The following is a 139351-nucleotide window of genomic DNA, read 5'->3' on the forward strand; positions in this document are numbered from 1 at the left end:
CCCAAGAGAAACTCATGTCAAGGGCTGGTTTTTTCTCCCTCTAACTAGATTATACCAAATTCTCTACTCAGCTATTTCTCTCTCTAAAAACACCTTTGAGACCGAAATCAAGAACAAAAAGGATCAAAGTCACTTCATACATTCCTTTTCACACAAAATAGAGGAACAATCTACTTCCATTCTCTCTAGAGTGGGAGAAGAGAAGCTTACTCTCTCTCTAAACCCAAGGCTCCAAGCTAAATTATATTCCCTCTACAAGAGTGTCCAAGATCTTGAGAAATCAATTCTCAAGTTCTTCACTTGATAAGAGGAATATCCCATAACTAACCTCACAGGTTCAAAGACACGTGGCCAAGTCCGCTCACGTCACGTGTCCGTAAGTGTTAATCCAAAAAAACGGCTTAACATTTTGGCGCTAGAAGGAGGGGATCCCGAGAACAACCACGTACGGGCTCTCCACCAGCAAAGACACTCATTTCTTAGGTACCAAGGAACTCCCACTACGTCAGGAAGTCACCATGTCCAACCGCGCGGCCGTCTCCGAGAGTGGCGCTCCCCGGCGAACGGAGAGTGTGGCGCTCCACACGCGAGCGCGGACACAGGCAAGGCAGGGACACGCCCAGGAAGCCCCCCCGGCGGGCGCCGGTCCATCGACGGGCGCAGTGCCGACGGCCGACCCGAATACCACCAACGCGGCGAACCCCGCCAGATCGGTGTTCATCGAGCGAGATGACCGGATGGAACGTCTCGAGAACAGTCTATTCTTGCTGGCAGGTGAATTCGCAAGAGACAGGGAGGAGCGGGCCATGAGGCGTCACGCCCGGGAGAGAATCGGACAGGTGCGAGACGTCTACTCAGGGAGTCACGGCGAAGGCGGCCAGGACGACGTGCCCGACCCGAGCATACGAGACATCGGGCACAACCACCAAGAGGAGCGACTGACGGCCCATGAACAGGTACCGCAGCGCTCGGGTACTCGTCGTGACGAGGGACAGAGAGACCCACGAGCGCAGCCTCGTGCCCCCTTACCCCAGGCGTCCCACTCCACAGCCGGAGCAGGAACCGAGTCGCGAAGGTCCGCCTTCGAACGTCTAGGACTGGGGGACGAAGTCGCCGACAGCGGGGACGCGAGGAGGTTCTCACCACCGCGACGTGCCGGGGCGCCTAGAGCCAAACGTGGACTTGAGGCGCCACCTCAACGCCAGATGGGAGATCCCACGGCACCAGCCCGTCGCGGAGACCCATGAGCCGCAGGAAGTTGCCCCCCCGGCGACGGCAACCCCAACACCTCCCGTGCCGCACGCCACCCAGGCATCGAACGATAGGGGGCGCACCACGAGATTTGTGCCGGCCGCCACACAGGCCGGGAATGATGAGTTGACCAACATGGTTAACGTACTGAGGGAAGAAGTCTGCGAGCTGCGAGCGGCGCAAACAAGAACCCCTTTGGTAAGAAGCATGATCGAGGGCGTGGGTTCGCCATTCGCGGCACACGTGCTCGCTGACGACAACGGGGGGAACTTCCGCCCGCCCGTCATGCCACTCTACGACGGAAGTACGGACCCCCTATACCACATCCACCAGTACCAAACCAATATGAGGATGGCGGGACAATCCCCGTCGACAATGTGCCAGACATTTTGCCTGACCCTCACCGGGACCGCGTTCGAGTGGTTCCAGAGGCTTGGACGAGGGACCGTCCAGTCATTCGAAGACCTCCAAGAGAGGTTCCTCACTCGCTTCTCCGCCTCACGGGTCCGGAGAAAGGAGAAATCCTACCTCTTAACGATCAAACAGGGCGGATCCGAGACGCTCCAGCACTACCTCAACCGGTTCATCGAGGAGTCCAACAAGGTGGACGATTACGAGGACGGCGATGCTGTCTACGCCTTCATTGACGGCCTACGGGCTGGCGACCTTTTGACGTCGCTGGTGAAGCAGCGACCCGCTACGATGACGGAGCTCATCTCCCAAGCTACCCAGCACATTTCCGTCGAGGAGTACTACGAGAGTCGGAGGATCCGCGAGAGGGGAAACCGGCGCAGGGACGAGGACGAGGTCGACGACGACCAGCGAAGAAAGAAGAGCCGGGGCGCCAATGCCGCGGTCTCAAACGTCCGACCCCCGCCAAGACATAGACCCCTACTAGTCGAAAAGTTCCAAAGGAACGCCGACTTCACACCACTCAAGACTACGCCAGATCGAATTCTGGCCCTGCACGGGGACATGTTCGCAGAACCTCGAACCTTGGCGAAGGACCCATCAAAACGCAACAAAAACAAGTACTGCCATTTCCACAAAGACCACAGTCACCTCACCGCCGAATGCATCGAGCTCAAGAGGCAGATCGAAAGTCACATCCAGAACGGCGAGCTGAAGGAATTCGTGATGGCGATGGTCGCCAACCCGAACCCCTCGCCAAGAAGGCAAACTCCCCAAGACCGCAAGTGGCAAGACCGCGGGAAGGAGGTCATGGCGAGTGGAAGCAACAGCGACGACGTCCGAGGCGACACAATCAACGCTCCGCTCAACCTCGTGAACACAATCTTTTGAAGGTTCGAGGCGAGAGATACCCCGACCAGCGAAGAACTACGCACGCGCGGCGGCCAGAGAGGACCATTGCCACATTTTTAATTTTTCAAAAGCGGCCACCGGCCCAAGTGTAATTTACTCTTCCAAAAGCGGCCACTGGCCCAAATGTAATTTGAATTTATCAAAAGCAGGCAACGCGCCAAAGTAATGAATGAAGTCGAAGCTCGCGTTCAGTCTGCAATACTCAGCTCCTAATTTTTCATGCAATTTGACCCAAATTGCATAAAAAAAACTGGGGGGTTAATGGAGTAAAACAAACACCATGCATAAAGCGCAACGACCAATAAAAAAAATACCAATAACATGCATACATGCGAAAATGCAGGAATGCAGGCATAGCAAACGTGACGACTGGGGGCCTCGCGGCGTCGAGCCCCAAACGCACCTCAAAAGCGTCCACAGAGTCCGAGAAATGGGGTTTCGCAACGTGAAAACCCCGAACGTATCGCAAAGAACTCCGTGCGACCCGAGATGAGGGGACTTGCGCCACCAAGTCCCCGACCGACCTCAAAGCGTCCACGGAGTCCGAGAAATGGGGTTTCGCAACGATGAAACCCCGAACGTATCGCAAAGAACTCCGTGTGACCCGAGATGAGGGGACTTGCGCCACCAAGTCCCCGACCGACCTCAAAGCGTCCACGGAGTCCGAGAAATGGGGTTTCGCAATGTTGAAACCCTGAACGTATCGCAAAGAACTCCGTGCGACACGAGATGAGGGGACTTGCGCCATCAAGTCCCCGACCGACCTCAAAGCGTCCACGGAGTCCGAGAAATGGGGTTTCGCAACGTTGAAACCCCGAACGTATCGCAAAGAACTCTGTGCGACCCGAGATGAGGGGACTTGCGCCATCAAGTCCCCGACCGACCTCAAAGCGTCCGCGGAGTTCGAGAAATGGGGTTTCGCAACGTTGAAACCCCGAACGTACCTCAAAGAACTCCGTGCGACCCGAGATGAGGGGGCTTGCGCCACCAAGTCCCCGACCAACCTCAAAGCGTCCACGAAACCTCGAGCGTATCTCAAAGAGTTCTGTGCGATCCGAGATGAAGGGGCTCACGCCATCGAGTCCCCGACCAACCTAAAAGCCTTTACAGGATCCGAGAAGAGAATGAACTCGCCACTCCGAGACCAGAAACACAACTCAAAGAATCCTGTGAAGCCCGAGATAAGGGGACTCAAACCATCGAGAGCCCGACCCACCTTAAAGCCCCCTCAAGGCACAAAAACAGGAAAAATCACACAGGTAACCATAGGCCTGATGCATACACGCAATCGCAAACGAAAAAAAAAATCTAAAGACAACTCTCATTCCATCACCTGAACACCATCCCGCGCCCCCAACGACACCGAAGTGGCCGACGAGTTGGAGAGAGCTGTCATGGGGGCGGGGTTGCGCGGAGACGACGAAGGAGTGGTCTCCGACAAGTTTAAAGGAGATGCCTCCCCGATGACACTCGGATCGGAGAAGCCCGGACCGACGACACCACGGAGGGCATAGAGGAACCACCGAGAGACGATGACGAGTCGTCGGCCACTAACACATCGATGGGGATAGACTCACGAAACGGGAACCATCCCGAACTAGCCCACCGCTCAAGGCCCAGATACGCGGCACCCTCGTAACCCCCATCGTACAACCCCTCGAAGTGTTTGACGAACTCCACGATGCCACTCGCGCTCTTGCCCGGAGGGAAATCGTTCATCACGCCGAACCGCTTAGGAGAGGCTCCAACAACTGGTCAGGCGCACAAGCCCAGTTGGATTTCCACGCCTTAGAAATCTTCAGAGGAAGATCCTTAGAAATCTTCAGAGGAAGATCCTTTAGAAATGGACCGGCGGAGCGGTCACGAGGAGAGTACAAGCCAGGTGCTCCCCGGGTTATGATTGAATGTGAACAGGGCACGAAACTCGTCGAACATCATGGCCGACCGCACTTTCTAAACCACGCCACATGGCGCGCCGTTACGTAACGGTAACAAGACGGGCTTAATTGCAGGGCATGCCGTAGCCGCCAAAACGTGACAACCCTCTCTCGAAGGGAAGACAGGTCATCCATGCGCTATGTCCACGCCCCCGCGAGAACTACGGTCCGACCCCGCAAGTCGGTCGTCGGGGGCCCGTTGGAGGGTCGGGTCCAAGGTGGTCCTCGCCGAACCAGCCTCGCTGCTCGCCGAGGCCATGACAAATGATCTGTCCTTATCAACGAGAGGAGACGGGAGCTCCGCCATCTCCGAACCTGGAAGCAAGGGACCTTCATCACCATGCGTCACTCGAAGGGCGCCGTCTGCTCGCCAAGAAAACCGGATGACGATCTCGCCGGACTGACGCCGCGTCTCTCCACGTGAGCCGACCAGGAAGGAACGGGTGCCGCCAAGCTCGCCCAAGCGTCACCGATGGGCTGATCCTCGTCGCGCGCCGAGCCGAAGAGACGCGGTGTCGGGGCTGGGTGTGGAGCGTGGTCGTCGCACAAGCTGGTAAGACGAGGCCGATCACTAAAGAGCTCCATTGGTGCAGATCTCGCTTGGGTCGCACCGGAAAAGAACGTCGCCGGGTCCGAGCCATTTTCCTTCACAAAAGTCTCGCGAGCCATTTTCCTTCACAAGAAGTCTCGCGAGCCATTTTCCTTCACAAAAAAGGATCGCGAGACATTTCCTTCACAAAAAAGTCTCGCGAGCCATTTTCCTTCACAAAAAAGTCTCGCGAGCCATTTTCCTTCACAAAAAAGTCTCGCGAGCCATTTTCCTTCACAAAAAGTCTCGCGAGCTATTTTCCTTCACAAAAAAGTCTCGCGAGCCATTTTCCTTCACAAAAAGGATCGCGAGCCATTTTCCTTCACAAAAAGTCCCGCGAGACATTTTCCTTCACAAAAAAGTCTCGCGAGCCATTTTCCTTCACAAAAAAGGATCGCGAGACATTTTCCTTCACAAAAAAAGATCGCGAGACACTTCCTTCACAAAAAAGTCTCGCGAGCCATTTTCCTTCACAAAAAAGTCTCGCGAGCCATTTTCCTTCACAAAAAGGATCGCGAGCCATTTTCCTTCACAACAAAGTCTCGCGAGCCATTTTCCTTCACAAAAAAGGATCGCGAGACATTTTCCTTCACAAAAAGTCTCGCGAGCCATTTTCCTTCACAAAAAAGGATCGGATACATTTTCCTTCACAAAAAAAGATCGCGAGACACTTCCTTCACAAAAAAGTCTCGCGAGCCATTTTCCTTCACAAAAAAGTCTCGCGAGCCATTTTCCTTCACAAAAAAAGATCGCGAGACATTTTCCTTCACCAAAAAGGATCGCGAGCTATTTTCCTTCACAAAAAAGTCTCGCGAGCCATTTTCCTTCACAAAAAGGATCGCGAGACATTTTCCTTCACAAAAAAGGATCGCGAGCCATTTTCCTTCAACAAAAAGGGCCGTGACCCAACAGCAGCTAAAGGACAGTTTTATCCCAACATTCATCCCTTCACTATAAATACCCAAGACAAACTCATGTCAAGGGCTGGCTTTTTCTCCCTCTAACTAGATTATACCAAATTCTCTACTCAGCTATTTCTCTCTCTAAAAACACCTTTGAGACCGAAATCAAGAACAAAGAGGATCAAAGCCACTTCATACATTCCTTTTCACACAAAATAGAAGAACAATCTACTTCCATTCTCTCTAGAGTGAAAGAAGAGAAGCTTACTCTCTCTCTAAACCCAAGGCTCCAAGCCAAATTATATTCCCTCTACAAGAGTGTCCAAGATCTTGAGAAATCAATTCTCAAGTTCTTCACTTGATAAGAGGAATATCTCATAACTAACCTCACAGGTTCAAAGACACGTGGCCAAGTCCGCTCACGTCACGTGTCCGTAAGTGTTAATCCAAAAAACGGCTTAACACTTACCATTTAAAAACAAAACATAGTTATAACAATAATTTCACTTTGCTAATAAATCTGCCAAGTAGCCTAAATGACCATTTTTCATAAGAAAATAAAATGTTGGTTATTTACAACGTTTGATGTGGCTTAGTTATATAGATATCTCTTATTTTATTATTTGTTTCAGTAACAAAGAAAAACTCACGTAAAAAAACCCATGCAGACTATATACTGTTAACCACCCAACAATGCCAATACAAGAGAAATCAAAATCTAAACTCACGTAAAAAAATTAATATATATATTTTTTGTTATCGTAAGCACATAACATTTAAAAACTTGATATACTGACGCTATGAATATTTTACTGAAAACTAATCCGTTATTTCTTTCTTTCTTTCTTTTTAAAAAGAGGTTCAAGTCATCAAACATGAACAAGAACAAGGGCACAAAGATCATCTTCATAATGGGAGCCACAAGGACCGGAAAATCCAAACTCTCCGTCGACATCGCAACCCGTATTCCGGCGGAGATAATCAACTCCGACAAGATCCAATTCTACGCCGGCCTTGACATCGCCACGAACAAACTCCCCGTCCCGAGCCGCCGCGAAATCCCCCACCACCTCCTCGCCACCGTCGCCGACCCCGCCGCCGAATTCACCGCCAAGAAATTCACCGTCGAAACCCTAGAAATCATCGCCGCCATCGCCGAGCGGGGAAATATCCCGGTCATCGTCGGCGGGTCCAACTACTACGTGGAAGCCCTAGTGGAGAGCCCCGAGTTCCGCTCGGCCGGACTAGACCTTCTCTTCCTCCACCTAGAAGTCTCCGGAGAGGCCTTGGACCGCCGCATCGACGCCCGAGTCAACGAGATGGTCTCCGAGGGCTTGGTTGACGAAATCGCCGATTTTTTTGACCCCGCTGCGGACCTCTCCCGTGGGATCTGGCGCTCCATCGGGGTCCAGGAGATGAAACCCTACCTCCTCGGTGGAATTTTTAACCGGTTGAAATTAATCGGTCGATTAAATTACATTTTAATTATTTTTTTAACTAATTAAATTATTTAATTAGATATATAACCATATTTATATTTACAGTTTCACATTATTATATAGCTAGCGTTTTGTAAATCTTAGGTAAATTACGTAAATATCTCACCATTTTATTTTAATGAAATGATATAACAAGAATATCACGTCATGTTTGTAGCTATTTACCTAAAATTTGAAAAGCGTTGTCTATATAACAATCTCAAACATTTTAGTTACCTAACTATCTAATTATTTTTTGTTATATTTTTAACCGGATATCATTAATGAAGCTAATAGTCGTTAATTAGTTAACCGTTTTAAAAACACGATTAACCTATTAAATTATTATCCGTTTTGAACAAATGGTTAAAGATTTAATCGGCTACCTATTTTGTCCAGCTTTAGGCGGCGGAGACGAGCGGATTCTGGCGAACGGGATCGAGGAGATGAAGGAGAACACGCGGGTTTTGGCGAGGAAGCAAGCGGAGAAGATCCGACGGCTGAGGGAGGAGAAGGGGTGGGACATTGTCCGGATCGACGCCACCGAGGTTTAATTTCGAGTGCCTCGCTGGCGGGGGTGACGTGGCGGCGGATCATCATGAGGGCGTTTGGGAGAAGGTGGTTCTTTTGCCAAGCTTGGAGATTGTTGCTGGGTTTCTCAATGATGATAACGTTGGTACTGTTGGTGTGGTTGAGACTTCTTTCAAGAGCATTCATGGTGGCACTACTAGGCGAGAGATAGGGTTGTTTCAATATGGCTCCGTTTAGGGGCTGATGAAGGATGATTTACTGTTGTGGTACGGTCAGTGTGTGTGTGTGTGTTTTTTTTTTTTTTTTTTATTTATTTTTTTTATGGCTTTATGTCAATGAAGCTTCAGCTTCATATCACGGTCGTTTGCAGTGGTTTTCTGTCGTTTATTTCAATGTTGTATGTGTGTCGTTTATGTTTTGTTGTCGTATTGAGCTCGTTGCGACACGACTCTGCCAAGCTGGCTAATTACTGTGCCACGCTGGAAGAGTTCCATGCAATGTTATGATGCTCAAACAGTACAATGGTATAATTTTTTTTTTTTTAATATTTGGTTGGAGACATTTAAAAATAAATAAATAAAACTTTAAGAAGAATAATGACTATGTTTGGTTCAGCTTATTAAGCTTGATTTTAGCTTTTTCTAAAAGTTAAATCATATTCAAATGTTTGGTAAAATTGCTTTTTCTAAAAGCTAAAAAGTGTTTTTGAATATTTTAACTAAAAAACTAAAAGATACAGGCACCGTTTGGTACAGCTTTGTTTTTTAAAAAAGTGCTTTTAGTTTCTGTTTTAAAAAAAAACTGTTTTTTTTAAAAACTGACAGGTGTTTGGTAAACTGTTTATAAAACAGTTGTTGCTGGTAACAAAAGCTGATTTAGCGTTTGGTAAAATAAATATATTATGGGCAAAAGACTAAAATAGACATGGTCTTATAAATTAAATAATAATTATTTATATACTTATTTATATGCATATATATGAATTATAATTACAAACTAGAAAAATATGGACGAAACAAATTTATTTTATTTTTAATATAAAGTTTTTTAATTATTGACAAAAATGTAAACTACAAATTTATCGTTTCTACTAAACTTGCAGCAATCTCATCTCTTAACTTGTCCATACTACTCGAAGAAGTCTGACAATCTTCATCTTGATCTTCAGTTGTGTCGTTTTCATCCCCCTCGCCATCACCCTCTGTCTCGTCGAATATTTCAAAATCCATCTCTTGTCTTGCATGCATTCGAATATAGTTATGCAGTGCCATAGTTGCGATAACTATTTTTACTTGATTTTTGAATGGATAACTCGGCATGACATTCAGGATTCTCCATCTTTTTTTCCACACTCCAAAGCTCCGCTCGATGACGCTTCTCAGAGAAGAATGTGCACGATTGAAGATTTCTTTGCTTGTAGTAGGTTGAGTTCTTCTTGCACGAAAATGCTCCAGATGGTATGTTTGACCTTTATACGGACCAAGATATCCAGGCAAATTAGGATAACCAGCGTCAACCAGATAATACTTTCCTGTGACATATCAAGTTGAATATAATGATTTAGTTTAAACTGTATACAAGACAAAGCTATAAAAAATAATTAAAAAATAAATAAAAAAAAGTCATACCTTCTGAAGGTTTTGGAAAGTTAATCTCAGTATCACGAAGAGCGGCAGAGAATACCCTTGAATCATGAGCGCTACCTTCCCAACCAGCATACACAAAAGTGAATTTCATATTGAAATCACATACAGCCATAACATTTTGAGTAGGAATCTTCTTTCTACCGATAAACGGTATTTGATCTGCTTGAGGTAAAGAAGCTGGAACATGAACACCATCTATAGCACCAATGCAATCCTAAAAAAAAAACAAATATCTCAATTAATTTATACAGAGTATCGATTAAAATAAATAACAAAAATATGAGTATAATACCTTAAAATGTGGCATATATCTTGGATCGTTTGCTATTTCTTTGGGAGTACTCTTAAATTCTGGATCAGCAGGTTTTATGACATCGGCTCCCATGAGACATAATATATCCAACGTCTCCGAAAAATATCGACTTATCGTCTCACCAGAATGTTGAAACATCTCTTGCACTAACCGGTTTCCTAGACCATGTCCTAGAATCATTAGAGTCATTCCTAAAATCTCCAATGCAGTCATATGTCTTGAACCTTTGAAACCGTAACTTGTTTCCAAGTTATTGCACAAACTTGTGAAAACCTCTTTTTCCATACAAGGAACTTTATGTACGTATGTATCATAATAAATTTGCATCAAATGAGCAATTTTCCATATAAGAACATTGTGTTCGTTATGTTCCTTTTTGGCAACAATGTCGAACTCATCATCTGATGTGGTATCCATTTGTTCCTGAAAACGAATATGTGATATCATAAGATTAAATAACATTCAATGTAAACATTATTTATGCTAAAAAAAATAAGTAACCAAGGAATATAAACGAGACTAACATTCTCGTATTGTTTGATTATTATAGTAAAACAAAATAAACAACAAATGCAAAACAATGAATGTTGTTCTCGTATAAGAACATTTAGCCGCTCCACTAACTTTGCTCCGTCCACCAGCCTTTTTAAACTTTGGAAAATTATTGATGTCTAGGGGATTTTTGTTGTTATTATTCAAACTCTTTTGAGGATTCGGCTGACATACAGGATCCTCCGATTCATCACTTCTTTCTTCTAAGTTGTCAGCACTAGGAAATGCCTCACTACCACCGTAATGACGAGGGTTAGTTGTAGAAGAAAATGCATACGCTCCAGTTGCAACTATATCTTTGAACATCGTATCCAGTTTATCTTCGAACTCCGGAGAAATGCCTTCTTTGCGAAATTTTCCGAATTTTTTATTCTCCTACAAAAAAGTTTTTTCTTTGTTATAATTTAAATTTAAAGTTTGTAAATTTATTTGATTATCGATACAAACCTTTATTTTACTACGCCACCACTCTTCACTTGCGTCAACGGTATTATTGTTACCATTCCATCCAAGGCCAGTTTCTTTTCCGATCAATTGTTTCCAGAGTTTCCATTCACCTTTCAATAACTCCAGCTTATTTTTCAATTGAGCTTTATCGTAACCTCTTTGTGTTTTCTCGGAAATATTTTTCACCATATTCTCCCATCCTATTTTGGTGAAGCTTGTTCCCGGTCGATTTCCAGCTTCAATCTCCGCAATACATACGTCGCATAAAATTTCAACCGCATCATTATCCCAGACTGCTTTTGTTCGAGGACGTGATTCTTGATTTTCAGGCATCTACAAGTATACATTGAATTTATATAATTTTTTACAAAAATAATAAAATAATCTTTAAAACAGGAATTATTTGTACTATATAAAATAAGTATTGAAATTTTTTTCAAAAGCTAAAAATCATACCTATATTGAAAATAAGTATTGAAAAAATCAACTCCGCTATAAAATATTATAAAATAAGTATTGAAAAAATTATCAAAAGCTCAATAAAAATCAATATCTATTTGAAAATAAGTTTCACTTAAATGTGGTTTAAATGTGGTGTGTACATACCTATATTGATTTTTATAAGTTTCTTAAGAATGATTTTTATAAGTTTTATTTTTTCTTAATAGTTTCTTTTCAATTTAGAAAATTGAATATATTAATTCTAAAGAGTAATAAAAATTGTAAGAGAAAGGAAACATATTTTATTCTAAAAAGCAGACTCGGTGGACTGGAGACATCACTTATCTTCATCGACATTTTTTTTAGAGAGAGAGAGAGCGACCGAGCGATTCTAACCCTAGCGATCGAGCGATTCTTAGCGAGCGATCCTTAGGTATTTTTTCTTCAATCGGTCTCACTCTGTTTTTCTTCAAGTTCGCTAACTCTGTTGAGCTGATATTTTAGTTGTTACATTTCTAGGTTTTCCGGTTTGGGTCAGCTGGGGGTTCGGGGCTTTAGAGAGCGTGAGACACAGAGCTCCGGCGAAACGACGGCAGAGGTAAGCGATCGAGGTAAGCTATCAACTTATTCTTCAATACAAATTTATAGTTTCTGGATTTGGGGGTTTCGGTTCTTGATTTGAAAATAGGGTTTCCGGTTGTACGAGGTTCGATTTGATAATAGATTTCATTGCTTGTAGTTTTGGGGGTTTTGATTCTTGAGCTTTCTTTTTTATAATAGCCATAGCATATCTCGACGCCTCGGATTAGTGTTGAGCTTATGATTGGATTTTCTAGCGGGTAGGACTTTTTTTTCTTCTTCTGTGGAAGCTAGGTAGTGTGAGGTGAATTGGGAGAAGGAATTAATAGGGGAGTTTTGACATGATTTATTGTTGGCCGGCTTGAAATCATTCATCTCTTTGTCTGCCATTTCTGATCAATTCTCAAGCTAGGCCAGGCCATTATATTTATAAACGTATTAAGTTTCATATATATATTTGCTGCCTATCTTCATGTTTGAACGAATTGCATAACAGAAAATGTAATTTACTAGACTCTGTTTTCGGGCTAACATCTAAATTGATACCTTTTTTATGTCATTGCACCTATTTTTACTAGAACTAAACGTTGATGTTCCTGTCTATTATCTAAAAATGAATTGAAAAAAAGGAGTTCTTCTGATAACATAAGGGATTGAATTGGAAAATAGTTTACCTTGTTTGTGGAATCACTCATCGTAAGTTCGTCTTCAATTTCTTTTTCTTTTCAGTTTCTTCCCCAAACATGTATGCAGAGATGAAAATGAGACCGCCTTGCTTCACTGCGTTGTTCCTCACAGGTTTGTGTAATTAATTGCAACTGTTTCCAAATACTTAAATTGGACGTGATCAAATCTGAAGTCAAATATGTGTATCACATTTTTAGGAACAAATTAGCTTAGTCAATTGTAAATACGCATGTATAGGGTATTTATTGCTGTGTAATCTGAATGAGTAAATCTCGTATATAAGAGATCAATTCAAATATTTGCTATTTTATAGAAGGTAGTTTTTTTTTATTCTCGGTTGTGTAATCTGAATGAGTAAGCAGATTTAACGTGTATTTATTTCTTCTGTGACTGGGTTTCTTTAGTTAGAAAGTTTAGGAGATAATTTAGGGATTTCAAAAATTGACTAAGGATATTAAAGTAATTATCTTGCTGTTTTAAAAACGCTTTAAAAAAAAGCTACGATTCGTAGCTTTTCCGAATCTGGTATAAAATCCAAAAGCGATTTTGAAGTTTTTTCAAACCGCAGGTTTACCAAACACCCAAAATCGGTTTTGCTTATACTAAAAACAAAAACTAGAGAATTTAATCTGTACCAAACACGCCCACAATTTTTAGCTTTTATGCGTAGTTTTAGTTTTTGATTTGTAGTTTTTCTCTCTTAACTTTTATTTTCTCTTACACTAACTTTAAATTCTAATTATCTTTATATGCTTTTATCAAATAATTTTTTTGACGTCACCAAAATTTATAATTTATTTTTTACATTCTATAGACACCCACTTTGATATATTTTTTATATACCAAAATATATCTTATTATTATAATTAATTACATTTTATATAAATAATTATTACAAATAAATATTAATATATATTTTACCAAACACTAAATCAGCTTTTATTAACAACTACAACTATTTTACAATAGTTTACCAAACACTCATCTGTTTTTTAAAACAACAGTTTTTTCGTACAGCTATTTTAAAATCACTTTTTTAAAAAGTAAAGCTAGGCCAAACACAACCAATAACGTTTTAGTTTCAGCATAGAAGACTCATTTATAATTCGCGGAGATTAAACCATGGCTCTCTTGCCACCAGGATTAACCAGTTGGGGTGAATTTGCTAGATTGAATGTGTGATGGATTTTTTTTTAAGATGATAATTGTTGAGTCTTCTTATGTGTTTTTTTTTTATCTGTGATATTTTTTTTTTGCACACTGGATTTAGTTCTAGGCACTTAATAGTTTAAATTCTAATTGGTTTTCAAACATGTAGGAAGTCTTAAGTTTGCTTATGTGTTTTTAACTATGAACTAATTTTTTCACAGTTTGAAATGACAATGTGTACAACTAATGAATATGACAATCTGTACAAATGAATTCATCGGTAGCTTGGAATGAACAAACAATAAGATATATATACTCATATACATACTACATAGTGAATTACACAAAGAGACAATTGATGAAAATTTGAAATCGCATGCATTACTGCTAACCTATTTCACAAATGGTTGAAGTAAAAAAAATAAACAAATCAATGTCGTCACATCCTTTCTGAGCTTAAATTGAGAGACTAAAACAAATAAAGAGGTATTTTAGAATGCCTCGTAATCTCCTCTGTCTCTTAACCTTTTTAAGGGATAATTACTACTAAATACAAACGATTGTAGTACAAATGAATTTGAGTCCAGTATCATTGATTGTAAATCAGAAACATGAACAACTATAGATATATCGTTGGTAATTTAAGATCTCATAAATTATTATTATTTTGCTGAAGTAAAAGTAGAAAAAAAAAACAAAAAAAAAACAAAAAAAAAATCGATGTTGTCACATTTTTTTTTCTGAACGTTGAGAGATTAAAACAAAAAAGAAGGTATTTTGGAATACCTTACAATCTCTGTCTCTCTCTCTCTCTTGTCTATCCAGATACAACTCTTGAACCCCTGAGCTGGTGGAAGGTTATAACTTAACCAACCGCCTGAGCTGCAGAGGGAGTCGTGTTATAAATCAGCCCATTTTATTATATAAACATTGTTTGTAATGGGCCTGACTAAACCAACTCTCTACTTGGGCTGTAGTTGGTATATGAATAGCTATATTCTAGAAAAACAAAGAAAAAGTTCATGGTTTTATTATTGACTGCTAATTTTTTTTGTTTTTCATAGAAGAAAAAGCTAAATTCAATTCGTTCACTTTTTTTTTTTTTTTTGCAGAAGGTAAGAAAAAATTAAGCTGGCTTAACTACGGTTAAAATTTTTAATAGACACAAAATTGTACGAAGAAAAGTCTTTATTGAAAAATGTAAGACAGATTTAGAGATATCTCTCTTTTTTAGAATTAGAAGAAGAAAAAAAGTGGTTTGTAGATTAATGACTATTTAGTATTTATGTGCAAGAAATAGAGGTTGTCTTTTATATTAATCTCAAGAATAATAAAATCACTACATTATGAAGAATGAATAAGAAAAGGGGCGGCTAGGTATTTAGCCCAAATTGACCCCCACTATTAAATTATAGCCCAATTATCACAAAATTTAAGTAAGTAGCCCAATCCACTACCAAACAATTTAATATTCCTATATTACCCTTAGTTCAAATAATAGAGCGCAAAACACAATTCCCTTATTCGAAACAAACCTCTCCGTCAAACGAATTTCTTTTACCCTCATTCGCGAACACGAAACCGACGATCTCTCCACTTCCGAAGCCGACGAAGAAAAAATGGTGAGTATCTCAACCTTCAATCTCTGGTAATTTCAAATCCTTCAATCTCTCCACTTCCGGCGCCGACGAAGTAAATTGGTTAGTTAATATTATTAACAATTCTTTGCGATCTCATAAAACACCCAAACTGAAACCCTAGACCTCATCCCCGCTCAATTTTGTGTTAGATTAACCATTAAATTGTAAGTAAATATTATTAACTGAACCCTAGACGTCATCTCCGAACGATTTTGGGTTAGATTATTCATAAAAATGATAAGTAAATATTATTTACAAATCGCCGTTCGATAGTAAATAATATTTACAAATCGCCGTTCGATAGTAAATAATATTTACCATTTGAAAAAACCAACATCTTGAAGCGAGAAAGTCAATGTCGTTTATAGTGTGATCTCTTCTCTTCATCTTTCATAGTAAAACGTGCAAAATGAAAAATAACTGCAGTAATGTTACACATACTCGTCGGCTCGTTCCAATTTGTCCAAATCATAACCTTGATAGTAAATAATATTTACAAATCGCCGTTCGATAGTAAATAATATTTACCATTTGAAAAACAACATACCTGTCTCAGATTTGGCCAAGATCGAGGTCGCCTCGCCGATCTTGACGCAATCGCCGTCGCGGAGCTCGACTCCGGCACCGGGAACGACGGCAAACGCTTGGAGCTAGGGTTGACTTCGGAGAGCATGGAGTGGACCCAGGCGGAGAAATCGGCGGGGTTGTAGTGAACGGTGTCGTCGCAGAGCTGAGGAGCCGAAGCCAAGTCGCCCAAAGCCATCTCGAGCTGCTCGAGCCTCTGCGCCACGTCAGCCATGCTGGAAGATCGGACCTTGTAGCCGAGCACGACGAGAAGCTCGTCCATTCCTCCGCCGCCGGATTCTTGCTCCTCCTCGCCGGTCCAGCAACCCATGGCCTTGGCCTTCGAGGAAGAGCATTCGCTGGTGTTGGTTTTGGTCATCAAGTCTTGGTGTTCCCTCTTCATTTTTCTTCGATTCATTATTTGATCTCTCGAACCCAATACCAAATGGGTTTCTCAGTGCGTGAGAAATATTTTAGGGGAAATGAATGGGAAAAGGTGGTGTGGATGTGATAATTGAAGATGGGTGAGAGAGAGAGAGTGATATGCGTAGAAGAAGAAGAAGAAGAAGAGGAATTGTAAATAAAATTGGGGGTAAAGGATAATTTTGGAAACTCAAAATAATTTGGGCTATTTTCCTAATAAACTAATAGTCAGGCTATTATTTTAAATCTCCTCTCCTCAACTGGCTAGTTGTTTACAAATCTCATAAGAAAATGAGTCTAAATGAATAATGTATTAGTGACCATGCTCTATCTATAATATTTATTCGATAAGATATGATTATTTAGAAGCCATTCATTTGTGCCATCATTTTTTTTAGTAGGGGCACTATCGACCAAGATTACATGATATATTAGCAGTGCAAAGCGCAGGTGGCACTATCGACCAAGATTACATAGTAGGTGGCACTATTGGCCAAGATTATATACTTATTAGAATAAATTCTAGGGGGTATGCATTTCTGCATCCCATGGGAGCTTGAACTCATGACCTCTCCGTCGAGGTGAGTGTGGGATTACCGCTAGACCAAGCTAGCTACCACAAAATCAACCATCATTTTGTTTCTTGTTGTTTTTTTTTTTTTTTTTGAAGAATTTCTTGTTGTTTGTGGATAGTAATTTCTTGCTTTGGTCTTCTAGAATCTAGATTGTATGCTATATACAGCTACTATTGGAGATTGCAAGGATGTGTATCTTTAGACTGCAATGCTACAATCATGATTAACCAAAGTAACGAAGTATATATATAAACCCTTTTATCTATAAATAAAATAATATAAAGTAAAAAAAAAAAGTAAACAATCTATCATTTGATTTATAAAAACTAAATCAAACACAAAACACACCATGAAATAATTTAAAAATAAACAAAACTCACAATAATAAACTCACAAAAAAATCACTCAAAACATATCATTGATAAACTAATTTATGACGATCATTATTATTAATATTAGTGATATATAGCCGAAAGCGGGTCCGAGGCCGCATGTGCGAGGGAGGTCCACGGAAAGGTCGGTGTTGATTTCGTAGGATGACAAGAAATTGGAGCCCTTGAAACGGCAGAGGCACGGAATGTCCGCGCCTCTTATGTCCGCACAACACTCGGATCCCAGAGTCAGAGTGGGCTTTGGCCCGCTCACACATGGCAGACATGACACGAGGCACGACCTACTCATTCCGCATAATTTCTTGCTCGGCTTGCTGGTGCCACGTGTCATCGGTGACGATGCCAAAAACAATACAAAGACCAATGTCATTGCCATCATAAATGCAAAATCTCGACGATCCAATGTTTATTTTCCTCTCCTTTCTCGGTTGTGCATTTCGATTCCATTCCCATGTCATCATAATTTCTTGATTATCGTCTCTTCAATGACGAATTAAGAAACCTCGACGCTGCAAAATCTCAAACCGATTCAAGGTTTATTTTCCTCTCCTTACTCGGTTGCGCATTTCGTTTCTTTTCCCGTGCATCCATGGCGGAATTAGGAGTTCCATCAATGGAGAGCTCATTCTCTCGATTCGCTTAAGATACGAGATGGGTTAGCCATTTTTCACCTTCCTGCTCGAGATACTCAGCTAGGCTTTTTTCTATACATCCTGAAGACATGTCATTTTGATCAATGGACCACGTCATAGTCTGCCCTATTATTAGTTCTCCTCTTTAGAGAGCGAGTGAGCAATCCCAGATGCATCTCGTCATTTCTGGTTTTGTTTATCTCTCAAAAGTTTTTAGTTATCTTTATTATAGATTATTTCATGCTATTTTCCTGAACAGTTTCAACTATATTGTAAGAGTTTATCTTCGCTGCGAATTTTCTATATTTTGCTCTTTATCAATATCATCAATAATATATATTTCGTTTAAAAAAATCATTAAAATAAAACATAATTAATGTTTAACTCTTCTATATTCTAAAATTGTTTAATAGTTATGCGAAATTTGTTAGCACATCGGATTAAAAAATAGTCATATCTACTTCACCAGTAATCATATATGAATAACTAGATATGTCAACCAAATGAAAAAAAAAATTATTTATTTTTCATTTATATTATCATGTGATCGGTGAGGCATGAGTTTGAGTCAATAATATGAACAAAATATATATGTATATATATGCATATTACTAATTATATTTTGAGACACTCAAAAGTATAGTATTATCAATTTCTTTCTATTTTTCCTCACCAAAGAAGTATCATCAACTTGAAAAGAAGCAACAAACACAGAGGATCAGGAGGCCGGAGCTCGAGAGGGGAAAGGATCTCGTGTTTCTCTGACGTATCGTGGAAATTAAGTAAAATCTGTTTGAAGTCTCAACCAATTCCGTAGCGACGCGTGTAGTTAATTGCACGTGCTGATTTGTTAGCGTGCCAGCTAGGAGGACGGCAGCAGCAAAAATACAGCGCGTTCACACCGGAGTAAGAGGATAAAAGGGAAAGCCATCGAATGGCGGTGCTGTCTGCCATAAGGCAGCAATTTAGCCAAACGCAGATTTATTTGTTTCATAAATATTTATATTTCTTCATTAAATGCGAATATCTAACGCTATACCTATATACGTGTATATTGTTTCAGAAAAATAAGGAACGCTTATACGTGTATGTATCCATGGATTTTCGTTTACTTGCATGATCAGTCTTTCTAGAGAATGGGAGTGTGAGACCTTGGTTGGTTCCTATTTCTTATGGCATTTTTTTTTTGTACTATACATATATTTTTTTAAATGGATAAGATAATTATATGTTATAAAAAAGTTCCTATTTTATAATTTTAGTTGATTTATTTAAAAATTAAGAAAATAGTTCAAATTAAAATATGGCTCATATATATGAAGATGTAGACGGAATTTGGACTATTTTCATTATTATTTAAATATACTATTTAACTCTATCTTATTGTTTCTTAAAAAAAAACCATAATAATTAGAATGAAAAGAAACTCAAGATTAGTGGGACATGAATTCCAACCGATTGCGACCAAGTATGTACAAGAGTTAAAAATTTAAATTTCAAACACAGACCTACAAACCAACAATAAAAACTATGAAACATAAATGACTTTTCAAGAGTAGAGCAAACAAGTTATTCGGATAAAGGCCCTCAATGGATAAAATGCCAAGTAAAATAAATGGCTGATTTGCGTTGATATGTGATCATGTCGACCCTCGTGTCATTCTATTAGTTTGATCATGTATGTAATATCGTCACATATGAGCAAACGTAATCCAACAAAGAAAAATGAATTTTTCTGAAAGATCTTAAAATAGGTTGGTCGATGTATCTTTTTATATGGGTCTTTCTCTTGTGCAGGGCTATGGGCTATGAATTCAAATCTCACAAAGTAAAATTATTTCACAATGTGGAGTTTAAAAATTATCTTTGTTATTTATATTTTAATGTCCAATGTACTAAATTGTGTATTTACGTTCTCCACTATGTAAATAAATAAATATATAAAATAAAATTGTGGACTCCATTTCCTTCTCAATAGACGGCAAATTGCAAATTGCATCTGATACTTTATTTATAATTATATTTTATTTCACTTTGTTGAGTCGTATACGAGGAAGAATTTATAGGAAAAAGAAAAAGTGACTTCATAATTCCCAAATTTCTCTTCTAAAGACCACAAAGATACACTATCATTTTCTTGGTGAAAAAGACAACCAAACCAAACATACAGAAGGTCACAACTCACAACTCACAAAGGGGTTCTTTGGTCATTATCTATAATTGTATCTCCTCCTTTAATTTAAAACTTCGCAAAGAGACTTTTGTCTTTAACGAAATTAAAGACTTTTCAGGTTCGTGTCATCATTACTATTGTTATTTTAGTTACCGCCACTAACCATAAAAACATAAAACCAAGTCTTTAAGCCCAAGCTCTCTCCGCTGATTTAATGTCTTCTCACTAAAATCTCTCCGCTTACGGTTGTGTTGCGCGTCAAATGATTATTAAATTATTTTTTAGAGAGACAAAGTCACAAAGCATTAATCGAGAGAGAGAGAGAGAGAGAGAGAGAGGGATAGATTGCTTCCTGGATTTTCCATGTCCATATCCATCTCACTCCATTGCCTCATGCGTGCAAGCTAATAGTCTAATTCCCCCCAAAAAAATATAATCTCAAAATATAATCTCTAGCTCTCCAACACACATAAAAAATAGAAAAAGAAAAAAAAAGGAAAAACGAAAAAGCACACACATTTTCTTGGAATTTAGGAGTTTCTTTTCTTCAAGCTTATTTACAAAATCTCTCTCCCTATATAAACAAATACCTACAAAAAAAAAAAATTAAACCAATTTTCCCTCATCGCTTTCACTTCTCCAAACACAGAAACACAACACAAAAAGGGGGAAAAAAAAAAATTCATCTGATTCAGCGGTGATTCTCAAATAAGCAACTAGAAACCAAAAACAAAAACAGAGAGCAGATAAAGTTCGAGTCGTTTTCATTTTTCTTGATTACTGTGATGATCTTATAGTCTGAAGACATTTCGACAAAAAAAACAAAAAACTTTGAAACGGTTCTGGGTTTAGATCTGGAGTATTTCGAAGGCTAAACCATGGGAAGCCATATGAGCAAGAAATCGCATCACAATGCCGGTACTTCTTCTTCGGCGACCACAACGACGACAACGACGACGACGACAATCAACGCACAGCAATACTCAGCGGAGCTGAGCTCATACGAGGCGGCTCTGAAGCTGGACTCGGACCTCCAATCGTTCGACACAGCGCTCCAAGCTCGGACTCACCAGGTGATCAACACCCTGGCCGTGGGCGTGGAGGTTCGAGCTCTCTCGTTCGAGTCTCTCAAGGAGGTCACCGAGTGCCTCCTCGACATGAACCAGGAGGTCGTGAAAGTTATCTTGCAGTGCAAGAAAGACATCTGGAAAAGCCAAGAGCTCTTCGAGCTCGTCGAGGACTACTTCGAGAACAGCCTCCGAACCCTAGATTTCTGCGCCGCCCTGGACCGCTGCCTCAAGCGCGCCAGAGACTCCCAGCTCCTCGTCCTCGTCGCGCTCCGCGAGTTCGACGGCGGAGGATCGTCGTCGTCGTCGTCTCCGGCCAGCCGATCCGCCAGGACTCTGGAGGAGCTCCGGCGATTCCGCGACGCCGGAGATCCGTTCACCGCCGAGTTCTTCGATCTCTTCCGCGATGTGTACGGCCACCAGGTCGCGATGCTGGAGCGGCTCAGCGGCCGGAAGAGCCGCCTCGACCGGAAGCTTCGCCGGATCCGAGCTTGGAGAAAGGTTTCGAGCATGATCTTCGTCGCCACTTTCGCCGCGGTTCTGATCTGCTCCGTGGTCGCCGCCGCCGTGGCGGCTCCTCCGGTCGCGGCGGCGTTGGCGGCGGCGGCGGCGGTTCCGGTAGGCTCCGTCGGGAAGTGGGTGGACTCGTTGTGGAGGAAGTACGACGACGCGCTGAAAGGTCAGAGAGAGGTGATCGGATCGATGCAGGTCGGGACTTACGTGGCGATCAAGGATCTGGACGGGATTCGAGTCCTGATTGATCGCCTCGAGACGGAGATCGAACGGCTGGTGAAGAGCGCCGAGTTCGCAATCGACGGCTCCGATGAGGCGGGAGAGGAGGCCGTGAGGGTTGGGATCGAAGAGGTAAGGAAGCATCTCGGAGTGTTCATGAAGGTCGTGGACGAGCTCGGAGCTCAGGCCGATGTCTGTAGCAGGGACATCCGGCGAGCCAGGACCGTCGTTCTGCAGAGGATCATCAAAAACCCTAACGGCCATTGATGATCCATTCAATTTCTTTGGTAAATTATGATAATTATTTACAAGTATAGTAATTCGTGTTGTTGTAAACTGTGATAGACTTTGTAGTTTAATACTTTTTTTTTAATTCAATGTACAATTTTAAAATTTAGGATTTTTTTTTTGTATATATTATTTTTACATGCAAATTGCAGTGGTTTGTTGGTGAATTACTGAGTAATCAATTGGGAAAATCTGAAAGGCGTTGCAATGACGAGCTGATTTTGACGTTTCCTCTAAAATTATTTCTATTAAGGTTTGGTTTCACTGTCAATCAGTTCTTAGGTAAAATAATCACTTAATATTGCACGTGTTAGTTCAACACAAGCCCAATTTTTAGGTGGAAATTGGAAGGAAACAAAATTCAGGTCTACATGGAGAGAGAGAGAGAGGAACAATCTGGCCAATAATTCGGCCAAGAGCATGGAATAATTGAATAAAGATAAATTAGACTCCTCATGATGGGCTTGGGTAAGAAGAGTTTATCATGAGTTATGACCAAAGCAAGAACAATAAGAGAACAAATTAAAGTGTAGAACTAGACTGAGTCTTTTACGTCAAGTGATTTCTTGAAATGGTCAAGCTTTCTGTGTGGTAGTCGGAGAGGATTTGCTGAGCGAAATACGAGAGAAGAAAGCAACAGCCAAAAAAAAAAAAAAAAGAGAGAGAGAGAAAAAAGAAAGTGATTAGCCTATTTCGTGGTACCAATTCATTTTGCTGTGACTTCTTCACAACTTATTGACCACTTAAGGGGAATTACGCAAACTGCTTGATGTCATCACAGTTTGCTTTCGCAATCATTTGGATTCTTTGTTTAATTTTTAATCATCAAACTCTTTCAAACACAATTTGTTGAAGCAAAACGAAAAAAAATAAAATAAAGATACAGATAACAAGAAGTAGTTGGAACACATTAGGAATTTGGTTATTGGATTCCATACACCAAAAAATTTGGTTAAGCAATTCCATTCTAGCGATCACAACACTTTTCCTTCAAGTCCTAAAATAAATCTTAAAACAAAAAATATAAATACATAGGTTGCAAAAGTGAGTCGGTTTATATGAGTTCTCTGGCAAGAGAAACGACACGTCGTTCCACAAATATATCATTGCCTTGGCATTCAAGTAACATAATTCATCAATAGTCACCTAGCTAGCAGTAAGCATGAACTTTTTAATCGATTCAATAACCATTTTATTGCGGACATGAATATCCAGAGTCGAGTACATGATCAGTGTCACTAGCATATAAAAATTGAATAAATTAGTTAAATAATGACCTTAGGAAGATTTTCGTTTGAGCCGAGCTTTGACTAGATCGACGATTGGAACGGGTCTTATGTTGAAACGCGCGGCTACCGAGAAATACACGCAAACCAAAGGCACGTAAATCTTAAACCATACCGAGGAGAAAAAAGTAAAGTATGTGAAAATACCGGTCATGAGAATCACCGCCGCGAAATTCACCAGGCACTTGGCAGTGGAGAGATGATCCTCGGTTCCTTGGTCGGGGAACCGACCCCGGGAGCGGAAATCGGAGAGCATTTGGTCCTTGAGACGGAAAGCGTTGACCAGCCAGGCGTTGACTTCTTCCTCGGAGACCGGGATCGAGTCGAGCGAAACGCGCCGGACGTGAATGTGGACTTCTGAAGGAGCTACGCCGTAGACATTGTCCATGAAAGTCGGCAAGCAATGCTTGTATGCGATAGTTATGTTGTAAACTACACACACACACACAAACCAAGTTCACATATCAAAGAAGAGATTTGATTCGATTAAATATTATCCCGAGTTATTGACAATAAGAACCCTCGAAATTCTTTGATACATCGATGGAAGATGCAAGATTAATGAGACGTAGGGATTGAAAAAACAGTATAAAAAAAAAAAAAATAAAAAAAAATAAATAATAAATAAAAAATAAAGATGCACCTTAAAAGGTTAAAGTGAAATTGTCCCATTTGTCACCAATTTTATAACATTTTCCCACTTTTCACCAAAAGACTAATTTGGCCCAAAATGCCACCGATATGTCAACAATGTTGACATCTAATAGTGAAGGACAAAAATAGATGTCAACATTGTTGACATAGATGGTGGCATTTTGGGACAAATTAGTCTTTTTGTAGAAAGTGGGAAAATGTTATGAAATTGGTGGCAAATGGGTCAATTTCTCAATGTTAAAAGGTGCACCTTTATGCATTCAAGAGACCCGGTAATAATTCATTTCCCCTAAATAATCATTCTCAAACTCTATTTGTAAACTTACTACTCTCACTGATAAGATTAAAGATGCATTTCAGACTATAAACAAGCAACAAACTATTTACTTATCATGAGTAGCATACTCTGATTGATATGTAATTACAATATAAATAAAAGATAGGCATAAGAAACCTGAATCGAGAGTTGCTCTGAGGCTATCCAAACAGAGAAAGAAGCCCTTTGTTTTCGGGAGCAAGACATGGTTTAAGACAGGAAGGCCGTTTTGCTCCGCATATTTCTGGCTACGAATGCACTTCTGCTCTCTGCATAAAGTATACACAAATTCAACTTTTTATTCACAATCATAGAGGTTAAGAGTGTAAAAAACTACTATTTGAGTGAGAGAGTGATGTAAAAAAAGATTTCATATTTACGTGAAGTCGGTGCCTTCGGGGAAAAGGGAGAGCCAGAGCGGGTCCCTCGGGTCCCGAAAAGACGAAACCATCGCTTTCATCACAGGCTCGTCGATCTCCCACTTCCTCGCGACGGGAACGAACTCCATGACCTGAAACGACCAACCGAACAACGGAAGCTTCATGAGGCTGCTCTTCAAGACGTACTTGATATAACCCACCATCCCTTTTCGCAGCGCCAAGTCCCACAGGTACATCCAATCCACCTCAGTCCCGTGATTCGCTATCAGCAAAACCCGCCCATCTTCGTCCCCGTTCCCGAGGGCTTCGCCGGAGAACACGACTCGGGTTCCGTTGATCTTCTCGAAGAGGAACGGCCACAGAGCGATCCACGACCCGAAGAAGAACGAGGTCGCTCTCCGGCTCTGTCGGGTGCTGAGGAATCGGGTTACGACCGCGGTTGCGAACCCGATGTAGACTAACATCATGAACGCCGTGGAGACGAGGACGACCAAGCACAGGACGCCCCGGATTATCCTGAGCGGAGTCAGAGCGGCGCGGTTGGTTTCGTCGGTCGTCTGAGAAGGGTTTTTTGCTTCCATTGTTCGAATGATCAAGAACCTCGCAGCATTTCTATTGACACGGGTTCTCTATCTCTTTCTTTCTCTACATATATATGTATACACCTGGAAAAGAGCATTAGAGAGAGACTCAATGCTGTTTGTATTTGATTTATTAATATAAAACTGGAGAACTACTTGGATTCTCTATCTTCTATCTCCAATTTTACAGTGAAAAGACCAATATTGCAAAATGTGGACAAGTATGAATACCAATTCCAACAATAAGGGATAAAAATGAAAAGAAATCTCACAATTTATCTTGATCATCATCTACCAAATTCTTTTCAATCAATCTACTGCAAAACCCATCAGCTCATTCGTAAAAATCGTAAAAGAAATGAGCTTTGGCTTCATAGTCAATTACTTGATTCTGATTGATTAGCAAGAAGGGTATCATTTTTACAATATATAGATCCGACTCATTTTTTTTCATTACTTTTTTTTTCTCCACAAAGCACATCTGAAATATCAATGCCAAACAATACCGGGAAGAAATAAAAGGGTATTTTTCCCAAACAAACAAAAAAAAGAGAGTAATTAACTCGAGTGTTGTATAGTTGCTGAGAATGTAGTGAGTGAATAAAGATCAAATAGCTTGAGGCCATGTTTTTAAGGGCACGGAAAAGTATCGACAAAAGAAAAAGGGAAGAAAAAAAAAGGAATTACCTTGAAAATCGGAAACAATGTCGAAAAATTTGATGTTTGTTTGAAGTTTGAACGCTTGAGCAGTCGGTTACCACTGTTGGACGGTAGTACCTGCTGCTGAACAAGGCTATAAAAAACTAAGGATCATATCCGCCTAAAATTACGAAATATGCCACGAATCTAATGAACGAATTTTAGGAAGAATATTTGAGAATATTTAAGGAGACTCATAAGATCTTAAAATATAAAACAAATAATATTGTTTTTTTAGAAACATAAAGGGTATTATAAAATAATGACTGTTTAGTTGAAAATATAGATTCTATCTTGAGATGAATTCTTCAACTAAACAACTTTAGAGAAAGAACACACATTATTAATTCATAAGAAGCCATATTAGAGTCCCCTAAAATTTAGTTAACAAGTTTATTACTAGACAATAGACATAAACTTAGAGTTAGATGCACAGACAAGACTTAAAACTCATTTGAAATAAAAAGTATTTCTCTAAATTTTGGATGTAGTCTTAGTCTTTATATTTGACTTCAATTGAATGGACAATTTCATATTCATAATGTAAACTAACAGCCTCAATTCAGGTTACGGACGCATCAATGAAGTGAGAATGATGTCATGTCATTTACGTCTAACAATGACATTGATGAGTTGTTCAACAACTTTAGATCGGCATGCCTTACTCCTCAAGACCTGGAGTACTCTTCATTTACATATTACGAAGGATCTTCCTCTTACAACGACGAGTACTGTTCACCACAACCTCTCAGCACCGTCGCCAGAGTCCAGTCGCATCCAGATTATCCCCCGTACTCTTGGTGGCAGAGGGTCAGGAATTCTTAAAGCAGTGGTGATGTCTCTCTCGACGACGGCGCTACGTGACAGCATGACTCACTGGGAGTGGGCTTCTGATCGTATCCGCCCGAAGGCAAAACTACCACCTGAAACTCCGGCCGCTGTGATACGTACCACCTCTTACCCACTTGCCGAAACCATCGCCGAGCTCTGAACCTGCCGTCCCCATCATCCACGTACCAAGTTATGCTCGTAAGTCATCATTTTCATTTCCCTCAAATAGTTCACAAGCCCTTGTTCCGCATTCTTTCTATCCATATGATGGTTCTCGTTTGGCGAACACTACTACAAATTAGCATATTGGGTGCGGAAGGGTATTAGGTGCGACATGTCGCACCTAAAAGTCGCACCTAAGCCAATATTAGGTGCGACATGTCGCACCGGATACTCATCCGGATGACTAAAAATTTCGCTAATGTTTAGTGCTATTCGGTGCGACATTGTCGCACCTAATACCTTTAGGTGTGACAAATGTCGCACCCAATGGGTTTCAAATTTAAACTTTTCAGCCGAATCCCGCCGATTTTTTTTACAATGTCGCACCCAATATGATTATTAGTGCGACAGTATCGCACCCAATATGAATTAGAGTTTTTAAACCCAAACTTCCTTCATTTTCACTCATTCTCGCTCACTTTCTCTCTCACTCGATCTGTCTCTCTCTCTGCTCCTCGCCGCCGTCCCTCCCCGGTACGTCTCTCTCTGTCACCGTCTCTCTCTCTCACACACACACTCTCTCTCTCTTTCACCGTCTCACACTTTCTCTGCAAGTCAGCCGCCGCCGTCCATCCCTACCGCCGTCGCCGTCCCTCCCCGCCGCCGTGCCTCCCGCTGCTCCGCCCCACCGTCGCCGTCCTGCCCCGCTGCACGTCCCGCATCCAGCCCCCGTCCCGCCCCGCTGCACGTCGTCGTCCAGCCGCTGCCCCGCCGTCCAGTTTTGTAATTTTTTTTTTAATTAAAAAAACGTATTAGGTGCGACATTGTCGCACTCGAAAATGTCGCACCTAAGGGTGTGACTATTAGGTGTGACATGTCGCACCTAATGCCTTTAGCGACGGGATATTAGGTGCGACTTTGTCGCACCTAATGTCGCACCTAATAAACTATTAGGTGCGACTATTGGGGTCCGAGTGGAAGAGCACATATGCGAGGTCCGATTCTTGCCGGAGTTTTTAGACTCAAGGTCTCCGTGGAAAGGCCCTATGATTTACATGTACTACATAAACTGCATCGTCGAACGATACAAATCCGATTTCTCGAGGAGAGTCGCATTCACGGAGGTCCATATGAACTTCATCGGCGACGTAGGTTCGATTAGGAGGGCTTTCGATTTTCTCGAGGGTTGGGGTTTGTCACGACCCGCAAGCGATAGCTCGCCCACGAACCGCGACCGATCAACTCAAATCTGTACATAACTCATAATATAAACACATATATTAAACATAATAAAATAGTTTGCGAAAATTCAGGGAAATTTTTCGCTTTTATAACTTAGAGTCTTATAGCGACTCCTATACAAATATGTTCCGGAACGTTTTAACAGAAGACACTAACCCCCGATTAAGAAACCCCATAGCCCATAGGTCAAGGCAATACGCGCTCGATCTCGGTCTTCAATCTCGTTTCCCGCTTACCAGCTTTTCCCTTATCTACATTACCAAGGGTCATAAAACTATGAGTCGATTGACTCAGTAAGTGGGAGTCTATCTATAAAGTAAAACGACTAATGCCATGTGACGTGCAAACAAAAACACAAGAATGCAGAATGATTGCTAGATATCGCTAGAACATAACAATAGAGCATGACTGACGCGTGATATCACACTCTATCTATTCACTTGTCGTTCTGCAAGATCGTACATCCTCTTCTGCTACGATCTCCACAACGACAATAAGCCAGCCTCAGACCTCGAGCAGCAGTCTTACGGCGGCTTGGGTGTTTTAAGATTGTCTGGGATCCACTAGTGGTACCATCTTCATCTGACGTCGGCGCATGTGTGCCCCCTTGGCACGACAATGAGTTCACTCGAGGCGACTGCTCATTGCTGAATGGGTTCACTCTAGGCGACTGCCCATTACCATCGGGTTCGCTCGTGGCGACTGCCCGTTATCGTTGGGTTCGCTCGAGGCGACTGCCCTTTACCATCGGGTTCGCTCGTGGCGACTGCCCGTTACTGTTGGGTTCTCCCCAGTTTTGAGTACTCAACGCCATACAGACCACCTAGGTCTGCCACAAACACAAGTCGTTGACTTGTGGGTACCACCGACACGAGTTAATTAAAATTTGGGTACCCTGCAGCTAGCAGCGTACACGCTAAACTTATATACGGAAGAGCGTAACGGGATAAACCCCGAAAGAAATTATTGTTTCCCTTTGAAGCTCGTTAAGTGTTTTAAGTTGAAAGCTCGAAATGTGACTTCCGAACTCTCTACTCTCGATCGAATTTGAGAGTCTATCGCTCTTCCGTCCTCTCGATTCTAACCTACTTCCTAGAGTTAGAAGAGAGTCTAACTATACACAGAGCAAACGTGGCTGGTTCAAGTTAGCGTTTGAACCTAACGGGCGTACCCGAACTAAGTTTTCAAGCAAGAGTGGCCGAAGCCTTAACTTTCGAGTTTATTCATTTTAGGCTTTTACCTACTCTTGTTTACTAGCAAGCAAATGCACAAACAAACAGGGTTATACCCTTGGTAAGTAGTTGACTTATGTCTCCTCACTTACCTGGAATTGTTCGACAGACGGCTCGACGATTCCCGTAGATGTCTTGCTTCGCACGTTCTTCGAGGCACTTGGCTCTTGTCGAAACGTCGAAAGAATTAGCATCCGGAGTTGAATATCCGTTAGTTATTGGATTCAAGTTTACTTAAAGAGGATAGGGTTCGTTGTCGGGATTAGAGTTGGTTCGGAATTCGAGAATTTAATTTATTATTCCCCGGTTCTTCGGAAGTTTATTCAAGACTCACGTATTCTCGTATCGAGAATGATACGAAATAAAGTTCAACGAGTAATCATGAGTCTTAAATAAATCAAATAATCCGAAATCAAAATAACCGAGAATTCCAAACGAATAATTAAATTAAATTCAAAAACATCATTAAATAAATAATTATAAATTATTTATTTAAATACTGAAAGTACATATCTAAGAGTATTTAAACGCTATAAGCGATTTAAAACTCACGAGTTAATCGAGCTTTATTTCGATAACTCTTTCACTTGATATCTTCAGAAACTGATCTCGTCGCTCTTGACTCGTCTGGTTCCCGTTCGTCCGTCAAGATCTGTAATACAAACCTGGAATCCCATAACGAGTTAACATCTTAATTCCAACTCTAATAAACTTCCAAAATCCAAATCCCGTTTTCATAACTTACAACCCGAACCCAAAACCAATTCAAGCGAACTCAACCCGAATCCAACTAACCGAAAACGTCCTAACACAACAACGATCACAAACATATCAAACCGATGCTCATAATCAATCCACAAAACAGTCTCAACACCTCACATGACCCAAAATAGCTCACGGCCAAAACACACAACCAAACTAAACAATTTCAAAACCTCAAAACAAACCCACGGTCAAGCAACTACTCAACCCAAGGTATATAGGTTCTCAGATTTATCCTAACAGCCTCAGATAACAACAATTCATCGTAAATCTGAAAACAAACCTTAAAGATTCACACGGCCAAGAGCAATCCCAATGAAAATTCGTCCAAAAATTCAACAGAATTCCAAACAGCCATTATCAACCAAAACTCAAGCTTTAAACAGGTTTAGAACGTCTCAGAATCATCACATAACTCGCAGAAATCAAAAGCCCCAAACAAAACCTAGTTTTTCACATTTTCGGCCAAATTTCATACCAAAACCAAGAAAATTCATAACAATGCTCAAATCCGAGTTAGGAACATCTTTAATCAAGTCCCACAACCAATTAAAACACATCAATTCCACTGATTTCGACTCGGATTCAAAACCCCCAATTTCACAAGCTATGAACCCTAGCTTTGAATCCAAACCAAAGAGAAGAAATCCTCACCTTAATCAGCGAAATCCCTTGCTTCCACTACTTCCTCGTCCTCTTCCCGGTGATTTCCCCTTGCTCCAACGTCCCGGTGGTTCACGGCGAGCTCGCGGCGGAGTGCTTCCTCGGCGTGGACGCGCGGCGACGTGGCTCGATGGCTTGATGGCGCGCAAAGAAGAAAGGAAGGAGAAGAGTGAGAGAGGATGGCGGTGATGATGAGGCTTGGTGACGGTGAAGATGGAGCTCGGTGTTGTTTTTTTTTTTTTCCTTTTCCTGGTTCTTTTGGCCGAGCGGTGAGAGGAAGAAGATGGAGAGAAGAGAGAGAGAACGAGAATGAGAGAAAGAAAGAGAGTGAGGGAGGTGATGTGGCCGAGAAAGAGAGAAGGAGAGTGGAATATAGAAGCTATGTGGCACTCTCACGTTACGCCACGCGGTACAAGCGGTCCACTCAAGCTTAGACACGATTCTCTTAAAACGACCCCTTTTTCCTCTTTTTCTTTCAATCTCGTCCTTCAAAATGTTGCACATAAGTCCTTTTAAAATAAAACCTCACAATCTTGTCCTTAATTAATTAAAAATAATCTTGAAAAATAACCGAGAAAATTATTATTATTTCCCGTTATCTTGAATATATCTAAGGGATTCCGGAATTTATTTTTACTCTTGAGATTTTTAAATCTCCGAGTATGTTTCGAATAATAATATTGGATTACTCGAATATTCTCATTCCGAAATTTCATCGACCTTAAATATTATTATTTTCCAAGATATTTAAAATTTAAGGACGTCTCATATGCAACAAGAATTTGAATTAAAACTCGTCCATTTTATTCAAATTCACAAGTCGAGCGGTTACAAAAGTTTATACATTACAGGGTTTGATCAACTACTCACCTCAGCTCTATTTTTATTTTTCTTACTTTGTCAGCATTTTGGGTCTTTAACTCAATTTGGTTTTGGTTCATTCACAAATTGGTGAATAATTTTTTTTGTTGCTTTATTGAATTAAATTTCTAATGGACTGCAAATTACTTGTAAAAATAGTTTGGCAATGTATGTGAAAATTAGATAATTTAAAGCATCTACAAACAATTGAAATATGAAACTTGTGAATTGACTTGGTATTAAATTTGTAAGAGTATGTAGACAGATATTACTTCAGTCTTCATATTTTTCACCACTAGTTTATGCTTTAGACTCCAGTACGTTTTTTACATAGCTGATCCCTTTTCATCTAACCAAGTTTGCATCTAACTTCTCTATTCACATTGGGGAAACATTGACTTGTATTAGAAAAAAAGCATGCTTAGAATTTGTTTTGGAATATTTTTGGAATAAAGCAAGTTAGAATTCTTCTTCAAACATGTAGATGTGAATGTAATTAGCTATAGAAATATGAATTCTTAGATATATGTTCGTGTTATTCATACTATAATTACTAGTATCACGCTTTGATGAAATACTTTAAAGGTGCGAATCTCATCAATGTCAACATATTATGTCATTTGATAAGATATATGTCAACAAATCATGTCATCTGTGGAGATAATGTCAATAAATCATCAAATAAATCAAAATTTGTTGACATATATATCAACAAATCGTGTCGTTTATTGACATATATGTCAACAAAGTGTGTCATTTTTTTTAATCATTCACAAACTGAATCTCTCAAAATTGCTTTTTTTTTTAAATTACATGAATTAAAAATAACTTATACAATGCAAGTCCGATGAAAGCTTGCTACTCGGGCTTCGTGAAACATACAAATGAATATGATAAAACATGAAAATTATGTCAACAAATCGTGTCATTTGTTGACATATATGTCACCAAATTATGTCATTTGTTGACATTGTTTATATATATATATATATATATATATATATATATATATATCAATAAATCGTCAAACAAGTTTAAATTTGTTGCCGTAAGATTCATTGAAAACAAATAGAGAAAAAAAAGATGACAATATATTATCTCTCTTGAATTTAAAAAAGAAGACAATATATTATCTCTCTTGAATTTAAAAAAGAAGACAATATATTATCTCTCTTGAATTTATTAATAATTGTCCAAATTATGATTTTGATTGATTATGAGATTTTTTTTTAGAAGATTCTTTGGGTTTGTGCCATGAGAGAAATTATTGTAGGAGGTAAATTTTAAAGAAAATAACCAAATTTGTCATTATATTGGGCTTTATTAATAGAAAGCTTGTTGACCAAGCAAACCTTTTCTTCTTTTGGGTTTCCTTTTTTCTTTCTTCCATTTACATATCAGTCCCTGAAAAAACCCATATTACACTTTAGACCATACCTGAGTCCACATTCATTCGTTTCTTTCACTTTTTCTTCTCCGTCTTCGTCTTCTTTCTTGAATAATTTTGTTGTTCTAAAAGCCTCTTCTCTCATGGACATCGATTTTACCGAATACCAGTTGCGCTGCCAGCTTCACGGCCACGAAGACGACGTGAGTCTCTCTCTCTCTCTGCATTTGTATCAATTCTCACTAAACCTAATCGAGTGACCTAAAATCTCCAGGTTAGAGGAATCTGCGTCTGTGGCGATGTCGGAATCGCGACATCGTCGCGAGATCGGACGGTGCGGCTTTGGACGCCGGACGCCTCCGACGCGCGGCGCTACTCCGCCGCCAAGATCCTGTTTGGCCACACGAGTTTCGTTGGTCCGGTGGCTTGGATTTCGCCCACAGAGGATATGCCGGCCGGCGGGATCGTCTCCGGCGGAATGGACACGCTGGTCATGGTTTGGGACCTCAGGACCGGCGACCCGGTGCAGACGCTGAAGGGGCACCAGCTTCAGGTCACCGGCGTTGCTGTGGACGGCGGCGACATTGTGTCCTCGTCTGTTGATTGGTGAGTTTTCTGTTTGATTCCCGGCGTTTATGAAATATTTTTTATTACCTTGTTTTGGTTGAGGTTCATTTGATGCAAATTTGACATATGGAGGAATGAAAGGGGAGTAAATTGGGAAGAAGAAACAGTAGTGTTTTGTAACATAGTGGTATATTCTGATGATAAGTTGCAGTGATGCATTGTGTTAAAGATTTGATTTCGGCATGAGAATCTTGGCTTCAAGTTGTTACGAGTTTTGGTAGATGAAGGAAAACTCGTTGTAGGCTTAGATTCTTTTATTAGTAAATATAACAATAGTATCTTATGCTTGTGAGTTTTTGTTGGAGTCATTGCAAGCATACTGCTAGTCTGTCTTCTCAAAGTTCTCGCTTTTTTAAGCCTGGAGAATGGCATTGCCTCATCTGTAAAATGGGCGAATCTGTTTTTGATTTTATATGATTTTTTTTTTGGGGGTGTTTCATTTGATTGGAATTCACAAACCTGTAATCTCTTTATTGTATTTGAAATAGTACTCTAAAACGGTGGAGAAAAGGTCAAGTTGTTGAATCCTGGGAAGGTCACAAATCACCTATCCAAGCAGTTATCAAGTTACCTTCAGGCGAGCTTGCCTCAGGTAATTATCATATAATTAGTAGTTTTAAACTTTCAACAATGTATTGCTAATTTCTTTAAGGGTATAAGTTATAAGAACATCCATTGGAGTTGTTGAAGCTATACATCCTCGTCATTCTTATGTTCAATTTTAGGTTCAAGCGATACGACTATTAACATTTGGAAAGGCAAGGCATGCACACGTACCTTGGCGGGGCATTCAGGTTCGGTTGTTTAATTTTAGTTTCGAACATTTCCACGTAGTACATATATTAGGTTTAAACAAAATTTTATTGCTGGCATTTTAGTGAAAGACACCGAGCTCATCACACTGATGTTTGACTCATTTTATGGAAGTGCATTGATTAGATTACACTTTTTGGGCTCCCTCAATAAATGTAAACCATATTTTACTCTGTTGTCTGAAATAAATTGTCATCTGAAAGTATACATGTATGTGGTTGCAGACACTGTCCGAGGATTGGCAGTGATGTCTGATATTGGAATTCTTTCAGCATCACATGATGGGTTAGAATTTCTTACTTTTCTCAGCTTTCGAACTTTTTCTTTTGGTGCGAAGTGCATCCCTAATGATGTTAATACAATGTTTTCATAACAACTCAAGCTTTATATGGTGACAATGATGCAGTTCCATTAGGTTATGGGCTTTGACGGGTGAAGTATTATTGGATATGGTTGGTCATACATCCATTATCTATTCAGTTGATTCACACGAGTCTGGCCTTATAGTCAGTGGTAGTGAAGATCGTTTTGCAAAGATATGGAAAGGTAAAAGCTTTCTATCTCAACCTCATAGTCATTTTGCACTGAAGGGATAGTTTCTAAATTTCTCTCCTGTTTCCAGTTTATGTGCTTATTTCTCACAGTTATATGATTTATCAAATGTATGTTATTTATTTTACTCCTAGACTTACAATTCTTTGGTTGTCATTAGAATAGAAAGCTTATGAAGACCTATAAGTTTGGATCTGATGGATTTTATATAGTTTTGTTTGGATGAAGCTGAGGCGAAAAGCATAGTGCTAATAGAAAAAAAAAACTGTTTGGCTTTTAATCTTTTCTAGTCTCATCAATTTAAAATAGGCAGTGTATAACTTTCAAAGCGCCCGAGATATTCATTAATCATTAGTATAACTTTTGTGCATTTGGGTGCTCCGGTATTAGTTTTACTTCACAGGGCATTAGTTTTGTCCAAATTTTTTAATGCTTGCAACATGAATGTCATTTTAGTTTATAACCTTGAGTTTTAATCAAATTGTTCAGATGGGGTATGCGTTCAAAGCATAGAACACCCCGGCTGTGTTTGGGATGCCAAATTCTTGGAAAATGGGGATATTGTGACAGCGTGTTCAGATGGAGTTGCACGTGTTTGGACAACGAATCATGATAAGATTGCTGATCCAGTAGATCTCGAGTCATATGCATCGCTGCTTTCTCAATACAAATTGAGCCGGTACGATTCAAAGCTTATCTACCAGTTTGAGTTATTAATCTACTAGCCTAATATTGTCCGAGATTTTGGTTTTGTCATATCAATCTACTGTCATGGCTTGCCTGCATTCTCTCTCAAACAAAATCCACGCCTCATAATTTTTTTCGTTGCCTTTCATTGAATATCAACTGCCCCCTCAAATAAGACTTCTCTTGAGCCTTTACTTCCTCTTTTTTAGCTGTCTGGTTTTCACTTTGTGGCTTTTTTTCAGAAAGAAAGTTGGAGGACTAAAACTGGAAGATCTACCCGGACTCGATGCTTTGCAAATTCCAGGTAATACTGATAGTTTTAATTTTTCATTTTCTGGCAACATTGAGCTTAGAATGCTGTACTGATCAAAAGGTTACTCATTGTAATTTTTTTAGTGATAGTCTTAAGATTATAGATGAGGTTACGAATAACAATTTATGTTCATATAACTTCCAAAAGCAATTCAGGCTACCATAACTTAATGTAGCCTCGTGTGTTCATGGATTCGTATTAACTTCATTGTTCTTGAACTCGTTGATTATTATTCACGTGTTCAAACATTATGATATACAGGCTCCAGTGATGGTCAGACAAAAGTTGTTAGAGAAGGGGACAACGGTGTGGCATATGCTTGGAATTTGAGAGAACAAAAGTGGGATAAAGTAATTATCTTTTATATTTTGCATTGTCTATATCAAGCGTTTTGTTATGCTCTTGTTTTCATGTGGCTCTGAAATCATCCATTTCTGTATTTTGCAAGTTTTCATTTGCTGGTTGCAACTGTTAGCATATTTTCTTGTACTTGTATCCACAAAAAACTATATGCTGCTTTATTTGTGTTTGACTGGAAACATTTTAGAAAATGAACATATCACTTTTCTGCGTCAAGTTCTTCAAACAAGTTTCATTTATTTACTTTGTGTTATATCCGTGTCATTGATTTTGTGTTAACTAGATTGGAGAGATTGTTGATGGACCGGACAACAGCACAAAACGTCCTGTTCTTGATGGAATTGAATATGATTACGGTAAGCATCTTTATTTCTGAAATTTCAAATCAGACACATTATCAATTATAAATCGATTTCAAAAAAGAACTTCATCTTCTCTTTTTCTTTCAGTTTTTGATGTTGATATTGGAGATGGTGAGCCCATACGCAAGTTGCCTTACAATAGATCAGGTAACTACTTGTTCTCTTCTCTTCTTCCATATTTTAGCCCTCTTTAAACCGCTGCAACTCTTCATTTTTAGTTTAGTATCCATTTACGTCTATATATTGGAGAATCTCAATTCTTAAGCTACGAATGGGATGTTAGGATTCTGTGGTCTAAAGTGCACTGAATAATAAATTTTGCCGAACATATGAACATTTTGTGGGCTGTAGCATGTGGTCTCTCATTTAGCTTTATCGAGATATAGGTTTATAATCACAAGTTGTTTATAGGTGTTGAGTTTGTCTACAATTCGCATTAATTATATAATAAAAAATCTTGATTTATATTTTAGTACGGTGCGGTTACATTGGCCGCACAATCAGTTTTTGAGACAATGAGCAATAATCAAATTCACTGAACAGACACTCCGTACGACACTGCTGACAAATGGCTACTGAAGGAGAATCTACCTCTCGCCTACCGACAACAAATTGTGGAGTTCATCCTCCAAAATTCTGGACAACAACAAGAGTTCACTTTTGATCCATCTTTCAGTGATCCCTTCACTGGCTGTGAGTATTGTGTCTTCTGGTCAATTGCGTGAACAACTTGAAGATACTTCTCCTTTTGTCTTTGGTTGGTTAATGTGGTTGTGTTTTTCATTTTTCAGCCGGCGCTTATGTTCCTGGAGACCACTCCAACAAGTCCGGTACTGTTAGGTCTTTTTTCGCTAGCTGATTTGCTTAATCTGTCATGTATGAATTGCAAGCATGCAATCACTCTGTCTAACTCTTTTACATCTAGCAGCCAGTGCTTCTGTACCAACTTTCAAGCATATTCCCAAGGTATGTTCAATGCATTTTCTGTATTAATCCATTACTCATTTGAATAATTGAAATTAATATTGTTATTTACAGTTACCACCGTACAAAAAAAATTAGCCTAGTTCTATCTAGTTCAGACCAAAATGCAAACCTGTGTAGACTGCTTTGTTTCTCTGCTATTATTATTTATTAGTTGTAACAGACAACAATTTATCTAGAAAATTATATTCATCTAACGTTTTTATTCTACATCTTTCCAGAAAGGAATGCTTGTTTTCGACGTGGCTCCGTTTGATGGAATTCTCAAGAAGATTACAGAATTTAATTTTGCTCTGCACTCTGATCAGGCAGGTTCTTAATGTAACTGAATATGCGGTCAATTATTTTAGGTGGTTAGTTACAGTTTACCAGCATGATTGGGTGTTTATGCGTCTCTTTCTTTTTCTGAAGTATTTCGTATAGAAGGGATTTTCTTTTAAATTTAGAGGTGTTCTCTGTTATATATTTATCCCTTGTTTTTATCTGCAACGGGTTATCTATGTAGACTGTCCTTCACCTTATATTTTGCAAAGGAAAAAAATGGTATCTAGGCCAGTGGATTTCTTTAAAAGTAAGATGGGGATTTAACTAGACCTCAAGATGCTCATAGAAATATTGTAATTTTTTCTTCTTTCAAATCTGTTGTACTTTATATCAATCCATAGGTTCTGATAAAAGATTGGATTTTTTTTTTGCAGGAAAACAAGCATTTGGCTCTATCAGAGCTTGAGCTTTCCAGATTGGCCTCTTTAGTAAAAGTTTTGAAGGACACGTCACATTATCATTCTAGCAAATTAGCAGATACTGATGTTGCTATATTGGTGAGACTGATAAAGTCATGGCCACTTGCAATGATATTTCCAGGTTGGAGCTAGACCTCTCCGGAATTTTTATTTTATTTTTTTATTTAGAAGTTAACTTTATGGCTTGTGTGGTCTTCTATTTGCAGTAATCGATACTCTCAGGATTGCTGTCCTTCATCCGGAAGGAGCTACTCTACTTCTTCAGCACGCTAAGGATACAAATGGTACTGCTATTAGAAATACCCATGCCTTAATTTTTCCATTGAAAGATTTTTCCGTGGTAAATTTTCTCCGACGCTTTACTCCGTTCTACAAATATATAACAAAAAAAATAAAAATTGATATCTGTAATTTGCTATCGTTGACTTTCTGCGTCTTTTGTTTAGATGTGTTACTCGATATCGTAAGAAAGGTGGCCGAAAACATTTCAGTACCAGCGATCCTCCTGACAAGCATTCGTCTTGTTACAAATTTGTTCAAGAGTTCTTGCTATCTTCACTGGTTGCAAAGACATCGTGGCGAGGTAAAAAAATGAGAGTTTGCTAAACTTTCTTACAGGAAGATTTCCAGTTATCTACATTCCCACGATTACCCAATATCCCTGTATAAGGAATTCTTCAACTTTTGATATTGCAGGTTCTTAATGCTTTCTCTGGTTGTCTTTCGTCTACAAATAAGCATGTACAGTTAGCTGGTTCAACCTGTCTATTGAAGTAAGTATAAAATTTGACTACACAATTGCATAAAACCACAAGGATCAAATAGGGGTTTGATTCCATAATCTTTACACTTGCCTTTTTTTCAATGATTTTATTAATTTATTTATTTGGGAGCACTTTTCTCTAGCCATCTCTTTGATTTATTGATTTATTGATTTATTTATTCTCTGGGTCGGTTATTTCTGATGAAACGAAAGGGTTTTATGCATTTTGTTCTTCCTCTTTTTATGATTGGAGCCATGTTTCGTAATGTGCCAGCTATGCGGTGCTGTTGATTGAAAAGAAGGATGAAGAAGGTCAGTCTCAGGTTCTTTCTGCTGCTATAGAGGTATGATTCACTCTTTCAAAATATTTTGTGTTGAAAACGGAACTTCATATTTCCATAATGTTGAGCTTGAATTTATTTGTGCTACGTTTGCTATTACAGTTTTTTTGGACTTGGGTTAAATATTATAACTTGATAATATATCGTTTCTGCAGCTTGCCGAGCAGGAAAATCTAGAAGTTGATTCAAAATTCCGTGCTTTGGTTGCAATCGGATCACTGGTATGTTTCTCACCACATGCATAATTATCACATGTTAATCAATCGGTGCCGAACAAGCTCGGCGCGTTTGTTTTCTCTTATCTTATTTATTTGTATATTTGTTTTTGAAACAGATGCTGAACGGTCTAGTCAAAAGACTAGCTTTGGACTTTGATGTGCAAAGCATAGCTAAAGCAGCAAAAGCTTCCAAAGACACCAAAGTCGCTGAAGTCGGAACTGATATCGAGCTCGTAATCAAAACAAACTGAATGTTGGGGTAACTTATTTTCCTTCTCCTTTCTTTTTTTACAATATGTTATTTCCCAATTGGCTAAGCTTTTTGTGTAGTGAGACAGATTGAATCTAAACCCCCAAATCAACCGTAAGTTGAATGAAGCATTCAGTGCAATTACACTCTAATTAACCCCATGACCCTGTTTTCCAGTTAGAAAACTACCATTAGATGTTCTGAGATATATTTGTGACCGTTTGGAGATAGCTTTTTTATGTAGTTTTTGTAATCTTGTTCTCTTACAGATTTTTGTGCAAAACACAAGAGATCGAAGGGAATCGAGCAAAGGCGATGAAAGACAAACCTGCCCCAAGCATAGACACTTGTTTTTAAATTCCCAAATTCGCCGATGCTCAGTTTAAGAGCCTGCCATGAATTTTATGAAAAGGCAGTTTATCTTGTTGTATACTTTTTCTCGGAACAGACGGTAACAAAGTGATGTTTTTATTTTGTAATACACTATCCATATTCAATTAAAAAAAAAAAGTAGGTTACGGTAATTATTTGATTATTTCCATTTGGCATAGAACTTTTGGTCACCCCATATCAGCATTCGATTGAGAGGAATCTTGACATTCCTCTTCTTGAGATGCTCGTGCCTGGGCGCGATTCTCTTGCCCAAGCTGAACCCAAAGTACTGCGGAAACTTGAGCAGCTCCTCCGACCCTCTCTCCATCTCCCACACCAAGTAGTCATACTTGTGCCGCAAGACTCCCTCGACGCTGTACCCGAATATCGCCGGAACCCTAGCGCATGCCCGCTCGGCCTCCTCCCCTGAGAGCCCCGCCTCGTCCCTCAGGAACCGGAGCTTCCTCTCGAGCTTGTCGACCCGCGTGTTGAGAAGGTGCGCGTTCAGGCTCGTGGGCGACCCGAGCCCCGCCACCCCGACCCGCCGGAGCAACTCCAGGCTCGGCCGGAGGCAGTACTCGACGTCGGAGAATATCAGCGCCGGGCACCGCAGAATCATCTGCCGTGAATCCTCCGGCGAGGCAGTGGTGACCTCGTCCCCCAGGAAGGCGAGGATGGCGTCCACGGTGGGCCCGCCGGTGGGACGGAAAATGTCGGGGGCGTGGGCGGCGAGGCGGGGGCTGTCGCGGTCGGAGAAGCCGCTCGACTTGAGGGACTCGACGGCGGCGAGGATTCCGGCGATGGCGTCGGAGGTGGGGAGGTTTCTGGGGTCGATGTCGGGGCGGATTATGCCGACGGTTTTGAGGTAGCGGATGTTTTCGCGGTGGGAGGTCCGGAACTTGACGGTGAGAGGAAATCGGGTTGTGAAACGCCGGGGAAGAGAAGTGGTCAAAAAAATCCGATGAAGTAGATGAGACCATCATTTTTTTCAAAAAAATTCACTATGGATACGTGGTCTTAGTTGAAAGGTGGTTGTTTTTCGCGTGGGTCTTTGAGAGTGGACAAGGGATATTTTTTTTTCTCTCTCTCTCTTTTTTTCTTTTTCTTTTTTTTTTTTGCATGGAAGCATTTAGTCCGGGGAAGATATAGGCTGTCTGTCTAGTTCTATAACTTCTATTAGACATATTTGCTATATAGTCCAAAGGTCAAGAAGGGAAGACTAGATAAGTACGTCCACGTTTTTGCATTCCTTTCCATTAATATATAGATTTTATTTTTATTTGTATTCGCGTAGTTTATCTTTCGTTGCGAACTGTATGAATTTGTTTATATTAAAATAAAACAAATATAGGAAAAGTACGTATCGGCATTGTATATGATAAGATGGTAAAAATGATGGGATTGGGAGAGTAATAATGGAGGCAAAAACACTAATGGTACTACTACTACTTACGTTCGAAAACGTGCAAATAATAAAAAATAAAGTCAAACACAACCGATCTTTGGCTGCGTTAGTTCATTCGTTGAGTCATTCGTTGTATCTACATTCTTGAAATTTTAACAGTTCAACTTTGTTCAAGACAAGGTTACACTAATGGTACTACTAGTCTACTACTACTACTACTTACGTTCTATATCAATAAAATGAGCGAAGAGAAGATTGGTCTCTCACACAGATCAATCCCCCAAATGACTCATATACAACTACAATTAACAAACACAAACACAACCGATCTTTGGCTGCGTTAGTTCATTCATTGAGTCAAAACAAATCATACCGGGTCGTGGATGAATAGCGGGGGCTATGTATATTCATCATGTTGGACTTGGTGGCGGAGTTATACAAAAAAAGGGTTTCCGTGCGTGCGGCCTTCTTCACCTTATGAACAGTTACGTGGTGGTATTTATTTAATCATCATATACTTTAATTTTTTTAATACTTCAGCTTATTAAAATGAAATGAAAATAATACTTCATTGATATTGATCAAGAAAGGAATGATATATGAGAGGTTGATCACATCCCAACTAGGTTGGCACCCGCTCAACTCTCAGCATTTAACATTCAGTTTGTATTTACAATTACAACCATATATCCAATGGAATGGAAACAAACAATACCAAAAAAATAATTAGCTAACTAATGAGGGAAAAAGAGCCGGTGGGCCTTGGTGTTCTCGACTTTCTTGTTCTTGAAAACCTTTGCGATCCTTTCCTTCACAGTCATGCCTGTATTTGACTTTGTCTTTGTCTTTGTCGTCTTCGCGAAGCTTTTCCAAGAGCACCTTCAAGCTCTTCCCGGGTCGTTCTTGCCCTTTCATCGCCGTTGACTTGTTCTTCGCCTCATCCTCTGCATCGCAACGCTCTTTCCACAGCAACAACTTCTTCATACACTTCCCGGGTCCTACTCGTCCTTGCGTTGACTTCTCATCCTCGTTGGGGTTGCTTGTAACGCAAGAATAATCGGCTGAAATCGACGAAAACTCTTCGCTCAGCAACAGGTCATGTTCGTCCCGAACGCTCTTCTTGAACTCGTCGCTGAAGAGGAACTCCTCGTCCAATGCTGGAAAATCACTCCACAAATCATCCATCGCACCACAGTTATTAACGGAACTAGGATCAATCTGCAATCGATATTCTCCAAAATTAATCGAGTATTAGCTTACGAGTTAAAGACTAATGCGGCAATATTTAGGGTTTTGTATTTGGGTTGATTACAATCATGTATCGCAGTAAATGTGGGTAAATTAATTAAGGAATTGTTGACGTACGTTGAATGATCGACTTTTGTTGCTCACTTAGCTTTATCGCCTTCAAGAATCACTATTAGGGCTTCAGCCTGTGATTAGTTAAGACTATATATGAGAGCAAATCAAGTAAGTTAAGTCGGTGGTAGATTGTAATTAATGCAAAAATTAAGCAACTCCTAATACAACTTCTCGTTGCTCATTTCTCGCCACGTGGTATGTACACGCGTATATACGAAATCAAAATATTTTCTTCTTCAAGGTAACAGTACATGATATGATAATAAAATAATATTTTGAACCAAATACATAATAAGACAATACAATAAAATTAACCGTCATATTAATGGAATATGTTATTAAATTATACATTTTTTAAGAAGCTTCAGTATGTCTTGGGTGATTAATTTACTTTAGGCCTATACCTATACATTATAGAATAAAGTTAATAAAATTCTTAATAAAATGAAATTTTGGCTAAAATTTTAAATGAAACTAGATAATTAGCTAGTTGTAATAAATTCTTCGTCATTTTATTAAGATATTATAAGAATATTTTTTTAAAATATATTAGGAATAATTATTAGAAAAATTCTTGATATATTTCTTTAATTTTCTATGGCACGTTGAATTTAAATATTAGAATACGAATAATCCAAATAAGGGTACTAAATAATGTCGCATATAATACAAATTCTATAATGCTTCAATACAAGTAACTTGAATTTAAAAAATAAATTTACATTACTAATAATCTAACAATAAAAATGCTAAATATATATGATAAAATATTAGAAAAATGTACGGGCGCCCTCGAACAAAACAGTCATAAAGTCGTCTCGTATTTAGTCTTCAAATTTTTTTATTTTTTTAGTGAATCCGTTGAAAATCCTCTTTGGTGTATTCTTCGGCCACACCAATTTTGGCATTCACCTATGGGATCTAGGGAGACACCGTCTTATGAGTTTATAGACATGTCCATATTGCACAATTCTAGCTAGGGAAATAAAGATTTTGGGCTGAGATGGACTATTATTTCAGAAGGAGATTTGGATTGGGTTCGAAAGAATTTTGAAAGAAAATATATACCGTGTTGAGTCGTAGTTTTAGACGGATGAGCTATAGATCAGCATAAGGGTTTAGAAAGTCACAATTGAAACCCCGAACGATATTGGTCCCGTTTGGCATAACTTTGTTTAAAAAAAAAAGTGTTTTTAATTTTTTTCAAAAATTGATAAGTTGTTTGGTAAACTATTTATAAAACAGTTGTTGGTAACAAAAACTGATTTAGCGTTTGGTAAAATAAATATATTATAGTTAAAAGACTAAAATAGACATGATTTTAATAATTCAATAATAATTATTAATATGTTTATATATATATATATGAATAATATTTTGTACGTGGATATTACAGTAATTTATATACCAAACTTAAAAACATTTTTTCTAAAAGTTAAGAATTCTAGCTTTTTCATCTCATGTACAAAATTTAAAATCGTTTTTGAAGTTTTTTGTAAAAACAGTTTTGTCAAACACTAGATAAGCAGTTTAGTTTTTTCTAAAAAACGGAGCTTTTTAATATGAAACAACCTAGATAGGAACCGAACTGTCGTCTCATGATTCTAAACCCAGCTCACGTACCACTTGAATCGGCGAACAACCGATAGCCAATGTTAAAGTAGCAGAGGCATGAGATAAGGGCGAGGCTATAGTGATGAAGTGAGTGTCTAGCTCAATATCTCTCTCTTTGACTTTTTCTACTTATACTGTAGCATTTCACATTTCTCGAGTTGCAGAGAAATTCATTACGAAATATAAAAGATAACTTCTCACTCTTATATGGTTTATTTTAACAGAAAACGGGGCAAAACATCACTGAAAAATATGTAATGGGCGCGAGTTCCCCGCACCAATAGCAAAGTCATGCCAGACACAATTTCTTGTGCAGATAATTGTTACGAGTTTAAAGGTAAAGTCTAATATTGTATTGTGATCAATTGTGATTTGTGAGGAACATATAGGTGTTAGACTCGTCAGGTTATCATTGGTTGGTGTCTAATAATCCTATTTGACAAAGAAGTCTTGAAGTATTACGTACTCTCCGAAGCAAATCTCCGAACGAAACTCGCTCTGATCTTTCTTCTCTGCGTGTGTTTCCAAAGCTACGATCTCATCTCTATAGCCATGGAAATCTCGCTCGGATCTCGAACCGCCACAATTTCTTGCGTCTTCGGTTTTTCTTCCTCCGATACTCGGTCCTTCGAGCGCCGGAGATCTCTGATATCGCCGCCGAAGGCTGTGGCTCCCCGCGCAAAGTGCTCTCTCCAGCCACGCCCGGAGGCGAAACGTTTCGCGGTGGACGTTGGCGAGAGGAAAAAAACGGCATCGATCGAGGAGCCGAAGGTGGCTACGAGGTCGATGAGTGGGATTTGCGATGAGATAGAGAAGCTTGTTTCGGGGAAGAGATACGAAGAAGCACTCGAGCTTTTCGGGGTTTTGGAGATCGCTGGCTGTAATGGAATCCGGACCAGTACTCTCGATTCACTGGTATGGGCTTGCATCGGATTGAACTCCGTTAGAGGAGTGAAAAATCTCTCTGAATTCGTTTCCAGGACTGGCCTTGAATTGGATTTGCACATGAGGAAGAGGTTTCTTTATATGCACGTGAGGTGCGGGATGATGATCGACGCACGCAAACTGTTCGAGGAATTGCCCGAGTGGGACTTGGTCTCATCCACCATGATGATCGCGGGCCTCGTGGATTCGAGGCACTTTGCCGAGGCGATCAGTCTGTTCCTCGTGATCCACGAGAAATTCTCCGAGATCGGAGCCCACACATTCACCCCCGTGATCCGAGCCTGCTCGGGCCTCGGAATCGTGACGATCGGACGGCAGATTCACGCCTGCGCGGTCAAGTCCAACGTGGTGGCCAACGCCTTCGTGGTCTGCGCTCTGATCAACATGTACAGCAAGTGCAACTCCATTAAAGAAGCTCGGCTCGTGTTCTCCAGGATGGCGGAGAAGACAACGGTGGCTTGGAACTTGATCATCGCAGCGAACGCCCGCCACGGACACACCGAGGAAGCCCTGAGTTCGTACTACGAGATGAGAGACTCGGGCGTTAAAATCAACCATTTCACGTTCCCCGTAGTCATCATGATCTGCTCGAGGCTCGCCTCGCTGGCGCACGGCAAGCAAGCCCACGCCGACCTCGTGAGCCACGGCTACGGATTCGACCTCGTCGCCAACACCGCGCTCATCGACTTCTACGGAAAGTGGGGCAGCGCCGAGGACGCCCGCAACGTGTTCGACAAAATGCTGCTCAAGGACGTGATCACGTGGAACGCGATGATCGCCGCGTACGGAAACCACGGGCTCGGGAGCGAGGCCATCGAGCTCTTCGAGAGGATGACGAGGGAGACTATCCCCGACCACTTCACGTTCCTCGCGGTCCTCTCGGCTTGTTCCTACTCGGGCCTCTCCAATCAAGGCTGGGCGATCTTCGAGTCGATGAGCAGAGACCACAAGGTCAAGCCTCGGGCGATGCACTACGCGTGCATGATCGAGCTGCTCGGGAGAGAAGGCTGGTTGGAAGAAGCCCACGAGATGATACTGAAAGCCCCGTTCGAGCCCACGGTCAACATGTGGGCCGCGCTTCTCACCGCTTGCCGGGTCCGCGGGGATTTGGAGCTCGGGAGAATCGCCGCCGAGAAGATCTACGGAATGGAGCCGGAATTGCTCAACGGCTATCTAGTCCTCTTGAACATATACAAGGCCACAGGAAAGGCAAAGGAAGCTTCTTCCGTGATTCGGACCCTGAAAAGGAAGGGTCTGAGGATTTTCCCGGCGTGCACTTGGATAGAGGTGAAGAAACAGGCTCACGTGTTTCGGTCTGGAGACAAGACCCATGCGGAAACCGAAAAAATCTACCGGAAACTCGAGGAACTGACGGCCGAGATCACAGAGCTCGGGTACGTCCCCGAGCGAGGCTCTGTGCTCGACGAACGCGAAGAACGGTCGTCACATCAGAGCGAGAAACTCGCGATCTCGTTCGGGATCATCAGTACTTCCGACTGGATGCCGCTGCAGGTCGTGCAGGGCCATCGGGTCAGCGGCGATTGCCACTCCGCGATCAAGTTGATCGCTTTGGTCGCCGGGAGAGAAATCGTTCTCAGGGACGCTAGTAGGTTTCACCATTTCAAAGATGGAGGTTGTTCTTGTGGAGATTATTGGTAATTTCTTTCAACAATTATACTACACCTTGTTTCATTTTACTTCTATTCTTCAGTTAGTATCATAAAGATGGGAATTGCTCTTGTGGAGATTATTGGTGACTTTCTTGTCTTTTCTTTTTCAAGTACACAACTTCAATGTTAAGATTGTCCATTTAATCATAGCTCAATAATAAATAAAAGGGTTATTAAGTTATATAGCCACACGGATATAGTGGATTGAGATATAGCCCAGCTTTGGTTAATTTTTTGTAAATAGCAAAGTAAACTTATTAACAGATTAATAAAAGACTTATTTAACACAGTCAAACATATATTTTAGGTAGTTAATAAGCTGCCACGTATGCAAGTTGATTATTTACAAAGTATTTACCAAAGGTTGGCTAATTTACAATTCCTATAGTTTAGGTGGCTTACGTAACCAATTTTTTGTAAATAAAAATTGGCCTACTCTTGTTATTCAGTTGTGAGTAATTTTTATTTATTCTTTTATTGAGAGGTGATTTGAGACTTGCATGTAATCATCCTCATCGGCTTCAATCTTTGCTGAGCACATTTCCTCTCTTTTCTTGCCTCGCTTTCCACTTTTCCACTGTGTCTTTCCATTCCTCATTGGACTCATTGCCATAACCTTCTCTCTCTCCCTCAAATTCCTTACCAGCAACTACACATTCCAATCACAGCAACGCAATTAATTGAATATATATATATATATATATATATATATATATATATATTTCTGATGTCGTTTAGGAAATCCAATTACCACTTCCTCCAACAGAGAAAGCGTGAACATTGGGCTGCCATTGCTGATTACTGTTATTATTGTTATGGTTGTCTCCACCGTCCTGTAAAATAAATAATTATTTATAATTGCCCTGAAAATGTCTTCAAATAGATCTTCCGGAAAATAATATTTTTTTTTACCGAGTCGTTGGCAAGAGGATTCTGATCTGAGTGATCAAGCTGAAGATGGTTCTTAACTGGAAACTCGTCGTCAAAGCTTCTCCATCGAATTCGTCTTCATCGTCTGTGGCGCTTATAATGAGTGTTGCACTGAGGACAACACTAGTTTCCGTCGCTGCGCTCGTAGTCGTAGCACGGCCGGCACACCGGAAACTTGCACACGTGGCACGCCGAGAACACCTCTCCGTTCTCGTTGCACCCGATCTCGTCACACACAGCAAGTGCTCTTCGACAAAGCTTGTCGTGTCGGAGGCCGATTCTGCAAAAAAAAAAAATTAGAAAAAAAAAACAAATAATTGACTGCGTAGCCATCTTAAACACTAGCAATTTTTTTTTTAGCCAACCTTTCGTTAATATGCTGTAAATAGCCATATTGCTTACGTGGCTGCTTATTAATTAAATTAGGTTTACACTTTTGCCCTTATTTAATTCGCAGAAACCGAATAGATAAGTTTTCAAATTTGAAATTTGAAATTTCCTGCAGATTTTGAAAATTAATAGCCCATTTATTGTTATGTTTTTGGAAGTTTTTAGCGTTGACTTTAGGTAATTAGTATCTATTTTCGTGACAATTTATTTGGATAAACTCTGTAAATATATTCTTCATTTATTGATATTATTTTGTCTTCCATATATTCATAATTTCCAGAATTTTCGTGCTCAAAATATTTCCAAAATTTTTTTCAGTTTATTTACTCGAATATACTGTAAATATGCTTTGTATTTACAGTGAATATACTGTAAATATGTTTTGTATTTACAATGAATATACTGTAAATATGCTTTGTATTTACACGAATATACTGTAAATATGTTTTCTATTTACACGAACATACTGTTTATGTTAGCAACAATAAATAAATAAAAAAACTGTTCTTCGCGGTGTCCATGATTCCGATCGGGACCTTGGACGCAGATCGCGGAGAGGAGGACGAAGTGACGCTTGACGGCGGTGGTGACGTGGTGGTGGTCGTGATTAGAAGTGGTGGCGGCGGCCCGGAAGACTTCTATAAATCATCAAACAATTCTCAGAATCCAAAAAGCCCCAATTTCAAATACATAAACCCCAATTCTCATTTTCCGGTCAAAATCAAATCATAACCACCAAATGCAGCAATTCACAAACCAAATCTAACCTCTATTTGAAGATTTACGCTCGGAATAAGAAAAAACCCAATCTTGAACCCTAATTTTAAAACTCATTTTGGAGAAGAAGATTTCTCACCTTGATGGCTGTGAAATCAACTCTCCGGTGCTCTCTGCGTCGTTTCCCGGTGTCTCCTCTCGGTCCGACATCCTCGACGGCTCGTGGCTGTCCTCATCTTCTCGGCTGGAACACGCGCGGGTGGTGCTCGGTCTCGGCCATTGATGGCGCGCAAGGAATGAAAAAGAAGATAGGAGAAGGAGATTAATAACATTAATGACCAAATATTGAGCTGATTATATTAATAACGCTGATAATGACATTAATGACATTAATGACCAAATATTGAGCTGATTATATTAATAACGCTGATACAAAATGAAGGGCAGTCCCGTCCTATTTTGGCTGTAAATAAACCCACATGGCTATTTACCATTAATTAACAAAATGTTGGCTAAAAATAAATTGCTTATTTTCAGGAGGCTATTTAGCTTAATTACCCTACTGTGAGTTGGGAAGTCGTGAGTTTGATTCTAAGAGACGTTAGTGATTTGGTACGAGATCAAAAATGGGTTTGTTTTCTACTTTAATATATATATTTTTTTGGTGTTGCTTAGGTTCAAAGGAAGCATGCTAGATTATATTTTATGATTAACAAAATACATCCTTTGTACCGAGTTGTCACATACCCCCCTCTCATTTATTCACTACCAGTATTAAATCCCACCAAATTAGTCCGAATCTACAATTTTCCAAATATCTTTATAAGCTATGGAAGTTAGAGATCACACGGTCTCGCTTGTCATCTTCAGCGGAAAAAAAAATGTGGTGTATACCGTCCCAATTTCCGTAAAAAATAATCAAGATGATTGAATCCACGTGTTACTTCCTTGCAGTAAAATTGAATAACCTAAGCTTGAAGTTTGGTTGTCACTTCATTTTATTGCCTCTGGCCGTGTATGATTTAAGCTTCGCGTTTGGTCATCAATCGCGTTGTGTTTTTTTTTGGTAAGATGGGAAATTTTAGATCTTTAAATATTACCCAGTCTCAATCACACACAATCCTGCCGAATTTTCTTCGACAATCACAACACAACACGCAATACAATCCGTAAAGGAATTAGCCGGTAAGATATTACAAGTAAACATCCAAGGGATAATAGAGAGAACACAACAGTAATCTCAAGGTTATGTAGTGGACGGCACTGTATTATTATAATTTAGACCCGAGAACAGTCGATTCCTTGCAGATAACACGGCAATGGAGCCAGATAATTCCCAGAGCCCTAAATACGAGTATTAAGAATAGAGTGTGGCAAAACTTGTTTAATGATAGCTCCAACTGCAATAATTGACAAGTTTCAAAAGCTCTTCTTCCAATCTACGGCTACTCGATATTACTATTGATGTATTGTCAGTTTCAATTCTAATGCGAAGTTGACCTGCGAGTCGGCTTATTCGGTTGTTCTCGGACGCTTTGTTGGTTGAGAACCGGCTTCGCACGAGTCTGGCTCGTGTTTCTCAGCTTCCTCTTGATGCCCGTTGATCTTATCAGAACCTTCTCGCGGTGTAGTTTTGTTATCGTTTTCACTTTTCCCGTGGTTGGTTTTGGAGGTCTCTGGGTCACCCTTTTCAGGGGAATCTCGAATTGGGTCGGAAGGTGCGGCAGAAGGGTTCTCAAAAGCTGAGGATGAAGCCTTTATCTTGTCCATACCTGATTTGCATTGCTTCTCGAACATCATTTGAAGGTATCTCCCTTGTTCTTCTATTCTCAATTGCAGGTTTCTTTGTATCTGCACAAGACATATATGTATATCAACATTTACAGTGTTACAACGTGCCCACAAAGGAGAGTGGCAGAATCAAGTTCAATTTTTTTGTATTGTGATCAATTGTGAGGAACATATAGGTGTTAGACTCATCAGGTTATCATTGGTTGGCGTCTAATAATCCTATTTGACAAAGAAGTCTGAAGTATTATGAGCTTTCATCTCAAAACTAAACAGCAGAGTAACCCTTGACCTTTATAAAATCTGTAAGTTATCATTCAGTTTCAATAAATAATGCTAACAAGAAGTAACACATGACACTACTGCGAACTATGGTTTGGACGACACACTTTGGATGATAGTTCTTAAAAAATGTCGTCCAAGCCTCCTCGCCACGGCTCAAATTACGCTCATTGCCGCTAGGAGCATGTTGTACAACAATTTATTTAAAATGTCCAAGCTTTTGTAATTTGGCCGTGGCGGGAATCACTCTCACCGCGGAGACGAATATATTGTATGGCCGTTTTTTTTATCTGTCTCACATAGTTGTCTCTGTACGATAGTTTAATGTAGCTGCCGTACATTCCCGTTGCGGCTAGAACTAGATAGGTCGCGGCGACGAGAACTTTGATTGACAGTGTTCAAAAACTGTTGTACGAATTCGTACTTTGTACAACAGTACAACCTCTGTTGTCAATGGTGCCCACAAGAAGAGTTGTAATCCTTATATTGTAAATTTGATGTAATAAAGTCTCATGAAGACTCTTGCTTGTAATTGCTTATTCATTAATAAAAAGTTGAAACATTCATTCATTCTTCCTTGTCTGTTTGAAGTTTTATGATAAAACATTAGTCTTTAGTCTATAAACAAACTAAACAACTTACGAAGAGACAAATGTAGATTTGTATGAACAAACTCTTCGTAGTTTGCTTAAAACGATATATTCGCAATCTAAGGGTCAAAGGACTATTGACCTCAGTACGATTGTTAGAAGAATCTATGATGTCTGGTTGTGAGACATTGAGAGTTGGAGACTCTATAGTTCTTCTAGGTATCTTCCGAAGGTACTGAATTGACCAGTGCATTTCTAGAGACAAGATAAGAACAAACCATTTAACCTCTTATGTCTCGAAGTCACTACGTATGAATTGCATCGTGCTTACCTTAATCCTGAAATGAGACATGCCATTTCACACCTTACGTATTCTCATTTGAGAAAGTCAGAGTTCGAACTCACTATGTGATTCCGAACAAGGCCTATTGGTGAAGTACTAAGTTGTGAGAATGTCATGAGTAACTTTGTGAAGTTCTCATAGATATGGAATTCATGTACAAGATTGCTGAAATGCAATGTATATCACCTCATGCTTTGTTCCTTGGAGTGTGAATAAATGAACTGGCCAGTGTCCAAATTGAGTCCTGACTCTTTTGGATGAAACAATGTGACTTGTTAGCTCCTCGTCAATACATTGTTTCTAACTTATTCACAAGCGACAAAGGAGTTGAGGAAATAACAGCTAGAAGGGTAAAATGGTAATTTTGTAAATCCCGACTAGCTGATGATATTCATGAAGGGTAAACACTGATAATATTATGTGGATCCACTCATTACAATTAGGTTGAATTCTTGAGTAGAAAATAAATTCATTTGAACCGAGAGATTTTCAGTGTCAACTCTTTAGTGGAGTCAGTTGACATTAAGCTAAACTTGGAAAAGGTTTGTGAACTTTTGAGTCCAAGTATTTAGCTCAAGCTTTGTTCATTTGGATCCATGAGGTCACTGTCACGAATCACATCGAGTAGGAATAGTTAAACTGGAAGCTAAGTCAAAACAAGAACGAAAATTGTCAAAAGGGTATTTTTGTCTTTTGAGACATAGGATGAAATGAATGTCAATAAATTTGTTTGACATGGTCATTTGATGACTCAATAACACTCGGCCATGACTTGATCATTGGGCCTTGTGGATTAATTTCATTTCATAAGAATTTTATTGAAAAAATTTAATGGGCTTTTCTCATGTTGTCATGAACAAATGAAGAAGCTTCTAGAAGCTCCTTCTAGAGACATGTTGGGCGCCCAAATACCCAAGAGAAAGAGAGAATATTTTGTGCATAAATGTATCATGATACTTTCCAAAAGAAAAAGAGGAAATAAATTTCCCACACATGTATTAAGGGAATCGACCAAGTAGACAAAAGGCAAGGCAAGGAACAAAAAAGGAAACAAATCCAAGCCTTCTAGAAGGCTGCCTTGGCCGTGTGGAATAAGAGGGTAATGGGCAATATTTGCTCATGAATATGTGATATTCTATAGAAGAGGAAACTACCTTATTGAAGGTAAGACCTCTCCTATAAATAGGAGCATCATTCCACACATTTCATTCATCCAAGTTTAAGAGATTTGATAGACTCTCTCTCTAGAACTTGGCCGAACTCATCTCTCTCTCTCTCTAGTTAATTTTCGATTTTTGGTTTGGCACCTAGGTCCTCATTTGACCTAGTGTTTAGCTCTGCGACTTCAAGACTCGTTCTTAAGTCGTAGTGTTTAAAAGTGCCCAAACACTAATTCCTTTTCTCTCGAGTGATTTAGTGATAGAAACTGTCGTGGTTGCTCGAGTTGCCGAGGAAGGAAGAGAGACGTGCTGCGAGGGGAGACGAACGTTGCAACCTTTTTCCAAAAGCTTCTCAATGTTCAAGCGTCTAAAAAGGTTAGTAAACTTCTATGCTCATATTAGTTTTTATTTACATGTGCTTGCTCTTTGTCTAGGTTAGTAAAAACTGTTTTACTTGAAAAAGAAAATTTTTAAAATTCCGCCGCTTAACGAAGCATTAAACTTTTTCTTAAACCCCAGATCAATTCCAACAACCTTGAGGTGGTTGAAACTCGTGCGATTCTCCACGACATTCACACATGTCACAAGGTTTGTTAGACGCCATTATCGGAGTCTGATTCTCAAGGTATATGATCTACAAACTTCAACGATGGGTATAATACGACTCTGATAGAGTTGATTTTTAATGATATTTTGTTGCTTGTAATAACTTATGCAGAGTCTAAATTTCTCATGGCTCTAGTACTATTCAAGAAGTTATCCACAATCTTATTAAAGTTGGTTAGCTCGTTGATTCCAACAAGGTTTGGTGACACGAGATTTCTAATTCTATCTGGTTGAGGCGGAAACTATTAATTAGTGAGAAGCATTGACGCTGGTTCTTCTGCAGAGAATATCTTATTGAAATTGCTCAAACAAATTTTGATGAAGCTATTTCCTATAAAAATAAATATAAATAAAGATTAATAAGCGAAATTTCTTTCATAATTGAACAAGTAAATAAATGCATCGGTAATTATTATTTCTAAATTAGAATATTCAAAGGATGAGCATTTTTGGATTAATTCTATACGATGCTTATAATATAATTAAATAACATTGGAAAATCCAAACAGTTAATAGATATCATTGAATGAATGGGCATATTATGATAGATAAGTTATGGCATCAACCAACTAAAGGAGTTTAATATAGCATTATTCTACTACGTTGCCATATTGACATGTCACAAAATTTATCAACTAGCATATGGAAAAATATAATTTTTTTCTCAAATACTAATTGACTTGAAGAATTAGTACTTAGTTCTCGTAACAACCCAAAAAAAGGGAATTGCATTTACAGATATGCCTTGTATCGTTTCATTGTACCAAGAGATGCTTTGAACAAGTTGGTAGTTCAATTTTATTTATTTATTTTTTCGTTTTGTGCTATTTATGAGAACTTTTTTACCATGTTAAACAAAATAGATTGATCATTGACCTTATAAAAAAAACAGTGTGCTATGTAAAACAAAAAATAAAACTAATAAATTATCACTAATGGTACAACTCTTTTTGGATATTTGAAGAGTGACCTAATTAATATTAATGTCGATATTTGGGGAGTGCGTATAAAATCTAATCTAAAATTGGATATATTAAAAAAAAATTACACATTCTGTAATAAATATTTTTGACTTATTGAAGATTTATATAAATGGTGGAATTTTGAGGGGGAACGAATCCTAATAATTTGAGTAATATTTATATGGATAACTTTTTAAAATTGGCTTATACATAGTAAATTGTTTTTCTAAGGTGAATGCAGATTGCAAAATATGAGGTTGAGGGACATCGAATGTAAAATTTATCTGACCTTTCTATTAAAAGAACATTATTACTTTATGTTTAGGGGAAAAAAATCCTATTTATCCTCTAAGTTGTGCATCTATTTGTGTGTCTTTTGAGCATACTGTTTATTACTTAAGTCTCCATAAAAATAGTTATTTAGTAACTCAAATACATCCTTTCGGTTAGGTCAGAGATCTCTCGGTTTCGCTTCATATATCTTTTTTCTTCTTCTGCTTTTTGAGCTGCGGTTTCTGTTTGGCTGTTTCGTATGATATATTTTTCGAAGATTTTACATTGCTGATTCAGTATTTGGATCAGAAATGTGACACGCTGATATGAGAGAGAGAGAGAGAGAGAGAGAGAGAGAGAGAGAGAGAGAGAGAGAGAAGGCGAGAGACTACTGATTATAACAGAATGATCTCATAATGAAATCTTACATTGGAAAATACGAGATTGCAGAACAAAAAGCTAGGGAGACAGAGATAATCAAGAAAGAAATAGAAACACCAATTACGAAACGAACTAAACATGCATAGCTAGAAATTACGAAATAAAACGAAAAATTAGATTATTCTTCGATCATATTTAATCCGATACGTGGTTGAGCTTGAGGTTTCTAATCCTGCAATGGAAAACAATAAAATAATAAGTACGTGAAGCCACGAAATTAGTGGTTTGTAAATAGATTCCGGTAATTAATTAAATACATGAAACGAAAAAAAAAAGATAAAAAATAAAATAAAAACGCTCGCTTCAGTTAGTTATTGTATATATCAAATAAGGATGTGTTTTCCAGGAACTAATAAGAGTAAACACGAATGCATTTTTGAATAGATTTTTAAATTTATTTTTAGGAAGGCTGTTTCTTTTTGTTAACAGATTCTTATCGGTATATAAGTGAGAAGCCAGTGCTGATTGAGCCATTAGTAAGCTTTAGATTTGGGAAACACTATCGTGGGACAAAAATCTGGGCTTTGTTATGTAGATGGGAAAAAGTAGTTGTAAATGGTTTGACTAGAAAAAAGAAAAAAGAAAAATAAAGAGAACTCTTATATTTGACTACTATGCATGGTATACCTCTTTTTACCACGCACCGGTGGTCTTGTACTTTGGGAGCGGAATTTGGTTGGACTCGATAAGCTTAATATCTTCGACGACGAGCTCATAGTGCACCTTAACCTCATCGGCAGTTTTCCCGCCAACGGCTCTTGCAACCTTGACCCAACGGTCAGGGGTTTCCTTGTCGAACAAGGCAAGAGCACGCTCGAAGACCTTGTTTTGCTTGTCGGTCCATGACGGCATTGTGGAGGAAGCCATATGTGCTTTGAGCTTGTGAGAGATGGGAAGAAGATAATAAGAACGGGAATAGTGAAAAGGAAAAAAGAGTTTCAAAGAGGATATTAGAACTTTGTCTAAGTGTGAGTGATGGTTTGAATGAAAAATAAAAGAATGCAAGGCTTGCTTTTTATAAGGGGAAAAGAGTGAGGAGTGAGGAGTGAGGTGGGATGTGGCTAGTTGTCACGGATGTGCCTTGTTAAATTTTTATGACATTTGAAAAAAAAAATGTCGGCAAAAATGCTCAAAGTTTGCTGTAATCGATATTTATACTCATTTTTTTTCTTAGGCAAAAATACCCGATGTTACAAATTTAGTTACGTATAAATACTTTTGCCATTAAAATTTATGTTTGAACTTAACGGTGCAAGTAGTTACGGCGCTACTAAATAATAACATGTGATATTTTTGTAAAAAAAAAATTAGTATATAAGTAGTGTTTGGTCTAAACATTTAATATTTTTGCCGCCATTACTAGTTCATTGTCTCCTTATTAGGAACCACAAATTTTGACGAAGCTATTTTCTATAAAAAATAAATATAAATAAAGATTAATAAGCGAAATTTCTTTAATAATTGAACAAGTATTTAAAATGTATCGGTAATTATTATTTTTAAATAGAATATTCAAAGGATGAGCATTTTTGGATAAACTCTAAACGATGCTTGTAACATAATTAAATAACATCGGAAAATCCAAACGGTTAATAAATATCATTAAATGAATGGGCATATTATGATAAATAAGTTATGGCATCAACCAACTATAGGAGTTAGTGCTTTAGCCATTAGTAAGCTTTGGATTTGGGAAGCACTATCGTGGGACAAAAATTTGGGCTTGTTATTTAGATGGGAAAAAGTAGTTGTAAATGGTTTGACTAGAAAAAAAAAAAAAAAAAAAAAAAAAAAAGAAGAGAGAACTCTTATATTTGACTACCATGCATGGTATACCTCTTTTTACCACCCACCGGTGGTCTTGTATTTTGGGAGCGGAATTTGGTTGGACTCGATAAACTTAATATCTTCGACGAGGAGCTCACAATGCACCTTACCTTAACCTCATCGGCAGTTTTTCCGCCAACGGCTCTTGCAACCTTGACCCAACGGTCAGGGGTTTCCTTGTCGAACAAGGCAAGAGCACGCTCGAAGGCCTTGTTTTGCTTGTCGGTCCATGACGGCATTGTGGAGGAAGCCATTTGTGAGAGATGGGAAGATATATATATATATATATATATATATATATATATATATAAAGGAAAGCGCACGATTCCTGTTCAAGCAGACTGTAAAAACTGTTACGGAATTTTCTGAAATTACGAAAATACCCTTTAACTTACCATAATTACAAAAATGCCACTGAACGGATCTAACTTCTAATCTAGATTATTCCGGATCTAACTTCTAATCTAGACGGAATTCTCTGAAATTACGAAAATACCCTTTAATGATACCATAATTACAAAATTGCCACTAAACGGGTGTAACTTCTGATCTAGATTATTCCGGATCTAACTTCTAATCTAGACTATTCCGGATAATTGTCATATAGAAAATGTCTGGAAAATACAACTATAAATATGAGATGGTTCAACAAATCTACACAGTTTATCATAAAATCTTCAACCTTCACTTCTCATCCATTTCCTTCCTTCAACACACATAATCAAAACTTAGCCAGTAACCTCTTCATCTGGGTAAGTTTATTAAATCTCAGCTGTCTTTTTTTTCTTTTTCGAATGTCCAGTCGTGTTCGTATCTTTTACTTCATCCCTGTTGGCAGCAAAAAAAAAAAACAAACAAACAAACAAAAACAAAACTTATGAATATCTCTTCATATTTATTTTCACAGGTTATTTGTTTTTGACGGATCATAGCTTTTAAGAGCAACTGAAGTGTGGCAGAAAATACAAAAACCAGAGAAATTGAACTTAGTCATCATCTATACATCAAGGTAAGTGTCTTTGTTATTAATTACCTTTGTTCATTTTTCAGACTCTTTGGCTTTGTTCTTTTTTTTTTTTTTGATAAAAATTCATTCTATGTCAAAATTGTAACCTGAAAAAAGATACCGAAAAAAAGACAAGCTCAAAGTGAAGAAATTTATTTTTTGCTTCATCCCTGTTGGCAGCAAAAAAAAAAACAAAAACAAAAACAAAAGTTATGACTGTCTCTTCATATTTATTTTCACAGGTTCTTTGTTTTTGTCGGATCATAGCTTTTAAGAGCAACCGAAGTGTGCCAGAAAATACAAAAACCAGAGAAATTGAACTTAGTCATCATCTATACACAAGGTATGTGTCTTTGTTACTAATTACCTTTGTTCATTTTTCAGCCTCTTTGGATTTGTTCTTTTTTTTCGATAAAAATTCATAACATAAATCTAAACGTAGTAGGAACTGAATCAAAAGACAAATCAAAGAACACAAAATTTGCACAAAAGCAGAGTCAAAAGATAAAAACAAAACAAACAAAAATCATGCTGATAGCGAAAACCAGAAGAAAAAAAAGCTTCAAAACTCATTTTACCACAACCAAAAACGAGAAAAGAAAACAAAAATAAATCTGAACCGAACTACTAAGTACAAATCATAAAAAACCAACCAAACAATTTATCACTAATTTAATAATAAATCACCGTTAAATCCAGAAACGGGTTACAACCCTAAATTTTACTAAACTAATAAATACAAATCTGAGGAAACCAGCCAAACATATAACCAAAGTTCATTATGATTTTAACAATAAATCACTATCAACTCAGAAGATGTGTAGAACCCTAAAATTTGTTCTTTAAAGAATAAAGAAAGGAATAATTACTTTGAAGATTTACCTTATTACAATCGCCGTAGATTCTACCAGGCCATCGTCTTCTTTCTATCTTGCCATTTCTTCTTTCTTCATCTGAAATCTAAAAGAAAAAAAAAAACGAAACCAAAAAGGAAAGGCAACGAGAGAAGTGCGAAAACGCAAGGAAAAAAAAAACAGAGAGGACAATCTAGAGGAAGAAAAACTTAACCTTTCCAATACACGGAAAGCTTATCCATCGCCAATAAAAAAAATGAAACGGGAAAAAACTTAACCTAATCGGAGAGAGAGAGAGCGAGAGAAACAGAACATTCGAGATTCGTAATCCTCCAATTTTTTTTCCTTCGTTCTTCATTTCGATCTCCTATTTCTCTCTCTCTCTCTCTCTCTCTCTCTCTCTCTCTCTCTCTTTTCTGTTAAGCGGCGGAAGCAAATGAAAGTTATGAAACCCTTGCACACAAATATAAGTCACGCATAAGTTGGGTTACATTTGATCTTTATTTACATAGACAATTTATTTTCCCAGGGAGATGACAAAAAGAAAACGACAATATTTTAAAAATCCTTCGGATATTATTTCTCAAGGAAGCTCATCATCTCCATTTGAATTTATAAGTGAAGAAATACTTTTGAGGAGGAATGTACCACCTATTAAACCGCAGGAATTGCAAACAAGTTTGATAATCAAGGTATGGCATGTTACCCGTCCATGGAATTATTGACCTTTGATTCTAAAAATTATGATAAGTACTACACAAAACTTTATGTAAAAGTATAATATTACATATAATTAAAAATTAACTAGCACATTTTTTTAAATGAACAGAATCAGAGTTGTCTATCGAAGAATATTATCTTGATATCGGTGATCGCTCATATTCATGCCAACATTGCGGTGCTTTATTCTGGAAACTTGAATCCATAGGTAGAAAAAAAGTTTCACAGTTTAATTTATGCTGCAAAGATGGTAAGATCAAAATTCTTTTACAAAAAGACCCTCCAAAATTATTAGAAAATTTATTTCAATATGGGGGGGGACCTGTTAGTACATTTTTCCGTAAAAATATAAGAATGTTTAATTCTATGTTTGCATTTACATCATTTGGAGGAAAAATAGATACTAGCACCACAAACTCTGATGGACCATATATTTTCAAAATTAGTGGTCAAGTACATCATATAATTGGCTCACTTCTACCGATGGATAATAACTCTCCCAAATATGCTCAGTTATATATATACGATACTGATGATGAATTGCAAAATCGAGTTTCTATTTTCGATCATGATGATGAGGATAAATGTAGGGTGTCGTATATTACAGAAGAACTCATGCAAATGTTTGACGAACACAATAAATTAGTTCAATTATTCCGATTAATAAGAGACAAATACAAAATCGATGATATTTCATCAATGAAATTAAGACTTATTGGACGAAGATCAAATGACGGTCCATAATATGAATTGCTAACATCTAGAGACATAGGTGGTCTAATAGTTGGAGGTATTGGTGATAGTGAGTATAGTCGCGACATAATTGTTGATTGTAAAACTAATGGATTACAAAGAATAACGAAATTACACCCATCTTATATGGCTTTGCAATATCCTATTCTTTTTCCATATGGAGAAGATGGACACATATCAAATCGAAATCTGTGTAATAAAAATGACAACAATGAGTCGAGACGAAAAAAAATTTCAATGAGAGAGTATTATTGTTATCAACTACAAGAACGAACACATGAAAAAAATTTAATACTGAAGTCCGGAAGGTTGTTTCAACAATATGTTGTCGATGCATATGCATGTGTTGAAGAAGAACGACTAGATTATGTCAAGCGAAATCAAAAGACTTTAAGATCATAAATATATCAAGAAATTGTTGATGCAATCACAAAGGAGATACAAACGCTGAAGGAATAGGAAAACGAATAATTTTACCATCCAGTCATACTGGAAGTCCCAGGTACATGATTCAAAACTATCAAGATGCAATGGCAATATGTAGGCATTATGGAAATCCTGATTTATTTATAACATTTACGTGCAATCCAAAATGACCTGAAATAAAGCGAGCTCTCGAAAAAAATAAAAGGTCAACATTCTGAAGATCGACCTGATTTAATTAGTAGAATTTTTGAGATGAAATTAGAACAAATGCTAAATTTTATTAAAAATAAGAAGATATTTGGCGTCGTAATAGCAGGTTAGTATTTTTTATTTTAATTTTTTTAATTTGAATAATAAATTTCAAATTTTAATATTTTATTAATTTGATATACATCATTCCAGATTTATACGTTGTGGAATTTTAAAAAAGAGGCCTTCCGCATGCCCACTTCTTATTTTGGTTAGATACATCAAATAAATTAACCGAACCATCAAAAATTGACAAACTAATTTCTGCTGAAATACCTGATCCAATACATAATCCAATGGAATATAATGTTGTAGCAGAATTTATGATGCATGGCCCATGTGGGATTGCGAAACCAAATGCTTCATGTATGAAAACATCAAACTTTTCAAAAAAAATTCCCAAACAATTTATATTTGAAACAATGGTTGAGGATAATGGGATTGTTCAATATAAACGAAGAGATACAAATATTACCGTACAAAGACATGGAATCAAATTAGATAACAGATTGGTAGTACCTTATAATATAGAATTATGTCTTAAATTTCAAGCTCATATAAATGTTGAGGTATGCTCTCAATCAATGCTAATTAAATATTTATTCAAGTATTTAACTAAAGGCCCTGATAGAGTTCGAGCTGTGATTGAAGAAAATGTTGTTGTTGATAATACTGGAAATATAAATTATCGAGAAGTCGATGAAGTAAAAGCATATTTAAATTGTCGATATTTAACAGCATATGAATGTATTTGGAGATTATTTGAGTATCCAATACATCATCGAAATCCAGCTGTACAAAGACTATGTGTTCATTTACCGTCAATGCAAAATATTACATTCAAATCGAATGATAAGCTTAAAAATATTATTAATAGACCTGGAATTACGCAAACAATGTTCACTGAATGGATGGAAATGAATAAACGCGATCCAGAAGCTAGAAAACTTAAATATTATGAATTTCCAAAAAAATATGTATGGAAATCAGATGATAAAAATTGGTCTCCTCGATGTACTGGGCACACCATTGGTCGGACTTTTTATATACATCCAAGTTCAGGAGAATTATATTACCTAAAGCTATTGTTAAATCATAAAAAAGGAGATACTAGCTTTGAGGAATTATGTACCGTTAATAAACATATTATAATCCAACGAATCAAGTTGCATGTTATGCACTAGGAATATTAGGTGATGATAAAGAATGGGAAGAATGTATAATCGAAACTTCGTTTTTCTCTTCCTCTTCACAAATTCGAAACTTATTTGTTATCCTATTATTATTTTGCAATGTTAGAGATCCAAATGCTTTATTTGAAAAATGTTGGAAACTAATGACTGATGATGTAGTATACAAATTAAGAAAATTGTTTCATAGTTCAAATTTCCGAATTCCTGAAACAGAATTAAAGAATTTTGTTCTATACGAACTAGAAAATCTTCTTAACCTTAATTCGTCAAACCTATTACATTTCAATTTGCCTATTCCGACTAGATCAATTGTTGATGATTTAAACAATAGATTTATGAGAGAAGAACTAAACTATGATGTAAATGTATTAAAAAAAGAAAATGAAATATTAGTAAAAAATTTGAATCCTCAACAAAAATATATTTACGATGAAATTTTGAAAGCTTATTATGAAAAAAATAATAACACTTTTTTCATTTATGGACATGGAGGGACAGGAAAAACATATTTGTGGAATGCAATCATAACAAAAATAAGATCAAATAATGAAATTGTTTTAGCTGTTGCGTCTTCGGGAATAGCTACACTATTGCTACCTAAAGGAAGAACAGCTCATTCAAGATTTCGAATTCCTTTGTCGATAGATAAATTTTCTACATGTCACATAAAAAAGGTACTCAATTATGTGCTTTAATCGAAAAAACTTCAATTATTTTATGGGATGAAGCACCAATGACTAATAAATATTGTTTTGAAGCGTTAGACAAAACATTACAAGATCTAAAAAATAATATGAACCAACCTTTTGGAGGCATGACGATTGTACTCGGCGGTGATTTTAGACAGATTTTACCAATTATAACAAATGGATCAAAAGAAGACATTATTGATGCAACAATTACTAATTCCTATTTATGGTCACATTTTCGTGTTTTACAATTATCAGAAAATATGAGATTAAAACGTAATAACATCACTGAAGTTGAAAGACAAAGTATTGAATATTTTTCGAATTGGATATTAGATGTCGGAAATGGAACCGTTGAAGGAATTAAAGATCATGAAAATGAAGACGCTACATGGATTAAAATACCATATCAATTTATAATTACTTATGAATCAAATCCCATTCAAGCTATTTCATCGTTAATATATGATGACTTTTTAAATAATTACAATGACATAAACTATTTTAAAGAAAGAGCTATCATATGTCCAACAAATAAAACAGTAGATGATATCAACGACCACATACTTTCTTTGGTCCCACAACAACTTAAGTCTTATTTTAGTTATGATAGTATATTACCATGTACTGACAACATAAATGAGCTGAACGTTTTGTATCCATAAGAATTTTTTAACACTCTTAATTTTAATGGAATTCCACCTCATGAATTACATCTCAAAATTGGTACTCCTATTATGTTGTTAAGAAATTTAAATCAATCTACTGGTCTATGCAATGGAACCATATTAATTATAACACAATTAACAGATAAAATAATTGAAGGTCGAATTATAAATTCAGATAATTATGATGAAAAAGTATATATTCCACATATTGAAATGACCGTTCACGAACCAAAATGGCCTTTTACTTTTAAAAGAAGACAATTTCCAGTTAAAATATGTTATGCGATGACGATAAATAAAAGCCAAGGTCAATATTTGAAAAAAATTGGTTTGTTTTTGGATTCTGACATTTTTACGCATGGACAATTATATGTTGCACTGTCAAGAACAACGTCACCAAATGGATTGCATATATTGATAACTGATGCAGTAAAAAAATACGAAAATCATGTAAAGAATATTGTTTATAAAGAAATTTTACATAGTTTAATTTAACATTTAATTACAAATTCACTATTAAAAGAACTATAAGTCTTATGATTAATAATTTGCAAAATATGGATGAATCATGATATTCGTAGATGAAAAAGGTAAGTAAAAATTCGTCTAGATATGTAAAAAAAAAAAAAAAAAAATTACATTGACATGCTGCAATATTATATTTTGTTTTCAGGTATTTTTTTTTTCTTCCAGCGAGACACAACAGAAGGATAAAGCAAGTAATGATTGGTTTCAAAAGTTTCTTAATTTTTGTTATGTTATTTTGAATAAATACATAATGATTTTTATTATTATTATTATATTTTGTATTTCATACTTGCATCCAATTAAGAAAACTCCTAATGATATGTATTACTTTTTTTGTATTTCATAATTGCAAACAATTAGTATCATATTTTGTTAGATTATATTTCATTTTTTGTATTATAAGTTTATAAATTCATATATTTACATAAAGAATATTATATATTATTAATGCCTTTATAAAAAAAAATAATAAATTTTTTTAGCATCGTCTCAATTCATGTGAGATTTTAAAAGTGTAAGGATCCATCGTATTAAGTCACATAACAAATTATGACGCTATGTTTAACTGGTTATATCAATTTTATTAAATTGTGTAAGTAAATCAAAAAAATAAATTTGAAAATTTGTTTGCATACATTATTGTGAGAGTCCATATGGTAATTTCTCTTTTTGATTAATTACTAATATTATATATAACTCATAGATTAATAAATTACAATATGCAAAGTCACAAAACCGCAAATGATGTATTCCACTATATAGTATGCCATAATTTTGATAACTCATTAATAATCAAATATATTAAGAAACGGGCGTTGCGCGGGTATTTTTGCTTGTATATATATTAACAAGCGGAATGTCCGAGCGTTGCTGCGGGATGCGGGATGTTATTGATGTTAAACGATTGTTTGAAGTATTTCATTATATTATGTGAAAATAAATATTTATGTAAATAATGGTAGAAGTCCCGTATATAAAGCTGATTTCCGAAATCAGCCCAATATAATATTTACTTCATGAAATTAAACGGAATTGAAAGCCCAATATTAAGCAAAAAACAGAAGCCCAAATTATAAAGCCCGTATATATATATACTTCCTTTTCCTTAGGGTTTCATCATTTGGTAGTGCCGCATAAAATCTATGATCTCTCTCTCTCTCTCTCTCTCTCAATGCCGATTAGGTTTTCTTGGCTTTTTTTTTTTTTCAATTAGTCGCATAAAATCTCTCTCTCTCTCTCTGATTAGGTTTTAATCTGGACTTTTTCAGTTGACGCGTTTGTGTTCGGTTGATTGGAAAAGGTAAGATTTTCTTCCTCTCATTTGTTTGCTCTCTCTCTGTGTACTTGTTTTCGTCTCTGAATCGAGTTTGTTTTCATTTTTGTGCGATTTCGTTACAGATCACACCGATCTCTCCCACCAATTTTATTTTCCATCCAAATTTGATTTTTATCAGACTACGATCGAGGTTAGAACTTAATTGGAAAATTGCTCTGCTGATTTCTCCCTACTCGAGCTTCAGAAAAGCTAGGTTTATATTTTATTTTGAATCTATGAAATGAAGATGTTTTGGTGGAATTAAATGGTGAATGGGTTCAATCTGTGAATTTAGAGCTTTCGAATTTAGAATTGCCTGAAAGCATCATCGCAGAATTTTAGTAGCGTATTCGAAGACTTGAATATGACTGTTGGGGACTTTAATATAATAGAGTTTATGATTTGATTGGGTCGTTGAAATAGATAAAATATGAGGATGACCTATTCAATTGAATCTGAGATTGAGGGAACCTGTAATTTTTTTTCCTTGAATTTTTATTGTTGAAGTATTAATTATCAAGAGTTGGATTGAGTAAGAGATAATTTGAATGAATGAGTCTTATAAATTCGTTTGCTTGTATTCAATATCCTATATACAGGTTATATAATTTTATGTACTGAGTAAGAAATCTATGAAGGAAAAAAAAATGAAAGATTCAGTTTTTTAGAGTCTACTACTCTGGGACTTAGTTGAATGAGAGTAAATATGAGTTGAATATTATATAAGCTGATTGATCTTCTTTCAGTATGAGTAATCTAAATTCCGGGTTCCTTTTTTTCAGGTTAGAATTCTGGTTTTATATGAGTTAATCTTCAATATGAGATTCTCTTGTTTGTTTAGGATTACTTATCTTCGTTATTCAGTTTATCAACTCTTGGGATGCACATAAGATCATTAAAAACCTAGAGATTAAATGAATTATTAGTAATACACCTGAGACATCACAAACAAATTATGTTACTAACCTATGATATAAGCCTATATATCAGTCACCACCAATGCCCTGTAGAGTTGTCCATACAATAAAATAAGTTACCAAGTCATCTCATTCAGCAATGATCAGGATAAATTGCTAAGACGCAAAGAAAAAACTGAATGAACTTTGAAGATAGATACTTACCCAGGTCACAGATGTATAGATGCAACTAATTTGCTTCCAACAGGTGGGAATAAAGGAATAAGTTTAGAAGCTTTGCTCAAGATTGAAGATTAATTGGGAATTCGTTCAGAATTTGTTTAATTTCTCTAATTTTTTTTTTTGTTTTATGTTCTTTCACAGTTTGTTTGCTTCCAACAGGTGTGAATAAATTCAGAGGACTTCGTTGAGAAGTTGTTATCAATGTTGAAGCTTGGCTGCGTTGATGTCAATGGCACATATTTATAGTTGGTGTCAATAGGGAATTTGAAATGTCTGTTCTAGAAAAATCTTGAATGCTTATTTATCCAGAATAGTCTAGGTTAGACTGGCATTTTTGTAATTTTTAGTCAGTTTTGTAATTTTGTAAGTTTTAAAGGTTATTTATGCTATTTTATCCAGAATAGTCTAGGTCAATTTTGTAATTTTGTAAGCTTTGAAGGTTATTTATGTAATTATTAAGCTCTTAAAGGGCATTTTCGTCAAAAAAAATTCGGAAACTGTAGACTTAACAGGAACCTGTGTCTGTGTGAATAGTGATTCCGGATTCTCCTTTATATATATATAATAATATATATAAAGGAAAGCACTCGGACACTGTTCATGTAGACTCACTTTACAGTTATGCCTAAAGTGCCGAGACGAAATTGCCCTTTAAACATTCTCTAATTACAGAATTTGCCATTCGATTGATATTACAAAATTGCCCTTAGGCTATCAGGTAAAAACACCTAGAGATTTCTAGAAACAAGACAAATTACAATATTGTCATCGCCATTAATAAAATTGCATTTTATAGAGCCACTTGCTCTCTGGAATTCTCCTGGAACTCTCCGGATCTTTTCTTCTTCTTAATTTCTTTTCTTCTTAGGTGTCTATATATATCGCTCCACCATAAAAATCGGCTCAATCAAAGAAATCTACCCCAACTCCTCTTTCGTCTTCAAAGTTACCAACCTTCTTTTCTTTTGTCTTTAAGGTTCAAACTGCAATTAAAATTATATCAAACTCCCTTAATACAATTCAGATTAAAATAAAGGCAAGCGCTATCATTTACTATAACTCAGCAGGAAGATAATAAAAATTTAACCCACATCAGGTACGTATACGCTAATTCAATTGTTAGCATATCAAAATAATAATTCGTTTCTTAAGTAGTTGACCCACGTACTCTAAATGACTACTGATTCATTGAATCATAGAGAATTGATTATAAATAGTGTTTTAACACATATTTCATGATAGTTCTAACTCATAATTAGAGGCATTGAATATAGCGGATGAATTTTACTCTCTTTCAAATTCATTTTTTTCATACCATTGTACTGCTGCATTTACTCATTCAAATAACACCAATATTGGAAATTTTAAACATGCGTTCAAGACAGTTAGATTCTAAATATAAGATAAGAAGAAACAAACAGAGGATTTGAACATAAAATCGAAGAGCAAAATACAGCTATGAAGTATAACCTTTCCACATGAAAAATACACACACAGACCAAAAATAACACCAATCATATTCGTATGTGTTTTTTTTTTAAGTAGAAGAAAAAAGACTACATTACTGAAAAGTATTGTCTAAAGAAATGTTCAAACCACGGAAAATCTAACTCCTCAATCACTATAATACAATTCTTAGTTTTGAATTTTGAACCCGAACCTGGATTTGAAGAAAGAAACAAAAAAAGGACTACATTAATCATAAAAATAAAATTGGCTTTGATAACCAAAGTCATTAACTACTATCATTCGTGTTAAAAAAAAAAACTCTTAATTTTTTCAAGAAAAAAGAAAGCCACATCAAACCAGATAAAAACTAACTCATTAATCACTATAATACAATTCTTAGTTAGTTTGGAGTTTTGACCCTAAGAAAGAAACATAAAAGGACTATATTACAAAAAAAGGATTAGTTTTAATAACCTAACTCATTACCTACTATTTTTTTTACTACTATCATTCATACAAAATAAAATATATTTCATAATCTTTTCGAAAAAAAAGCAACACAAATATCACAGCCAACAAACCAGATAAAAAGAAACTAGGACCAAACTTTCGCCTAATTTAGAATAACTGAGCATATTAGAGCAAATTAATCTAAACTTTGAGAAGTAGCAGTAAAAAAATTATTCGAAATCACGATCCAACCAAAATGATTATTCATTAGAGCGGTACAATAAAATATTAACCTTCATAGTCAAAATGAAGAGCTGTATCACTTTTGGCGGCCCTGTGATTAGTAGATTCGCAAATAAAACCTTTTATGCCCACACCTAAAGACACAAATACGCATCAAGATCACTGTTTGTTAGAGACATGCAAGCATTAACAAATAACATTGATGCGCTAAATAAATAAATACAAAAATCGGAATAAAAGAGGTTTCGGACTAAGCAGTGAAACCAAGAGTCCCTAACCTTGACGAACGCGAGTTACTCCTCTCTTTCTCTTTGTCTTGCCTCTCCCTTTTATGAATTTCTTTCTTTGTTCATCGCTGTGACTGAAGAAACGAGGAAGAAGAGAAATGGATAAAATAAATCATAGTAACAATCGGGAAGAAATCAGATGAACCATCGAAATGATCAAGGAATTAGGATCGAGCAAGCCGATTTCAACAAAACCCTAGCACATCTATGTTTGGTAAGAGAGTGAGAAAGTGAGAGACGGATGCTTCTATAAAATTCGAGAAGGATCGTACAAGAGTTGAATATTGTTTCTTAGCTTAAGTATTAAAAAAAACATGGGCTTCAATATATGGGCCTTATGCAACAATAAACTTTTGATAGATGTTGTAATTTTTAATTCGAACTAGTAATGGGTACGCGCTACGCGCGAATGATCGTAAAACGAAAACAAGCAAGTTCGAAGAAATTCAAATCGTGGATGAAATTTTTGGTAAAAGTATGTGTTAATGCCTGAAAATGGATCAACATGAAAACCGGTCTCCACTTTTTGGGCTGGGGTTGTCATGCATCCTCGATTGAGTTGGGCCTTGATGTTTTTTGGATGGGGAAAAATCCCACACAACAGTATGCATTTACCAATTAATCGAACAAAATTGTACATATATACAAGTGAGAAACAATGAAGTAAATGAGACTTTAAATACCTGGAATCATAAGATAAATATATACTTGTCATTTTGAAGCTGAAAATGTTGTTCAAAATACATGCAATAGTTGATTTTGACATGGCTGGAGGTCGAGCTCGCCTGGAGGTCGCCTGGCCTGGAGGTCGAGCTCGCCTGGGGGGGTCGAGCTCGCCCGGAGGTCGAGCTCGCCCGGAGGTCGAGCTCGCCCGGGGGTCGAGCTCGCCTGGAGGTCGAGCCGGCCTGGAGGTCGAGACGGCCTGGAGATCGAGCCGGCCAGGAGGTCGAGCCAGGCGAGCTCGCCTGGAGGTCGAGCTCGCCTGGAGGGTGAGCTCGTCTGGAGGTCGAGCTCGCATCCTCGCTTGAGTTGGGCCTTGATGTTTTTTGGATGGGGAAAAATACCACACAACAATATGCATTTACCAATTAATTGAACAAAATTGTACTTACATATAAGTGAGAAACAATGAAGTAAATGAGACTTTAAATACCTGAAATCATAAGATAAATATATACTTGTTATTTTGAAGTTGAAAATGTTGTTCAAAATACATGCAACAGTTGATTTTGACATGGCCGGGAAATTTAGATTTATAAGGGAAACATTCAGATAATACAATATCCAAAAAATAACTTCAAAAACAGCCCACATAATATAGCTACAATCACAAAGAGTGATTCAAGGGCAAGTCATCAAAAACCATAGTTTGATTTCAACAAAAGTAACACTTTAGTTTGTTTTTTTTTTTTTTCGATTTTCGGCTTCTTCTTGAGCTTGGTGTTGAGATCTTCACGGTTAGAAGCGCTGACCTTGGAGGAGTGACCGTCACTTTGTTGTGCATTGGCTTGGGATGGTGTAGATATGAGTTTATATTTCTCAACGGATTTTTGAACCGAAAGTTCATTCGATTCTATGTCTTTTGTCTGAGTTGGAATAATGACTGGGTCATCTTGCTTTACAGACTCATGTTCGATGAGTGCAACAGATGTTGAGATATTGGGTAGAGTTTCATGTCCAATGTCTTTAGTTTCTTCAACAGCAAAAACAACCGTGAACTTTGTTCTCATGGCAGTAGGCATATCATTTTTTGGAGCTTTGATATACACAAGGAAGTTGTTCTTGTGTGACAGCTCAAAAAAGGACTGTGGAGGCGCTTGATTAGGAGCCTAATTAAGAAATACGAACATGAATAAGTCGTAAAGCTGCAGTAAAAGAATATGAAGTTTGATCAACTTTGTAACTTACCATCGATGTTGCATCGACGATGTCCGTTGCTAGACATGAGAATATGTTTTCAGCAGTTTTTCCAAAGAGAGTAGCTGATATGTGCCCTGTTGAGTCTTCTATATCCACTTCAATTCTAGGCCTAGAATATGGTAGAATAATTTGTTATTTGTTTACTACCGTAGAGAGTCAAGAAGTGTTCGTTATTTGTATACAGGAAATACGAAAGTTAGTTGGTCGAACCAGGGAATAGCTCTTGCTTGTGGAGTATCACAGAAAAGACATTCGAACACGGTTTGAAAAACTGATCCAGTTGCTCTATGACATCTTTCGCAAGAAACGTACCAAAATGGTTGTTTAAAGTCTGTGACTTTCAACTTGCCCTTAACCCAAAATGCTGACCTGGGGGTCGAGCTCGCCTGGAGGTCGAGCCTGGCCTGGGGGTCGAGCTCGCCTGTGGTCGAGCTCTCGCCTGGGGTCGAGCTCTCGCCTGGGGTCGAGCGCGCCTGGGGTCGAGCTCGACTGGAGGTCGAGCATGGCCTGGGGGTCGAGCTCGCCTGGGGGTCGAGCTTTCGCCTGGGGTCGAGCTATCGCCTGGGGGTCGAGCTCGACTGGAGGTCGAGCCTGGCCTGGGGGTCGAGCTCGCCTGGGGGTCGAGCCTGGCCTGGGGGTCGAGCCTGCCTGGAGGTCGAGCCTGCCTGGGGGTCGAGCCTGCCTGGAGGTCGAGCCTGGCCTGGGGGTCGAGCCTGTCCTAGGGGTCGAGCTCGCCTGGGGGGCGAGCTCGCCTGGGGGGGTCGAGCTCGCTTAGGGGTCGAGCTCGCATGGGGGGTCGAGCTCGCCTAATGGTCGAGATCGCCTGGGGGGTCGAGCTCGCCTGGGGGTCGAGTTCTCGCCTGGGGTCGAGCTCGTCTGGAGGTCGAGCCTGCCTGGAGGTCGAGCTCGCCTGGAGGTCGAGCCTGCCTGGAGGTCGAGCCTGGCCTGGGGGTCGAGCCTGTCCTGGGGGTCGAGCTCGCCTGGGGGGGTCGAGCTCGCCTGGAGGTCGAGCCTGGCCTGGGGGGGTCGAGCTCGCCTGGGGGGGGGGTCGAGCTCGCCTGGAGGTCGAGCCTGGCCTGGGGGGGTCGAGCTCGCCTGGGGGGGTCGAGCTTGCCTGGGGGTCGAGCTCGCCTGGGGTTCGAGCTCGCCAGGCGGTCGAGCTCGCCTGGAGGTCGAGCCTGGCCTGGGGTTCGAGCCTGGCCTGGGGGGGGGTCGAGCTCGCCTGGGGGGTCGAGCTCGCCAGGCGGTCGAGCTCGCCCGGAGGTCGAGCCTGGCCTGGGGGGTCGAGCTCGCCTGGGGGGACGAGCTCGCCTGGAGGTCGAGCTCGTCTGGAGGTCGAGCTCGCCTGGAGGTCGAGCCTGGCCTGGGGGGTCGAGCTCGCCTGGAGGTCGAGCTCGCCTGGGGATAGAGCTCGCCTGGGGGTCGAGCCTCGCCTGAGGGGGTCAAGCTCGCATGGGGGTCGAGCTCGCCTGGGGGGGTCGAGCTCGCCAGGCGGTCGAGCCAGGCCTGGGGGTCGAGCTCGCCTGGTGGTCGAGCTCGCCTGGGGATCGAGCTCGCCGGGGGGTCGAGCTCGCCTGGAGGTCGAGCCTGCCTTGAGGTCGAGCTCGCCTGAGGGGATCGAGCTCGCCTGGGGGGTCGAGCTCGCCTGGGGGTCGAGTTCTCGCCTGGGGTCGAGCACGCCTGGGGGGGTCGAGCTCGCCTGGGGGTCAAGCCTCGCCTGGGGGGTCGAGCCTCGCTTGGAGGTTTATTTACATTTTGGGTTCATCTTGTTTCTCTGCTCATTTTTCTTCTCCGAGGATTTTTATCTTTGGAACCGAATAGTCTTCCATGCTTTAGGCGTGTTGTGACTTCATGAGTGATTTTATTTTCAAATTGTTCTCTTGGAACATCAATTTACGCAAGAGCATTCGCAGCTGTAATGTATGATTTAGTCACCCTCTATGTGTCTGTAAATGAATCAGGAAACTGATTTGCAATACCTTGCAAATGTAAAATCTTTTTCACTTCTCATTCACATTCCTTTAAAGATGCAATAATGTTGGTACAAATCAAGTAATTTTCTTCTCCATCTATTTTCTTTCTCCCTATAATCTTGGGGAATTTTTTTTCGTCAAAGTGGCAATCCGCAAAACATGATGTGAAAAAAATATCTAACAATAGATGGACTATTTTCATATCCTCATCCAAGCATCCTTTGGGATCTCATCTTTGTTCTTTGAGCTGGTGCTATATGCACATAAACAACACATCCAAAAATTCTCAGATGAGATATATTTGGTACTTGACCGACTACAAATTGCAGATGAGAGAATTTATGATACTCACTTGGTCGGATGCAAATTAATGCAGCAACATGCGACATTTCATGACCCCATACTAAAGCAGGGAGCTTTGTTTTCATTATCAATGGCGGATGCAAATTAATGCAGCAACATGCGATATTTCATGACCCCATACTAAAGCATGGAGCTTTGTTTTCATTATCAATGGCCTAACAATAAGGTTTAGGCACTTGATTAGTGATTCAGCTAGACCATTTTGTTTATTTACATGAGTAACATGATGCTCAAAAGCAATCCCAACTGACATACAATAATCATCGAATGTTTGAGATGTAAATCGGCATTATTGAGTCTGATTTTATTAATTGTATTATCAGAATATTGAGCTCGTAATTTGATTATGTGAGCAAATAGCTTTGTAAATACCATATTAGAGTTGATAACAGACAAACATGTGCCCATTTTCTAGAGGCATCTATCAATACCATGAAGTATCGAAATGGTCCAGATGATGTGTGAATAGGCCGACATATATCACCCTGAATATGTTCGAGAAACATAGGTGATTTTGTTTCAACTTTTCCAGGTGAAGGTCTTATGATGAGCTTTCCGAGAGAACAAAATTTACATGGGAAAATATTACATTGCGGGATCTTTTAGCCCTTCAATAGATGCCCATGTGTATTTTCAATAACTCTTCGCATCATTGTTGAACCAGGATGACCCAAACGATTATGCCATTGTAGTTGATATTGAAGAATCAATACCTACCGAATTTGATTCTATTGTATTTATATACGTGTAGTGCAATCCAATAGGGAAAATTGATAGTTTTTCTAAAATTTATTCATTTCCAAATCTAGATGTCGTAAGACACATATTTCATGGTACCTTCAGTTATAGACTGACTATCAAACCCATGAGAATATATATCGTTAAAACTCAACCATCACTACAACATTTACAACATTTACCGACGATTTTTTTCGTCGGTAATAACCCTAAAATCGTCGCTAAATGTATTTAGCGACGATATTAGCGACGATAAAAATCGTCGCTAATTCGCCGTGCCTAAATATATTTAGCGACGATTTAATCGTCGGTAAATATTTAGCGACGATATTAGCGACGATAAAATCGTCCGTAAATGTTGTAACCAGAAGTTTTTTTTCATTTTGAAACAGACAATTAGCGACGAATTTGTCGTCGCTAATTACAGCGGGAAAAAATCCCGCGTCAATTAGCGACGACGAAGTCGTCGCTAAATGTTGTGACGAGAAGTTTTTTTCGTTGTGAAACAGAGTTTTAGCGACGATTTTGTCGTCGCTAATTCACGCGGGAATTTTTCCCGCGCCAATTAGCGACGACAAAGTCGTCGCTAAAACGTTGTGTGAATGATATTTAGCGACGATTTTATCGTCGCTAATTATTATTATTATTATTTTTTTTTCGTCGTTAATTATTTATTTTTTACGGTTTTTTTGTTGTGAAATTCTAAAATGAAAAATCATATAAAAACTAAATTATATTATCCAAATCAACAACTATATAAAATCCGGTTACGTACGTTTTCGGTTATCGAGAAATATGTAAATAATAAATACACAAAACAACTAATAAACCACTAGTCGCGACGTTTGCTTTGTCGTCCCGCCACTCGTTTTCCCCCTCCTCGACGAGAAACGCTCTTCTGCTGGCGCTGAAGTTCTGCAGGCTGCGGCGTCGGAGTAGACTGACTTGGTCCGCCGGGCGTCGTCTGCTGGCTGGCGTCGGGAGTCCTTTGCTGGCCGCCCGTCGGAGTGCGGACGTCGGGCGTCGGAGTGTGGACGTCGGCCGTCGGAGTCTGCTGGCTGTGGGATGACGGAGCCTGCTGCGAACTCTGCGGAAATTGGGACATGAACGAGCTAAGGTTGAGGCCGGGCACCTGACTCTGTATTGTCTCGGCGAACGCGGCGAGGGTCGATGCCAACACCTCCTGCGAGACATATCCTGGTTGCGACGTCCCAGCCTCCGAACCGTAGACTTCGGCGACTTCAGCCGCCATCCGTGCTCCCTGTGGCACCAAACGTCCGACGCCGGTCAAGTGATCAGTCCGCGAACCCATAATATCGCGGATCGCCTGCTGCTCTAGAACGGAAATATCAACGTCCGCTCCTTGGTGCTCAGCCTCCGCTCGCAACGTGTTGAACCTAGCGACCAGTCGATCCTGATATAATTAACTAGTTAGTATATATTAATCGAAAAATAAGAAAAATAAATGTAAACTTACATAACGTGCGGAGGCTTCAGGAGTCAGCCATTCAGACTTGTCGGACTGATGTTGACGCTTGTAGTTCGCAAACAAGCTCTCGAATGCGCCTGTCTCGACGCTCTTCTGCATGTAAACAAAACTTCAAGTGTTAGATAATTTTAACGATTTGATGTATCATATAAACATAAAACTTACGTTTTTCATGCGGTGGGTCGAGAACCCAATCGTCCCCTGTCGAGTCTTCGTCTTCTTCTTCGCGCGATTCGCCTTATTCTTCGCTTGTATAGCCTGTTATAATATAAGTAAACGTACACGTAAATAACAAATCGTTTAATAAACATTCGAGTAACGTAAATGATTCGATATTACCTTAAATTCATCGCTCGTATATCGTTGTATCAGCGTCTCCCATTCGGTGTCGAGCTTAACGGTCTTCGGTTTCAGCGACCGCGCCACCTGTACGCTGCTCTTGCAGTCGATGTCGAACCACGACCGCAATGTATGCCTCCAATCGCGAAGACGAGTCTTCGCGTCTCGAATGATTGCCGCATCGACAATCGCCTTCTTCTTCCCGGTTGCATCACCATCGACTCGAATGTCGTACTTGTCTCGAATCGCTGCTCGGATCTCGGCCTCCTTCGCCGGCCCCACGTTCGCATTCGTCCACCTTGGGACCGTAGGCGAGATCTTGTCTCGGACGACCAACCCGAGCGTGTTCGCGAACGTCGCGAGATCCGGATCCATCTCGCGCTCTGGCTGCAAGAACGACTGAAACTCCTCGTTATAAACAACGACTTCCTTCACCCCGGGACGCCGTGCACGCTCAGATCGAAGCCCGACCGTCGGCCCACGCACGGCCGGTTCGATATCCTCGTCTTCTTCTTCGACGCCATCACGTACGGGCGCCGACTGGCAATAATTCGGGAGACGGGCTAAGAAGTCATCCCCGCCTCCGCTGCCTCCAGCTCCTGTAGCCGCAGCCATCTGAAATTAAAAAAAAAAATATTTGGTTATGCATTCTTAATGATTTAAATCAATTAATTTAGTAAGTAAATGAAAAACGTTATATACTATCAATCATCGTCGTCTGACAAATCATCTTCTTCCATCAAATCTTCGTCCTCAGTTTCTTCATCATCGATAAACTCTTCTTCTTCAATATTCTCCAACAAGTTCACTGCGTCGTTGCTCACGGGCTCTGGTATCGCAGACTGATGACGCGTTGACAGTGAATCTAAATCTAACGGTTCTACTGACAACTGAACGGAAGACGAAGATTGACCAAGAATGAGGTCAATATCAGGAAGATCCCACACATTTCGATGATTACACTCTTCGACGATTCGCCAATCAGGACCATTCAAGTTATCTTCCAAGTAGAAAACTTGTTTCGCTTGAGTTGCCAAAATAAATGGCTCGTCTTTGTACCATTCTTTTGCCACATACACGCTTGTCAAGTTATTGTCGTTGCGTGTCCTTTTCCTCGGATCTTGATCACCGAACCAACAACATTGAAATAAGACGACGCGACAATTGTTCTGATACGTCAAGACAATGACGTTTTCTACTTGACCGTAGAAGTCGTGACCTCCTTCACTTGGTACACATACCCCGCTATTCTGAGTTGTTCTTCTGCTATCACGTTGACGAGAGATAAATTTAACCCCGTTCACTACACAACACGGATACGTCTGTGGTGCGAAATGTGGTCCCAATGCCAATGCATATAATTCGGAGGTAACGGATAATCCGTCTTGGCTCATGCGAAATACCTACATACAACCATTAACGAGTCGGTTAGTAATTATCTCATATTTTTTGAGTTTGGTAGTGAAATACCTTTTCCCAAAACCACTTTGGGAACTCAAGTCGATGCGCTTCTTCAACATCTGGCCGACCTTCTAATTCCATGAGATCTATGTGTTCACTGAAATAAAATTCATGTTCATTTAATACATCACTTCGTATAAATATAATTCAAGTTCATTTATTTCACTCATTTACCTCATGAAATCGTCAATTTCGGGACAATTTCGTAAAATGTACCACTCAGCGAGCAATCGTATATTCTCATCTAAGCGTATCGTGGTCATCTTCCCGTAAGGCCGACAACTTGATGACTGAAACACCGATAACTCCCGTTCGACACCTTCGAAGTTAGACGCGACGTCTGTTCGTTGGGGCATGTTGAAACGATTCTCAACGCCTTCTAGATACCTTGAGCAGAATGTCAATGCTTCATCTACAACATAGGCTTCGGCAATTGAACCCTCTGGTCTAGCTCGATTACGCACAAAGTTCTTGAGCGTTCCAAGGTATCTCTCAAATGGGTACATCCACCGCATATGAACTGGACCTCCGTTAATTGCCTCCTCCGGTAGATGCATTACCAAATGAACCATGATTGTGAAGAAATCAGGCGGGAAAATTCGTTCCAACTTACACAATATAAGCTTCACATCCTCTTGCGCCTTCTCAATGTCTGAAATTACCAGCGTTCTAGAGCAAATAAGTCTGAAGAAGTTGCAGAGCTCTATTATGGCATCTCGAATTGTTCGCTCCAGAAAAGGACGAATAGCAGGAGCCAATAGGCGCTGCATAATCACGTGACAATCGTGAGACTTCAAACCCGTCAACCTCCCATCCGCGGTAACATTCTTCTTCAAATTCCCCGCAAAACCATCGGGAAATCTGACAGATCTCAAGAACTCAGTAAACCGCTTCCGTTCTGAAGGTGTCAAAGTGTATGACGAAGGCGGTTTCATCCATCTATCTCCTTCTTGGTATAAATGAAGCTCGTGCCTTATGTTCCAGTCCGCCAAAGTCAACCGCGCCTTATCTGTGTCTTTCGTCTTCCCCTCGATGTTCAGCAAGGTACCCAGAAGATTGTCGCATACATTCTTTTCTATATGCATTACATCGAGGTTATGCTTCAGCGTAAGACTCGACCAATACGGCAACTCGAAGAAAATACTTTTCTTTGTCCAATTCAGCTCACTCGCATCGCGCTTTCGTTTCTTCCCGCCGAAGTCAGGATGCTTCCCCGGGGTTGCATCTCCCACTAATCGCAATTGTCGAAGTATATCGCTCGCTGATTTTCTCACTGGTGGTGGTCGTTTCTCATTTCGTACCTTGTACAGTTTGCTCTTCCTCATCGGGTGTAACAACGGCAAGAATCGACGATGATCGCAGTAAACAATCTTGTTTCGAGCCTTGAAAGATGGTGTGTCGTTGTTACACGTCGGACAAGCAAGGTACCATTGACCACTCAATCCTGACAAATTGCTTCTCGCTGGAAAATCATTCACCGTCCATAGAAGTACGGAAAACAACCTGAATAGCTCACCGGTCGAACCATCTCTCAACACAACACCGGTTTCCCACAATTCCTTCAGCTCATCAATCAGCGGTCGTAAGAAAACATCCATGTCTTTACCCGGCGCACTACGACCTGGTATAAGCAATGTTAACATCAAGTACGATGTTTTCATGCACAACCACGGCGGTAAATTGTACGCAGTCAAGACTACCGGCCACATACTGTACGATAAACTCATGTCACCAAATGGGTTGAAACCATCGGCGGCAAGTCCAAGCCGGACGTTCCTCGGTTCTGTCGCAAACATGGGATATTTTCGGTCGATCTCCTTCCACGTTGCTCCGTCAGCAGGATGTCGCAGTACACCATCCTCTTTAATGCGTTCATTCTCGTGCCACTGCATCTCTAGAGCTGTGTGCCGACTCGCGTACAGTCGCTTAAGTCGATCTTTCAGTGGAAAGTAGCGCAACACTTTATGCGCTACTTTTTTTCCACCGTCTTTCATCAGCCACCGACTCTCATTACAAACTGGACACTCGTCTAGATTGGCGTTGTCCTTCCAAAACAACGCGCAATCGTGTTTGCAAACGTGAATCGACTCGTAACCCATACCAAATCGACGCAATTTCGCCTTTGCTTCATAATGTGACTCTGGAATCGTGTTGTCGATCGGATGAGATTTTTTCAGTACTTTCAGAAGCTGATCAAACGACTTATTCGTCCACTTGTTCATCACTTTCAAATGCATCAACGTGACAACAAATGAGAGTGACGAATACTCCGTACAACCCGGCCATAATTCTGTGTTCAGGTCGCTGAAAAGGTCATCGATCTGTCCACTCTGGTATTCTGCATTCGGGTCAATACTGTCATCGTCACCGTCTACGTCGTTGTGATCTAAGATATCGTGTACAGCATCAAACATCCCTCCTCCTCTGTACTCCGTCTGATACTGCATTACGTCATCTTCTTCCTCCCCGTGAAAGTTCCACCTCGTGTAATTCCTCTTAAATCCTCTGATAAAGAGATGATTCTCTATATCAGGAATTTTTTGCATCAACACGTTGTTACACCTCTTGCATGGACACTTAACTCGTCCTTCGACATTTACGTGTTGTCGGGCCATTGCCATGAACTCTGTCATGCCAGCCGCAAACTCAACGCTTAAACGTTGGTCCTCGATTATCCAATTCCTATTTGGATAACTCATTTTACCTATAGATTGAACATTTCAAAATTTAGTAGTTTTCGGATTTTATTTTATAATTTCACGATCGATCCTACCGAAATTTCGACAGAACCTCCCCTATAAACTTAACAACCCGGCATCAAGCCTTTAACTTTAAAATCTGCATAGAAACATCCTAAAACTAACAATAAATCCAATCTCAGTGGTTCGATTATTAAAATTCATAATCCATCACATTTTTAATCATTTATAACAACAATTAAATACAATTCTATTTAATTTACATAAACTAACTAATTGTTTTTACATCATTTTACCAAATATAAAATTTATAACAAATATAAAATTCATTTATAATTTATAAAATTTATAACAAATATTTATAATTCATTCATAATTTATAAAATTTATATTTGGTATAACAAATATATAATTCTAAAAATATAAATTATAACAAATTTATAAACTAAAAATATATAATTTATTTATAACTAATTTATACTTATATAACTAAATAAATTATATTAGTTATATATAACAAACATTTATAACTAAAATTATATAATTCATTTATAACTAATTTATAACAAATATATAACTAAAGTTTATAATCCTATAACTAATTAAAATAAATTTATAACTAAAGTTTATAATCCTATATATATTAATCATATATACCTAATATATAACTAATATATACATAAATTTATAACTAATATATATTAATCCTATAACTAACTAATATATATATATATATATATATATATATAGTTTTAAAAAAAAAAACTTACCGATCGGACGACAAAAAGAAGAAGAGGGCGCGGGTTCGCGGGGAAGAGGGGAAGCAGACGCGGGTCGCGGGGAAGAGGGGAAGCAGACGGAGCGGCGGAGGGGCGGCGTCGGCGGCGGAGTGGCTCGGCGGAGGATCTGCACCGGGAGAGAGAGAGAGGTAAGGAGAGAGATGCATGTGAGGAGAGACAGAAGTAAGGAGAGAGAGAGACTTACCGGGTAGCGTCGACGGCGTCGGCGGCACACGGCGGAGGACGGCACGGCGACGGCGGGAGAGAGAAAAAGAGAGAGAAAATCGATTTAGGTTAAAGAAAGAGAAATGGGGAAGCTGGGTCGCGATCTGGTATTTAAAGACATTTAGCGACGATTTTCTCGTCGCTAAATGATTTCATTTCGTCGCTAAACGAACTTACGTTAACCAGGCATTTAGCGACGATTTCTTCGTCGCTAATAGTAAATTTCACATATTTAGCGACGATTTTATCGTCGCTAAATCATTTCGTTTTAATTTAATGGGGGGATTTTTCCCTCTTTAAAATTCGTCAAAATTCGAAAACATTTAGCGACGAGGAAATCGTCGCTAATTGTATAGCGACGACAAAAAACTATTTAGCGACGATTTTATCGTCGCTAAATGTTTTTGTCTTAATCAAATTGGAGGGATTTTTCCCTCTTTAAAATTCGAAATTAATTCAACATTATTAGCGACGATATCGTCGTCGCTAAATGAATTCAGAAATCATTAGCGACGAATTTATCGTCGCTAATTATTTTCCCGCGAACTTAGCGACGACAAAATAGAATTACCGACGATACATTCGTCGCTAATTATCTTTGCCGCCAAACTTTATTATTTTTCGCACCAAAGAATTAGCAACGATAACATCGTCGCTAAAAGGGTGATTAACGACGATTTATTAGCGACGATTAAGTCGTCGCTAATAGTTTCGTCGCTAAATGTGGTATTTCTTGTAGTGCATTTCCATTTGGATCTTGGTGAAAATAAGACATTATTTATTATGAATCTTTTGCCATTTGGTAATGTGAAATTTTCCGTACCAATACCTTCAATCAGATCTACATGACATGGTATTGTATTCATGAATGTTTTGTTGGTTTTAACCCATAGAAGAACCTTTTGTCTATTAGAATGATGTGTGTAGATCCAATATCGAGTATGTAAATTTCTCCAACATTAACCCATTGGCTGGCCTCACAACTAATTTTATCCATTGAAAACTTCAAATAAAACAGGGAGAATTATGAGAAAAACAAACTTTTATTATTAAACAATATTAGGCGGTTACAAAGAATAAGGAATTAATAAACATGATACATTTTAAACGTATTAAGAGCCAGTTAAACATCGGATCAATTGGCTTCATTCTCAAGCATGAGAATACAAACTAGTAAAACATGCACCACTAGTCTACATCATTGAAGTGTTCAACAAAATTAGCAAAAACATCAATAGTGTAAGCAAAATCACCAACGGAGTCGAAAATCATCCAGATGAGTGGAGCCATCTAAAGGTTTTTGGTTAATAAAGTTGACATTCTTTTCTTTCCCCTTCAAGGATTCTTTGTACAACTCTAGGACTTGGCAAACTTTAGCCTACTACCCTCTAGTGCCATACTTGTGACAAGTATCTCCACTACCTTTGGAAGAACATATTTTCCCTTTTTGTGAGGATAATCATGATCCCTCCCATCTGACTGCTTTTTATGATAATCGTGCGCCCACTACCAATTCCACAACCACGACCACGAGCATGACCATGACCTCGTCCTCGACTTGGAATATAGTTACTTTGTTCAGGTTATTTGGAGTTGATTGTGTTTGCTTTAGGGAACGTTTTTTAATCTATATAGCGAGATTAGTGATTGTTCATCAGCAACTCTTTAATCTTCTTTGCAATTAGTGGACAAGTGATCAACTCATAATATTTTGTAAATCTTCGACAACGATACTATTGTCGCAAGGTTATGCTCGATGTGTGGAAAATGGTGAACGTCTTTTCAAGCATGTCAGCATTTGTCACTTTGTCTCCACACAGCATTTGTCACTTTGTCTCCACAAAATCTCAAATGAGATACTATTTTTAACATTGCAGGGTTATATTCGTTGACATTCTTGTAATCAACAAAGGCTATATTAGGAGTACGAGAAAGATTCCGTTGAATATAGACGAATTTCATGAGAAGATATTAGAAAAATACACACACAGGACAAACAAAGGCTATATTAGGAGTATGAGAAAGATTTCGTTGAATAATGCAAGCTACAAATATTAATTTAAATTAAATAAATAAGAACGACCCATTAAGCTTTATTAGGGCAATGAGTTTTCTAAAACGGATTGATTAAGATAATAATAAATAAATAAAAACACTAACCTTAGCCATTTGAGTCATGACATCAAATACCTCCTTAAAAACTCCCAGCTCAAATGAACCTGCAACCTTCGCTTCACATCCTCAAAGCTACAGACATTTTAAGGGAACTCTTTAAACCTATATACGCTGAGCTCGGAAACCCCATCCCGGGGCGGCATCAGCCCCGTGCTGCATCGATCCCCGAAATTGCGTCCGTCTTCACCTTCGTAGCCCTACCGTCTCGATTAACATCACTCATCGCCTTTAGAATTTGTCACAGACAGAACAAATACAAAAAAAAAAAAATGCATGACTAACGATACAGAAACAGACGAATACGGATTGACGAGAAGAGAAAGAGAGAAAGACAGAGGGGGATAGGGATATCTGAGATTCAGTTGTTTTATTTTCGTAGCCTTAAAAAACCAGATGAGAGAGAGAGAGAGGATGACAAAAGAAAAATGAAGAAGATAGAGGAAATTTGTTTTGTTTATAGTCGGTTAGATTTTGACCGTCCGATATTATAGAACGACGATCTACTTTAAAATTAAATTTAATATACTCTTACTGTGTGGTGTGGGAAGGGTTGGGCCAAGAGAACTGGGCCTCTGCGGAAGATATTTATTCTATTAATTTTAATTATTGCAAATTATTTATTAGTTTTAAATCATAAAATCAAATAAAATTTTATAAAAGACTAATTGTAATAAAAAAAATTAGCTTATATAATTTTATATGGTCAAAAGTATTTAATCTTGATTTTTTTTTTTGGCATTGTCTATAATGTAATTTCTCTTATATTTACAATGGCGTTATTGAATTATAATCAATTATTTCTTATATGTTTTGTACCAACGACGTTTCTTTGCAATTATGTTTGATGTATATGAATACATATTTCATGGCAGAATTTAAATTAACCTCATAGTTTTAAGATATGTTCATAAAAAATGAATTACATAGAAACAATGAAGAAGGTAATAGAAGTTAAATATATATTTATAGTTAGAAATAGGATGAATTTTACAAAAATATTATTTGTGATTTATTTCAACTTGAAATAATTAAATTCTAATAATATGAAGAAATTTTTACAACTTTCTTTATTTATTCTCTAATTGAACTTTAGAAATAAAATTTGTTATATGGTGAGTACTATATATGTATATATAATTGTGATTTATTTCAACTTGAAATAATTAAATTATAATAATATGAAGAAATTTTTACAACTTTATTTATTTATTCTCTAATTGAGCTTTAGAAATAAAATTTGTAATATGGTGAGTACTATATATGTATATATAAAAATTCTTCATAAAAAGTAAAATAAAACATAAAATTTGTTCGATTAAAAAGTGCATTTTTGAGTTATACAACTTAATCATTTTATTCGTCGTAAATTAAAATTGTGTAGATATGATATGTTATTTTGTTATTATGTAGTCGTAGCTAAAACTAAAATTATTATGTTATTTTACCTAATATTTTGAATACGTCATTATTCATCAAGTAAGTCGCAGCAACGCGTGAGCATTTTGCTTGTATATATATAAGAACGGGAATAGTGTAATTGAAAATAGAGCTTCAAAGAGGATATTAGAACTTTTTCCAAGTGTGAGTGATGGTTTGAATGAAAAATAAAAGAATGCAAGGCTTGCTTTTTATAAGGGGAAAAGAGTGAGGGGTGAGCTGGGATGTGGCTAGTTGTCACGGATGTGCCTTGTTAAATTTTTATGACATTTGAAAAATAAAATGGCGGCAAAACTGCTCAAATTTACTCTAATCGATATTTATACTCATTTTTTTCTTGGGCAAAAATATCTCATGTTACAAATAGTTACGTATTAATACTTTCGCCGTTAAAATTTATGTTTGAACTTAACGGTGCAAGTAGTTACGGCGTTACTAAATAGTAACATGTGGTATTTTTGCAAAAAAAAAAAAGAGTATATAAGTAGTGTTTTGTCTAAACATTTAATATTTTTGCCACTATTATATTATTAGTTATTTGTCTCCTTAGGAACCACATTTCACTTGGGTGTTTATGAGTTGAAAGGGGGGAGAGGGATATTTTATCTCTTTATTTTATTTTTTATTATTAACATGGAAGCACGTACGTATAGTTAAGGACTAAGAAACGCTGTCTTGATCATTTTTCCATACTTGCAAAATAAAATCGGAAATAGTATAAGCATGATCACGTTTTAGCATGCTTCCATTTTTTTTTCTTTCTATTTTTTTTTACTGTTATTTGGACTCTTCTTTCATTGTGAACTATACCAGTTTATTTCTATCTAAAGAAACAAACTACGTTTTGGCATATTAATTGTATATGATTATCTGTTGATGCAAACAAAAAAATTAAAATTAAAATTAAAATGATAAATAATCAGGTAGTAAAAACATGAATGTAAAAATGGAATAAAAATAATACTTCATTGATATTGATCAAGAAAAGAATGATATATGAGAGGTTGAGCACATCCCACTAGGTTGGCACCCACTCAACTCTCAACATTTAACATTCAGTTTGTATTTACAATTACAACCATATATCCAATGGAATGGAAACAAACAACACCAAAAAAATAATTAGCTAACTAATGAGGGAAAAAGAGCCGGTGAACCTTGGCGTTCTCGGCTTTCTTGTTCTTGAGAACCTTTGCGATCCTTTCCTTCACAGTCGTGCCTGTCTTTGTCTTTGTCTTTGTCTTTGTCGTCTTTTTGGCTCCGCGAAGCTTTTCCAAGAGCACCTTCATGCTCTTCCCGGGTCGTTCTTGCCCTCTCGTCGCCGTTGACTTGTTCTTCGCCTCATTCTCTGCATCGCAACGCTCTTTCCACAACAACAACTTCTTCATACACTTCCCGCCTCCCACTCGTCTTGGCGTTGACTTCTCATCCTCGTCGGGGTTGCTTGTAACGCAAGAATACTCGGCTGAAATCGACGAAAACTCTTCGCTCAACAACAGGTCGTGTTCGTCCCGAATGCTCTTCTTGAACTCGTCGCTGAATAGGAACTCCTCGTCCAACGCTGGAAAATCACTCCACAAATCATCCATCGCACCGCAGCTATTAACGAACTAGGATCAATCTGCAATCGATATTCTCCAAAACTAATCGAGAATTAGGGTTTAACTTGCTAGCTTACGAGTTAAACACTAATGCGGCAATATTTAGGGTTTTGTATTCGGGTTGATTACAATCATGTATCGCAGTAAATGCGGGTAAATTAATTAAGGAATTGCTTACGTACGTTGAATGATCGAGTCTGTCTCTTCGCCGCTGAATGATCGACTTTCGTTGCTCACTTTCCTTGATTACCTTCAAGAAATCACTATTAGGGCTGATTAGTCAAGACTATATATGAGAGCAAATCAAGTAAGTTAAGTCGGTGGCATAGTATAATTAATACGCAGCTCCTAATCCAACTTCTCGTTGCTCATTTCTCGCCACGTGGTATGTACGCGTATATATGAAAATCAAAGTATTACTTCTTTCTTCAAAGTAACAATACATGATATGATAATAAAATAATATTTTAACCAAAAACATAATAAGACAATACGATATAAATATTAACCATCCTATTAATGGAATAGTTTATAAATTATACATTTATTAAGAAGCCTCAGTATGTCTTGGGTGATTAATTCCTATACATTATAGAATAAATTTAAATCTTACTTATCTTTATCTTTATCAAATTTAAAAATAATATGGCGAACTCTATAACAGATAATTATTGATAACCAACTTAATCACATATTGCTATATGAGATACTGAAGTGAATAATGTATCTGAAATTCGCACCGAAACAATCATTTCATAGGAGAATCAGTTCAGTAACCCAATAGTCAATTATATTTTAGAAAATAATCAAAATTTTATTTTATTAAGAAAATAGTTCACCCGGTCGAAATTAATTCATTAACTAAGTACGTTAATTTAATTTATTTAGGAAAATAGTCCACCAAATCAAAGTAAATTAAATTGACCTAACCAGCCATGATCGCCTACCTGGCAAAAACAAATGCCAAGCTAGACACATTCTCTTGGTTTGAGATCATCCAGATCCCCAGAGAAGAGAACGCCGAGGCTGATGCTCTCGCTCTCCTCGGCTCCGGTATCACTGAAGACGGGTTAGGAAATATCCCAGTCGAGTCTATCTCGCGACCATCCGTCTCACGGGACAAGGTTGGAACGATCGAGAGCACCGCTCATCCGACTTGGATGACTCCGCTTACGGACTTCTTGCGAGGAGGGGTAATCCCCGAAGACCGCAAAGAAGCCGAAAGGCTAAAAGCCCTCGCATCTAAATATGTGTTGAGAGGCGAAGCCCTATACAAGCGCCGGTACTCAACCCCGCTGTTCCGATGCCTCGATAGCGTCGAGTCGACTAAGGTCATCCGTGAAGTTCACGAGGGCATCTGTGGGAACCACTCCGCTTGGAGATCCCTTGCGCTCAAAGCGCTCCGACAAGGCTATTTTTGGCCCACGATGAAGAAAGACGCCTACAACTGGCACTACTACAAATTCACATTTCTGGTGCGGAAGGGTATTAGGTGCGACATGTCGCACCTAATAGTCGCACCTAAGCCCATATAAGGTGCGACATGTCGCACCGGATACTCCGCCAGATGACTAAAAGTTTCGCTAATGTTTAGTGGTATCCGGTGCAACATTGTCGCACCGGATATGTTTTTGCCGCACCTATTACTTTTAGGTGCGACACAGTCGCACCAAATACCTTTCGGTGCGACTAATATCGCACCTAATAGTTTTAAAATTTAAAGTTGTTAGGTATATTCCCCAGAAATTTTTTGGGTTTGGGATTTCATATCCGGTGCGACATGGGGCGTAGCATCATCGTGCCACATCCCTTTGCAAAATGCATTAACGCCCTCAGAACGTACGGGTGGCTGACTACTCATCTTTTCTCAAGTCCGAGAAAGTTGAGTTTTCAGAAGAAAAGAAGAAGATGAACAGAAGGGATTTCGGGCTGAACAGGTCGGGAAGTCCCCTCCTTCTAGCGCCAAAATGTTGTCGCACGAAAATGAACAACGATTAACTACCTCGGACGGTTCGATCCAAGGCCGGACCAAGTGATCGCACCCGTGCCAAAAGTGTGAACTCGAAAGTATCGAGCTAGGTTTTCTCCGATCAACTCACCTCTCAGAGGAGAGAAGGGGTGAGGAGGGGGAGTGACCGTGCCTTTTGTGTCGGCTGCCTGAGTGTAAATTGTACAAACAAAAAATTAGGTTTTTAATATAATTAATAAAATCTTAAGAGAGGTGATTCATGTATAATTAAACTAATGAATTTTTACATATGTTATATAAATAGTTTTATAAAACTTCGCTCACTTTCATGTATAAAAATTAAGAAAAGTTGTACAAAATAGCTATTTGAAACTTATTGATTAATAAAATAGCCAAAATTTAAACTTTTTAGCAAAGTAATCAAATTTACGTTTTCAAAATTTTTTTTGACATATTAAAATTTTTGACAATTATTATAAATAATTTATTACTTTAAAAAAAATTAATTTTGGAGTCAAAATATTTTTTGAACGCAAATTACTGCAAATTTTAACTATTTCACTAAATTAAGACAAACATTTGCTATTTTGCAAATTCATAGCTTATAAATTGCCTAAGCAACTACGTCACCCTAACAATTACCGTCGCTTCTCTTACCAGAGTTACTGAAACAGACCCTAAAAGCTTCATACTCTGCTAATCGGCGTCGAAAACCCGGTCCTTTATCAGCGGTTCATAGCTGGAGATTTTCGTCTACACTCATATTCTCATTCCCAATCGAGCAACAATCTCAGGTACATGTTCTGTCAATTCATAGAAAGCATATTTGATGAATATCATCGTCCATTTTGTTTCTAGTTTCCTCACCTCACGAAATGTTTTCCGTGATTCTTATTGTTCTCATTCCATAAATCTCAACACTATGCCCTAATTTTTAATTTAATTTTTCTCGGAGTTTCTTCGTAAATTAAACGGCAAACCCTAATACTTCTCTCTTCTCTGTTAGTTGGCTAAAACGCTTCAGTCTCTCAGAAGCCGAGTTCATCAAGCGTATAGAATCAGTTATGTCTGGTGTTATTCTGTGTAGAAGGCTCCGAATCTCCGGAGCCATTAATGGAGTTTCAATCTCGAAACCAGTATCCCTCCTTCGATTTCTCAGCTCGGAGAACGACCAACTCCATAAAGATCGCTCTTTTACTGTCTCTTACTTAGTCAGCTCTTGTGGCTTGTCCCCTGAATCCGCCATCGTCGCTTCCAAGAAGGTACGGTTCCGAAACCCTGAAAAGCCTGATTCTGTACTCGCATTCTTCAGAGAACACAAGCTCTCAAATTCCCAGATCTCGAATGTTGTTCGGAGGTCCCCAAGATACCTGTTGTCGAATCCCACGAAGAATTTTTTGCCAAAGCTCGAGTTTTTCTACTCCAAAGGGATATCGAAGGAGACCATGGCAAAAGTTCTATCTTCAAATGGATATGTTTTGAAATCAAGCTTGACAAATTATATTGTTCCGATTTTTGACCTTCTTAAGAGCGTCTCCGCATCTGATAGGCAAGTGGTCGGTGCTTTGAATCATTGGCGGTGGCCATTTGTAAAAAACCGGGAAAATGTTATGTCTAATATCAGGCTATTGAAAGGTTTAGGGATCCGCAATGCGAGAATTGCTTCTGTGTTCTCGAATATTCCAAGTGTTATGATCTTAAAGCCAGAAAGATTGAAAGAAATTGTGAAGAAGGTCTCGGACATGGGTTTCGATCCGAATAAATCCGTGTTCGTGTTTGCGCTGCGAACTTTTTCAAGGCCGTGTTACGAGAAGAGATGGAGAGAGAATTTCAAGTTATTCGAGAAGTGGGGTTGGTCTGAATCTGATATTTGGTACGCGTATAAATATCACCCGAATTGTATGTCGTATTCGGAGGAGAAGATTGAAAAAGCAATGGATTATGCAGTGAATGTGATGGGTCTAAACGTAAAAGAGGTCACGAGGTTCCCTCTGATTCTATGCTATAGCCTCGAGAAGAGAATACGGCCAAGGTGCTCGGTTTTCAGAGTCATGTTGAGGAAGGGATTGGTGGAGAGTGACAACTTGAAGCTCAATGGCATGCTACGGATCAGTGAAAAGAGATTCTTGGCCACGTATGTGACCAAATATGAGAAGGAAGTGCCTCTGTTGATGAGTGTGTATCAAGGAAAAGTTCATATTGACGACGCTTAGATGCTTTTGCAATGTTGATGTTTTTATTTTCCTTTTCTTTTAAAAAATTGAAGAATTGTTGGTATGATTTGGGGTCTCATTTTAAGAGGTTGTCGGGTGTGTTTTTTTTGTTTTTTGTTTTTGGTTTTGGTTTCTTATTTAGTATTCACTTATACACTACATTGTAGCTTCCAACTTTCTATTAAGGGGAAAAGTTAATGCTTGTGAATGCTATGTCTTTGATAGCTGAGAATGAAGTAGGGATTAAAACATGATTACGGCCGAGGTGTTCGGTTGTCAGAGTTCTATAGAGGAAGGGATTGGTGGAGCAAGGTGATTTCAAGCTTTCTAGCTTGATTCTGTGCACGGGAAAGAAATTCGTTGCCCAGCGTGTGACCAAGCATCATAAGAAAGTGCATTTTTTGATGAGTGTGTATCAAGGCAAAGTTGAAGTCTAGATGCTTTTGTAACATGTTTTTTTTTCTTCTTCTTAAATTGATGAGTTGCCGGTATGATCACCTTTCAATAGGTGAAAAAATTTCACTAAATAGCAGAATCGTGTGGTTATGTGGTTTTTTGAAATTGCGTTTTTCATGAGTGTGTATCAAGGCAAAGTTGACGTCTAGATGCTTTTGTAACATTTTTTTCTTCTTCTTATATTGATGAATTGTCGGTATGATTTGGGATCTCCTTTCAAGAGGTGGTTATGTGGTTTTTTTGTTTTTTTAGTATTCAGTTATACAATTCATTATAGCTTCCAACATTCTGTCAAGGGGAAAAGAAGAAAGTTAGGATTAGAACATGATTATGGAGTGCTGTTTTAAAGTTACATATCTGCCATCAAGAATACATTTGAGCTCATTATGTACTGGTTCAAAAAAGTAACCGAGTAACTGAGAGCGTCCCGTGAACTTTTACCCGTGTAACAAAGTGTTTCCCGACGGCAGGGTGACATAGAAGAGTTTAAAAAGCTATGCGCGAATGATATAAAAATTCTTTCAGGATTGCAATAAAATGGAGCCAAAGGAGATTCTCGAAGAGCTTGCTGAATCTGCCACGGCTACAGTGAGATGATTAAAAAAATAAAAAAATAATAAACGAGCTATGATGAGATAATATAGGAACACAAGGTGTAAAAATATATTTACTGGAACTCTTAAGGTAAATTTTGTAGCTTGATCTATGAACATTTTTGGGTAAGGAAGTCAGTAATGTTCACGAGTTGAGAGGTCTTTCCCATTTCTGCTTAAGAAAGAAATGGAAAGCTAAAGGGACTCATTGATGAGTTAAGAAGAAGCAAGTCTGGTCCATAGAGAGTGGATACATGAATCACATACCACCATAGAAATCAGAAGGCCATAGAGAGTGGAAACTACAATGTCTCCCAAAGGATCCGGTACATTCTCAGCGCCATGATCATCGCTTGGTAATCTCCGTGTTTTGGCAGATTGTCCATGATGTTGTTTGACATTAAAAGTGCTCAGTATCGAATAAGCAATCAGATGTTAAGTGTACGGACAAATATGAAAATTTGAAGTTGATTGGACTGTAAGTCATTAAAGCATTGCAAAATTGAAGGAAAAAAAATGAAAAAGAGGTACGCAAATGCAAAATAATGTCAACAGAGGCAATGATAAGTCAACAATCTTATATATCAATCAACGAATCAACATACAAGAACTTGATTACTGTATTTATTATGTTAAACAGTCTAATTTTCAAGTTTGTTTGATTATTGTATTTTATAACTTCTTAAATTTAGGTCTAGTTTTTTCAAAAAGCATGTATAACTCTTCAAGTGTTTAATTATTTGTTTATAGATTAAAATTCTAGCCAATTTTTTTTTTCTTTTTTACTTTTGTGAAGTGAAAGGGTATGATTTTTTAATACCATCACATATTTGGAAATTTTTGTCAAGACAACTATTAAAAAAGAGGGGATGAGGGTGATGAATAGATGACAAAATTAATTATAAAAAAACTCTGAAAAAATGATTTTAGATGGTGTTATCTTCATGTTTTTTCCTAAACCCGTTATATATTAGATGGAAGGAGTTTTTTTGTACCACAACATCCATGCCAATAATCACTTAGAAGTGCAAAATGTAAAAAAAAAATCAAAATTGAGGCGAAAAAGTGAAGAATAAATTTAAGAGAAGCTTAAAATAATAATAAAAAAAAAACTTTTGCATTAGAAGAAAATGAAATAGTCCATAAAAAGATGAAATAGAAGAGGCTACTTTTAAATGTTGCATAAATAATAAAGTATAATAAACAGACAGTTATGAAAACTAAACGGACGATTGAAAGCAAGAACAACTGTAACACTAATAATTCAAGGTAATAAATTGAGAGAGAGAGAGAGAGAGAGAGAGAGAGAGAGAAATATGGAGAGTATATTGTAGAGGAAGTTTAGAAACCGGGATGATTTCAGGAATATGATTTTTCAAAAAAGGCATCCACTTTCTTTTATATTGAAATTTGAGTACATTAGTCAACAAATAGATAAGGATAATTAATTATTTACCCCACCTTTTTTACTTTGATGAGCATACCAATTATACATACAATTATTTACAACACATTCCCTTTGAAATGTTCATTAAGACATTTACGTATTCATGCTGCCTCGTTAAAACCTTTATTATGAAAAACCTAGTGGGATAAAAGTCATAGTAAGGGAAAAAAGAGTACAACCATGCAAAAGCTCCCCATCATGCTGACATGGGTTCATTTCTTTATAAATCTTGAAATTTACGCATTCCGATGTAATGAGCATGTTTGCTGAAAGTTGAAGTGGGGAGCGCGTCTGTGAGAAGATCATATGAGTTCTCACAAGAATGAATATACTTGATGCTGATAACATTGTTCTTTTCCAGCTCCTGAGTGAACGAAAAGAACTTTGGAGGGATGTCCTTCGTTTTGTCGCTCTTGATGAATCCTTCCTTCGTTTGAGTGACGCATGCGGCATTATCTTCTTAAAGTGTGATGGGAACATTGAGTGTTGGAAGACCACTGGTGGATTTAATATGTCGCGTCATGGATGCAAGCCATACGTATATTCACGACTTTTTTTTTTTTTTTTTTTTTCATGTAATGCTATAATCTTCGCATGATTTGATTATGTTGTGACGAGTGTTTGCTTTTGAGAACGCCAAGAAATCACAGTTGCTCCGCATGTAAAAATATATCCAGTTTGGGATCTCCCTTTATGTGGATCTCATAAGTATTTTGCATCTGCATAGCCAACCAAAATTGGTTTCGTATTGTTAGGATAAAATAATCCTAAATCAATCGTTCCTTGTAGGTAACGAACCACATGTTTGACCCCTTACCACTCTCTCTTCGTAGGAGCTGGGTTGCATCTTACTAATATATTAACTGCAAAAGGTATATCAGGTCAAGTGCAATTAGCAAGGTACATAAGAGCTCCAATCCTACTGAAATATGATAATTCATGACCAAGAATCTATTCAAATTCCCCACACGGATGAAAATGAGTCTTTCACCGTATCTAGGGATCTCACGACCATTGGGTACTTAACGGATACAACTTATCCACACGAAAACGTTTTATCATATTTTTTTGTTTAAATTGATTGATACACAAATATTCCATTTTGCACATGCTCAATCTGTAAGCCAAGACAATATTTTGTCTTCCCAAGGTCTTTCATTTCACATTATTTCTTTAGGTGAGAGATTATTTCTTTGATCTCTTCATCAATCCCAATAATTTCCAAATCATCAACATAAAACAGCGATGATCACACACTCGGATGTTGTCTTTTTAATTAATGTGCAAGGACAAAGAGAGTTATTAACATAATATTTTTGTATTAAATATTCGCTTAAGCGATCGAACCACTTGCGTTTGGGATGCTTTAGCCCATACAAAGATCTTTCCAATTTGATGGAATATCTTTCTTTAGGCTTTGAACTAGATACAAGCATTTTGAATCCTTCGGGGGTTCTCTTGTATATTTGAGTTTCAAGCGATCCTTGTTAAGCCGTTTTTTAGACTTAACGTTCGTGAACACGCGGCGTACTTGGGTTGGTCGCGTGCCTAGTCTCGGGTCGGCCCAAATTACTTTTCAAGAGTCCAAAGGGCTCGAGGAAGTTCAAGACAAAGCCCAAAGCGTCCAAGAGCTTCAGAGGATCTTAGAATCGCAAAGAGGGAAATGATGCTTCGTCTGGTTCTTCGTCGGGAATGCGTTCTTCGTCTTTGATTCCTAAAAAGAAAATAAATAAAACGTGAACTAGAGGGACGCGGAGGGTTTCCCCTCGGCGCGTGCTCCGACGCTCAACATTAGTCTTGGTGACGTTTGTATGAGTGGAGATAATCTTGATTCTAATCTCAAATGTATACAAGAGATGAATTTTGTTGAGTATAATTTTTTCTATAGTTTTTTTCTAGTCAGAGAGAATTACCCTTAAAAAGATGGGGCTGTGAAAGTATTTATAGAGACTTCAAGTGGTATTGTGGGTTTTAGGATTTGGTTGTGGGTCCCAACAAAAAATGAGAGATCGGTGGGTTTTGAGCGGAAAGACATCTCTTTGACCAGTGGACATTTGCTTGATATCGGATGACGTAGGCTACTGCATATGTGAGTTGTTTGCTTTGGTTTTTCACGTGCAATCTCCACCATTTGGAAAGAGCATTAAGAAATTATTCATAATGGGCGGATGATGTGACAGCATGACTTTGTCAACAAAAGGGGCTAAGCTGATGATGTGGTCATTGATGCATTGTTTGGGTGAATCGCTCATTGTTGTACATATTCACGCTTAACAACACTCAATCCAGCGGGTGACGTGTCGTGCTGGATTTTTCTTCCTCTTTTTTTTTTTAGAATAGTCTTGACTCACTCCTTCATTTCTTATATGCCTCTTCTTTCTTGTATGGTAACGTGGCTTTTTTTTTTTTTTTGCAAGCTTGGATATGGCGTTACAGGTTTGGTCGGAGGCGGTCATTTGACGAGGGACCGGATGTAGGTTCGTGAGGGAGACACACGGTTATGCTCAAACGGACCTCGTCAAGACAGGTGGAGTGGATCTTCGGTGTCGCACTCGCGGTGGCTCGCCGGCCACGCGCTTCGACATGGATCGATGGTCGCGCAATGGTGGCTTGAGCTGTCCATGTACTTCGTGGCGACTCGCCAGTGGGGTGAGAGCTCTGCCAAGGCCGTATTGGTTCGAGCAGGGTCTTCGCGGTCCGACAAGAGTTCCGTTAATGCCATCGTAAAATCACCGTCGGAGAGGCGAGGTGGGCGGATGAGTCACGACCGTTGTTGTCCAGGGACGCCGGAGTCGCTAGAGCCGTGGTCGTCGTTGGGGGCGCCAAAGTTACTCCGTCTTCTTCTCCTTTCTTCTTCTTCTCCTTTTTGTTATTTCTTTGGCATCCAGGATTCTGAGCTTTTAAGCTCTCTTCTCTTCTTCTTTTTCTTTTTTTTTTTTTTTTTTTTTTTTTTTTTTTTTTTTTTTTTTTGTGGCTGCGTGTATCATAAGCATGAGGATAAGATATTTTTTGGTTTTTCCTTGTCTTACTTATGAGCTGGAGTAGGAGAAATTTTATTTATTTATTTTGCCTTGTGTGGCTCCGCTGGGGAAGACGTTTTTGAGAAGAAAGATTCCCTTTTTTTTAGTGAGGTTGAGTGCATGTGGGAGAGAGCACATGATGTGAAGACCACCTTTTTTTTTTTTTTGCTGCCATAGTAAAATGTCTCTTGGTTCGTATTATTTTCGGAACCCAAAGTGGGTCTTGTTGTGTGGAATCTCGAGTAAAGAGGCTGACTGGTACAATGAGTGGGTGCGGGTTCCCGTTGAGTATTTTGGCGGCGTCTCGTACGTTTCGTAAGTGATCTCGAATGTTCTATCGTGTTTGTTATTTTGCTTCTTCCTTGTCGTTGTATTGTGCTATCTTGGCACTTTGACTTCATCCTTTTAGGCGGTGGACTCTTGAGAGAGTGCGGGTCGCGGAATTTGTATTATATACAGAGCTCGAGCAAGGGTCGCGGAAGTGGAGAATGAGAATTTGAAATCGAGACTCCTCGAGAGCCAAATGGAGATTGAGCGCTCGCGCGTAGACTCTACTCACTGTGGTGATTCCAAATCCAATGAGGAAAATAGCGAGGCCGAGGAAGATGTTTCCTAACACTTTTGTTGTGTCTATTTTTGCTTTTTTGCTTGCTTGCACTTTGCGGATGGATAGATAATTGTTGGGATCTTTTTTTTTTTTGGCTTGACCCCTAGTATTTTTACTGATCTTGATTTTGGATGGATTTGATGAGATATTTGACTTATTTTTCGTTGTCTATCTCTTTTGGAGCGCTTGATTATTTTTTCTTTGCATGTAAATGCTTGTGCTTATGTGAGACTTTCACGCATTCTTCTTTTACTCATGCCTTGAGGAGGTTTTAAAGTGGGTCGGGGTCTCGACGGCGCGAGTCCCCTCATCTTGAGTTTCATGGGATTCTTTGGGTTGTATTCGGGGTCTCGGCACCGTGAGTTCTCCATTTTCCTCTTTGGATCCCATAACAGCTTTAAGGTCGGTCGGGAACTCGATGGTGTGAGTACCCTCATCTCGGGCCGCACGAAATTCTTTAAGATATGTTCGGGGTTTTGACACCGCGAAACCCATTTTCTCGGATTCCATGGACGCTCTGAGGTTGGTCGGGGACTAAATGGCACGAGTACCCTCATCTCGGGCCGCACAGAATTCTTTGAGATATGTTCGGGGTTTCGACACCGCGAAACCCATTTTCTCGGATTCCATGGACGCTTTGAGGTGCGTTTGGGGGCTCAAGACCGCTAACCCTTCGTCGTTATGATTGCTATTCTTGCATGTGTGTATATACTATATATATATATTCATCTTTTATTTATTTATTTATGTATTTATTTATTATATATATATATATATATATATATATATTTGCCATTGCGTCTGGTAATTTGTCTTACTCCGTTAACCCCTCCTGTTTTTATGCAATTTGTTCAAATTGTATGAAAATTTAGGAGCTAACATTGCAAACTAAATGCAAATCTCGCTTCATTCATTACTTGGGCGCCTGGCCGCTTTTGGAAATTTAAAATACAATTGGGCTGATGGCCACTTTTGGAATGATGAAATAAAAGTAAACTCTGGCTGTGGTGTTTTCCAGTCTTCATATATCTTGATGTTATGGCCTACTGGTAATATTGGCGGAGGTGCTCAGCATTCCATGGGTGTCTGATCTCTGTACCGTCCATCTCATCGAGGTGATATGTACCGTCATGTATCACCTTCCGGTTACGATAAGGTCCTTCCCAATTTAGTCCGAGTGCTCCTGCCCCGTAAACTTGAGTGTTTTGGAACACTTTTCTCAGGACGAGGCTTCCCTCGGTGAAACGACGAACTTTGACCTTCGAGTTGTAGTGTTTCTCGACGATCCTCTTCTGCGCGGCCATGCGGGTGAACGCTTCGGCCCTCTTTTCTTCAATTACGTCCAACTCCATTCGAAGGGCCTCGTTGTTGCCCTCCTCGTCAAAGGTTTCCATTCGGAATGACGGGGCCCCGATTTCAACGGGTATGACAGCTTCCACTCCGTAAGTGAGAGAGAATGGCGTTTCTCCGGTGGCGGTCCCGAGTTGTCGTTCGGTAGGCCCAGAGGACGAGAGGGAGCTCATCGGCCCATGCGCCTTTCTTCTCTTCGAGCTTCTTCTTCAGAGTCTCCTTGATCGTTTTGTTCACGGCCTCGACTTGGCCATTTGCCTGCGGATTGCGCGGCGAGGAGAAAGTCTTACTGATCTTCAGCTGCTCGCATATCTTTCGGAGTCTCGCATTGTCGAACTGGGTGCCGTTGTCGGTGACGATCGAGGCAGGGATGCCATGGCGACATATGATTGATCTCCATAAGAAGTTTGTTGTGTTGGCTTCGGTGATTGTGGCGAGAGGTTCCGCTTCTACCCACTTTGTGAAGTAGTCGATTGCGACAATCGCCCAGACTCGTTGAACCTCATTCCACACATTTCATTCATCCAAGTTTAAGAGATTTGAGAGACTCTCTCTCTAGAACTTGGCCGATCCTCTCTCTCTCTCTCTAGTTAATTTTCGGTTTTTGTTTTGGCACCTAGGTTCTTATTTGACCTAGTGTTTAACTCTGCGACTTCAAGACTCGTTCTTAAGTCGTAGTGTTTAAAAGTGCCCACACACTAATTCCTTTTTATCTTGAGTGATTTAGTGATAGAAACTTTCATGGTTGCTCGAGTTAACGAGGAAAGGAAGAGAGACGTGCTGCGAGGGGAGACGAACGTTGCAACCTTTTTCAAAAGCTTCTCAACGTTCAAGCTTCCAAAAGGTTAGTAATATTTTATGCTCATATTAGTTTTTATTTACATGTGCTTGCTCTTTGTCTAGGTTAGTAAAAACTGTTTTACTTGAAAAGGAAAATTTTTAAAATTCCGCCGCTTACCGAAGCGTTAAACTTTTTCTTAAACCCTAGATCAATTCCAACAAATGGTATCAGAGCTATGGTCAAAGATATACATGTACATGTATTTAAAAATATGAGCTTGAAAATCGTTTTCGAAAGTTTACTAATTTTGTGACAAGTTAGAATTGTTATCTTAGATTTTTTTTTAATTTATTGCTCTCGCCTTTAAATTAAAAATCATTTCTATGAGTTTGGGATGATATTAAAACACATTATAATCAGTTCTGAAAGTTTTTAATTTTTTATATTAAAAAACGTGTTTTTAAGTTTGAGAAAATTTCGAGTAAATTTTGTGACTAGTTATATTGTCTTGCTAGTTTCTTTTATTTACTTGAATCGTTTTATGCTTGTTGTTATTTCTTTTATACCATGTTATTACCTTGCTAATAAAACACAAATAAAAGCTTTAACAACCTCCTAAAACGTTCCGTTACACTCGATTCTTTTTCGCACCTAAAAAGACCGAACTTTAATTATTTCTTTTTCTTTGAGCTGGAGTAAAACCCGCAGTGAAAGTGGCATAACTCTCGGCTCAGAAATCAAAATTTAATGATTCTTGAATCAAATTAAAGGTATGTCTGTCCTCTTTCCAATGCCACCGGTTTTGGGTCAAAAGGACATCGGAGCCGCCAGTTATGGCGATTTTACTCCGAGGTGCGCGGCTGTTCCGAAAGTCCAGTTTTTTAGAATTACGGATTTTCAGCCCCACTACCATGAGTTATAGAACTCTAATGAGAAAAATTTCTTGAGAAAAAATGTTTTTCATAAGATTATAAACATGATGTGTAAGATTAAAATGTTTTGATTTTTGAAAGTTTAATTGAAATTGAATTTTTTACAAAACTAGTTTGAATTTTGAAAAACCGTTTTCATTTTCAAACTTGATAATATTTTGTCATCCAAATCAAATAAGTTTTCAAAATGTTTTCAAAACTATATCTATATCACATATGTTCAAAATCTATATGCTCTTGAAAATTTGAGTGTGAGGTCTCCTTGTAGACAAGCCGAAAAATAAAAAGATGTGTAATCTCAAACTTTCAAGTGTTCGAGTGAGTTGAAGTTCACACTTCCCTCATGCACTTTCCCGAAATAGAAAATAGGAAAAGATCCGAGTATGTCCCTTGTGCCTTTATGCACTAACACTGCTCTGAACATGAAGATCTAGGATTCTTTTCTATTTGTCCGCTCTATCGCTCTGTAACTAGGAAATCCGTTTCCGAACTTATAAGAGTCGATGTACCAACTCCAAAAACTAAGTGGGAGGGTTATATTTGTTGTTTGTAACCCACGATCCCCAACACTAATGAAAAGTGCAATTGTCGCCAGACTAAGAGTCACCCTCGTGGCCCTCTCTTAAATGAGAGTACTCAAGGGCGCTTTGCACCGATCATTGCTCAATGAGCTAAGTCCGAAAGTGAGACAATGAGACAAGACCTCCCCTCGGTGGATTGTTTTTCAAAATCGATCTTTTGGACTAAGTGGTTGGTTACACACTTAGACTCAATCCCTAGTAATCCTCCATCGAGGCTCTGCGAAAGGATGTGAGTGATCAAACCAATTTAAAAGGTGGCTGGTCAAAATTGGTGTATTGACATCTTGGCTAAGCATTAATGATGTGTCATTTACTTATAAATGGAGATTTTTTGCGGCCTTCCCTCGAAGGAGTAAATTATCGTTTGGTTTATAACACCTTTGGATTTTATCAAATGTTTAAAAACTTAAATCCTAAACCAAAGACTAATCATAAACTTGTTTCAACTTTTATAAGCAACATGTCTCTCAACCATCTCTCAATCATCATTTCCTCGAACAAACTCGAAAACGAAAACTACATAGATTGGAAACATAACCTCGACATAATACCTACCGTTAACAAGCACAAATGGGTACTCACCACCCCGTGTCCTCCTCTGACGAATGATGATTCGACTCAAGAGGACAAAGACGCCTTGGCGGCCTGGCTCTACTCCGATGAGATTGTGAGGTGCTATATCTTAGCATCAATGAACAATGTGTTGCAACAACAACATCGTGACATCGAGACTGCCGCCGACATGCTCAACAATCTCCATGAGATGTTTGGAGGGCAAAGGCGTCAAGCAAGGCAACAAGCAGTCCGACAGTTTATGAACTGTCATATGAAGGCTAGGACTCCTGTTGGAGACTTTATGATACTGATCATTAGTTTTCTGAATAAAATGGAAATCCTAGGATCTGAGATTGATGGGAAGAATGTCATAGATATGATCTTAGAAACTCTCCCCGCATCTCTTGATACCTCAAAGATGAACTACTCCATAAACAAGCTAGAGTACACTGTTACCAAGCTTACGAAGGAACTTCACACTGCTGTAGGTCTCAATAAGAGAAAGAGGAATCAAGGAGTGGCACATGCTACTGAGCAAAAAGCCTCCGCCTCTGGAACTAAGAAGAGACATCACAAGACCGATAAAAGGAACTGTCCTGCCAATCTCAAAGCAAAGGAATATAGTATTGTACTAGTTACTGAAGCATTCTTAGTAGCTGATAATGTATCAAAATGGATTCTTGACTCCGCTGCTACTAACCATATTTGTTGTTCCTTGAATGGTTTTAAGAAAACCAAAAGCTTAGAGGAAGGCGACTTCTGTTTCAAATGGGGTGATGGGAGCCTGGTGTCTGCAAAGGCTGTGGGATCCGTGACGCTGTCTTTTGAAGACCGCACTTTAAACTTGAATAATGTTTATTTTGTTCCTACTTTTGGGAAGAACTTAATATCCGTTGCTCGTCTTCTTGAGCAAGATTATTGTTTAAAGTTCATTAAGAATGGAATTCGTATTTCGTTTCCTGATAATTCTTTTGTCACTGATGCATGTATGAAGAATGCTCTTTTCTACATCTATCCCACTCAACCTTCTCTTTTAGACACCGAAATAGATAATGATCTAATTAGGGAGCCAAAGAGGATCAAACTTTCTGCGTCCTCCGATCTAACAAAATCAACATACCTCTGGCACTTAAGACTTGGTCATATCAGTCTAGATAGGATTAAGAGACTTGTGAGGGACGGTCCACTCCAAGCCTCTGCAATAGGTTCACTACCTACTTGTGAATCCTGCATAGAAGGAAAAATGACTAAGCGACCTTTCTCCGATAAGGGTCGAAGAGCCACTGAGTTGCTGGAACTAATACATTCTGATGTATGTGGTCCGCTCAGCCAACAGGCACGTGGGGGATACGAATACTTCGTTACCTTCACCGATGATTACTCGCGATATGGTTTTGTCTATTTGCTCAAACACAAATCTGAGACCTTTAACGTATTTAAGGTCTTTAGGGCTTTAGTGGAAAAGCAAACTGGCAAAGTGATCAAATCACTTCGATCTGATCGAGGTGGTGAGTATATGTCTAGAGAGTTCGATGACTTTCTTAAAGAAAAAGGAATCGCTTCTCAGCTTACTGCACCTGGCACACCTCAACAAAACAGAGTGTCAGAGAGAAGAAACCGAACTCTTATGGAGATGGTTAGATCAATGATGAGTTACTCATCACTCCCTCTTTCCTTTTGGGGATATGCCATCGAAACAGCCGCTTATATTCTGAACCAAGTTCCGTCCAAAACGGTTCCTGGTACTCCTTATAAACGATGGACTGGCCGTAAAGTAAATCTGGGTCACATCCGAATTTGGGGTTGCCCTGCACACGTGCTAAGGAAAAAGACTAGCAAGTTGGCCAGTAGGTCAGAATTGTGCTTGTTTGTGGGATATCCAAAGGAAACCAAGGGTTTCATCTTCTATAGTCCTGAGGACGATAAGACTTTCGTTACCATGAATGCTCGTTTCCTTGAGGAGGACTTTATGAAAGATGCAAAACCTAGAAGCAAAATTGTGCTTGAAGAAAATTTGGGTGATGAAACTTCTACCTCATCTTTAAGAACTGTTCTTACCCCAACTGAAACACAACCTAACTCGTCAGAATCTCGTCAAGTAGTACTTCGACGTAGTGGGATGACTACTCAAAAGCCTGACAGGTACATGTCAATAGATGAAACTGTGAAGAGCTTCGGCTTTGAATCTGTCAATAGATGAGCCTTGTGTTTACAAGTTAATACACGAAGGCAAAGTTGTGTTTCTGGTACTATATGTCGATGATATATTACTCATTGGTAATGACGTGGGTAAGTTATCTGAGGTTGAGGTCTGGCTGGCAAAGCAATTCGATATGAAGGATCTAGGAGAAGCCGCGTACATTCTGGGGATCCAAATCTTTAGAGATAGGAAAACCCGGACACTTTCGCTCTCGCAAGCATCTTATATTGATAAGGTAATGGATCGCTTCTCGATGCAAGACTCCAAGAAGGGCCAATAACCCTTTAGGCATGGAGTTTCACTCTCTAACGATCAGTCTCCCAAGACTGCACAAGAGATTGAAGATATGAGGAAGATTCCTTACGCCTCTGCCGTAGGAAGCCTCATGTATACCATGCTTTGCACTAGACCTGACATCTGTTTCGCCGTTGGCGTAGTTAGCCGTTTCCAATCCAACCCTGGACCCGAGCACTGGATTGCTGTTAAGCATGTTCTTAAGTATCTTCGAAGAACTAGGAACTTGATGCTTACATACTCAGGTACTGACCTGACTATGACGAGATATACCGACTCCGATTTTCAAGCGAATAAGGATTCCAGGAAATCCACTTCGGGATCTGTGTTCATCCTTAATGGTGGAGCTGTTGTGTGGAGAAGTATTAAGCAATCTTGCATTGCTGACTCCACAATGGAAGCAGAATATGTGGCTGCTTGTGAAGCATCCAAAGAGGCTGTATGGCTTAGAAAATTCCTTAAGTATTTGGAAGTTGTTCCAAACGTCGACGAGCCCATGACCCTTTATTGTGATAATAGTGGGGCTGTCGCTAACTCAAAGGAACCTCGAAGCCATAAATGCTCTAAGCATATTGAGAGGAAATACCATTTGATTCGAGAGATCGTGCAGCGCGGAGACGTGGAAGTGAAGAAGATCTCAACGGTGGACAACCTAGCAGATCCATTCACCAAGCCATATATGGTCAAAGTATTTAATCTTGATTTTTTTTTTTGCATTGTCTTTAATGTAATTTCTCTTATATTTACAATGGCGTTATTGAATTATAATCAATTATTTCTTATATGTTTTGTACCAACGACGTTTCTTTGCAATTATGTTTGATGTATATGAATACATATTTCATGGCAGAATTTAAATTAACCTCATAGTTCTAAGATATGTTCATAAAAAATGAGTTACATAGAAACAATGAAGAAGGTAATAGAATTTAAATATATATTTATAATTAGAAATAGGATGAATTTTACAAAAATATTATTTGTGATTTATTTCAACTTGAAATAATTAAATTCTAATAATATGAAGAAATTTTTACAACTTTCTTTATTTATTCTCTAATTGAACTTTAGAAATAAAATTTGTAATATGGTGAGTACTATATATGTAATATATAATTGTGATTTATTTCAACTTGAAATAATTAAATTATAATAATATGAAGAAATTTTTACAACTTTTTTTATTTATTCTCTAATTGAACTTTAGAAATAAAATTTGTAATATGGTGAGTACTATATATGTATATATAAAAATTCTTCATAAAAAGTAAAATAAAACATAAAAAGGGATTTGTTCGATTAAAAAGTGCATTTTTGAGTTGTACAACTTAATCATTTTATTCGTCGTAAATTAAAATTGTGTAGATATGATATGTTATTTTGTTATTATGTAATCGTAGCTAAAACTAAAATTATTATGTTATTTTACCTAATATTTTGAATACGTCATTATTCATCAAGTAAGTCGCAGCAACGCGCGAGCATTTTGCTTGTATATATATATATATAAGAACGGGAATAGTGTAATTGAAAAAAGAGCTTCAAAGAGGATATTAGAACTTTGTCTAAGTGTGAGTGATGGTTTGAATGAAAAATAAAAGAATGCAAGGCTTGCTTTTTATAAGGGGAAAAGAGTGAGGGGTGAGGTGGGATGTGGCTAGTTGTCACGGATGTGCCTTGTTAAATTTTTATGACATTTGAAAAATAAAATGGCGGCAAAACTGCTCAAATTTACTCTAATCGATATTTATACTCATTTTTTTCTTGGGCAAAAATATCTCATGTTACAAATTTAGTTACGTATTAATACTTTCGCCGTTAAAATTTATGTTTGAACTTAACGGTGCAAGTAGTTACGGCGTTACTAAATAATAACATGTGGTATTTTTGCAAAAAAAAAATGAGTATATAAGTAGTGTTTTGTCTAAACATTTAATATTTTTGCCACTATTATTAGTTATTTGTCTCCTTAGGAACCACATTTCACTTGGGTGTTTATGAGTTGAAAGGGGGGGAGAGGGATATTTTATCTCTTTATTTTATTTTTTATTATTAACATGGAAGCACGTACGTATAGTTAAGGACTAAGAAACGCTGTCTTGATCATTTTTCCATACTTGCAAAATAAAATCGGAAATAGTATAAGCATGTTCACGTTTTAGCATGCTTCCATTTTTTTTTCTTTCTATTTTTTTTTACTGTTATTTGGACTCTTCTTTCATTGTGAACTATACTAGTTTATTTCTATCTAAAGAAACAAACTACGTTTTGGCATATTAATTGTATATGATTATCTGTTGATGCAAACAAAAAAATTAAAATTAAAATTAAAATGATAAATAATCAGGTAGTAAAAACATGAATGTAAAAATGGAATAAAAATAATACTTCATTGATATTGATCAAGAAAAGAATGATATATGAGAGGTTGAGCACATCCCACTAGGTTGGCACCCACTCAACTCTCAACATTTAACATTCAGTTTGTATTTACAATTACAACCATATATCCAATGGAATGGAAACAAACAACACCAAAAAAATAATTAGCTAACTAATGAGGGAAAAAGAGCCGGTGAACCTTGGCGTTCTCGGCTTTCTTGTTCTTGAGAACCTTTGCAATCCTTTCCTTCACAGTCGTGCCTGTCTTTGTCTTTGTCTTTGTCTTTGTCGTCTTTTTGGCTCCGCGAAGCTTTTCCAAGAGCACCTTCATGCTCTTCCCGGGTCGTTCTTGCCCTCTCGTCGCTGTTGACTTGTTCTTCGCCTCATCCTCTGCATCGCAATGCTCTTTCCACAGCAACAACTTCTTCATACACTTCCCGCCTCCCACTCGTCTTGGCGTTGACTTCATACGCAAGAATACTCGGCTGAAATCGACGAAAACTCTTCGCTCAACAACAGGTCGTGTTCGTCCCGAACGCTCTTCTTGAACTCATCGCTGAAGAGGAACTCCTCGTCCAACGCTGGAAAATCACTCCACAAATTATTCATCGCACCGCAGCTATTAACGAACTAGGATCAATCTGCAATCGATATTCTCCAAAATTAATCGAGAATTAGGGTTTAACTTGCTAGCTTACGAGTTAAACACTAATGCGGAAATATTTAGGATTTTGTATTCGGGTTGATTACAATCATGTATCGCAGTAAATGCGGGTAAATTAATTAAGGAATTGCTTACATACGTTGAATGATCGAGTCTGTCTCTTCGCCGCTGAATGATCGACTTTCGTTGCTCACTTTCCTTGATTACCTTCAAGAAATCACTATTAGGGCTGATTAGTCAAGACTATATATGAGAGCAAATCAAGTAAGTTAAGTCGGTGGCAGAGTATAATTAATACGCAGCTCCTAATCCAACTTCTCGTGGCTCTCGCCACGTGGTATGTACGCGTATATATGAAAATCAAAGTATTACTTCTTTCTTCAAAGTAGCAATACATTATATGATAATAAAATAATATTTTAACCAAATACATAATAAGACAATACGATATAAATATTAACCGTCCTATTAATGGAATAGTTTATAAATTATACATTTATTAAGAAGCCTCAGTATGTCTTGGGTGATTAATTTACTTCAGCCTATACCTATACATTATAGAATAAATTTAAATCTTACTTATCTTTATCTTTATCAAATTTAAAAATAATATGGCGAACTCCATAACAGATAATTATTGATAACCAGCTTAATCACATATTGCTATATGAGATACTGAAGTGAATAATGTATTTGAAATTCGCACCGAAACAATCATTTCATAGGAGAATCAGTTCAGTAACCCAATAGTCAATTATATTTTAGAAAATAATCAAAATTTTATTTTATTAAGAAAATAGTTCACCAGGTCGAAATTAATTCATTAACTAAGTACGTTAATTTAATTTATTTAGGAAAATAGTCCACCAAATCAAAGTAAATTAAATTGACCTAACCAGTTAATTAATTTACTTCGACCTGGTGGACTATTTTCTTCATAAAATGATATTTTTGCTAAAATCTTAAACGAAATTAGAGAATTGACTAGTTACAATAAATTATTCGTCATTTCATTAAGATATTATAAGAATTTTTTTGAAAATATATTAGGAATAAATATTACAAAAATTCGTTATATATTTCTTTTATTATTATCTATTACACGTTGAATTTAAATATTCGAATACGAATAATCCAAATAAGGGTACTAAATAATGTATGATACGATACTAGAAAAATGCGGCAAAGTTGCTTCGTTATTTTTGGATATAGGTAATAGTAAACGGTTCTCATTCGACAAAATAGTAGGAATAACCATCTTAAACTAATTTACAGAGTAACCTGTGACTTTTATAACATCTTGTTAGTTATCGTTAAGTTTCAATGCAGAATCCTACCAAGCAGTAAATCATAACCCTTATTAAACCTTGTTTGTTATCATTCATTTTGAAAGAGTTTATGCATAAGAAAGTAGTTGCCAATTATAGATTGTTGGGCTCATTATAAACCTATGATACATGAAATTCTTATAAGACACAAGGACAAGATGTCGCACACAATGTATTGACAATGTGTCCGACAACTTGCTTGCACACAGATAATGGATAAACAACAACCAATGCGATAAAGAAGATACACACGATATGGTTAACCAGTTCGGTGCAATACACCTACGTCTGGGGGCATGGAAAGGATTTCACTATCTTGTAGTCAATAGTACACGCAAGGTTAATATAGATTACAATCACCAAATCAATAAAACCTAGAGACTATTACCACCAGTGAATACCTAACCAAGGACTCCCCCTGGATTTGAGCTCCGTCTCAATTCCACCCTTCGAGCAACCGCCTGTCCTCGGATGACTTTCAGTCTTCAACCGTTCGTGAGCCTTCAATCATGAGATCACAAAACCCAACTCTCACAGACACTCAATCTTTGTGGAATAGTGTTTGAGAGAATATACCGTGATTAACAAAACACAAAGCCTCCCAGTCCGCCGGTCTTGCACGTCTAAGAGCTCTAAGTGTTTTATCGAAAGCGTCCAGGCTGCTAAGGGGGAAGCGCATGGCTTTTATAGCAGCTGTACAAGCCTGAAAGAGTATCTAGGGTTTCCTTACCCAGCCTCATATGAATATCTCATAATGAAGTCACCAGCGAGGCAATCTGTCAATACTGGAAACTTGCCTGAAATAAAGTCTGCACACAGGAGGAAGGATGTCTCACCAGAAGTAGAAGCATGACGCCCGACATCTTTCCAAACAACTTGCACTAAAAAATAAAGCCAACATATAAAGTAACAACAATCTCCCCATTTGGCTATTTTTTAGGCAAGCACTTCCAGGAACAGTTCTCATACAAGCGTCATGACCAGAAGAAGAGAGTCAAAATAAATGACCTCGTGACGCCTCTCCCCCTGATTGCCTCAAAAGAATACCAAAGGCAAGGATCGACCAAAACAGAGGGAGGAACAAATACAGCCTGAAAAGGATGAGAACTCACGCAAACAGCAGTACATATATCATCAAAAGTATAGAAGAGAAGTTTTACACACCATCTAGAACTTAGTCTGAAACACAAGATAAACTGTAGCACAAACCAAACAGAAAGATGTCTGAAAAGAAGTTGGATTATACAGACCAGATCTTATAAAAAAAAGAGCAGATTTAAGACGAGCCAGCATCGTCCTTATCACCAAAATCATCCCGGGCACTGTCATTATTTCCTTCATCGTTCTCAGACTCCGCATCATCTTTTGAGTCCTAAGCATCATCAGAATCATCAGCAGCATTAGCTTGGCCTGGCTGAGTGGATGTAGTATCACTAGGAGGAGCAGAAAGATCTCGAACAAGGGCTTCACACTTGGACTTCCTGTTGGAGAGAGTCTCAATAGTCTTTTTGAGAACTTCAATCTCCTCAAGGAGTTCTTTCAGCACATTCCTCTGAACCTCTTCAGTCATTGAACTTAAATTCAGTTTGCTCCCAGAGATGTCAGATGTCACGACTGAAGGTCTGACAAGGTCACGAGCATGTTTCTCCTCAAACAGTTTGTGACTGAAGTTGAGAACACCAGGTCTTTTGCCCGCCACATCTGTACTTCGCAAAATATTCTCGTTTTGCTTGAGCAGGATACCAGTGATGAAGGAAGGGAAACCTATGGGAAGCTTCACTGCAAACGACTTGGCATGTTTTGCCAAGTGATCAAGGACAAATTCACCAAAATCAAAGGAGGAACGAGTACCTATCTGGTAGATTAGGCGTGCCAGATCCGCCTTGATACTAGACCCATGAGAAGAGGGGGCCCAGTTGGGGATGCCGATGCGATAGAGAATGGAGTATTTGGCAGTGAGATCAGAGGATGACGGCGTTCCCTTGGATGGCCAGACTTTGGTTTCGTCACCAGTAATCTCTTGAGCAATGATGTCCAGACAGGGTACACGATCAGCAGTAATGATTTTCCCTCGACCAAGGAACTTGTTGATAACACCAGGAGAGATCTCAAAACAATGTCCTCTGACGAAGACCTTTTTGAATTCTGCATCATCTGGAACATCGAAGGACGAGGAGAGGTTGACTATGAATTCCTTCACCAAGGCCGGGTAGTATACCCCAATGCTGGTAACAGTCCTGAGTATCTCAGCATCGTGCAAAAGCTCTATGATAGCATCAATCTTCAGAACCTCAACAGACAATTCCTCTTCAGGAAAGATTGCTCGGTGATACACATACCTCCATTTTAGGACACCGTCTTCCTTATGAAACGAGACATTTTCCAGGGGAGCAGCAGGAATATTCTTTGGGAGCTTTTGCCCTCCCATAGATCTCTTGTTCCCTATTCCAAGAGAAATCACTGGTTCCTCTTCTTCAACATCAGGGACCTCGTCGATAGGAGACATAGGAGTCTCGGCAGGCTTCTTTCCACGTTTCTTTATCACGCCAATCTTTTCTTTCTTCTTCTTCTTTGCTGGGGAGGGAATAACAGGAACACTTTCTTCCAACAGCTTTCTCTTCTTCTTTCTCTTCTCCGACAGAAGAGTGGCAATACAGACGTCGTCATCTTTCTGGACTTTCTCTTTGAGAGAGGCAAGAATATCTTCCCCAGCATCCTGACCTTGATCAGTCTCCTTCTCATGCCTCAGAGAAGAAGATGTTGGAACATCTTTCAAGACATCTCCACTCAATCCCAGAATACCGCCAATAGCATCACTAGGAGGGGGCTCTTGTTCACCAAGGAGAGAGTTCAAAGTTTCACTGTCCCTAGGGTTCTCATCAGAGGGAAATGAGGTTTCAGGATTACCTTGCACAACTTCGTGAGGGCTTTCAATGGGAGACACGCGAGTGAGGGTGTAATGTATAAACTTTTGTAAACGCTCTACTTGTGAATTTGAATAAAATGGACGAGTTTTAATTCAAATTCTTGTTGCATATGAAACGTCCTTAAATTTTAAATATCTTGGAAAATGATAATATTTAAGGTCGATGAAATTTCGGAATGAGGATATTCGAGTAATCCAATATTATTATTCGAAACATACTCGGAGATTTAAAAAATCTCAAGAGTAAAAATAAATTCCGGAATCCCTTAAATATACTCAAGATAACGGGAAATAATAATAATTTTCTCGGTTATTTTTCAAGATTATTTTTAATTAATTAAGGACAGAATTGTGAGAGTTTATTTTAAAAGGACCTATGTGCAACATTTTGAAGGACGAGATTGAAAGAAAAAGAGGAAGATGGGGTCTTTTTAGGAGAAGCGTGGCAATTTTTGAGTGGACCGCTTGGGTACATGTGGCGTTGCGAGAGTGTGCCACCTAGCCACTTATTCCACTCTCCCTCTCTCTTTCGCTGCCACCTCACCGTCCCTCACTCTCTCTATTCTTCTCATTCTCGGTCTCTCTCTACTTCTCTTCTTCTTCCTCACGTTGCTCAGCCGAAAGAACCAGACAAGGAAAAAAATTCGGCCATCATCAACATCATCACCGAGCTTCACCTTCACAACCCAACCTCACCTTCTCTTCCTTTTTCCTTTCTTCTTCACGCCGCGCCATCATCCTCGCCAAGCCTCCATCGCGCGCGCTCCGGGCCGAGGAAGAACAACGCCGCCGAGGACCGCCGTGACGCCGGAGCAAGGAAAAGCACCGGGAAATAAGAGAGGACCATCCGAGAAAGCTAGAACCCGTGGGTTGAGGTGAGATTTCCTTTCCTTGGATTGGATTTGAAATCTAGGGTTCATACTTGGTATTTGGGGGTTTGTGATTTCTGCGTTTTGGTTGATGATTCTGAGTGGTGCTATGGATTGTTTAGTGATATTAAGACGTTTATGAACCTGTTAATTGTTTGGGTTTTGAGAAAAATGGCTGTTGGAGTTTACTTTGGATTTTTGGTTATGTTTGATCTTGGCCGTATGGTTTTTCTTGAGGTTTGTTTTGAACTCGGTTTGGTATCGTTAATACGAGGCTGTGATGATGATTAAGAATCCTGGATACTTGGTTTTGAGGGTTGTCTTGATTAAGTTCTGTTTGGCCGATTGTTTGGTTGGTATTAGTGTTGGCCATAAAGCTTATCTTGGCTAGGTTGGCCGTGTAACTTGGTTGAGCCATATGTTTGTTTGTGACCGTGAGCTTGGTTTTGGCTGGCTCGGTCTCACTGCTCGTGATTATTGTTCTGAGCCTCGGTTTGAGTTTTGGGATCGTTTGTGTTGAGTCGTTGGTTAGTATGGTTTCGGTTTGGATTGGGTTCGGGTTTTGAATTGTGATATCGGGATTTGAATTGTGAAACTGATAAGAGTTGGAATTTAAGATATTAACTCGTTATCGGGTTCCAGGTTTGAATTACAGATCTTGACGGACGAACGGGAACCAGACGAGTCAAGAGCGACGAGATCAGTTTCTGAAGATATCAAGTGATAGAGTTATCGTAATAAAGCTCGATTAACTCGTGAGTTTTAAATCGCTTATAGCGTTTAAATACTCTTAGATATGTACTTTCAGTATTTAAATAAATAATTTATAAATTATTTATTTAATGATGCTTATGAATTTAATTTAATTATTCGTTTGGAATTCTCGGTTATTTTAATTTCGGATTATTTAATTTATTTAAGACTCGTGATTATTCGTTGAACATTATTTCGTATCACTCTCGATACGAGAATACGTGAGTGTTGAATAAACTTCCGAAAAACCGGGGAATAATAAATTAAATTCCTGAATTCCGAACCAACTCTAATCCCGACAACGAACCCTATCCTCTTCAAGTAAACTCGAATCCATTAACTAACAGATGTTCAACTCCGGATGCTAGTTCTCTCGATGTTCGACAAGTGCCAGGTGTCTCAAAGAACGTGTGAAGCAAGACATCTTCGGGAATCGTCAAGCTTTCTGTCGAACAATTCCGGGTAAGTGAGGAGACATAAGTCAACTACTTACCAAGGGTATAATCCTGTTTGTTTGTGCATTTGCTTGCTAGTAAACAAGAGTAGGTAACAGCCTAAAAATGAATAAACTCGAAAGTTAAGGCTTCGGCCACTCTTGCTTGAAAACTTAGCTCGGGTTCGCCCGTTAGGTTCAAACGCTAACTTGAACCAGCCGTGTTTGCTTTGTGTGTGGTTAGACTTCTCTTCTAACTCTAGGAAGTAGGTTAGAATCGAGAGGACGGAAGAGCGATAGACTCTCAAATTCAATCGAGAGTAGAGAGTTCGAAAGTCACATTTCGAGCTTTCAACTTAAAACACTAAACGAGCTTCAAAGGGAAACAATAATTTCTTTCGGGGTTTATCCCGTCACGCTCTTCCGTATATAAGTTTAACGTGTACGCTGCTAGCTGCAGTATACCCAAACTTTAAACTCGTGTCGGTGGTACTCACAAGTCCCTGACTTGTGCTTGGCGGGTCATGCCGGTCCGTGCGCCGAGTACTCGAAGCAATGGGTGAAGGTCGCGCATCGCGAGCTCATTGCTAGCTGGAAGACTCATCGGAAGCTGCCTTGAGCACACCGGGGCGTAGTGGGTGAAGGTCGCGGCTCGCGAGCTCACTATGCCAGAGACCAGTGGCGCTGACGTCATGATGAAGGAAGTACCACTAGTGGATCCCAGACATGTGTTAAAACTTAGATCAGTTGACGACTGCTGCTCGAAGTTGGAAACTGGTCTCTAGTTGGACCGGAGGTTATAGCAGTGAGGAGTGTATAACCTTGCGGGACGGCTAGTATTCTAGGATGCGCGCTCATTAGTCACTTTTAGGTGATAGCTGCATCCTGCATTCTTGTTTGCTTGTTCGCACGTCACATGCTTTGCATTAGCTGCTTTCCTTTCCTAAGCTAGACTACCGCTTACTGAGTCATTCAACTCATAGTTTTATGTCCCTTGGTAATGTAGATAAGGGCAAGGCGGCAATGTAGACGATCGAGAAGGAAACTGAGACGGGACGCGTATCTCTTGACCTACGGGCTATGGGTTCTGGCTCGGGAAGTAGACCTCTACATATGTAATATTTTGAATAATATCGACTCTTCCTTAAATAATATCCCGTGTATATATGTAAATTCGGGAGCTTCTATGTACATATATATATATATATGTATGTATAAGGGTCGATATACGACTTCTAGTTCTGAAAGAAAAACGAAAAATTTCCCGAGATTTCCGATAACCACTTTTGTTGTAAACGTTTCCGCACTTTTAATAATATTGTATTTCGTATATTATATGTTTCATAAATTATATATTTACTTTAAATGTCTTGTTTACATTTCATTATATTCATATATGATATGCTCCCGCTACGTGATGTTGGTTCCGTCGAGTCACGGCTTGCGGGTGAGGTGACGACGCACGCGGGTCGTGACAGAGGGTTTCTTCTTCGGCAGCAACGTCATCCTCTCTTCTTCCTTCAGAAGAGCTACTGGAACTGACTTCTCCAGTAATGTCGGTGATAGAGAGAGCGGATTTCTTGAGCATGGCCTTTCTTACGGCGGAGAGTGAGGGGTTTGCAGGAGGAATTGATGACACAGTGATTGCACCTCCGGCCTGACCATCGGCGCGCTCACTGGATCGCAATCCTCGAACCCGGACACCGTGCTTGTTACTCTCCTGCCCAGGCTTCTTTGTCTTGACATCTTTCCCCCTCATTGTGATTTTCTCTTTCTTAGAAGGAATGGTTGTGTTGATACCGCTTCTGGTTCTAACCATTTTGAAGAGAATTTCAATAAAACTGCCACACAAATAACCGTCGAGAGGGGTGAAAGCGCAAATTAGAGAAATAAAAGAAACAAATAATTGGCTGCGTAGCCATCTTAAACACTAGTAATTTATTTTTAGCCAACCTTTCGTTAATATGCTGTAAATAGCCATATTGTTTACGTGGCAGCTTATTACTTAAATTAGGTTTACATTTTTGCCCTTATTTAATTCGGCAGATTGAATTAATTAGGCAGTTTTTTTTTCAAATTTCGAATTAAATAAATAAGGCAGTTTTTTTAAAAAAAAAATTGAAGGAAACCGATTAGGAAAGTAGTTATAGGTACCGGTTGACCTTAGGCAATCAGTTTCTATTTTTGTGGCAAAATATAATATTCAATCTGCAAAATATTCCTCATTTATTGACTTTATTCTGGAAAATAATTCAAATATTACAATTACGATATTCATGATCTCAGTTGGCCGCCAAAATATTTTAGAACGTCCAAAATATTTACAGAATTTTTTCCAATTTTTATTTACACGAATATACTGTAAATATGTTTTGTATTTACAATGAATACTGTAAATATGCTTTGTTTTTACAGGAATATACTGTAAATCAGTTTTGTATTTACACGAATATACTGTAAATCAGTTTTATTTTTATAATGTTTTACGCTGAAACACAAGATATTAACTGTAAATCAACTTCGTATTTACAATACTGGAAAAGAAGAAGAAGAAGAAGAAGAAGAAGAAGAAGAAGAAGAAGAAGAAGAAGAAGAAGAAGAAGAAGCATGACCACGGCGGAGAACACCATGGCCGACATCACGGCGTGGACAAATGAATATTTTTCTCTTTTAAACGAATCTTTTCTTCTTCCGCCATCTTATTTCTCCTCGTTGCCTCCCCGGAGAAGAAAGAAGATGACAGAAGAAGAAAAGATTTGTGGTGAGCCTGTCGACGAGGGTGCATCTCGGCGTATTCTGTGGTGCGTTTGTTTTGAATGGATTTTGTGGTGCATGATGTTTAAATTCATTTGTTAAACGCTCCATTGATTTATGCAAGGTAGTTATGGTCGAATTTTTTTTTTTCCATTTAAATTATTACGCTGAAAATAATGGGCGGGAATAACAAAGGGCAATCTCGTCCAAATTTGACTGTTAATAAATGACACTGACTATTTACAGCATATTAACGAAAGGTGGGCTAAAAAAAATTGCTTATTTTCGGGAGGCCATTTAACTTAATTACCCTAAAAGAAAAGAAAAGCGATGAAACGCGAAAAATTTCAAAGATTGAACAAGAGGTAACTTCCAAGTCTTTCTCGAGAATGGAACCGTCTGCATATATAAGAAACTGGCAAGGATCAACACGACGTCGTGACATGGAATGGGCCTTGATCCATCTCAAGCCCAAAAGAATAAAAAGTGACATTTTAGCCCGGCAATACAGTCGAATGAGCCAACCAGAAAAATGGGCCCATGAGAAAATTTTCACAAAACACACACGAACAAAAATCAGAGAAGTACCAGCTTTGACAACATAGAGGATAAAACCAAAATTCCCTCCGAAATCCAGCAATTGCTATTGTTCAATCACACACAATCCTAGGGAGGATCTGAGATTTTCAAACGGGTTAGCATCCAAGGCCTAAGTGAAAATGTCTGCGAGCTGTTTTTCGGTGTGAATATATTCGAGTTTGATCTTTTTATCTTCCACAAGATCTCGAATGAAATGATGTCTGATCTCAATATGCTTGGTCTTACTGTGTTGAACTGGATTCTTTGAGATGTTGATGGCACTGATAATGTCGCAAAATAATGTCATGACATCTTATCCAACATCATATTTAGTAAGCATATGTTTCATCCAGAGGAGCTGAGTACAACTGCTCCCTGCTGCGATGTATTCAGCCTCAGCTGTGGACAGGGAGATGCAGTTTTGCTTCTTGCTAAACCAGGAGATGAGATTATTTTCTAGGTAGAAACATCCACCAGAAGTGCTTCTTCTATCAACTGTGCTACCTGCCCAGTCAGCATCACAGTATCCCACAAGCGTAGAGGAGGTATCATAAGTATATAAGAGACCAAAATCAGCAGTTCCCGAGATATACCTTACAATTTGCTTGGCTTGAGCCAGATGGCTAGCTTTGGGGTTAGCTTGATAACGTGCACATACACCAATAGAGTAGGCTATGTCAGGTCGGCTGGCAGTGAGGTAGAGGAGACTACCAATGATGCTCCTGTAGAGGCTTTGATCAACAGATTCACCAAGCTCATCCTTAGTGAGTTTAACATGAGTAACGGCGGGGGGTCCGCTTGTGAGAAGATTTTTCCAAGCCAAACTTTTTCACAATGTTTTTAGCATATTTACTTTGGGAGATAAAGATACCATCATTCATTTGCCTGATCTGAAAGCCCAGAAAATAATTAAGCTCACCAACCATACTCATTTCGAATTCAGTCTGCATTTGTCGTACAAAAAGATCCATCATCTTGTTTGACATTCCTCCAAAGAAAATATCGTCAACATAGATTTGAGCTATCATGAGGTTGCCATCCTCCTTCTTTATGAACAAGGTTTTATCAACTCCCAATCTGGTATAACCATTCTGCACAAGGAACTGAGTTAGTCTTTCATACCATGCCTGTGGTGCCTGCTTTAGGCCGTAGAGAGCCTTTCTAAGCTTGTAGACATGTTGGGGAGAGCTGGGATCTACAAAGCCTTTAGGTTGGGCAACATAGACTTCCTCATTCAAGTACCCGTTGAGGAAAGCACTTTTAACATCCATCTGGAAAAGTTTGAAGTTGAGATGACAAGAGATGCCAAGCAAGAGTTTGATGGCTTCAAGTCTCGCAACAGGGGCAAAGGTTTCATCAAAGTCCACACCTTCCACCTGCGTATAACCCTGCGCCACAAGTCTAGCTTTGTTTCGAGTTATATTGCCATGCTCATCAGATTTATTTTTAAATATCCACTTAGTTCCAATGACATTAACATTGTCAGGTTTAGGAACAAGCTCCCAGACTTCATTTCTTTCAAGCTGAACAAGTTCCTCTTGCATAACATTAATCCAGTATTCATCATCAATAACCTTATTCACATTCTTAGGTTCAATCTTAGAAACAAAGCAGAGATTACCAATCATCTACCGATAGTTTACGGGAGGTTTTGGGCGAGTCCCCATTCCTTCACTAATCTCGCCAATCACCTCATGAGCAGGATGATTTTTCTGAAGTCTACTGGAAGGGATTCTTCGTTCAGTCACAGGAAGAGACTCCTCATCCGGAACAATGTCATCCACTTTGTCATCAGCATCAGTCCTGACATTAGGGCTCCCAGATGAGATGTCATCCAAAGAGTTCTCAGCATCTGTCCTGACATCTGTGTTACTAGGAAAAACTTCATCTTCATCATTAGTACTGTTAGAAATAGCATGATCATCATTAACCACCACATTTATGGATTCTATCATAGACTTAGTGCGTTTGTAAAAACACGATAGGCCCGACTATTTCTAGAGTACCCAAGAAAGATACCTTCATCACTTTTAGGATCAAATTTGCGTCGAGGATCCCTGTCAGCAAGGATATAACAAACAGAACCAAAGAAATGGAAGTATTTCACATTGGGCTTTCTCCCCCTCCATATTTCATAGTGAGTGATAGTAGTACCTGGGCGAATAGTAACTCTATTATGAATATGGCAAGCTGTATTGAGAGCTTCAGCCCAAAAGTGCGCTGGAATGTCTTTGGCCAACATCATCACTCTGGCCATTTCTTGAAGGGTTCGATTTTTCCTTTCTACAATTCCATTTTGTTGTGGTGTGATAGGAGCAGAGAATTCATGGGCTATTCCTTCTGTAGTACAAAACTTAGCAAAGCTCATATTCTCAAATTCTCTCCCATGATCACTCCGTATTCTGATCACTTTGCCAATGCTTTCTCCCTTTTCTCTCTAAACCTTCTTGCATAAAGCTTCAAAAACAGCAAAAGTATCAGATTTCCCACGGATAAAATCAACCCAAGTATACCTGGAGTAGTCATCCACACACACAAACACATATCTATTCCCTCCAAGACTCTCGACCTGCATCGGTCCCATCATATCCATGTGAAGAAGTTCCAGAACACGTGATGTGATAAAATGTTGCACCATCTTGTGAGACTTCTTGACTTGTTTTCCAATCTGGCACTCACCACAGATTCTTCCTTCCACAATCTTTAGATCAGGGATACCGACAATGGCCTTCTCAGAAACAATTTTCTGCATGCTCCTATGATTTAAGTGACCAAGTTTTTGATGCCACAACTTGGTTTTGTCAACCTTGGTCATAAGGCAGTTGTTGGCCTGAGCGTTTGGGGCGGGAGTCCACATGTAGCAGTTGTCACGAGACCTGGTTCCTTTCATAAGTTCATCCTGTTTCTCATTTATCACCACACACTTATCACGAGTAAAATTGACACATAAATTTCGATCACAGAGCTGACTAATACTGATAAGATTAGCAGTAAGACCTTCCACCAATAAAGCCTCAGTCAAGCAAGACATACCAGGATAATTTAGCTGACATTTACCCACAATCTTGGCTTTCACTCCATCACCGAAGGTAACATGGCAGTTAGAGTAAGGTTTCACGTTGGTCAGGAAGGTATGATCACCTGTCATGTGACGAGAGCAACCACTATCGAAGTACCAGTCGCTACCGGTGGACGCACTCAGAGATGTGTACGCGATATTGGCACGGTAGGGTGTGTCTTTTACTCTCAATTCCATCCGTGTAGAAGATTGTTAGCGAGGGATAGCATTTTTGTGAATGAATTTATGCTGATGAACATTTCTCCCGTATAACCGATAGTAGAAGGGTCGAATATGGCCCCTTCTACCACAATGATGGCAGACCCAACGAGGTCTGTTGACAAGAGACCTGGTTGGTCCAGAAGGATGTCGCTGATGTTGATGATAATCTTGAAACTTGTCATCACCAGATGTTTGAGGCATGTTTCGCGACATCTGGCTAGTAGGCTTTTGGGGAACAAAGGTAGTGCGGGATGAGGAAGCACCATGAGTATATCCAAGCCCCTTCATGTTCTTTGCAGGTTTTCCGATGGTGAGGATTTTGTCGAGGCTGTCGGTGCCGGAGTTCAGCATCCTAATTGATTTAGTCATCTGATCCAGCTCCCCATTTAGCTGGCTGACTTCCTTTTTCAGATCCACGATGGTTTCTAAGAGTCTTGCCTTATCTTTAGTCAGTGTGAGTATAAGAGCACTCTGCTTGTCAAGAACGTGGGACTCTTCAACCCATTTGGTGTGTAAGATGTTGTAAGCATCATTCATGGCATCTTCAGACAGTTCTTCATGTAGAACAAATTTCTGAGAGGATTCACCAGATTCGTTAATAGATTCATGAGTATGAATAGATGCTGTGAAGGCCACAAAGTTACTTATCTGGTCGGAGTCGCTATCTTCATCTTCTTCATCCGATAGGGTGGCGTTGTATCCCTTTTTTTTCTGCTTTTTGAGGAAGTTGGGACACTCCTTCTGAATATGTCCGAAACCTTCACATTCATGGCACTGAATGTTGTCAATGGTGCCCACAAGAAGAGTTGTAGTGTGTATTTATGTACATTTGATGTCATATAGTCTTACGAAGACTCTTGCTTGTAACTGCTTATTTATTAATAAAAGTTGAAACGTTCATTCAATCTTCCTTGTCTGAAGCTTTATGATAAAACCTTAGTCTTTTAGTCCTTAAACAAACTAAACAACTTACGAAGAGACAAATGTAGATTTGCATGAACAAACTCTTCGTAGTTTGCTTAAAACGATATATTCGCAATCTTAGGGTCAAAGGACTATTGACCTCAGTACGATTGTCAGAAGAATCTATGATGTCTGGTTATGAGGCATTGAGAGTTGGAGACTCTATAGTTCTTCTAGGTATCTTCCGAAGGTACTGAATTGACCAGTGCACTTCTAGAGACAAGATAAGAACAAACCATTTAACCTCTTATGTCTCGAAGTCACTACGTATGAATTGCATCGTGCTTACCTTAATCCTGAAATGAGACATGTCATTTCACACCTTAGTATTCTCATTTGAGAAAGTCCGAGTTCGGACTATGTGATTCCGAACAAGGCCTATTGGTGAAGTACTAAGTTGTGAGAATGTCATGAGTAACTTTGTGAAGTTCTCATAGATATGGAATTCATGTACAAGATTGCTGAAATGCAATGTATATCACCTCATGCTTTGTTCCTTGGATTGTGAATAAATGAACTGGCCAGTGTCCAAATTGAGTCCTGACTCTTTTGGATGAAACAATGTGACTTGTTAGCTCCTCGTCAATACATTGTTTCTAACTTATTCACAAGCGACAAAGGAGTTGAGGAAATAACAGCTAGAAGGGTAAAATGGTAATTTTGTAAATCCCGACTAGCTGATGATATTCATGAAGGGTAAACACTGATAATATTTTGTGGATCCGCTCATTACAATTAGGTTGAATTCTTGAGTAGAAAATAAATTCATTTGAACCGAGAGATTTTCAGTGTCAACTCTTTAGTGGAGTCAGTTGACATTAAGCTAAACTTGGAAAAGGTTTGTGAACTTTTGAGTCCAAGTATTTTAGCTCAAGCTTTGTTCATTTGGATCCATGAGGTCACTGTCACGAATCACATCGATTAGGAATAGTTAAACTGGAAGCTAAGTCAAAACAAGAACGAAAATAGTCAAAAGGGTATTTTTGTCTTTTGAGACAAAGGATGAATGAATGTCAATAAATTTTTTGACAAGTTCATTTGATGACTTAATGTCACTCGGCCATGACTTGATTATTGGGCCTTGTGAATTAATTTCATTTCATAAGAATTTTATTGAAAATTCTTAATGGGCCTTTCTCATGTTGTCATGAACAAATGAAGAAGCTTCTAGAAGCTCCTTCTAGAGACCATTTGGGCGCCCAACATACTCATAGGAAAAGAGAATATTTTGTGCATAAATGTATCAAGATACTTCCCAAAAGAAAAAGAGGAAACAAATTTCCCATGCTTGTATAGGAAATTTCGACCAAGGCAACCAAGAGAGAAACAAAAGAGGAAACTAATCCCTTGAGGATTTGAGTGAGGTGGGCGCCTATGTTGATAGGAATGGGTAATAAAAGATTGCTCATAAAGGCTTGGAAAATAAGAGGAAACTACTTCTTTCCAAGGCCAACCCCTCTCCTATAAATAGGACCCTCATTCCTCTCATTCTATTCATTCCACATAAGTTAGAGATTGAGAGCCTCTCTCTCTAGAACTTGTGGTTGCCGCCCCTCTCCTCTCTCTCTCTAGTTTATTTTCGAATTTTGTTTTGGCACCTAGGTCCTCATTTGACCTAGTGTTTAGCTCTGCGACTTCAAGACTCGTTCTTAAGTCGTAGTGTTTAAAAGTGTCCACTCACTAATTCCTTTATTTCGAGTGATTTAGTGATAGAAACTTTCGTGGTTGCTCGAGGTGCCGAGGAAAGAAAGAGAGACGTGCTGCGAGGGGAGACGAGCGTTGCAACTTTCCAAAAGCTTCTCAAAGTTCAAGCTTCAAGAAAGGTTAGTAGACTTCTATACTCATAATAGTTATTAATTACATGTACTTGCTCTTTGTCTAGGTTAGTAAAAACCGTTTTACTTGAGAAGAAATTTTTTAAAATTCCGTCGCTTACCGAAGCGTTAATTATTTTCTTAAACCCTAGATCGATTCCAACACTGAATGTCTTTGCCTTTTTCAGAGCGTTCACCACTTTTACTGTTCCTGTGAGGGTTAGCATTCTTCTGGAATCTTTGTTGAAAATTGTCCTTAACATCTTGCGAGACATTTTTCCCATTCATCTGATTGAGTCTCTTCATAACCCTGCTATAATTTTTTGCAAGCATAGCTATAGTATCGTCAATGTCATTGTCAGAATCCGAGTATACCTGATCCTTTTGTTCATGAATAGAGCTTTTGAGGGCCATTCCTTTGTGTTTCTTCTCCATCTTGGGCAGAGAGAGCTCGAATGTCATGAGAGATCCCATGAGTTCATCAAACTTCAGAGTTTTAAGGTTATGGACTTCTTCAATAGCCGTGATCTTCATTTTGAATCTTGGACTTAAAGCCCTCAGAGTTTTCCGAACAAGATCTTCATCGGTCATGGGTTTCCCGAGAGAGTAGGATTCGTTTGCAAGGTCTCGGATGCGAACATTGAACTCAGCAACTGATTCATCTTCGAGCATAGTGAGAGCTTCGAAGTTTGTTGTGAGATACTGCAGCTTCTGCTCACGCACTTTCGTGATTCCCTCATAGGCAACAGCAAGAATTTCTCAGGCTTCTTTGGCACTTGTGCATGTGTTTATAAGCCTGAAAATATTTTTATCAACCCCGTTAAAAATGGCATTGAGTGCACGAGTTACCCAGAGCTGCCTCATCTTCAGTAGGGGTCCAGTCCTTCTCGGGTTTGGGACCTGTAGGGGCTCCCTTGTCATCAACAGTAACTGGGGCTTGCCACCCGTGTATCACAGCCTTCCAAGTTCTGCTGTCAAGGGATTTCATGAAGGCGCTCATGCGGGCTTTCCAGTAACCATAGTTGGTTCCATCAAGTACTGGAGGGCGATTGACCGAACCTCCCTCTCTGGAACTATCCATATCTGGTAATCAGAAAAAAAAATCCAGGAAACGACCAAAAGATCTAGGTGCCCGCTCTGATACCAATTGAAATTCTTATTAGACACAAGGACAAGATGTCGCACACAATGTATTGACAATGTGTCCGACAACTTGCTTGCACACAGATAATGGATAAACAACAAACAGTGCGATAAAGAAGATACACACGATATGGTTGCCCAGTTCGGTGCAATACACCTATGTCTGGGGGCACTCTGCCAGTGGAAAGGATTTCACTATCTTGTAGTCAATAGTACACGTAAGGTTTATATAGATTACAATCACCAAATCAATAAAACCTAGAGACTATTACCACCAGTGAATACCTAGCCAGGGACTCCCCCTGGATTTGAGCTCCGTCTCAATTCTACCCTTCGAGCAACCGCCTGTGCTCGGATGACTTTCAGTCTTCAACCGTTCGTGAGCCTTCAATCACGAGATCACAAAACTGAACTCTCACAAACACTCAATCTTTGTGGAATAGTGTTTGAGAGAATACACCGCGATTAACAAAACACAAAGCCTCCCAGTCCGTCGGTCTTGCACGTCTAAGAGCTCTAAGTGTTTTATCGAAAGCGTCCAGGCTGCTAAGGGGGAAGCGCGTGGCTTTTATAGCAGCTGTACAGGCCTGGAAGAGTATCTAGGGTTTCCTTACCCAGCCTCATACGAATATCTCATAATGAAGTCACCAGCGAAGCACTCTGTCAATACTGGAAACTTGCCTGAAATAAAGTCTGCACACAAGAGGAAGGATGTCTCCCCAGAAGTAGAAGCATGACGACCGACATCTTTCCAAACAACTTGCACTAAAAAATAAAGCCAACATATAACGTAACAACAATACATATCCCTTATAAAGTTGTGATGACATTGTACTTACTATTCAAAGGCACAGGTTTGAAGCTTTAATGACTTAAACCAGAGAATTTCGCACTTCTCGACGACAAAGCTTGTTCGAGTGTCGTTCGTAACCACTCAAATCTTAGTCAATAAACATTCTTATAAAATTCTTTTTTGATCTAATACACTACTAAGATTCAAAATTTATTTTCCAAAGTGCTCGTTGTCAATTGAGGCTTTGAGCTCCATGATGAAGATGACACTCAAACTATTTGTTGCGATTGTCGATCTTTCATGGCGATGACAGCAGCAAAGTACTAACGATGAAGAGTAGCACAATGAAAATATTTTAGAGTATTGTTTTGATGTTTTTATTTTTTATTTTTTTTATTTTTTTATACCTAATCTTTTCCCTTCGTAAAGTTTTAGGTTCCAGACGCTCTATTTTGCAAGGTTTAAAATTTTGAGAAATTGAATGAAAATTGCATAGAAATTGCAGTAACTTGAGAAGTCCGGCAAGTTTACGACCACTTGTGCGTTTTGCCATTTGTGTCACAGATACTGCGTCGAAATTTTCATGTCGTTGGATCCATTAATGTCGTTTAACCTATGGTATAAAACACAAAAAAATGTGTCATTTTCGTCACATTCCACTCCGCAATTTCGATCCCGTTGCCCAAAATCCAATCAAGCTAGTGCAAATTCAACAATATTTCGGAAAATTGTGTGCAAAGTGCATGAAAATTGTGTTTTGTGTTTTTCAGCATATATATTATAATTTTTAATGTTTTTAAATTTTTTTATTAGATGCTGTTTGTACTTGTTTCATGGTGAACATATTATTGTTTTAATATTTTTTGAGAAGTTACAAATTTTAAATGGATGTTAATTGGAAATTAATTGTTAGGAAATTGTAGTTATATTATATTATATATATATATATATATATATATATATATATATATATATATATATTTGTAAACAAGTATTTGGAAATATGAAAAATGAAAACATGATAGTGAATTTCATTTTTGGGGTAGTACGTGATATTATGATATGCTTAAACTTATTATGTGTGTTTTTTATATTCTACTTGATTTTGATATATTTTTTAAAACTTATTATGTGTGTTTATTATATGTATTTGACTTTGAAGTTTGAACTTATTATGGTTGTGTATTATGTGTATTTGTAATTGAAACTTATAATGTATATTTAGAACTTCTTATATGTGCATGAAACTTATTTTTTCTATTTGAAATTGTATTATTTCCGTCGCAATTTTCGTGTTTTACCGCAATTTACGTCAACATATTTTTACAAATTTCCACATTATTTTCGTCGCAGTTTTCATCGGCCACATCAGTTTTCGTTTTTTTGGACCATCGGCAACCAGCATTTCAAACATTGTTATTCTATACTAAAAACGTTTCATCTATTAGTATAAATCTTAAATTTAAAAATTTAAAATACATGTATTGTGTATATATATTTAACATATTCAACAACAAAATTTTCGTTCGATATCTAATCGATATTTCAGTTTTCCATGAAAAACGACATTTAGAAAGGGTAAATAGTTGCCCATTTTCATATTTTTCTATTCGATTTTCTGTCAGGATGTCGATTTTTTCGTAAATCATGAAGTTCAGAACGACATAAAAAAGGGCATTTGAAACTTTGACTGAAAGTACAATAAAGAAAAGAGGTAATATTTAAACTTGACGGTACGTGGAATGAAGCCTTGGTCCGAGCCATGTTTGGCCCCGATGACGCGGATGCCATTCTTAGTATCCCGGTTAGCGGCACCGGGATGGCCGATGTTCTTCGATGGCACTACACCAAAGATGGCGAATACTCGGTGAAGAGCGGGTATAGAGTAGCTATGTCCGGGTCCCCGAGGCCTAGTTCCTCGATGATTTCTCCTTCTCCTCTTGGTGGAACGCTCTTTGGAAACTCTCGATCCCGCCGAAAACTAAGCTATTTGCGTGGCGGGTTTGTAAAGGGTGGATTCCGGTGGGAACCAAGCTCAAGAGACGGAGAATTACTGACGATAACCGCTGCCCCCTATGCCGCGGAGGGCCGGAAACCATCTCACATGCGCTATGGGGTTGTCGTTGGACGAGGAAGGTGTGGAAGATTGCCGGGTTTAGTGAAGTGGTTCAACATGTGATTGATGAGGACATCACTAGCAACTTCACTATGGCCATGGAGACCGTCGAGGTACGTAACTTTGAATTTTTTGTTGTTTTGGTGTGGGAAATTTGGAATCATAGAAACAACGTTGTTTCCGGCAAAGAGAAATGGTCTCCGGAGGAGCTCGTGAGTTGGTCCGGAGACTACCTTGAAGCTAATAGGGCGGCTAACTTGAAGACCAATTCGTCGGGCAGCGGCATGACGAACCCAACGTGGCCGCCTCCGCATCACGGAGTCGCGGCAATTTCAGTCGACGCGGCCTTGGATACAAGAGCACTTCGCTTCGGTACCGGCTGCGTTATCCGAGACCATAAAGGCATGGTGATTTCCTCGGCTATCTCGGCAAACCATGTCGGCTCTTCTCCTCCTATTGCGGAAGCCACCGCCGTCCTCCGGGGAATGATGTTGGCTGAAAACATTGGGCTTCACCGGGTTGTGATTCAATCCGATTGCCTCGAAGTGGTTCATGCTTGTGCGTGCTTGACTACCCCGCCGACGGAACTTGGTACTATCATCCATGATATCAAGGTACATGCTAGAAACTTCTCGGGTTTTGATGTTACTTTTATCCCGCGAACTGTAATGTCGTGGCTCATAATTTGGCTCGTTTTGCTCTTGATGTGGGCTCCGATGTGCAATGGGAGGGGCTTGTCCCACCTTGTGTGATGCGGAATGTCCTTAATGATCAATTAGCCTTGTTGTAACCACGGTATTCCTCCGTCATCTAAGTGAGAGTTTTAATGTTATTTGCCGTGGTTCCGTTCACGTTTACTAAAAAAAAATAAAGAAACATGCGGCTACTCGGTATAAATTGCAAACCCTTTACAGTCACAATTAAATCTTAAATGTAATAAATACTAATATGTAACTAGCTAAATTGAAATCTTGAAACATTGACGTCCGTATAATTTTTTTTTTTTACTAAAGATCAAAACCTTAAAATAAAAAAAAATAAAACAAATAAAAACCCGGAATTTAGGATAAACTAAATCTTCTGGACTGGTTATGGCTGCATTGGCTCAAAATCTTCTAGGCAAATTCACGGTCAAAGAAGGTGAAGCTCTCGCTATCCGCTATGGCTTATCTTGGGCTTTGAAAGTGTTTCTGCCTATCCACTTTGTGGAGTCAGATTCTAAGATGGTGGTACAAGCTCTTGAGAAGAAATTATCTTCAAGAATGAGTTTAGTTCCATTTTGTCGGATGTATCTAGTTTATTGTCTAACTTTTCAGGAGTAAAGTTGTCTGTAAGCCAACATGGTCGCCCATGATTTAGCAACTTACGCTCTTTTCATAGATGATAAACTCATTTGGTTGGAGGGTTATCCTCTTTCGATATAGTCTGTAATTAATCAAGAATGCTGTGATTAATAATAGATTTCTATTTTAAAAAAAAAAGAAAAAAAAGGACACGTATATGGTCGTTAAGTCGTTACATCATCTTTCTTTACACAACCCATGAAAGTCTGAAATAATCATCAGTTCATAGCTTCGGGGGGGAAAAAAATCCACCATCAATGGAGTCAGTAATCCACTCAGCGACTCTCAAACCATCGCTCCACAAATTCATGTTCCCCAAAACCGCCGTCTCTCTATGCAGCCCCGCCGGAGCCACGCCGTTCAATATTCATCGCATCAGAAAGACGACGACGACGACCACCACCACCACCATCTGCGGGCTTAAGAGCTCTCGAAGAAGCAGCCAAATTACGAACGCGACGAACAGGAACAAGATCTTGCTGTCCGAGGAATCTCCGCCGCCATTGTCGGAGGAGGGATTGGACGGAGACGCGGAAGCTCCGGGCGAGGGAAAGAAGAGCGCGAACAAAAACGGAGTTTTGAGAGCTGCGAAGAGACTTCCAAGGAAGATTTTATCTCTTCTTTCTAATCTTCCTCTGGCAATGGGAGAGTTGTTCTTCGGCGCTGCTCTCATGGCTCTCGGTTTGTCGTTTATCCTCTCACTCAACATTTCAATTTGGGTTTTGGAAGTTCTTAGCTAAGATTAGGTTAAGAAAGAGCACGTACGTATTTCTTGCTTGGTACTGATTTTTCGAGCTTTTTCTTTTATTTCTTAATCTGTTCAAATTAGATAAAACATTATTGGGAAATTTTCTAATGCTCTTCTTTTGGAGCTCGTTTGAACGCTTCAGTTTCGGAATTTTAAGGATTTGGTCTGCTGAGAAAATGTACCAATTCTCTTCTTCAATATGGGAAATTCAAGAATTTGAGCTGAGAAATTGTACTGATTCTCTTCTTCAGATGGGGAAATTCAAGAATTTGAGACGAGAGAATGTACTAATTCTCTTCTTCAATTTGGGAATTTGAAGGACTTGAGCTGAGAAAAATTATCAATTTACTTCTTTAATTGCTCATTTAAAAGCTTAACCTTTCGGGTTTTTTTTTTTCATTAAATCTTATCAGAGAATGTGGGCTCAAATCAAAACTTTATCTTGAAACAGGAACTGTTGTTGAACAAGGAGAGGCGCCGAATTTCTACTTCGAAAAGTACTCGGAAGACAATCCGGCTTTCGGATTCTTCACGTGGAGATGGATTCTTCCGTTCGGGTTCGACCACATGTTCTCGTCCCCCATTTTCCTCACCACTCTCGTCCTCTTCGGCGCTTCTCTCATGGCGCCTGCACTTACACCACCCAAATACCCCTCGTCAAAGTCGCTCGAAGGTCTCTCTCTCTCTCTCTCTCTCTCTCTCTCCTTTGAATACTCTAGCAATCCATAACGGTAGATATATAATCGACGGTCCTTTTTATATGTAATCAGATGGAACTTTCAGCATTCTTCCGAGGTTATCCGTAAGCAGGAATTTTCCGAGACTTTGCCGAGAGCCTCCATACGAGATTTAGGCGTCATTCTCATGGGGTCCGGATACGAGGTTTTATTCAAATAGATTTTCACCTTTTTCATTTACCAATCCCATTAATCGACCTGGATGATAAAACAGAAAGTCTTTTACACTATACAGGTATTTGTGAAGGGGCCGTGTTTGTACGCGTTCAAAGGACTTTCGGGTCGGCTTGCTCCGATCGGAGTGCACTTAGCGATGATCCTCATAATGGCGGGCGGTACTCTGACTGCCTCTGGGAGCTTCAAAGGCTCGGTGGACGTGCCTCAGGGACTCAATTTCGTCATGGGAGACGTGTTGGGCCCGACCGGATTTCTCTCCAGTCCTAACGACGCTTTCAACACCGAAGTCCACGTCAACAGATTCTACATGGATTACTTCCCCACTGGAGAGGTTGGTAATAGATTTATGTTGTATACGAAAATTGCTTCAATAGGGTTAAGAAACAAGAGATTTCTTGGTAACCAAGCAAAGAAACACGGATCGAACTTAGTTCAACGAGAGTTAGAAAGAAGAAGATAAACAATTGAACGCGAGACTTATTCTTGTGTACGCTATTTATAACATCAGTGCACATAAGATAACTTGAATCCTAAGCTAATTACTGCTATCATCCAACAACTTAATCATAGATTCTCTTTGTCAATAACTAAATAAATAATTGACTTTGATCTGTGTACCCTTTTTCTTTTTCATTCATGTACCAGGTTTCGCAGTTTCACACCGACCTTTCTCTGTTTGATCTCAACGGTACGGAGGTGCTAAGGAAAACGATCAGCGTGAACGACCCTCTAAGGTACGCTGGGATCACCATATACCAGATCGATTGGAGTATTTCGGCGCTACAGGTAGTTAAGGATGATCAAGGACCGTTCAACTTGGCCGTAGCACCGCTAAAGATAAACGGAGACAAGAAGCTCTATGGGACCATTTTACCCATCGGTGATCTCAACGCTCCTGATGTTAAGGGAATGTAAGTTTACATGTTTCTCTCGCTGCTAAAAAAAAGTTAAGAAAAATACCAAGTTTTTTTTAAGTAATCGTACTTGTTTTGTGCCACTCAGATCAATGCTTTTACGCGATCTACAATCCGTGGTGTTGTACGACCAGGACGGAAATTTCGCCGGGATTCGTAGACCAAAGTCCAATCTTCCCATCAAGATTAATGAAACTAAGATTGTTATCGAAGATGCTATAGGGAGTACCAGCCTCGACTTAAAGGTAAAAAAAAAAAAAAAAATCGTTATAATTAATGTGATGTTACATGACATATTGTGTTCACTTTAAACTTAAACATGGTTTTCTTTCTTTCTTCTGTTTTTTAGGCTGACCCGGGTGTCCCGGTTGTTATGCTGGCTTTGGTGCTCTGATGCTTACCACTTGCATCAGCTATTTGTCTCACTCACAGGTGAATTTTCTGTCTCTGTATGAGCTTTTGGGGGGAAATAGTGGTTTTTCACTGACTTTTTTTTCTTTTCTTTTTGGGTGAACAAAAAAAAAAGTTATGGGCTTTACAAGATGGAACATCGGTGGTTATAGGAGGAAAGACTAATCGAGCGAAAGGCGAATTTCCAAATGAGATGGATCGCTTGCTTGATATGTTGCCTGAGTTGGTTGATACGCCTTCCCAAGTGACTCGGTAGAGGTTCGATTCTGATCAGCGGATATCATAGCTTTTTATTTTATTTTATAATTTATTAAGAGATAATATTACTAACGACAATGGACAGTTTGAGTTTGGTATATATCCAGATTTGCCATATGCTTCTTCTCAGGATGTATAGAAAGGAATAAAGAATATTTGAAGCGCTAAGGCTAAGGCTTAAGTCATAGGAAATAGATCATGGAGGCGAAAATGATGTAAACAGCAACATCAGGTATCATAAATTATTTTTTCCGATTTTCTAGAGCCTTGTTTTATTTTATTTTTCTAAGATACTGATCCTTTTTTGAACTATCGTATGGGTTGGTACACGAAGTTTGTTGCTAACTTGAAATTTTTTATATTGTGCAAGTTAGTACTTATATAGTAATAACTTGAAAATAATCTGATGAGCTGAACTTGAACTTATTGAAATTAAGTTGTTTATGTAGTAGTACGTGATAAATAATCTTATGCGTGGATGTTCAAAAGTAGACAAAATTCAACACAGCAAAATAGAATAAAAAAGGTGTGGTCATATAATTACATGTTGGTCCTAATTTTGATCGCAGTTTGGAGACGAAGAGCAGAAGGTAAGGAGGGGCTGATTTCTTTGGTGTTGCATAGAATATATAGACAGTCTGGAGTCTAGACTCGAAAGAGAAAAAACTTTCCTAAAATATCTGATGTTTTCAGCGGACATTTAGAGAATTCCAGACAGCAAATGGCTTTAAATGTAATTTTATTAATGTTTACGGTTCTTTTGTAATTTATTAAGCTTTCAGGGTATTTTCGCATTCATTTTGAGTGGCATACATGTCATTACAAAACTTTGAAAGGGTTTATTCGCTCGGTTACTGTAGAATGAACATTCTACATTATATATAGAGAGATAATATGAACATAAAAAAATCAAAGATAACGCCAATAGGTAACGCACTAACTGTTTAGCCTTACTGTTACGCTACATAAAAAATACAAAAAATTAGAAAAATAGTCAACTTAAACGTTTGATATTACTAAATAGTCAAGGTTTGATAAATATTAGGTAAATAGCCATAAATAATTACATGACTTAATATGGCAATGGTTATTTACTTAATATTTACGTGTGTGAATATATAAAATTGGCTATTTACCCAATATTTACCAAACCTTAGTTATTTAGCAATTCTCAACGTTTAAATTGACTATTTTGTTAAATTACCATAAAAAAAATATCATGATAACGGCACCAAAGTTTTATGTTAATAGTGTCATGAGTTTCAACTCAAAACTAGCTAGTTGATAATGTGAAAAATGAATGATTTAAAAAAAAAATACAAAGGATACACCATCGATGTGGAATTTCCTAAACTTCAACGCTTCATGTGGAATGTACCATTATTTAAAAACCCATTGGTCTTTAGAGAGAGATGGAGAATGATATGATTGTTAGTTAGCTACCTATAGATATAGTTTATATATATATATATATATATATATATATATATATATTAAACATGTGCCTTTAAAGTCAAATATCCAAAATTTGTAACAAAATATAGATATAGAATCAAACAGAATAACAACGGGTATATTAAGACCAACTAATATATTGATTATTATAATACATTCTTCTATCTATTTTGTATTTAAATAAAAGATATATTTATTGAATAAAACTTGTAGATATTACTATTTTAAAATATCTTATCCACCAAAATTTAAATACAACACGAATTCAAATCTTATTACACTATCTTTTGACGTCCATCATCAGACCCAATGGTAAACGCCATTCATTCTTATAATTTTCTAATTGTTTCAAAGTTTTTGAGGTTGAATTAATCAGATTACATTTTTCTCGTTCTATTTCATAATATCCATTCACTCGAAATTGATATGTTTTCATTTTTACTTTTCGTAAATGGGATCATAATTCATAAGTGCGCTCTCAAGCCCTTTTTAATTTAAGTGATTGCTATTCAATCATTAATAAATATTTTTTGTCAAAATTCATTTTTCGAAATTGAAACATTGTATGATCTCATCTAGTTATAGAGTATCTTCAAAATCTTATCAGAGCCATGCATATACATACGTTGTTTGATATGTTGGTCATTATCTTACAGATTATGAACATTCGATGTTGGTCAATATTCTTTAGTTTGTGTATTAGTTTGATGATATTGGGTTTCAAATTAATTTCATATTTTTTTATGATTCTATTATTTTTATAGCAAAATAATCATAAAGAATGATTAATATTAATTTTTATATGGTTTTCAAGAGCTTTGCACGACAATTTCAAAACTGTCGTTCAAAAACCTAACACTGCTTGAACGACATGTTTATACTGTCGAGTAAACACATTGTACGACAGTTTTGAAAAATGTCGTACAACCTTGCACGACATGTGCTTACACCACACAAAATAATTGTTGTGTAAGGCTTACACCACAATTTTAAACTGGCCCAAAATTGTACTAGTGCATACAAATTATTCTCATTTTGACTTGCTAATAATTTACATATTTTAAAGCACTTGATCTTTTACTAAAAAGATCTCTCTCTAATCATACTCAGTGACTACGAACCTAATAACTCAAATTAAAAGAGACGAATAAAAAAAACGAACATTTAATTTTCCTTTTTTTTTGTTTGATTAAATTCTTTAGATATTCCACTAAAATCTTAGAAATTGCACTTTTTTTTCTCGAAGAAACTGCACTTTCTAATTTTAGAGACTACCCAGCTTTATTGGATAATATGTGACAATAAGAAATCAATGATTTCTCTGACGATATGCCACAAGTAATCCTGGCCTAACGGTAGCGGGACGGGACGGAATCCCCGCTACCGTTAGGCACAGTAACGGGAGCGGGACTCCCATTACTGCTGACGGACGGGACGGGAGTCCCGTTAAGTGGGCTAACGGGATCCGGTGATCCCGTTAGTCCCGGTTATTTTTTTTTTTAAATCTCGGCCGTTGGATCAAAGATCCAACGGCAAAAAAAAAAGAGCCGTTTTTTTATAGCCGTTTGAATATGGCCATTATACCCATTTCGGCCGAGTTTTTTAATTTTTTTTCCCACTTATTTCTAAAATCTATAAATACCCCCCCCCATTTCATTCATTTTCTTCACACATTTCCTTCAAAATCTCTCAAACTCTCTCAAATTCTCTCAATTTCAATCTCAAATTCTCTCAATCTCTCTCGATTTTAATCTGAAATTCTCTCAAACGCTTTCAATTTTTCATGGCATCCTCATCCCACAACCGAGGAGGTCGAAGGGGAAGAGCTTCCCGAGGTCAACAAATGCACCGTTTTGAAGAAAATTGGTTGCACTTGTCTCAAAACGCCCCCGACCCAAACACCCAATACTCTTTCGATCCAAATTATGTTGCTCATACTTTCAACCATTTGGAATTCACCGAAATTCCAAACACCCAAATGCCATATTACCCTCAAATGGATCCCGAGCAAGCTTATCAAGCTCAAATTCCGCCATCCGAAATGGCTTTTCAAGAATTTCAAGTATTCGAGCAACATTATCGTGAATCCCAAAATCCAAATGAAGAAGAAGATGACGATGAAACCCAAAATCCAAATGAAGAAGATGAGGAGGAGGAGGAGGAAGAAGAAGAAGACCTACCACCACCACCACCTCAACGTCGAAGTCAAGTTCCACGACCTCGACAACGTGAACAACAAGAGGAGACACAACAACGACGACAACGACGAGCACGACAACAACATGAAGGTGCTCAAGAACAACAACAACCACCTCAACAACAACAACCACCACGACGTCGTGCTAGGTCCGTTATGTGGACTTTCTTTGAAGAGGTGATGGCGAACGGCGAAAAAGCCAGAAAATGTCACAGTTGTGGCAAAATCTTCAGCGCTCACAACACAAGAGTCGGGACGTCGCTATTGTGGAGTCATCATAGGCACTGCCAGGGGAATCAATCTGGAGCCTCGTCAAGCCAGGTAAGTCACATCGATCCTGTAAGCTTTAGACGTGATTTAGTAGAATATTTTGTATCCACCGATCAATCTTTTAGTCATATCGAATCTCAAGGCTTCGTTAGATTCATTAGTAGAATAATTCCAAACGTTCAAATAATGTCTAGGAAAGCCTTGAGATCCGATATCCTAAAATGGTTTTTAGGAGAAAATGAACAAATGAAACAAACTATATCATCTGGTAGGTATAGCGCAGCCTTAACCTCGGATATCTGGACTGGTCAATCTAAGATGGATTTCATGAGCGTTGTAGTGCATAATATAGACGACGATTAGAACCTAAACAAACGTATCATAGCGCCTTTAGGAGGATAGAAGGTTCTCACACTGGTGAAAACATCTTAGACATCATAGTTAGTGTTATAGCTGAGTGGGGTTTGACCGATAGGATTATATCTGTAACCTTAGATAATGCCACAAGCAACAACGCCATGATTAGGGAGTTAAAGGAGAAACTTAATGTTGATGATACCCTTTTGCATCAACGTTATGCTACCCATATCATAAACCTCATAGTTCAAGCCGGAGCCGCTAGTTATGACCTTTCGATCAACAAGATTAGGAATTACATTAGTTGGATAAATAGTTCAACCTCTAGAGTAGATGAGCTTAAGAGACGCCTTAGAGTAAACGGTCTCCAAGAGCGCACCTTTCACCTAGATAACAAAATTATGTGGAATTCTACCTTCCTCATGTTGACCAACTTCTTATCCGAGCATTACGTCGATGTTATTGTTTCTTACATTAACAACGAACATGGCGAAAACGCTATATCCGAATATGATATTAGGATGGCTGAATCATTTGTTTCTTTTCTCGACATTTTTTACAAAGAAACTTGTTATCTCTCTACTGTTTACACTCATACTTCTTTTCTCGGTCTTCATACTATGACCGCAATTGCTGTGCATCTTGATAAACATAAAAACGAAACAATTTTTCAAGATTCTATTCAAGCAATGACAGCCAAGTTTTTAAAATATTGGGGGGCTGGAAAGGTTCCATTATTATACGGTTTTTGAGCCATTCTAGACGTCCGATGTAAAATTGGTGGTTTAAAAAAATTTCTTAAGTACTTTAGAAACCATTTCGTAGACCAAGATTACGTTGCACTTGATCTCGCGAGGATCGTGCAAGGTTTTTTTTTATTTTTTCAAGGTATACGAGGCGTAACTCCTACCGCAATATCGAGCACAACCATCTCAATCACAGACGCAGTATCCGAGAAGACACCAATACACGACTGTCTTCGTCAACGCGCCCGCTTACAGCCCATCGCCTCAACAACAAGAAGCTGGGACAAGTCAGACGAGGTCGAACGCAACCGACGCACGGTCGCATCCGGAGATCCAAGAGTACGATCGGAACGATTGGGTCAGGACGGATGACGAAGCCATCGACCTATTGGTTTGGTGGAGACAGAATGCGAGGAGGTTCCCGGTCTTGTCATCTATAGCACAAGACATCCTCACCATCCCTGTTTCAACCGTGTCATCTGAGGCGGCTTTTAGTAGCGCGGGCCGCATCGTCGACGATAGAAGATGTAGCTTGAAACCGGAGATGGTCGAAGCATTGACGTGTGGTAAGGATTGGATTCAACATAGAAATCGAGCACAAGAAACATTCATGTGCTTCGATATTCTTGACGATTTTGAAGTTGATTTCGCAAATGTAAACATCAATGGTTAGTACTAAGGGATATCCCGGCCCTTGTCCGGGATAAATTTTCAAATAATTAACGAGGAAATGATGCTCTTTTTCCTCGCCGTCGCACCTTTTTAGGGGTCGGTGAGGTTTTTTAGGAGGCCCATTTTTAATTTCACATTCTTTTTTATTATTTTTTTCTACCCACTTAATTTAAAATCCTTTCAATTACATCCTTCTATTTAATTATTTAAAATCATTTAAATCACTAAAGATATTCACATTCTTCTTTATTATTTTTTTCTACCCATTTACTTCAAAATCTTTTCAATTAAGTCCTTATATATAATTATTTAAATTCATTTAAATCATTTTTTTTTTTATGCCTAACGGGGTCCGAATTCCCGTTAGGCAAATCCCGCTACCGTCCCGTTACTTAACGGGACAGGACTCCCGTTTGGCCAATTAACGAGAGTCACGCTTTAACGGGACGGGACTAGCGGTTAATACCGCTAGGCCAGGTTTAGCCACAAGGTCGTCACTGTAATTCGCTCAGAGTTAGTTTTTCAAGAAATGTTTTAATGATATACCACATATATGATATATCAAATCACGTAATTTATTATGAAATTAATTTATCGTAGGCTCCGCCATATAACAAATGAGTCGCACCTGCTATCATTGTTTTGTTTTCAAACACATTACACATTCGTAGAGTACACTTTTGTAATTTTTCAGGTTTTATTCCTTTCTAAGTTTTATCTTCTATTTTTGCCAAAAAAAAAAAAAAAAAAAAATCTACGAGCTAGAAAACTAATGGATATAAGGTGAAACGACTACTTTTCGTACATATATTAAGGAATACATCACGTCTCAAGATTAACATGCAAGAAAGTCCACGTCAACTAGATCGCTAGTCATATTCATGAACGTTATATCCTATTTTCTATTGTTTAGTATGTAGAAATGTCAAATAAGATATTCATTAAAAAAAAATTGCACCATAAATTAAATGGTACCATATAAATCATAATATATATTCTTTTTTTTTTATTTATAGGATTACATGGGAAAAAAAATAAGAATATGCATGCGTGGATCAATTACTCTACTGATCTCCACTATTTAATTAATCTTCATTTTTTTCAAAATTTATTATATAGTTTTAAGGACTCGAGCAGGACCGGCTTAACATACCTCAAAGCCTAAAGAAAAAGTGCAAAAAAAGGCATTTTCTTACACACATAAAGAGAATTGGTAACTTCGCGAATTTTTTCGAGAACTTTTTTTATTGAATCAAAATTTTCCTTTTTTCCCTTAATTCTTCAAGAATTAGGCATAATTATTCTTTGATTATATTGACAAATAATAAAGCTATATTGATAATGCACAACAATTAAAAAAAAAACATATATACACACACAAAAATTAAAATCTAGAAAGCAAAAGCAAGAAGTATACATAAAAGAAAGGAAGAAAAAAGTATTAAATAAAAACCCAAAATTTAAATATGAAAAAATGAATATAAGCACTCTCTCTCTCTCTCTCTCTCTCTCTCTCTCTCTCTCTCTCTCTCTCTCTTTATTTTCTTATTAAAACACTATATTCAAACATTGTATTCTAACACTTGTACAAAATAGAAGATGAACGATTGCTCTTTATTTTTTTTAACATTAGTCGTGTGTTAGTTATGTAAGTATGAAAAGTATGAGTCTGATTTCAAACAATTGTATATGAGCTTATACAAAGTCTTATTATTTATTGAGTAGAGTGTATATGGGCTTATGCAAGAAGCTTTAGTATTAATTGATGGCAATTGATTATGTGTGGTAAGTGGGCTCCGAATTCCTATTTTTAGAAGATTGTTTTAATTTTATTTTTTTCTCTGCTGCATTTAAAGTATAGCTTGTACCGAATTAACATTTCAAAGTGCACACTCGAGGAAACAGATCTATTTTTTTGGCATTATAGACTTATACACTAATGTTTTGCATTTCTAAGTAAATACCTTAACTTACATATTTTATTTTTATAGCTTTTAAGTATTCCGTTAAGTGGAGAATGTAGATATATGAATGAGCAAATATACG

General features: G+C 38.6%; 10 protein-coding genes, 6 long non-coding RNA genes and 6 pseudogenes across 22 annotated transcripts; 10 read left to right on the plus strand and 12 right to left on the minus strand.

Moving 5' to 3' along the window:
- The first annotated feature begins 6877 nt into the window (after positions 1-6877).
- Positions 6878-8061, plus strand: LOC149387668 (adenylate isopentenyltransferase 5, chloroplastic pseudogene; annotated as a pseudogene).
- Positions 8062-20402: 12341 nt separating this feature from the next.
- On the plus strand, positions 20403-22692 carry LOC149387669 (UPF0496 protein At4g34320-like). Its single transcript, XM_089624655.1, has 2 exons — positions 20403-22310; positions 22464-22692. The coding sequence occupies exon 1, from the start codon at positions 21103-21105 to the stop codon at positions 22288-22290; it is 1188 nt and encodes a 395-aa protein (XP_089480781.1). The 5' UTR covers positions 20403-21102; the 3' UTR covers positions 22291-22310; positions 22464-22692.
- Positions 22693-23233: 541 nt separating this feature from the next.
- LOC149387670 (putative 1-acyl-sn-glycerol-3-phosphate acyltransferase 5) lies at positions 23234-26321 on the minus strand. Of its 4 annotated transcripts, none has more exons than XM_089624269.1 (5): positions 26216-26308; positions 25148-25612; positions 24948-25078; positions 24706-24836; positions 23234-24029 (listed from the first exon to the last, which is right to left on the minus strand). In XM_089624269.1, exons 2-5 carry the CDS (start codon positions 25526-25528, stop codon positions 23590-23592), a joined length of 1083 nt encoding a protein of 360 aa, XP_089480395.1. In that variant the 5' UTR covers positions 25529-25612; positions 26216-26308; the 3' UTR covers positions 23234-23589. The 4 variants fall into 4 exon arrangements, with proteins under 4 accessions (XP_089480395.1, XP_089480396.1, XP_089480397.1 ...); XM_089624270.1 differs by having other exon boundaries at positions 23234-23644; positions 23745-24003; positions 24948-25612; XM_089624271.1 differs by having other exon boundaries at positions 23234-23644; positions 23745-24029; positions 24948-25612.
- Positions 26322-30112: 3791 nt separating this feature from the next.
- On the minus strand, positions 30113-31363 carry LOC149387671 (uncharacterized). The gene is made up of 2 exons (XR_016300849.1): positions 31111-31363; positions 30113-30359 (listed from the first exon to the last, which is right to left on the minus strand). It is a non-coding gene; the product is annotated as an uncharacterized LOC149387671 (long non-coding RNA).
- Positions 31364-33460: 2097 nt separating this feature from the next.
- LOC149387672 (uncharacterized) lies at positions 33461-40915 on the plus strand. The gene is made up of 23 exons (XM_089623385.1): positions 33461-33570; positions 33642-33973; positions 34483-34586; positions 34720-34788; positions 35032-35092; positions 35214-35353; positions 35849-36038; positions 36289-36350; positions 36621-36709; positions 37003-37075; positions 37169-37228; positions 37625-37774; positions 37873-37911; positions 38010-38047; positions 38287-38373; positions 38764-38929; positions 39015-39092; positions 39255-39391; positions 39505-39581; positions 39846-39915; positions 40068-40133; positions 40247-40389; positions 40650-40915. The coding sequence occupies exons 1-22, from the start codon at positions 33511-33513 to the stop codon at positions 40379-40381; spliced, it is 2283 nt and encodes a 760-aa protein (XP_089479511.1). The 5' UTR covers positions 33461-33510; the 3' UTR covers positions 40382-40389; positions 40650-40915.
- Positions 40781-43342, minus strand: LOC149387673 (transcription termination factor MTEF1, chloroplastic-like). Its single transcript, XM_089622214.1, has 2 exons — positions 42952-43342; positions 40781-41676 (listed from the first exon to the last, which is right to left on the minus strand). Exons 1-2 carry the CDS (start codon positions 43340-43342, stop codon positions 40913-40915), a joined length of 1155 nt encoding a protein of 384 aa, XP_089478340.1. The 3' UTR covers positions 40781-40912.
- A 2258-nt stretch (positions 43343-45600) lies between these two features.
- On the plus strand, positions 45601-47853 carry LOC149387674 (pentatricopeptide repeat-containing protein At5g50390, chloroplastic pseudogene; annotated as a pseudogene).
- A 3444-nt stretch (positions 47854-51297) lies between these two features.
- Positions 51298-52026, minus strand: LOC149387675 (uncharacterized). The gene is made up of 2 exons (XM_089622215.1): positions 52021-52026; positions 51298-51636 (listed from the first exon to the last, which is right to left on the minus strand). The coding sequence occupies exons 1-2, from the start codon at positions 52024-52026 to the stop codon at positions 51298-51300; spliced, it is 345 nt and encodes a 114-aa protein (XP_089478341.1).
- A 129-nt stretch (positions 52027-52155) lies between these two features.
- LOC149387676 (uncharacterized) lies at positions 52156-54587 on the minus strand. The gene is made up of 2 exons (XR_016300622.1): positions 54483-54587; positions 52156-52297 (listed from the first exon to the last, which is right to left on the minus strand). It is a non-coding gene; the product is annotated as an uncharacterized LOC149387676 (long non-coding RNA).
- Positions 54588-56178: 1591 nt separating this feature from the next.
- LOC149387677 (protein RADIALIS-like 5 pseudogene) lies at positions 56179-57097 on the minus strand (annotated as a pseudogene). Its single transcript, XR_016300761.1, has 2 exons — positions 56858-57097; positions 56179-56402 (listed from the first exon to the last, which is right to left on the minus strand). The product of XR_016300761.1 is annotated as a protein RADIALIS-like 5 pseudogene (transcript).
- A 975-nt stretch (positions 57098-58072) lies between these two features.
- On the minus strand, positions 58073-58311 carry LOC149387678 (transcription factor RADIALIS pseudogene; annotated as a pseudogene).
- A 220-nt stretch (positions 58312-58531) lies between these two features.
- On the minus strand, positions 58532-60137 carry LOC149387679 (uncharacterized). The gene is made up of 2 exons (XR_016300523.1): positions 59946-60137; positions 58532-58885 (listed from the first exon to the last, which is right to left on the minus strand). It is a non-coding gene; the product is annotated as an uncharacterized LOC149387679 (long non-coding RNA).
- On the plus strand, positions 58970-60914 carry LOC149387680 (uncharacterized). Its single transcript, XR_016300524.1, has 3 exons — positions 58970-59066; positions 59306-59406; positions 60447-60914. It is a non-coding gene; the product is annotated as an uncharacterized LOC149387680 (long non-coding RNA).
- Positions 60915-64210: 3296 nt separating this feature from the next.
- On the plus strand, positions 64211-65110 carry LOC149387681 (uncharacterized; annotated as a pseudogene).
- Positions 65111-66264: 1154 nt separating this feature from the next.
- LOC149387682 (uncharacterized) lies at positions 66265-68168 on the plus strand. Its single transcript, XR_016300696.1, has 3 exons — positions 66265-66443; positions 66542-66609; positions 67623-68168. It is a non-coding gene; the product is annotated as an uncharacterized LOC149387682 (long non-coding RNA).
- Positions 68169-68450: 282 nt separating this feature from the next.
- On the minus strand, positions 68451-70292 carry LOC149387683 (uncharacterized). Of its 2 annotated transcripts, none has more exons than XR_016300697.1 (3): positions 70018-70292; positions 69790-69873; positions 68451-68580 (listed from the first exon to the last, which is right to left on the minus strand). It is a non-coding gene; the product is annotated as an uncharacterized LOC149387683 (long non-coding RNA). The 2 variants fall into 2 exon arrangements; XR_016300698.1 differs by lacking the exon at positions 68451-68580 and adding an exon at positions 68595-69257.
- Positions 70293-75775: 5483 nt separating this feature from the next.
- Positions 75776-76608, minus strand: LOC149387684 (uncharacterized). The gene is made up of 2 exons (XM_089622216.1): positions 76498-76608; positions 75776-76434 (listed from the first exon to the last, which is right to left on the minus strand). Exons 1-2 carry the CDS (start codon positions 76606-76608, stop codon positions 75853-75855), a joined length of 693 nt encoding a protein of 230 aa, XP_089478342.1. The 3' UTR covers positions 75776-75852.
- Positions 76605-77223, minus strand: LOC149387685 (uncharacterized). The gene is made up of 2 exons (XM_089622217.1): positions 76849-77223; positions 76605-76767 (listed from the first exon to the last, which is right to left on the minus strand). The coding sequence occupies exons 1-2, from the start codon at positions 77221-77223 to the stop codon at positions 76654-76656; spliced, it is 489 nt and encodes a 162-aa protein (XP_089478343.1). The 3' UTR covers positions 76605-76653.
- Positions 77224-89857: 12634 nt separating this feature from the next.
- LOC149387686 (transcription termination factor MTERF8, chloroplastic-like) lies at positions 89858-92070 on the plus strand. Its single transcript, XM_089621871.1, has 2 exons — positions 89858-89988; positions 90201-92070. The coding sequence occupies exon 2, from the start codon at positions 90259-90261 to the stop codon at positions 91405-91407; it is 1149 nt and encodes a 382-aa protein (XP_089477997.1). The 5' UTR covers positions 89858-89988; positions 90201-90258; the 3' UTR covers positions 91408-92070.
- A 6503-nt stretch (positions 92071-98573) lies between these two features.
- Positions 98574-99053, minus strand: LOC149387687 (uncharacterized). The gene has a single exon (XM_089622218.1). It carries the CDS (start codon positions 99051-99053, stop codon positions 98574-98576), a length of 480 nt encoding a protein of 159 aa, XP_089478344.1.
- A 28065-nt stretch (positions 99054-127118) lies between these two features.
- LOC149387688 (uncharacterized) lies at positions 127119-127772 on the plus strand. The gene has a single exon (XM_089622219.1). It carries the CDS (start codon positions 127119-127121, stop codon positions 127770-127772), a length of 654 nt encoding a protein of 217 aa, XP_089478345.1.
- A 773-nt stretch (positions 127773-128545) lies between these two features.
- On the plus strand, positions 128546-131840 carry LOC149387689 (cytochrome c biogenesis protein CCS1, chloroplastic-like; annotated as a pseudogene). The gene is made up of 9 exons (XR_016300453.1): positions 128546-129044; positions 129563-129784; positions 129882-129993; positions 130084-130356; positions 130671-130936; positions 131028-131184; positions 131289-131371; positions 131466-131602; positions 131739-131840. The product of XR_016300453.1 is annotated as a cytochrome c biogenesis protein CCS1, chloroplastic-like (transcript).
- The last annotated feature ends 7511 nt before the right edge of the window (positions 131841-139351 follow it).

This window comes from Urtica dioica, chromosome 8, assembly GCF_054948205.1.
Source record: "Urtica dioica subsp. dioica isolate 48M chromosome 8, U.dioica_male_clone48M_v1_H2, whole genome shotgun sequence".
Lineage (NCBI taxonomy): Eukaryota > Viridiplantae > Streptophyta > Magnoliopsida > Rosales > Urticaceae > Urtica > Urtica dioica.

Bases quoted from the DNA above. Each gene is read 5' to 3' on its own strand.
- LOC149387669 (XM_089624655.1), top strand. From the start codon at position 21,103: ATGGGAAGCCATATGAGCAAGAAATCGCATCACAATGCCGGTACTTCT.
- LOC149387670 (XM_089624268.1), bottom strand. From the start codon at position 25,528: ATGGAAGCAAAAAACCCTTCTCAGACGACCGACGAAACCAACCGCGCC. The intron at 24,837-24,947 runs GTAAATATGAAA...TACTTTATGCAG, and splicing joins CCCGAAGGCACCGACTTCAC to AGAGCAGAAGTGCATTCGTA. The intron at 24,030-24,705 runs GTTTCTTATGCC...GTGTGTGTGTAG, and splicing joins CAGAGCAACTCTCGATTCAG to TTTACAACATAACTATCGCA.
- LOC149387672 (XM_089623385.1), top strand. From the start codon at position 33,511: ATGGACATCGATTTTACCGAATACCAGTTGCGCTGCCAGCTTCACGGC. The intron at 35,093-35,213 runs GTTAGAATTTCT...ACAATGATGCAG, and splicing joins CTTTCAGCATCACATGATGG to TTCCATTAGGTTATGGGCTT. The intron at 39,093-39,254 runs GTACTGCTATTA...TCTTTTGTTTAG, and splicing joins GCACGCTAAGGATACAAATG to ATGTGTTACTCGATATCGTA.
- LOC149387673 (XM_089622214.1), bottom strand. From the start codon at position 43,342: ATGGATGATTTGTGGAGTGATTTTCCAGCATTGGACGAGGAGTTCCTC. The intron at 41,677-42,951 runs GTTTTCAAGAAC...CCCGGCGTTTCA, and splicing joins TGAAGGAAAGGATCGCAAAG to CAACCCGATTTCCTCTCACC.
- LOC149387684 (XM_089622216.1), bottom strand. From the start codon at position 76,608: ATGCAGAAGAGCGTCGAGACAGGCGCATTCGAGAGCTTGTTTGCGAAC. The intron at 76,435-76,497 runs GTAAGTTTACAT...TAATTATATCAG, and splicing joins CTGAAGCCTCCGCACGTTAT to GATCGACTGGTCGCTAGGTT.
- LOC149387685 (XM_089622217.1), bottom strand. From the start codon at position 77,223: ATGGATCCGGATCTCGCGACGTTCGCGAACACGCTCGGGTTGGTCGTC. The intron at 76,768-76,848 runs GTAATATCGAAT...ATATTATAACAG, and splicing joins ATACGAGCGATGAATTTAAG to GCTATACAAGCGAAGAATAA.
- LOC149387686 (XM_089621871.1), top strand. From the start codon at position 90,259: ATGTCTGGTGTTATTCTGTGTAGAAGGCTCCGAATCTCCGGAGCCATT.
- LOC149387687 (XM_089622218.1), bottom strand. From the start codon at position 99,053: ATGAGCTCCCTCTCGTCCTCTGGGCCTACCGAACGACAACTCGGGACC.
- LOC149387688 (XM_089622219.1), top strand. From the start codon at position 127,119: ATGGAGACCGTCGAGGTACGTAACTTTGAATTTTTTGTTGTTTTGGTG.